Source organism: Cygnus atratus, chromosome 6 (assembly GCF_013377495.2).
Source record: "Cygnus atratus isolate AKBS03 ecotype Queensland, Australia chromosome 6, CAtr_DNAZoo_HiC_assembly, whole genome shotgun sequence".
Taxonomy (NCBI): Eukaryota; Metazoa; Chordata; class Aves; order Anseriformes; family Anatidae; genus Cygnus; species Cygnus atratus.
In genome coordinates, this window is record NC_066367.1 from 30,189,094 (window position 1) to 30,309,333 (window position 120,240).

The 120,240-nt window shown below is 62.6% G+C and overlaps 11 protein-coding genes across 20 annotated transcripts in view; 7 read left to right on the forward strand and 4 right to left on the reverse strand.

Annotated features, from left to right (window-relative positions):
• The window catches only part of USP37 (ubiquitin specific peptidase 37), a 37,294-nt gene extending 31,313 nt beyond the window's left edge, over positions 1–5,981 (reverse strand). The window contains exons 1-4 of one of the 4 annotated variants that reach the window (XM_050711761.1): positions 5,797–5,981; positions 4,973–5,145; positions 1,569–1,740; positions 916–1,016 (exon numbers count right to left, since the gene is read on the reverse strand). In XM_050711761.1, coding sequence (XP_050567718.1) covers positions 916–1,016; positions 1,569–1,740; positions 4,973–5,128 — 429 coding nt within the window. In that variant the 5' untranslated portion in view covers positions 5,129–5,145; positions 5,797–5,981. Of the gene's footprint in view, positions 1–915; positions 1,017–1,568; positions 1,741–4,972; positions 5,223–5,796 lie in introns of all 4 variants that reach the window. The other 3 variants (XM_050711762.1, XM_035556049.2, XM_035556050.2) reach the window with 3 other exon arrangements.
• On the forward strand, positions 5,961–15,916 carry CNOT9 (CCR4-NOT transcription complex subunit 9). 2 transcript variants are annotated; one of them, XM_050711768.1, is made up of 8 exons: positions 5,961–6,182; positions 9,053–9,232; positions 10,360–10,475; positions 11,508–11,617; positions 12,050–12,159; positions 12,812–12,910; positions 14,732–14,822; positions 15,492–15,916. In XM_050711768.1, exons 1-8 carry the CDS (start codon positions 6,159–6,161, stop codon positions 15,665–15,667), a joined length of 906 nt encoding a protein of 301 aa, XP_050567725.1. In that variant the 5' UTR covers positions 5,961–6,158; the 3' UTR covers positions 15,668–15,916. The 2 variants fall into 2 exon arrangements, with proteins under 2 accessions (XP_050567725.1, XP_035411941.1); XM_035556048.2 differs by having other exon boundaries at positions 6,031–6,182; positions 14,732–14,823; positions 15,499–15,916.
• Positions 15,917–19,546: 3,630 nt separating this feature from the next.
• Positions 19,547–25,339, forward strand: PLCD4 (phospholipase C delta 4). Its single transcript, XM_050711669.1, has 15 exons — positions 19,547–19,626; positions 20,074–20,249; positions 20,546–20,774; positions 20,971–21,100; positions 21,364–21,595; positions 21,947–22,148; positions 22,574–22,718; positions 23,106–23,258; positions 23,500–23,640; positions 23,840–23,996; positions 24,275–24,391; positions 24,474–24,652; positions 24,751–24,886; positions 24,971–25,120; positions 25,233–25,339. Exons 1-15 carry the CDS (start codon positions 19,547–19,549, stop codon positions 25,337–25,339), a joined length of 2,334 nt encoding a protein of 777 aa, XP_050567626.1.
• Positions 25,340–26,283: 944 nt separating this feature from the next.
• Positions 26,284–34,759, reverse strand: ZNF142 (zinc finger protein 142). 2 transcript variants are annotated; one of them, XM_035556153.2, is made up of 8 exons: positions 34,615–34,759; positions 33,789–34,397; positions 33,451–33,705; positions 32,327–33,139; positions 31,915–32,092; positions 28,086–31,320; positions 27,221–27,326; positions 26,284–26,863 (listed from the first exon to the last, which is right to left on the reverse strand). In XM_035556153.2, exons 1-8 carry the CDS (start codon positions 34,712–34,714, stop codon positions 26,373–26,375), a joined length of 5,787 nt encoding a protein of 1,928 aa, XP_035412046.1. In that variant the 5' UTR covers positions 34,715–34,759; the 3' UTR covers positions 26,284–26,372. The 2 variants fall into 2 exon arrangements, with proteins under 2 accessions (XP_035412046.1, XP_035412047.1); XM_035556154.2 differs by having other exon boundaries at positions 33,451–33,708; positions 34,615–34,736.
• Positions 34,760–36,544: 1,785 nt separating this feature from the next.
• Positions 36,545–40,059, forward strand: LOC118252592 (mitochondrial chaperone BCS1). 4 transcript variants are annotated; one of them, XM_050711766.1, is made up of 9 exons: positions 36,545–36,613; positions 36,928–37,025; positions 37,116–37,304; positions 37,485–37,624; positions 37,710–37,904; positions 38,119–38,182; positions 38,542–38,711; positions 39,072–39,189; positions 39,402–40,059. In XM_050711766.1, exons 2-9 carry the CDS (start codon positions 36,985–36,987, stop codon positions 39,652–39,654), a joined length of 1,170 nt encoding a protein of 389 aa, XP_050567723.1. In that variant the 5' UTR covers positions 36,545–36,613; positions 36,928–36,984; the 3' UTR covers positions 39,655–40,059. The 4 variants fall into 4 exon arrangements, with proteins under 4 accessions (XP_050567723.1, XP_050567721.1, XP_050567724.1 ...); XM_050711764.1 differs by having other exon boundaries at positions 36,928–37,304; XM_050711767.1 differs by lacking the exon at positions 36,928–37,025 and having other exon boundaries at positions 36,566–36,613.
• Positions 40,060–41,735: 1,676 nt separating this feature from the next.
• Positions 41,736–46,709, reverse strand: RNF25 (ring finger protein 25). Its single transcript, XM_035556063.2, has 10 exons — positions 46,576–46,709; positions 46,412–46,486; positions 46,211–46,313; positions 46,050–46,117; positions 45,464–45,533; positions 45,267–45,338; positions 44,599–44,739; positions 44,303–44,392; positions 43,398–43,532; positions 41,736–43,266 (listed from the first exon to the last, which is right to left on the reverse strand). Exons 1-10 carry the CDS (start codon positions 46,611–46,613, stop codon positions 42,556–42,558), a joined length of 1,503 nt encoding a protein of 500 aa, XP_035411956.1. The 5' UTR covers positions 46,614–46,709; the 3' UTR covers positions 41,736–42,555.
• Positions 46,710–46,721: 12 nt separating this feature from the next.
• On the forward strand, positions 46,722–57,132 carry STK36 (serine/threonine kinase 36). Its single transcript, XM_035556061.1, has 26 exons — positions 46,722–46,805; positions 47,198–47,338; positions 47,785–47,862; positions 48,235–48,365; positions 48,614–48,863; positions 49,199–49,292; positions 49,558–49,727; positions 49,951–50,150; positions 50,222–50,348; positions 50,458–50,601; positions 50,856–51,035; positions 51,266–51,363; positions 51,673–51,778; positions 52,204–52,345; positions 52,633–52,760; positions 53,345–53,449; positions 53,522–53,620; positions 53,841–53,935; positions 54,274–54,337; positions 54,522–54,632; positions 54,775–54,849; positions 54,992–55,163; positions 55,406–55,553; positions 55,720–55,879; positions 56,129–56,875; positions 56,986–57,132. Exons 1-26 carry the CDS (start codon positions 46,722–46,724, stop codon positions 57,130–57,132), a joined length of 3,996 nt encoding a protein of 1,331 aa, XP_035411954.1.
• A 1,047-nt stretch (positions 57,133–58,179) lies between these two features.
• On the forward strand, positions 58,180–81,953 carry TTLL4 (tubulin tyrosine ligase like 4). The gene is given in 20 exon segments (XM_050711629.1): positions 58,180–59,051; positions 63,546–63,659; positions 63,661–64,896; positions 65,494–65,603; positions 66,060–66,123; positions 67,660–67,784; positions 68,003–68,113; positions 69,105–69,181; positions 69,664–69,858; positions 69,942–70,024; positions 71,028–71,156; positions 71,804–71,926; positions 73,489–73,587; positions 74,135–74,269; positions 74,937–75,074; positions 76,973–77,075; positions 77,358–77,568; positions 79,627–79,697; positions 80,341–80,423; positions 81,055–81,953. Coding segments are annotated over 19 exon segments (3,327 nt in total). The 5' UTR covers positions 58,180–59,051; positions 63,546–63,567; the 3' UTR covers positions 81,197–81,953.
• A 1,334-nt stretch (positions 81,954–83,287) lies between these two features.
• On the forward strand, positions 83,288–86,625 carry PRKAG3 (protein kinase AMP-activated non-catalytic subunit gamma 3). Of its 2 annotated transcripts, none has more exons than XM_035556103.1 (12): positions 83,288–83,320; positions 84,149–84,188; positions 84,298–84,545; positions 84,623–84,704; positions 84,785–84,843; positions 85,089–85,134; positions 85,244–85,298; positions 85,444–85,570; positions 85,740–85,905; positions 86,041–86,078; positions 86,269–86,415; positions 86,509–86,625. In XM_035556103.1, exons 1-12 carry the CDS (start codon positions 83,288–83,290, stop codon positions 86,623–86,625), a joined length of 1,158 nt encoding a protein of 385 aa, XP_035411996.1. The 2 variants fall into 2 exon arrangements, with proteins under 2 accessions (XP_035411996.1, XP_035411997.1); XM_035556104.1 differs by having other exon boundaries at positions 84,310–84,545.
• A 1,541-nt stretch (positions 86,626–88,166) lies between these two features.
• Positions 88,167–92,805, reverse strand: LOC118252615 (sterol 26-hydroxylase, mitochondrial). The gene is made up of 9 exons (XM_035556097.1): positions 92,560–92,805; positions 90,584–90,774; positions 90,178–90,377; positions 89,907–90,104; positions 89,578–89,738; positions 89,213–89,379; positions 88,898–88,979; positions 88,627–88,827; positions 88,167–88,541 (listed from the first exon to the last, which is right to left on the reverse strand). Exons 1-9 carry the CDS (start codon positions 92,803–92,805, stop codon positions 88,416–88,418), a joined length of 1,572 nt encoding a protein of 523 aa, XP_035411990.1. The 3' UTR covers positions 88,167–88,415.
• An 8,474-nt stretch (positions 92,806–101,279) lies between these two features.
• WNT6 (Wnt family member 6) lies at positions 101,280–112,783 on the forward strand. The gene is made up of 4 exons (XM_035556113.1): positions 101,280–101,356; positions 109,049–109,269; positions 111,792–112,093; positions 112,322–112,783. The coding sequence occupies exons 1-4, from the start codon at positions 101,280–101,282 to the stop codon at positions 112,781–112,783; spliced, it is 1,062 nt and encodes a 353-aa protein (XP_035412006.1).
• The last annotated feature ends 7,457 nt before the right edge of the window (positions 112,784–120,240 follow it).

Below are 120,240 nucleotides of genomic sequence, written 5' to 3' on the forward strand. Positions count from 1 at the left end.
CACCCTCAGATCAATTCTGGGTGGTATTAAAGAAAAAAAAAAAAAAGCCATATTAAAAACCACACAATCAGAACAGTGCCCTGACAGCCTAGGGCCAATGCAATGAAAAGAGCTAATAGCTGGTTGACTAAGGAATGTTGGTCAATTTTAGACTTGAAAACTAAACATGTCTAATCTTACCACTGTATACACAGCTTTCGAGTTTTTACTGCGAGATTGCCTCTAAGCAACATGTAAAATTTGTTTTGGGACAATGTCAAAAATACTTGCCCTCAGGGCTGTAATAAAAATATATTCATAGAGATAACAATGTAAATTAAAGCTGGGAGATACACCATGAAATCTGTCTTACGGAGGCAGAAAAGGAAGAACAAAAGCCTTCTGAAGGAAAACCACTTCCAGGTAAAAGCCTGCAAAATCCACACATACAAAAATGAGCACAATGGCACAAATTCAGTAACTCTACTCTGACACGAAAATTCGACCATCAGCTTTTCAATGTACACATGTGGCTGAAGTCTACTAAAGTCATTAAGACCTCTGCTGATCACAACATGTTCAGCTGCTGTGTATTTAAGGTGTTCAGTGCAAACAAGGATATTCAGAAAATCAAGTCTCAGTCATGTGCTTTTCCTCTCTTGCTGCTTTTTGCCTGACTGAAAGTTCAGCCCAAAGAACAAACTCGGTCTTTTGCAGGCAGATGCTGAACTTCTGAACGCGTACAGAGGACGAGTCTCCTCACGTGTAGGACGCACCGTTGCCAACCATCCCGTGCATGCCTAGTACAAGCCCTCTGGATTACAAAGACTTTGGATGCAAGACAAGTATTTATAGCGCTTTTACAACATGCAATAAGAGAGAAGGAAATGAAGGAAATAAAATTAGAGAAGAGGAAAAACACGAAGTTTAACAAACCTGATTCTCTATATAAGAGAATTGCCTGTTAGCTTCCTTCTGTGTGGTCCTGCTGCCCAGCACACCTCCAAAGCTGCCAGATCCCTGAGAGGCTTTCCCAGCTGACAGGAAAAGTACACAACGTTTGGTTTGATGGTCATTTAACTGATCGGCATTCCTACATAAGATGTTATTTTACAGTTGATTTTGGAAGAGACACAATAGATTTCTTGCCAACAGACAGTGCAATATTCTGAGTGCACAGACATAAGCAAGTGTTTATGGATATCCCTTACATCGGTCATTTACTTAGTGTACAGTAAAATTCCTATCCTTAAAAACAAACAAACAAACAACAATCTAAGATGAAAAATAAAAAGGAAAGAGACTATGCAGGTGTGATAAACAGACAAGGTTTTCCAAATATCAACAGGCTTACAACAGAAACAACTCCCGCACGTTTTATCTCTTATTGTTCAGCACTACAAAGGCACATTATAAGAAAAGTACATAACAAAAACTGGGGTTTAAGGACAGCAAGAAGAGTTTACATAAATATAACACGCACAGAAAGCTACACAAGGAGGACAAAGCGGCTAAAGGTGAAAAAAGAAAACGCAGTGCTGACCCGCCTCTAAGCTGTTATTAACATGACTTACAACAGTCGCACTTACCAGTGTGAACCCTGTCTTGAAGGACCGCATCCAAATACATCCGCATTTCATTCGCGTCTTTAAACGGTACCTTATCAATCGTCAGGAAGCTGGTATCCTTTAGTGTTAGCATCAGGCAGCACAGTTTTCTACCATTTGGTCGTAAGGTCACAGTTTTAATGTTATGGCTTAGCTGAAAACAAAGACGTGACTATAAACATAAATCCACTTTAAAAAGGCCAAAATACTTACAAATTCAAACAAAACACTTCAAATGGAGAGGGTAAGAGGCACTTACACAGAAATACTTCCCCCAGCTCCGCTCTGAGCAAACATTAAGCCTCGTGGCGTTAATGCAATCAGTGATGCTGGAAGCTGACACAACTGAAAGGACGGTGTCACTACCGCTCGACAGTCCCTGCATTCCCAGGTAAGCTTTCTGAAACTTGCTTTGCTGCCGAGTGACATTTCTGAACTAAGGGAATAAAGAACTTCATACCGTCCCCGTTTAGCTGTCTGAAACTTCTACATCAAGTTTGAAACGTAAATTTTAAGATGGGGAAAGTTTAAAAGATTTGAGATTTAAATGTTACGTACAAACTTCCATTCACTTGGTAATTCTCTCCCAGGGAAGACAGGCTTGACACAGCTTAAAAATTTTTGCTAGGCAGTAGGTCATTAAGAAACATGCTTAGCCTAAATACAACATTATAACGATTAAATGGTGTCTGAAGTTTCAGGGTTATGGTCAAGCACAAGAATAATTTTAATAAGAGCTTGTGCTCCTTAATAATGCCTCTGCTACTTTATTATGCAATTACATAATTGCGGCTTCCTGCTAAGTCACCTACACGAAGCAACCGTTCAGTAAAGGCTCTGCTAGCCACACGGGTTGAGGACTCTTAAAGCAGAGGAAGCAAAAGAGTATCTCACATCTGCAGGGTTTGTGGAAGTTTGACACTTTGTTTGTAAGTATATTCCCATTTCCAATTTCCTCGACACTTTTTCACTTACTTACTCACTTTGCTGCCTCTTCTTTAGCTTTGCCTAAGGATCAGGCACTAGTTACACAAGGACCTCCACGCCAGGGTACTGCCATACTGCAAGGCTGGAAACCACAGCCAAGGTCATTAGGCACCGCGCAGAGTAAAAGCCTGCCCATCAGATTGGAGTCTTCTCCTAATTTGGCCTGACCTGCGTATTACCACACTACTGATCTAAACGATGCTGTTGATTTAATAGACACCAACACTAATTATAACGTAACACCAAAATTTCACTACACAGTGCTCTATAAGCTGTTTCATCTCCTTCAAATTATACACTTTTTTTTTTAAATGATTCCTGCACATCATATTCATCAGTAAGATTTCTTTTTTTTTTTTTTTCCTACAGATCTTTAGCTTCTTTGAAAGACGATCTAGACATAACAGCAGTCTATGAGAGGCTGGAAAACCACCTCGATCAGAAGCTAAGTGTATATTTTGCTGGGAAACTACATTTCTGTAATAGTTTGTGCTCAATCCTTCTTTTTTTCTTCTTTAATAAAAATGAAAAATGTCCTCAAAAAAAAAAATCGAGGAATTGAAAAGTGGGCTCCGAGTTCTCCATCTTCTCTTAAAACACTGAGATAGGTGCAAAAGGCACGCAGACACTTCAGCACCTTCAGTGCAAACCAACATATTTCAATTCACAATGCTAACGTGAGAGGGCTCCAAACTTACTCTCAGTGCACCTGTCCTGATCCAGTCAGGGCTACAGCGTCTTGAGAGGTGGGGGCAAAAGAAACGTCCCTTGCAGGACGCAGGTGGTGTATAGCACGACTTCGTCAAAACTTTGAAACATCAGTAAAGAAATATTACCTTACATAAGAAATCTGACGACGCACTGGGCACTGTAGAAAGAAATATAACCCAGGATCTACCCAAATATTACAGAAGAGTTGCTGTCCCAGAGCAACTGGCCAGGAAAACGCTACTTCTAAAGCGAAATGATCAGGTATTTGTCACACAGGGCGCTGTGACAGCCAGGGGCCAGCCGCACAAGTGACACACGCACGCAACGCAAGGGGCTGCCGGCTCTCCCTGCCTGCTGCTGGCTCCCGCTAAGGCTCTCGTGCCGGTGTCTGTGCTGCCTGGAGGTGAACGGGACCGGGGAGCAGATCCAGCTGGAAAACACCCGCCGTCCAAGCAGAAGCGATGGGCCTGCAGGCGCTCGCTTCCTCCTCTTCGCCGCCCTCTCCACTAGGCCTCGCGGTCGGTCCCCTCCAGGAGCCAGTTCAAGCAGCAACCCTCCTCCGAGCCCACGGAGATCATCCCACGAGTGCCAGAGCCCACGGATGCGAGGGGCAGGGAGCAAAACCTGCCCCTCGAGGCCACGGTGAGCCGTCCTGCACCTCCAGACCTCGAGTTGCAGCGGCAAGGAGCGCCCAGGGAAGGTAAGAGGGGAAAATCCAGGCCCGCTCCTCTCAGCGCGCACACGCTCCAACGCCGACAACTCTTCAGGTTTTCAAGCCCACGCTAACAGCGGCGGGAGGTGTCCGAAGCTAACGACTTACTTACGCCCCGACTCCAAGCCAACGCGGGCTTTCAGGTTGATTCCTGAGGCTTTTCAGCGCGCTAAGGCAGCAAAAGCTCATCTTTCAAACCCGAAGTGCGCTTTTTGTCTGCTAAGTCAGCGGGCAGGAATAAACGGCTCAGGGAAAGGCCTGGTGGATACCACAGCGGGAAAACAACCGCGGTGTGAAAAAGCAGCAGCCAACGTTTAGATCGGCTGTTACAACGCTGCTAAGCGATATAGTAATTATGATTATTTTAATTGCAGTTGGAAATTTCTCACGGAAAAATCTTCCTTCGCGTTCTTTGCATTTGGGGCGTTTTGTGTGAAAAAGTCCTAGGAAGGCCAGCCTGAAAGTTACCGTAGAACGGACAAAAAAAAGCGATTTGGGCTGAATATTGGGAGAGCATTCTCAAGAGCGCTCTGCAACAGCCTTCCTGCGAGGAAAGCACGCTGCCGGGCGCGTGTAAAACCCGGGCAGAGCCGTAGCACCCACACTGCAAGGCACGGACTTGTGTGAAAGGCTACAGGGAGGCTACAGGGATGGTAACGCCGCTTCCCTTCAGTGGGGAAACTCACGTGTAGAGGTGGATGTTGGGGGTCTGACGGAGCTTCAGCTCCAGGCTCTGCAGCCGTGCTAAAGACCTGCCGGTAACGGAGGGGGCACGTTATTCCAAAAACGTCGGAATTTTGCAGACGGGGCACGGCTTTGGTAATTTTTCCTCTGCTTTTTGGCTCTTCCCATTCAACGGCGTTCCCACCGCTGAGCCCAGGAGACCCTTTAGCAACACACCCGCGTAATTTACGGGGATGGGGTTACACCAAGGGGTCGGCGAGGAGCGAGAGCAGGAGCGCGGCCCCCACGGTACCTGGAACGTCTTTGGGATGCCCCCGACGTTGTAGTGCACCACCAGGCTGACTTTGTTGTCCTTCTCCACGATCTCGAAGCTGCCCTCCTTCCACTTGGTGATGCCCGTCTGCATGCTGCGCATCCGCACCGGCCCGTGCACCTTCAGCGGGGCCATGCCCGCGGCCCCGCCGCCTGCAGGGAGAGGGGGGCTCGTACCGGGGGAGGGGGGGGTCCCGGTCCCAGGGGGGTCCCCGGACTAGGCTGCAAGGCTGGGGGAGGGGGGAAATAATGTAAATAATAAGTGGTAGGAAGTAATAAAAATAATAAAAAGTAATAAAAATAATAAAAAATAATCGAAATAATAAAAGATTCGAATAAAAAATAATTGGAAGCAATGGGAAGTAATGGAAAACAATGGAAAGTAATAATGGAAAATAAGAGAAAATAATAAAAAATAAGAGAAAATGGAAAATAAGAGAAAATAATGGAAAATAAGAGAAAATAATGGAAAATAAGAGAAAATAATGGAAAATAAGAAAAATAATGGAAAACCGAAATAAAAACTAATAGAAAACAATCGAGAATAATAAAAATAATTAAAAAATAATAAGAAATTATCAAAAAAGAATTAAAAAGCGGTAAAAAAGCACGAGTAAATAAAGAAGCCCAACCGGCGGCGGTGTCGGGAGGGGGCAGCCGGCGGCGGGGCGGGCACACGGAGCCCCGGAGGGCAGCGGGTCCCGGGTCCCGGCTCCCGCCCTGCCCGGCCCCGCCCGGTGCCCGGTGCCCGCAGCGGGAGGGGAGGGGGGAGGGGGGAGCGGGGGCGGGGCCGAGCCCCGGTACCTGCGGGTCCGCGGGGGGAGGGGGGGGCGGCGGATGGCGGGAACCGGCTGGCCGCGCGAGACGGCGCGCGACGCACGGCACGCAGGCGCGCGCGCCCCGCTGACGTCAGCAGCAGGAGCGGCAGGGGCGGCGGCGCCCTTCCCGGCGCGCCACGCGCCCCGCCCAGCGGGCCGGAGGGAGTGCGCGTGCGCGCAGGCGCCGAGGAGGCCCCGCCCCTCCTTCCCCGTAGCCCCGCCCCCTTCCCAGCACCCTTCGCGGCGGGCGGGCGCGGCGCTGCCTCCGTAATGGCGGCGGGGGCCTGCGCCTGAGGCACCGCCCGGCCCGGCCCGGCCCGGCCCGGAACGGAACGGCCCCGCTCCACCATGCACAGCCTGGCCACCGCCGCGGTGAGCGGGGTGGGCGCCGCTGGGGCTGCTCGCGGCTCCTCCGCTGCGCTTCCCGCTAGCCCTGCGTGTGTCGCGCGAGCGGGGCTTTGAGGCGGTTTATAGCGAAATAGACCCTTGATTCCGAGGTAGAAATCGGCGCTGCCCGCGTGTTTGCGCGGGTTGCGCGTGAGGCACGCCGCCTGCGGTGAAGCGTCGCCCGCCGCAGCCTGCCGTGCGGGGGCTGTGTGGTGAGGGGAGCCGCCTGGGGGCTGGGGGAAGGGGCCCGGCCTCCGCGGGGGCACGGTCGGAAGCAGGAGCTGCTGCGGGGCCTGTCGCGACAAAGCTGTCGTGGTAAGGCTGCGGCGAGGGCGTCGCGCCGCGTGTCGTGGCACCCGGGGCAGAGCTGGCGTTGGGCTTCGTGCCCGCAGGCAGCGCAACGCGATGCGGGCTGGGCGAGAGGCTAAAAATGTAAACGTGTCTTTAAAGCACACAAAAATCTCTTTATGTAAGTATATGTGTGTATTTGAACTTTACGTGTAAGTATATATGTATATTTAAACGAGGTATAAATGGATCTCTAAAGCAGTCGTAACCATCAGCGTGCTATTGAGAGTCCAAACCAAAGCAGTTAATCCATTGCTGTTTAAGTCTGGGGCTCCTGTTGGGTTTTGAGCTGGTGATCCTCCAAACGGGCTTAGAAAGGACCCAGCCGGTGAGTGTTCTGCTTCCCTTGGTCAGCTCTTCCAGCAGCTGCCTCGGGGTTCCCCAGCATTTTAGGCTGGGGAGTTGGGAAACACCGACAAAACAAGGAAAAATACGGTTTTCAATTTAACCTACAGTGAGAGGAGCAAGTGCAGAGCCTGTGAGCAGCAGCTGGTTCTCGCTAAGACAGATATCGGGCATAAAAAAAACTTAATTGCGTGGAAAATCTGCTTAGTGTTCTCTGGGGATCACGGCCGCGTGATTGTGCTTTTAAAGGGTTGCTGTATTTAAGCTTGCAGGAACTGAAACTTCACAGCGAGCCTAGAAAAATAGATGGGAGCTTCAGATAACACGATTGTAACATCATTGCCCTGCTGCTTGTCCCTCCACCATCCCGAATAGAAACAAACGGGCTCTGTTCGTTCGTCGTGTCTGTCCTAGCTGTGGGACAGGAGTTGCTGCTGGAATTGCCCTGCCAGCTGTCAGAGCGCAGTAAACTTGTGAGGGTTGCTATTGTGAGGCCATGGGTAAATAAAATGGAGTAGATGAGAGGAGAAAAAGGGGACAGGAGGAAAGCTGAACAGGTATGAGGTATTTCAGCCCTGGAATGAAGGGACTGGTAACAGTGCATAAGCTTGTGTACAGACTGAGTTACAGAGAGAGAGAGAAATTAGAGCTTCAGCCCAACATAAATCCCACAGAGGAGGAAGAATCTGTAGGATATGACTGTGGCTATAGTATGTGGATGTGCTGAGGGGGGAAACCTTCACAGAAACAGAAAGCTCTGGAGGTGTCTCCCTCCAGCAGCCCAGAGCCCGGCTCTGACAGACACTTTCACTTTTGGTTCCGCTTGCTTTCATTTCCCAAATCCTTTGGCTTTCTTGTAGCGGCGTTGCTGTCAGCGTGGTACAAGCAGTGCTCGCGCCTGTTGCCGTTAGCACGTGGAGAGTTTTTGTCTGGGTTTAAAACCATAAATGAATGCAGCCTGTCTCTGTGGCCAGCCGGGGCTGCCGAGCAGGGGGTGCTGAGCTGGTTGCGTGCGGGCTGGCAGAGCGGTGCAGGGAGCGCTGCAGCAGAAGGCTTGAGCAGCTTCTCAGCTGCTATTTGGAAGTGTTCACAGGGAGTTCTAAAGCTTAGGTTCGCCTCAGAGTTTTTGGTCTGAATCACCGAACTGTCTCTAGGAAGCCCACCAAGCGTTCGTTGAGCCCCTTGAGTGCTTGTTGGGCCAGCAGAGGCACGAGGCAGACTCACTGAGAGGCTCGCTCCTTGTCCTTCCCACAGAAACTGCTACAGTTCCACAGTCCTTGTTTCCCTTCCTTTCCTTCCCAGCCCTCCCCAAGTCTTTTGGCCTGAGACCTTGTTGGCCTTGATGCTGTTCTTTCCCTGATGTCCCAGGAAAGGCAAAAGAAATCGTGCATTTCTCCCGAGTAGGGGAAGGTGTGCCTCGACCACGAATACAGGTCTACCCTGTTCTGGGTTTATTTTGAGTAGGAATCTTTGCGCAAAACCAGCCTTGAAAAATTCCCTTTTAGCTCCATGCATCTAACCGAGAGACCTGGGCTGAATTTGAGAAGTCTGCAGCAGCCGGTGTTGCTACCTGGGGCTCTTGCCTGCCCTGCAGCACCATGCTGATGCTGGAGCAGTGAGAATTTTCCTCGTATTTGCGTGAATATTTTTCAAATGTACATTGCGTCAATCCCACGGGCAGGCTCCAATGTCCTGGATGTTTTTGGAGAGAAAAAAGTAGCACCTGCATTACTTTATGTGAAGCTGTGGAAGCTTGCATCTGAGGCGTGACATGACGTTCGCGCACAATAAATGCAGCTGGAGCACGTGATGGGTGGCTGAAGTATGCGTGACCTCCCCGGAGCTCTGCTGGCACGGCCGGGCAGCAGTGGCTCTCGGTGCTGAATGAAGTTACGGGGTAATAGCTGACGGGCAGATTAAGCGAGGCTGTCTTAAGGAGTCCGGCCAGAAAGTAAAACATTGCCTTTAGGATAGGTGAAGTAATGAGAATAATCTAAGGAAGGCATCCGTATCCACAGCGGCTTCCTGCAGCTTTAGTCCCTGCCTGCCCCGATCGGGAGATCCTCGAGCCCTATTTTGCTTTATCTGTGAGGTTGTGGGACGGTTTTGGGCGAGATTTGGCTGAAATAACCCTGACTGAAGTGTTTTTGTCTCCTTCCCAGCCCGTGCCAACAGCGCTGGCTCAGGTAGACCGCGAGAAGATCTACCAGTGGATCAATGAGCTGTCCAGCCCCGAGACGAGGGAGAATGCGCTGCTGGAGCTGAGCAAGAAGCGCGAGTCCGTGCCCGACCTGGCCCCCATGCTGTGGCACTCGTTCGGCACGATTGCAGCGCTCCTTCAGGTGGGTAGGGCTGGTGGCGTGCCCGATCTGCGCGGGGCGGATCTGGGGACGTAGCGATGGAGACCCTCATTGCCATTTCTGGGTGTGTGGCGGCTGCTGGATCGGGGGGTGAAGGGAGTCACGTGAGGGGGTGTGGGAAGCCCATTTCAGGTGTTGTCCATTGGTCATCACTCGCAAGGTGGTAGGTGGGCAGACTGCAGGCTTTCTGATGAGAGAGCTTACGTAGTTGGAAGGGGAACAGGTGAGTCTGCATGAGCTTGCTGTAGATCATGTTCTGCTTGTTTTCATATGGTCTCATAGCAGAAGCCCAACATTTTTACTCCTAAAGATCTCTGGTAGTGATTTTTTTTTTCTTTGGTTGGTTGGTTTGGGATTTTTCTTTGCATGAGCTTGAGCATTGCCTGGTCAAAAGGTTGCCCTTAAAGAGAGCCCACAGGAAAGGCAGCGCGGGAGTGCTGCTCCCTACTCCAGAGAGCCTTGGGAAGGAAAGTACCCGCATTTCTTGATAAACTGAGTGGCTCAGCTGAGCTCTGGGCAAGCTACAGCTGATGACTGGCCACCTGTGTGGTGAATCTAGTCATCCCCTTCAAAGAAGGAAGGAAAATCATGCAGGACAGGCAGTGCCAAACTGTTTTCAGAGTGGCTGTGAAACAGCTGAAGAAAATTATAAGGGAGCTGTAGTTGGAAGCAGGCAGATTTCTGAACTGGATTTCTCCCCCTTAGCTGCTTCCCCTGCGTTCGGTTAGAAGAGCACCAGCAGCTACGGCATGAGTAGAGCAGGTGTGCTCTGCCTCTGGGCACAGGAACAACATTCCTGTTTGCTCTGGGAGTTCAAAACAAAGCAGTCCCCACATCCGCAAAGAGCCAGGAAATTAAATGAACCCCTTTTTTTTTTTTTTTTTTAACTGAAATTAAGGTTTGACTACGTCCCTGTGACTCCTTGTCAGATTGGCTCTGACGTGGCTCTGCCCTTTTCTTTGTCGCACGGGGACTGCCACGTAACTTCAGGGTGATGCTTGGTGAGAGCAGGCTAACATCTCTTGACAGCATCGCTCCTTGCTGGGCAAATGCTTTTGTGCATCTTGACGGTTTTCTCCCTTAACTTTTCTTCACCTGTTAATTCTTAGGAAATCGTAAATATCTATCCATCCATCAACCCTCCGACTTTGACAGCCCATCAGTCCAACAGAGTCTGCAATGCTTTAGCTCTGCTACAGTGTGTCGCATCTCACCCTGAAACGAGGTGAGTGTCTCCGAGTATGTGAGTTTGCTGGGATGTTGATGCTGACAGCTCGGCTGGTCTGTTTCACTCCGGAAGCACATAAGCTCCTTTCTGTTCTTTTACCGAGAGACAGACCTGGAAGACAAGCAGCTGCTGGCTGCTTTCGCTTGTTTGCACGGATTACCAGGATGACAGCTTTACGGTGGTCCTGAATGCATTGCATTCCGTGAATCGTCCTGAGATCCTGCAAATTCCCAAAATATTGGGTTGTGACAGCCCCTGGGAGCTCAGCCAGAGACAAGGCTGCCTTTGCGCTGAGCGTTGTATGCAGGATCCATGTTTTAATGAGCTTATGGTTGTTTAGACCAGCTGTCCAGAGAGTGGAATGAGCAGGGCTGCCTTTCCCAGAGACTGTGTGTGGCAAGGGAGCAGTATCGGAGCCACGCCTGCGGTCCCCAGCCAGTGCCTGACTTCAGGGTTTCTCAGTCTCTGTCCAGCACATGTCAGCAAGGGAAAAGATGATGTTGGTTCAGCCAAAATCGGTAGCTAGTACTCAGAAGAAAACTATCCTGAGAGCCATGATCTCATGCTTCTGTTCCTGCTGAGAAGAACGCAGTAGGTAGCTGAATTTGTTTTCCAGCTGCTGCAAAGTAGCGTTAAACAACAACTCTTCATGAGATAATAGCCAAAGAAAGCGGGTAGTTTTACACCGCATGCTTTTACAATTAAAGCTTGAAAACTGAAGACAGATGAAGAATGTCGGGTGATTGTGCAAGAGAGCTCCCCTCCAGGCTAGCAGAGCGATCTCCAGGTTTCTCCCTGCAGCCTGTGTTCTTCGAAGTTGTCAGAAGGCAGTATGTGGGCTCTTGGGGAAAAGTGGCCCAGCACAGGGTTTACTTCACACCTTCCCATCAGGGAATGAACTGTTGCCCACTTTTGAGGAGCAGCAGCAATGATGTCTGTCAGGAACAACCTGAGGTTGTGCGTGGTAATACTGGATTTGTGCTTACTTTGTTTTCCTTGTCTCTCGCGGGTGTTCTCCCGTTCCTACAGGTCAGCTTTTTTGGCAGCTCACATCCCTCTCTTCCTGTACCCCTTCTTGCACACAGTTAGCAAGACGCGTCCATTTGAGTACCTGCGGCTCACGAGCCTCGGAGTGATCGGTAAGCAGCAAGATTGATGCTTCAGTTTATTTGCCCTGTCATCCCCAAGTGCTGTTTTTCTTCTTTTCTGCCCAAAACATTTCTCAGTGTATAAAGTAAGAGGGTCTTGAAGTGCATTTCTTTTTCCCAGAGGCTGATGACAAGGGGCTGTCAGCCACTTGGGTTTATATTACCACTGGGGGGAGAGCAAAGAACGTATCCCCTTTCTGAAAAAACAAACGGCCCCCAAACCCAGCTTCATTACATTTGTTACCAAAACGAGCTCTTCTCCAGCCGTGTGCTGCAGCATATTTAGGGTGGCAGTTGCTCTGTCAGCCCTTCAGCCCCAGTGATTCCTGCGCAGGACACAGTACAGGCCATCTTTGAAAGGCAAGTTTTGGTTTTGTTTTTAATGTATCACTTACTGATTTTGGTTTTTGTTTTTCCTTCAAGGGGCCTTGGTGAAAACCGATGAGCAAGAAGTGATAAATTTCTTACTGACGACAGAAATTATCCCCCTGTGCTTACGCATTATGGAGTCTGGCAGTGAACTCTCTAAGACGGTACCTACATTTTTTCTTAATTACGACTTTTTGTTGATTATATCCAAATGACCAGGCAGGCAGTAACCTGCAGAGTTGGTTTGTTTCCTGTTGTAAATGCTGGGGCAGCTCCGGGTGGAGTTTTACCTCCACCCATCCTCAAAAACAAAAACACCACCAAACTGAGCTGAGAGATGCTGAGTCTGGTAGTTTCTGTAGCCCAGCAGAGTAACTTCCAGGGCTGAGCTGGATTAATTTTCTTTGGCCTGAGAGAAGAGATGCTGTAACTACACAGTGCAGAGGTTGTGCAGCCCTTGGTGGTGGTGGAGATGGGGGTGTTCACTGCACCAGGCCTACTGTGTGGCCATAATCTTGAGGCTGTCCCGTGCAGCCTGGCAGTAATTGCTACCTCATTCAGCCTGCATCCAGTCATTTTGTGTGCACTGCTTTGTATCCACCTCTTTTCTTTAGCCAGAGATGCCAACCATTGTGTAGTGTCCTGCATTTTCTTTTGGCTTTAAACTTTAAATCAAGTACAGCATTTGCTGAAAGGCCTTTCAGCTCTGCTGAAAGAAAAAGAACTGCCATGAAAAGAGCACAGCACAAAGGCTCTTCTTTTTGGGGGTAGATAAGTTGTTTATATTCTCTCTTTTCTGATTTCTCCCTGCTCGAGGTTGCTACGTTTATTCTTCAGAAAATCCTCCTGGATGACACAGGACTGGCATACATCTGTCAGACTTACGAGCGGTTTTCCCATGTTGCCATGATACTGGTAAGATTATTTGTTTCTTCTGCTCGTAAAAGTTAAATGTTTTCTCTAGCAGCCAGCTTCTTCAGCAGCTATTTTACTGCTCTCTGGCTGTCCCCTGTGTAGGAGAGGTTTGGGTACCCGTATTTTGTTCATCCCAGGAGTAATAGCCCAGCTTGGACGCTTCTTTTAGCTTGCTAAGGGGAATACGTCTGCCCTGGAATAGCCATTACTCTGCTTTTATGTATTTGTGTTTGCTTTTTAAAGAGCCAGTCTCAGGAGAAGAAAACGCAGCACTAAGTTAAGCATTTTGCAGCCCTGGTTCTGTGCCTAAATGTTGATGCTTTCATTGGGAATATTTATGCGTCTGTTTTCCCAAATGTAAAGAAAACGTTTTCCGAACTCTCACGTGAACAGCAAAATATGAATGCTTGTGAGCTAATGTCCAAAATAACCAATGTGATAGGATTTTCGTGGTGAAGAAAGGGATCAGCTTTGGATGAAGTACATCTGGCTCGGGCCAAGTAAAGGAAGCAGTTAGAAACAGAAACCCTGGGGAAGGGGAGGGAAGGAGACCAAGGAAGAATCTGTGGCTGGGAAGGGTATGGACATGGAAAAACGCGGGTGGGTTAAGCTGTGACACTGTGGAAGAAGTTCTAGTTGTGGTATATTCCCACCACTGGGTGAAGCACTGACGCGATTAATATTCCACAGCACTAAGAGAGAGATGAAAATGCTCGTAGACGTTTCTGTATTTCAAAAATTAGGATAATGTACTCCTGTCTCATGAGAGTGATGGTTTGCTTCCTAGTCCGCTGATGAGTGCGTGAGGTGTTCTGCAAGTATTAGAGGCTTTTAAAAGAGCAAGTTAGCAATTTCTGTCCAGGAGCTGTCTGAGGAGCTCTCTGACCTGTTGTTCCTTATTTTGAAGAAATCTTGGTATCCAGGGGATAGCTAAGAACAGGAAGCTTGCAAAAGGGCAGATGAGGTGGCCCCACTAATTGCTGACTGACCAAATATCCAAATACAGGTGAATTTAGCTAATGGGGAAAATGGTCGGTGCTAGCCAATATAGTTTCACGGAGGAAAAAAAATCTTGCTGAGCAGATCATACTCGATGCCCAAACGTGGCTCGGGGCAGGTGCCTGAAGGCATCCATACAGTTTCCTCAGCTGGGTGCTTTCAGGCTGCAGCCATGTGCAAGGTCCTACATGTTGTGAGGAGCGAAGGCCAGGATAGGGATTGCTGCCCTGATCCTGTTTCCCAGTAACAGCTTACTGAGAGCTGAAATAGAAAGAGCAAATACAGCTCGGCTGCACGGTAAGACAGGAATGTGGATCTTACTGCACGGTGTGGGTGAGCCCAGTCCTTCCCAGGGTATTGGCAATATTTTAAAAGGGTGTCGAAATGCAGACAGTGCAGTGAGAGTGGGGAGTGTTGCAGAGGCTGGGAGCACACCGTGGAATCGCATCGTGATTCAGTTGGAGCTTATCAAAATGTGTGGGACGTGCTGCTGTGCCTCCTTTAGGGGGAAACCCCAGGTTTTCTTTAGTCTAGCAGAGTTGGACCAGTAAGCAGTCCTGGGGAGGTAAAACCAAGTAGAGATGAAGCAATCTTTTCCCCAGGCTGCTGGGACAACCCTTTCCAAGCCATCTCTCTCTCTCTCTGCTTGACCGTATGTTAGCAAGCAAGGTGCTGGGCTCCGTGCAGGGCTATCGAGTTGAAAGGTGACGGGCTGTGTTGGGTGGGAAGCCAGAGTGGTGTAGTGGTCTTTGCCAGGCTTTGCTGGTTGTGAAGCTGTCCTTACAGACGCTTTAACTGGTGACACTGGCCTCTGTCAAACAGGGTAAGATGGTCCTGCAGCTTTCCAAGGAGCCATCGGCACGGCTGCTGAAACACGTCGTCCGCTGTTACCTTCGCCTTTCTGATAACCCCAGGTAAACATTTAAGGAGTTTGGGCAGGGGCTTCTCTCACCCGCTTGGAAATGCAGCTCCTCTTGCCGGTGCCCACCTGGAGTCAAGGTTATTCGTCTGTCTTTACGTCAGCCTTAGCTCAGTGTGAAAAATGCTTTTTTTTTTTATTGCTAGCCCCAGAAGCTTTTATGGTAGATGGTAGAAACTGACTCTTTGGAGTTTGGTCAGACTCAAGCCGTGCAGGTTACAGCTGCCTGAGCTCAAACGTTGCTTGCACTGGGTGTGAGGGAAGGACTGAGTCGGAAGCTATGCTGTGCTCTCACTCTTCTGCGTCGTGTGGGCTGTTAGCAGTAAAAGTCAATCGATGAAATTCAGCGTGAAATCAGTTTGTACTTCCTCAGCTGACCAGCTGCCCGAAGCTGCTGCGTATGTGTTTGTTGTGTCTGCCTCTTCTGGCACGGCGCTGCCCTTGACCGGAGGGTGTCGGGACACAGGGCTTCGCTCAGTGGGATCTCACGTGAGGGATGGGAGCCGCGCTGGTCAGCAGGGCGCCACGTGCTGCTGCTCAGTGGTTTCCTTGGCTGGCCCTGCCAGGGAGACCCCCCAGGCAAACGAGCGTTGTGTCCCCGGTGGGGTTTGCTCCCCTCTTGCCCCTGTGAGTTTATTTGTTGGGCCCCGTTTCTTGTCTCTTGATGTAGGGCACGTGAAGCTCTCAGGCAGTGCCTTCCTGACCAACTGAAGGACACCACCTTCGCCCAGGTCCTGAAGGATGACACCACCACCAAGCGCTGGCTGGCTCAGCTCGTCAAGAACCTGCAAGAGGGTCAAGTCACTGACCCGCGGGGCATCCCCCTTCCTCCGCAATGACTGCTGGGGGAGGTGAGGGTCCGGGGAAGAAACAGCTCAGGTTTACAAAGAACCAGGAACAGATGACCTCTTCTGCAACAAACCGGGCACGCCGGCCGGCTTTCAGTCTGCCAGCTTGTCGGACCATTCCATCTGGCCAAAGGGCTGCTCTGTAGCAATGCAGCATGCCTCTGGAGATCGCAACACCAGCAGATGCTGATACTACAGCTTAAAAAAAAAAATCAATAAAAAAAACCTATCTGTAAAGATCCCCATCTCTCCAGGAGGCCTGGCTGGCATCTGTCCCTGCATCGACAGGCAGGGGTAGTGCAGGTGCCCGCTCTTGCGGCTCGCTCAGTCTCCACGCAAGCGCTGTGTGACACAGGGTGTGGTGTGCCGTGTCCCTCCAGTTCCTTGTCGCTTCTTGTTTACGCGTCTCTTTGGATGAGTGAGCTGGGTAAAAGCCGATCCTGTTGTTCTATCCCCTGTTAAGAGTGCTGCTCAGCTGCAGGTAGCCCGGGGACAGCTTCCCTGCGAGCGCATCCTCACGTCTGGCTGGCACAGCGAGCTTCTCTTCCTTTCCTTTGGCACGAAGGCCGTGGCTGGAGCTCGGCCACGGCGGTGCTCGCCCCGAGAGGAGGGTAGATCGCTTGCGATGAACCCGTGCGTCATCAGCTTGGGTCCCGGGGCTGTGGGGGGGGAGAAGGCAGCGGGCCTGTGGTTCTTGTGCTGTAAATAGTGCGCTTCCTCAGCACCCGCAGCTCTTGGCGCAGCGCTAACCAGGGGCCAGGGGGCTGATTGTGTGCTGGCCGCGGCTCCGGCAGAGCTCCTGCCCGGCGGGGCTGCTGCCTCTCGTCAGAGCTCAGCGTTGGGGAACCTGCCTCGGCGCGGTCAGCGGGGCAGCTGTGAGCTCCATCCTGCGGGCTCCAGGTACACCGGCTCCCTGCAGGCAGCTCTGTCCTGACCCCTTCCCCGTGCCTCCCAGCTCATCTCTGCCGGCCCGGTGCAGCCGTTTTCAGTTTTCAAACCTCCTGCCTTGGCGTCTGCTTCGGCCCCACCGCAAGTAAACGGCGCCGGCAGCCCCTTACCTGCCGTCCCTGCACAGAGGGCTCGGTGTGGCCGCGGCGGGGCAGGCTCCCGGGCTGTGCCGCAGCAGCCGGCTCTGCTGGCACTCAGCTGCACGCAGGCCTGGGCAGCTTCTCGTCCCCCCTTCCAGCAGCCCATTTTGCTGATCATCTGCAGCGTTGTGCCAACCGTGTCTTAAATCCCATCTGCTTTCCCCTCCCTCCTCCCATCGCAGCCTTGCGTAAGGAGGGCAGAGCACAGCCTCCTCCCTGCCCCGGGGTCCCGTTTTATAACCGTTGCCTCCTCCTTTCCTCTCCCCGGACCCTGGCCTTGACGGGGTGTGAAAATGCTTCTGTTTTTTGTAAGTTCGGATTAATAAATCATAAAACCCCAGCCAGCACGGCTTGTTCCCGGTCTGGTCTCTCGGCGAGGGCAGCGGCGGAGGGCTCGGTGCGGGTGGGAGGAAGGAGAGCTGTGGGTGCCAGCTCCTCCGTGCCCAGCTGTGGGTGCTGGCTGGGTCACAGCGCCATCCGGAGGGGCGAGGGCTCTCCATCGCTACAAGGGGGTGCCAAAACTGGGGTGTGGGGCAGGGGCCGCTGCTCGGTCCCGCTTTGCGGGGTGTTTGCAGCTGCTTGCTGGCGCCCCGGCCTGCAGCAGGAGCCTGCCGGAGCCTCTGCTGCCCTTCTTGGCTGTCAGGCGCTGGCAGGGGAGGGATGCCCGGGGCTGGCCCAGGACCTGGGGAGCTCTGGGCTCCGTGGGCGGCCAGCCCCGGGGGGGGGTCAGGTCAGCGCTGCGGTTTCGGGCCGCACGGCCAAGCGGCGGCGTTGCCCGGCCGTGCCACCCAGCTCCCCTCTCCCCGTGCAGCCGGGAGTTGCCGGGGAATCTCCGCTTCCCCGCTCCGCTGCTGCAAAACCCCGGCCCCAAAACCAGCGCGGCGGGGCTGGCCGTGCCCTGCCCGGGGCTGTGCCTCCGCTCTGGGACCGATCCGGGGGGGGGGGGGGGTCCCGCACTTTATTCCCCTCCCCCCCCCCCAAATCTCCCAGGGCTCCGCCACCCCCCGGCAGCGGCGGAACCGGTGACCTTAATCCGCGCCGACCTTGCGGGGCCCGGGGACGTGCGGGACCGGGGGGGCAGAACCGGAGGTGGTGGGGGGGGGCCGGGGGGCCGGGCTCACCGCCCCGCCGCTGCCAAGGGGCGGGCAGCCCGGGCTGCCCCGGCCCCGTGCGGCCGCAGTCGGCGGAGCACCGGAGGCGCGGCGCGGCACCGGAGAGCTGGTACGGGGCCGGGGGGCCGGGGGGGGCCAGGGGCGGCCGAGCCGAGCCGAGCCGAGCCTCCCCAGCGGGGGCTGCAGGGTGGGGGGAGAAGTGCCGGCGTGCCCCTCTGCTTTGGTTCAAGGGGCCCCCCCAACACCGGCAGCGTGTGCGTGCAAACCGGGCCAGCAGCAGGGTGGGGGCGCCCGGGGGGGGTCACCCCTCCCTGCATGGGCACCGCACACCCGGAGGCATTTAAATCTCCCGGGTGACACCGGGGGGGTCACGCCTGCTGTGCCCCCCAGCCCCGCTTGGGGACTGTCACCTCTGGGTGAGGAGCTGCGGGTGGGCCGCAGCACGGCCGCCTGCGGCCCCACAGTTCAGGCTGGAAAGGGGAGAAGGGGCTGCGGCCCCCCCTGGCAGGAGGCAGCGGCCCTTCGGGAAGCCCTCGGGTTGGGTTTCCAGCAGGAGGGCTCTGGCTCCAGCCCCTGGCTCCCGTCCCGCTCTCCTCGACAGAGGAGCAAGGGTCAGAGCTCTCCAGGGCCAGGGGTCTGCATGGGCTCGGGGCTCGAGTGCTGGGGACACCTGCCCCTGTGCCTGAGGGGCTCCCCGCGGTGGAAGGGGTCTTCTCCGCTGCTCTGTGTGCACGGGGAAGCCACCACTCCCCTGCTTGGGGCAGGGCGGGTGCCTCTGGGCTGTGTCTGCATGGAGAAGGGGCACGGAGAAGTGCACGCTGCCGCTTTGCACGCACGTGTGACAGGGTGCGGAGGACAGCCCTGCTGGTGGCAGCAAGCCGGCAGGGACTGGCCGGTCCCAGTCCCAGGCCAACGTGTCTCCCTGCTCCTCCAGCCTTGACGCCTCTCCTTCCACCCCGGCTTTCCCCAAACCCTCCCAGCCCCGTCCCCTCTGCTGCCGCTGCTCGGGGGGGGCGCAGGGCAGCCTGGGTGCCTGCGAGGGTCTGGCAGCCAGGCTTGGCAGCTGCCTGCATGCTGACGGCACCGGCTATTCCCAGCCCCGCAGCGCCGGTGCCGTGCTGAGTCAGGGGCCTGGGGCACGGCCGGCACCCCTGCACCCCTGCACGAAGCCCCTCACCCCGAGGGGGACCCCGAACCGCGATGGTGCTCCTCCCCGCATCCAAACCACAGCCTGCCAGCTGCGGTATGCAGTCCTCGAGGGCTGCTCGAGCATCCGGGCGACTGGCACATCCAAGCGATTTATCATCAGTCTAATTAAAGTCTTGACAGCCTAATCAAGGACTTATTGTAAGTCCCGTTGCATTTATAGTCCCACTTGTCCCCGCTCGCTCCCAGCAGTGCTGCCGTTCTGCCGCTGCGCTCCCAGCCCCGGGGTGCTGGGAGAAGGGTCCGGGAGCCCCTGCCTGCAGGTGCGTGGTGCTGGCACTGAGGTTTGTCACCGTTACCCCAAAATTTGCTGCCGTGGGGCTGCTGCCAGGTGGTGGGGGCTCTCCCCGGCAGTTTTGCTGGCTCCCAGGGTTAGTCCCTCTGCTCCCCTCCTGGCTCCGGGGGCCGCTCTTGCAAGTTTTTTCATTTTCCCCCAACACCTTTCAAGCGCTGGCTTCCCGGTAATGCAATCAATATTTCATGAGCACACCGAGACGAACTTGACACTTAACGAAAGCGGTGACCTGGGAGGAGGCAGGCGCAGGTGCACTCGCCTACACCGCACACGGGCGTTGGGGGCAGACCCCCGGCAGCGCCCGGCCCCGCTCCCCTGCCACCCCTTCTCTTCCTCCCCAGCAGCGCCGGCACGGAGGAGGCAGGGCCATGGCATCGCTGCCGTGCAACGCCCGTGAGTGCTCTCCAGCAGAGGGGATGCGTGGGGCAGGGCGCTGGGTGATCCTGATTTACACCGGGGCAAATCTGTGGGTTTGGGCTCGTCTGGTGGCATGTGGGAGCTTCCCCACCGTGGCCATCGGGGTGGGGGCTGGCAGCAGCAAAACGGGGGGTGAAGGCTCCCGAGGGTCGATGGGGAATCCCTGTTTGTCCCTCTTGTGGCACAGGGAGTTTGTTTGGGGTCCTTCCTCCTCCATTCCAAACTGAGGGATTGTGCGGGGTCCCAGAGGCTGGAGGGAGCACTGCCCCCGTGACGCAGCCCCCTCTGCCCCCCAGGCATCCAGCTCACGGACACGCTGGAGCAGATGCAGCAAGGGGCGTTGATGCGCAAAGTCAAGTCCAAGAGCTGGAAGAAGCAGCGCTACTTCAAGCTGCAGGACGACTGCATGACCATCTGGTACCAGTCCAAGAGGACGGGCAAAACCGAGTCTGCTTGTGAGTACCAGCCGGGGTGTGTCCGGGGGGGCCATCAGTAGGGTTCAGAGTGAACACGGTTGTGAAGGTGTGAAGGGTCTTGGAGCTGAGTTTGCGAAGGGTGCTGAGAATCAGAGGCTGTGTGCATGCCTAGGGGCTCCTCACCCACACCGCTGTGGATGAGCAGCTCAACGTGAGTGAGGAGAGGGGTGGGTCAGCAGAAGGAGGGATGGTTGCAAGGGCAGACGTCTGCGGGCAGTGTCCCCTGCCCTGCGGTCCTTGTCCCCACAGACAGAGCTCCTCTCCCTCTGCCCCAGTCTCCATCAGCGACGTGGAGACGGTGCGGGAAGGGCACCAGTCGGAGGTGCTGCAGAGCCTGGCCGAGGAGTTCCCCCCCGAGCGCTGCTTCACCATCGTCTTCTACGGCCGCCGGGGCAACCTGGACCTCATCGCTGGCTCGGCGGAGGAGGCGCAGTGCTGGGTGCAGGGCCTGCGCCAGCTCATCGAGGTGGCCACCAGCATGGACCAGAGGGAGAGGATGGACCAATATCCTTCCCGCAGGCACTGCACTGCACTCCCTCCATCCCCAGCCTTGCCCCAGCACGTGCTTAGTTTTTAGGGGTCTCACCGGCAGCATCAGGCTGGGGAGAGCCCGCAGCAAAAGGAGAAGGTTTGGTGCTCCCCAGCTCCGTCTCCCTTAGCCACGGTCCTTTCCCTTAACATCTGCCCCGGTTTCTCGCACGTGGATTCGTGACTGGTTCCAGAAGGCTGACAAGAACAAGGACGGGCGCATGAACTTCAAGGAGGTGCAGCGTCTCCTCAAGATGATGAACGTGGACATGAACGAGGACCATGCCCTGCGGCTCTTCCAGGTACACACCACACCTGCGGGGCTGGGCGGGCTGGAGCAGGCTGCACAACCTCTCTGCAGAAGGTCTTCCTTCCTTCCTTCCTTCCTTCCTTGATCCATCCCAAATCCCTCTCTCCCTCCGTTGGGTTGCGTGGGTCGATGTCACCACTGCTGGTGGTGTGGAGTCCCCGTGCCCTCTGCTGGCACTGGGTGAACCTCCCTGGGCCCTGGGGGAGCTGGGCACCCCATGCCCCTGGGCAGGGTGCTGAGCGAGCCCCCCTGCAGGCTGCCGACAAGTCGGAGTCGGGGACGCTGGAAGGGGAAGAGTTTGTGCTCTTCTACAAAGCCCTCACGGAGCGCGAGGAGGTGCTGAGCCTCTTCCAGGCCTTCTCTGAGGACGGGAAGAAGCTGACGCTGCTGGAGCTGGTGGATTTCCTGCGGCAGGAGCAGCTGGAGGACGAGGGCACGGAGGAGCTCGCCATGGAGCTCATCGACAAGTACGAGCCATCGGAGATGGGTGAGAGCCCGGAGCTGCGCCCTGCGCTGGGGAAGGGGAGGACTGAGACACCCCCTGCCCCTCCTGCTGTGGGTGGGTGCAGGCAAAGGGCTCACCGCCTCCCTCCTGTGATCTGGGTGCAGTTCCCCCTTTTTGGGTCCACTTTCCCTTCCGGGGGAGGTTGGCCAGCCGTGGGGTGCAAGGTCCTGCTTTGGGGCCCACTGCCTGCCTCCCCAAGGCTGCTGCCTCCGGCACCCCCATCGCTCCTCGTGCCCCAGCCTGCTGCAGGATGCCAGGGGCCACCAGCAGCCCCACTTGCCCCAACCCTGTTCCCCTGGGTCTCCAATCTCCTCTTCTCCCATCTGCCTGCAGCCAGGGCTCGCCACGCGCTGAGTGCCGACGGGTTCCTCATGTACCTCTGCTCCCTGGAGGGCTCCATCTTCAACCCCCGGCACCAGGTGCTGTGGCAGGACATGACCCAGCCGCTCTGCCACTACTTCATCTCCTCCTCTCACAACACCTACCTGATAGAGGACCAGATCCGGGGCCAGAGCAGCATCGAGGGCTACATCAGGTAATGGGCTGCTCCCACCCCCCCATCCCCGGGACCCCCAGCGCCGTGCCCCAGGCAGCTCCATGGGGGCGAATCCAGCAAGAGGAGAAGCTCCTTTGGCTGAGAGCTGACCCTGGGCCTGGGGCAGACGGGGATATTGCCCTGGGGGCTGGTTGCCAGCCTCCCTTCGTGATACAGCACCCCTGTGGCCATGCCCAGGAAGAGGTTCCCTTTTGGAGATGCTCAGCCCAACTCTTCCTGCTCTCCATCCACCCATCCATCCATCCATCCATCCATCCATCCATCCATCCATCCATCCCTCGATGGGTGTCCCCACCCTGACAGCTGTCCCCTGGTCCTGCGGGGGGGACACCACCACCAGAGGGAGGGCAGGGGGTTGGTGCCCTGCCCAGGCACGGGGTACCGGGGTGACCGCCCACCCGCAGGGCTCTGAAACGGGGCTGCCGCTGCCTGGAGGTGGACTGCTGGGACGGGCCGAACGGGGAGCCCATGGTGTACCACGGCCACACCTTCACCTCCAAGATCCCCTTCAGGGAGGTGGTGAGCACCCTGGGGAAGTACGCCTTCCAGGTAGGGCGCTGGGAGTCCCGCCTGGCCTCGGCGGGGCTGGGGGGCGTGCTGAGGGGCGGCGACAGGGCTCCGGGGGGGGGCAGCAGTGCTGGGGCACGGTGGGGACGGTGGCTGTGGCCATTCCGGGGGGCATCGGGGCATGATATGGGGAGGTGAAGGGCTCAGGGGGATCCGAGGGCTCCTTCCCGGTACCGACAGCACCTGGGCAAAGCCCTTTTGAGAGCTTGTGGCTCTCCCCAGCCTCACCGAGGCTGGTCCCTGGCCACGCAGCCGAGCCGTGCTGCCCTTAGAGCCCCCCCGGAGGTGGCTGCTTTCTCCCTGTCCCCCCACACCGCTGCTGCTCACCCCGGCGCTGTGGGACAGGAGCGTTGGCACCTTGCTCCCCAGGCCTCCGACTACCCGGTGATCCTGTCCCTGGAGAACCACTGCAGCATGGAGCAGCAAGAGGTGCTGGCCCAGCAGCTCAGGGACATCCTGGGGGAGCAGCTCCTCACCGCCACCGTCGACGGGCGCGTCCCCACCCAGCTCCCGTCCCCGGAGGTAGGGGCAGAAGAAACCTGCCTGGGAACTGCTGTCCTGCCTGGGAGCAGGACGGGGAGGTGGCTCTGCTGTCCCCCCCCCCCCCCCCCCCAGTCCTCCTCCTCCCTGCCCCATCCCCTCCTGGATGCTGAAGGGAGCTGGTGGCGCCGGTCCCTGACACCGCGGGGTCCCAGGGGACGGCGCTGAGTCCCACGGAGCCCAGCACCCCAGGGTCCCCACCCCTCCGCCCCTGCCCCTGCAGGAGCTGAAGCACAAGATCCTGCTGAAGGGGAAGAAGATCGGGCGGCTGGAGGACGTGCTGGACGGGCCGGGGGACGAGGCACCCGACGTGTCCGACGATGACAACGGGGCAGAGGCAGAGGAAGAGAAGAGGAGGATGAAGGTGGGTGGCCTGGGCTGGGGACTGGCTGGTGGTGCTGAGCCCCCGGACACCGCTGTGGGACGCCACCAGGAAGGGGGGGGCAGACATTTCCGGGCCATGTCAGCCCCCTTTTGGCACCCCATGGCGGCACCGTGATGGGGGCCCCCTGCCTGCTCCGTTCCTGCGGGGCTGGGGGACCTGACGGGGCTCTGCTTGGCAGAAGGACAAGGAGAGCCTGGCCCAGGCGTTGTCCGACTGCGTCGTCTACTGCAAGAGCGTGTCCTTCCGGGGCTTCCAGGAGGCACGCAGCCACTCCCGGCCCTCCGAGATCTCCTCCCTCGCCGAGGCCAAGGCCAGGAAGCTCATCCGGGATGCGGGTGAGGTGGGGGTCCAGGGTGGGGGGGTGGCTTCTGGGTGTAGGGTGAGAGCCTTCAGGCACCGGGCTTCCTCCCCGTCTGGGAGAAAGACGGCCTGGCAGGGCTGTGACAGAGGTGCTCGGCTCTGGTGGGTGAGCGGGGTTTGTGGGGTTAGGCAGCAAGGTGGGACGGCTGGGTGCCTTGGGGGGAGAGGGAGAACGGGTGGCTCAGCACGCGCTCTGGGTGGCTGTGCAGGCCAAGCGATGGCCTCACGGGCGGCCCTCCCCCTCCATCCCTAGGGAACGACTTTGTCCGGCACAACGCCTGGCAGCTGACTCGCATCTACCCCAGCGGGATGCGGACCGACTCCTCCAACTACAGCCCGCAGGAGATGTGGAACGCGGGGTGCCAGATCGGTACGGCCTGGGGGTGTCGGGGCTGCGGGCTGGGGAGCTGCCCCGTGCCACCCTGACCCATTTCCCTGCCACCTTCCCCCAGTGGCCCTGAACTTCCAGACGGCTGGCACGGAGATGGACCTGTGTGACGGGCTCTTCAGCCAGAACGGCCGCTGTGGCTACGTGCTCAAACCGCCCTTCATGAGGGACGAGGGGACCCTCTTCAACCCCGGTGAGCCCAGCACCCGGGAGGGCCCCGGCCCCGTCACCCTGACGATCCAGGTATGGGCTGAGGAGGGACCCCGGGGAGCTGTGCGGGGCCCCGTTGCTCCCAGTTGGGTTTCCACACCACCCTGGGGGGTCCCTGCCCTTCCGTGCAGGTGATCAGCGGGCAGCAGCTGCCCAAAGTGGCCAACAGCAAGGACGGAGCCATCATCGACCCGCTGGTGCGCGTGGAGATCCACGGGGTGCCCGCGGACCAGGCGCACCAGGAGACCAAGTACATCGAGAACAACGGTGAGCCCCCCCCGCTGCACGGGGACCCGGCGCTGCCCTGTCCCTGCCCTCCGTCACCCCCCAGCACCCCCTCTCCCTCCCCAGGGTTTAACCCCCGCTGGGACGAGACCCTCCAGTTCCAGCTCCACGTGCCCGAGCTGGCCCTCGTCCGCTTCGTGGTGGAGGATTACGACAAGACGTCCAGGAACGACTTCGTGGGGCAGTTCACCCTAGCCTTTGCCAACATCAAACCCGGTGAGCGATTGCTGCCCGGTGGTATAGGGTGCTGGGGGGGGGGGGGGGGGGCTTCTTGGCTGGGCGCTAGGGAGCGGGGTGGTCAGCCACGGCCTCGCTGTCCCCCCCGCAGGCTACCGCCACATCCACCTCCTCTCCAAGGACGGCACCAGCATCCCGCCCTCCTCGCTCTTCGTCCACATCCGCATCACCGAGCCGCCCGGCCCCGAGCAGGACTGACCCGCGGGGCCAGTGGGACCCGGATGGAAGCCATAGGGCCGGCCCGGTTCTGGCCCCACGCGGCTGGGGCCACGGGGCTGAGCACACCACCCCCTAGTCGATCCGTTTGTGTCGTCCCTGTGTCGTCGTCGTCGCTGCTGTGCCCGTGTTTGCGGTGGCCTCTGGGGGCTGGGGAAAGGCACTGATGTCTCCGTCAGTTTGGGATGTCTCCCGCCCTCCCTTCCCAGGCACTTGTGCGGGGTCAGTGCTGGTGCGTGGCTCCCCCTGCGTACAGCTGGCCCCGGCGGGGCTCAGCCACGGGGAGGAGGAGAGCTGGTGCACGGCGCCCAGGCTCTGCCGGGGGGCTGGTCCCCCCACCCAGGGGAAGCCAAGCAAACCCCGGGGCTGGGCAGAGCTGGGAGAGGAGCCGGTGCTCGCTGCCCCCCACCCTGCAGCGCGCTCAGAGCCCCTGGCCCCCACAGCCCCAGGGGTGCTCCTGGCCAGCACCACGTTATTAACCCTGGCCATGTCCTTTCGATGTAAGCAACCTAATAAATTGTTCAGTGGCAGGCAGACACAGGTCTGGGTGCAGTGGTGTTGGGGACGGGGATTGGGGCCAGTGCAGCAGGGCAACCCTGAGAGGAGCAGCAAAAGGCTGAGCAAACCCAACTCAGGCTCAGGGTTTCGCGGATAGCATGCCCCTGTTGTGCAAGCACCAGGGCTGCTCTGTCCCCGTCACTGTCCTGATGAGATGTGGCTGCTGCCTCAGGGTGCAGGATGGGTTTTGGCCCTGCATAACCAGAGCACGTTCAGCACAAACCCCAGGGCCTGCTCCTAGCCTGACTGGGGGGTCCTAGGCAGCCACGCGCACAAGGAGAGGCTTCCAGCTGGAGCTGTCCCATAGCTCGCAGCCCCCTACTCCCCAGCGCAGCCAGGAGGACCCAAAGCAGCCCAGAGCAAGAGGATTAAAAGGAGCGGAGAGATCCCTTTTATACAGTCACGTATCTTACACCCCATATACATATATGCCTATACACACACGTCCATCTCCGCCTCACGGCAAGGCGCCGTCCTTCCCCTCGGGGCACCCTCCTTCCAGCTCCGGCACGGGGCGCCCCACGGCCGGGCTCTCCCTCTGCACGGCGTGGAGGTGGACGGTGGGCGTGCTGGGGTCCTTGCCCACCCCCTCGGCGGCCCCACGCTCGGGGTGGTGCCGCTGGATGTGTTTGATGACCTGGAACTTCTGCTTGGCCTTGTAGGGGCAGTAGCGGCAGAAGAAGGGGTGCTCGTTGGTGTGGGTGAGGTAGTGGTGGCGCAGGCCGGCCGCCCAGCGGAAGGCCCGCCCGCAGGCGTTGCAGACGTAGGGCTTCTCCTCGCTGTGCTTCTTCAGGTGGGTCTTGAGGAGGAAGCGGGTCTTGAAGGCCTTGCCGCACTGCTCGCAGATGAAGGAGCGCGCCTCGCGGTGCCGCGTCTCCTTGTGCACCCGCAGCGCGTCCGCCCGGTTGGTGCAGTACTCGCACTCGTCACAGCGGTACGGCTTCAGCCCTGCGGCGACGGGGACAGAGATGGGGGCCAGCGTCTCCACCCCGCAGCACCTCTGCGGGTCTCTCCGTCCCCAGGGACCCTCCCCACACACCCCCTCCTTGGTTCTGGGAAGGTACAGCCCACCTGCACCCCTGCAGGCACCCCGAGACCCCCCCCATTTCTGTACCACCCCACCTTTCCTCCCACCATTCTTCCCAGCACTGTAACGCAGCTCCAGGGCATTGTCCCCAACCCAGCAGCACTCGGGGACGTGCTGAGCCACTTCTGCAGGGTGTCTGGCCGTCGGAGCTGGGGGCTGTGTGGCCCCACGGCCCCCCCTTGCCAGCAGGGCTTGCGGTGCCCCGTGGCCACACTCACCCGTGTGCTTCGTCATGTGGTACTTGAGCTGATTCACCCACTTGCACTTGTAGCCGCAGTCCGGGCAGAGGTATTTCCGCTCCTCCTTGTGGATCCGCATGTGGTACTGGGCAGAGGGACACGGGGCACCGTCAGGATGAGGCCGTGCCGCCTGCCCTGGGGGCATGCAGGGCTCTGGGATGCCAGCAAGGAGCTCACGGGGAAGACTGACATCTCAGGAACTGCGAGTGGCCAGGAAGGCTATCTGGTGGCCCGGGGTTCCACAGAAGGGTCAGAATGAGACCCTGATACTGCTGAGGTTGCTCTGTCCCAGCCTACGGAGGCCACAGGCTTTTCTTCCTACGTTTGGCATTTAGGACTAAGTCCAGGTTAAAAAAGAGCCCGACAGAGCAGAGTGCCTCACAGCAGCCTTGCCCAGGAGGCCCTCGAGGGCTCCAGCACAGCCTGGCCATTAAAAAAGTCGATACTTCTTTTAGCAAAGACAGGCCATTTTCCTTCCATTACCCCATGCCCGGCTCTCTTGTTCTAGGAAAGGCCCTTTACTGTGTGGGAGGACGCTAATCACCTGCAAAGCAGAGCAGAAAGGGCATGCAGACACCGTCCCCTAGTGCCACGTTGCCCTGAACAGGTACCTCCTCCAGAAAGGAAGGCTGCCCCGCCATGGGGGCACGGCCACGTGCGCTCAGAGATGTCAGCGGGGAAGAGAAACGAACTCAGCCAGGTGCTGAGTTTCTCCTCGAGTCTTGCTTTGCTAAGCCCCCCGCCCCTTTATTTGCAGCAGCAGGAAGCAGGGTGTAGGTCAGAACCATATTCTTCCCCAAACCTCCACGTCTGTGCCCCCCCCCACCCCGAGCAGGGCGCTCACCTTGAGGCGCGAGGGGTCGGCACAGGCGTACTTGCAGAGGTGGCACTTGTAGGGCTTTTCTCCGGTGTGGATGCGGATGTGCCAGGTGATCTTCTGCCTGTTCTTGGTGCTGTACTCGCAGTCCGAGCACTTGTAGACGCGGGTGCCCCCGTGGCCCTTCACGTGCTGGTCGAAGACGAGCTGGTGACGGCAGGCGAAGTCGCAGAAGGGGCACCGCAGGGGTTTGTCCTGGGGGGCGGCGGGCTCGTGGCTCTCCACGTAGTGCCGCACCAGCTGCTGCCGCTCCTTGGCGGCAAAGCTGCACAGCTCGCAGCGGTGCCCGAAGTGCTGCCTCTTGTGCTCCTCCAGCGCGTCCCGGCTGGGGAAGGTCTCCTTGCAGGTGCCGCACTCCAGGTGCGGGTGCTGCTTCTGCACGTGGCACTTGAGCGTGGCCTCGCTGTGGCAGACGAAGCCGCAACGCGGGCAGCCGAAGGCCACCTTCTCCTCGTGCCGCCGCAGGACGTGCTGCTTGAGGGCCGTCTCGGAGCTGAAGCGGGCCTCGCAGCGGGAGCAGCCGAAGTTGAGCTCGCCGCGGTGGCAGCTGTTGACGTGGCGGGTGATGTCGTTCTGCAGGTAGCTGCTGTAGTCGCAGAGCGGGCAGAAGTGGGTGGGCGTCTTCTCGTGCACCCGCAGGCGGTGGATGCGCAGCTTGGAGTTGGTGCCGAAGGTCTGGCTGCAGCTGCCGCAGGCGATGCGCCCCACGCCGGTGTGCAGGGACTGGTGGGCCTCCAGGCGGTACCGCCGCGTGGTGCTGAACTCGCAGTAGCGGCACTGGTGGGGCTTCACCCCCTCGTGCTTGATGCGCACGTGCTGCCGCAGGCAGCGGGCCTGCTTGCAGGTGAACTCGCACTGGCGGCACTGCAGCTGCGGCCGCTTGCTGTAGTGCTTGCGGTGCAGCTTGCGGTGCAGCCTCAAGGCTCTGGCCGCCTGGGAGGTGAAGGGGCAGGAGGCGCAGCGGAACTCGCCCAGCGCCACGCAGCCCCGCTTCTTGTGCGTCCTCATGGCCCGCTCCTGGTGGCAGGTGAAGGGGCAGGTGGGGCAGGAGAGACGCCTCCGCTTGGGCAGCGTGGCTTTCGGGGCGGCTGCGCCCGGTGGGGGCTCGCCGGGCTGCCCCGTCTCAACGCTGGCCGAGTCTCCCCCGGGGATCTGGGTGCTTTGGGGTCCGTCCTCCTCGGGAGGCGCGAGGTGCTTCTCAGCACGGTGGCTCTTCAGGGCCCGCTGGGAGCGAAAGGCCTCGGGGCACTGCGAGCACCAGAACTGCTCCAGGCTCCGGCACCCGTCCTCCACGTGGGAGGTGATGGTGGAGACGCGGGAGCACACGAAGGAGCAGGCGTTGCAGTGCAGCTTCCCCCCCTCCAGCCGGTATTTCTCGGAGGGCTTCCCAGGCTGGGAGGGACAAGCGGCTCCACTTGGCTCAGCCCCATCCCCTCGCTGCGAAAGCTCTTCCGTCACCTCCCTGCTGTCACCCAGGAGGGACTTCTCCGGAGAAGGACAGCCCAGTGCCCGTTCCCCAGCCGAGGGACTGTCTGATGCCTGCACTTTATCAGCCAGCACTCCAGCTTCCCAGGGAGGGTCAGGATGTCCTGACTCCTCCGTGCCTCCCCTGTCGCTCTCTGCTGTTTCTGTACCGTTGTCACCTAGCTGGCCAGCAGGCTGGTGCAAGCCAGGTGGCTCCTGAACAGCCGGCTTGAGGATCTTGTTCTTCTTCAGGAGAACCGGGCACTTTTTGAGGAGGTGGGTGTTGAGCCCCCTTTGCTGCTTAAAGGTGGCGCCGCACTCACAGCACACGAGCGGGGCCCGGCGGCTCTGGCAGCTGGCTTTGGAGTGCAGGGACAGGGACTTCTCCTTACGGGTTATGTAGGAGCATTTCTCACACTTAAAGATCTGGCTCTCCGACTGCACCACCAGCATCTGCACCCTGCCCTCCAGCACCAGCGTCTCCGCCTGCTCCTTGTCCTGCTTCCGTAGCGCCTTCAGCACCGACTCCGAGCCGCTCCTGGTGTCGTTGCTGGAGGCGGCCCCATCGCCTGGGACGGGTGGGTGGCTCTGCTCAGAGGTCTTCAGCACGCTGAACCAGGCCTCTGGCAACTCAGCCGGACCGGTCTCTCCCACCTCCGTGCCTGTGACCAGCTTGCAGGGGGCTGAACAAGACCCCTCGAGGTGGCCCACGGCCTCCCTGACGCTGTCTTTTTCCTGGCTGGCACCTGGTGCGACGCTGCCCTCCAGCCTCGCCTCCTCATCCTCATGGACATCTGCCTCCTCTTCCTTATAGTCCGGGACGTCTTCAAGTGCATTGTCGTTGTCCTCCAAGCCGAGGTGATCCCGGGAACCCAGCATCTCGTAGGCTGCAGGAGGCTCCTTGCAGCTCAGCATTTCCATGCTCTCCGGCTGCGCCGCGCACGCACCTCCAGTCAGGTGCTCCAGGATGGGGTCAGACGAGACGTTCAGCGTCTCTAAGTGCAACGTGCAGCTCTCTGCCTCTTCCCCAGCAGCAGCAAGCTCAGCCGAGCCCGGGGCAGCATCACTCTGCAGGCAGGCATCTCTCAGGGCGTCGCCAGTGACTGGGCAGCTCTGCTCCCCCTCGCCCGTAGCTCTCTGCACCTTGCTGCTGTCCTCTGGCAGCGCTGTGTCCTGCCCAAGAAGGGGCACCGCGAACGCTTGCTGGTAGCCCTCTTCCCCCTGGGACTCCAGCTGGGATGGCTTTGCCTTTGCCCACTGCTCTTTGCCAGAGAGGGGGGAGCTGGCGTCCACACGCAGGGCCGCACCGAGCTCACAGCCAAGCAGCGCCTCGGAGGAGGAGATCTCCAGCTCCTTGCTGGCATAGTTTTCCAGCCAGTCCTTATCACCAGGCACGTAGCCGTGAATCTTGCGTTTGTGGAAGAAGAGGCTGGTGTTGCTGAAGGTGCAGTAAGAGCAGAGGGCGCAGCGGAACTCCTTCTGCTTGGTGTGCTTGCAGTTCTCGTGGTTCAGCAGCGCCTGCTTGTACTTGGTCTGGTAGGCGCAGTACCGGCACTGGAAGGTGGGCACCTGGTAGTTCTGCGAGTGCTTCGCCTGCACGTGCTTCTGGAGCTCGTACTTGCGCTTGCAGGCGAAGCCGCACACCTCGCAGATCAGGCTCTTGCCCTGGTGCCGCAGCTTGTGGCTGCTCAGCTGGTCAGCACGGTGGCACCGGTACGAGCACTGGTTGCACTGGTACCTGTGGGGAGAGCAGAATCGGTCAGGCGACGTGGGGAACTGCGGCAGGCTGAGCCCTGTCGGACACACGCAGCTCGGCTTCCCCGTCCCAGAATCCCGGGGGAGGGGCACCGTCTGGTTTGCTGGATCTGACCCTTGCAATCCGGGCAGCTCTAACCACAAGCAGTTCCTCCCCGTTGCACCCCGTGGCACTGCTGGTGCTCCACATCCCCAGCCTGGGGACAGGAGTCCCTGGGCATCCCAGCAAGCAGCTGGGTCAAAGGACAGTGAGTGGTAATACAGGAGTAAAAACACGTTTCGGCAGAGCCCTGCACAAACCCAAGCTGCCCTTGGCCCACGAGCATCAGCAGAGCGCGTGAACCCGAGCTCAGAACTGCAGCAACGTGGCGGTGGTGCCGAGACACCAGAGAGAGCTTTGCCTCCACAGCACCGTGCCGGCAGCAGCTGCGAGCTCAGACCGCGTTTATCACGTGCCAAACAGAGCAGGCGGTAGCCGCTCCCAGGCACGAGGGAGGCTGGCACCCAACGCGGCTCCTGGAGCAGGATTTGGGGAGCCCTAACAACGCTGCCAGGCCAGGCGGCCCGGGGGTAGTACCGGAGATCACCGGTGTGCTTGCGCATGTGGACGCTCAGGTAGTGCTTCCACTTGGTGATGTATCCGCACTCGGTGCACATGAAGTTCTTGTCGTCGGAGTGGGTCAGCATGTGCTTGGACAGGTAGCTCACGTCGCGGCACGTGAAGTCGCACAGCTCGCACTTGTGAGGTTTCTCTCCTGCAGGGGACACAGAAGCGTTCTCGGTGCGACGGCAGGACAAGGCAGCGCTGCGGGGGAAATCGGCTCAGGAGGTTAGGGTAACGGCAGGGACGGGGACGGGTCACGGCTTCAGCCCGACAACCGAGCACCGCTGGGTGGCAGAGCCACCGCTGGGACCCGGAAATCCTGACCCAGCCCTCCCTGGCCTCCGTGTCCTGGCTCAGCTTCGGGCGCCCCGCCGCAGATACCCACCCGTGTGCAGCAGCATGTGCCGGATGAGCACGCGCTTGTGCGCGGTGGCGAAGGCACACTCGCTGCACTTGTGGATCTTCTCGTTGGCGTGCATCTTGCCCACGTGGTCGTGGAACTCCACGGGGTTGAAGGTGGCGTAGGGACAGAAGCTGCACTGGAGCTGCTCGCTGCCCGGGTGCCCCTGCTTCTTGTGCTTGCGGAAAACGTGCTTGTTGGAGCAGATGAAGTCGCACTGCTGGCAGTGGAAGGCGTAGTGGGTTTTCCGGTGAGCCTCCATGGCCTCGGCCGTGCCGAAGAGCAGCGAGCAGGCGTGGTACTTGCACTCCACCGCCTTGATGCCGTGAGCGTCCTTGAGGTGGCGGACAAACTCCTTGCGGTCTTCCGCGCAGTAGTCGCAGCCCCCCTGGAAGCAGCTCAGCCTCTTGGGCTCGGCTTTGTGGGTCTTCAGGTGCTCCTTGAGGGCCTGGCTGAGGCGAAACTTCTCCTCGCAGACCGGGCAGGAGTAGACATCGGAGTAGAAGTTGGAGATGTCCTCGTGCATGCTGGCCATGTGGCGGTTGAGGGCGTTCTTCTCCACCGAGCTGTAGTGGCAGAGCGGGCAGCGGTGGGCCTTCTCGCCCGTCTCGCGCATCATGTGGATCTTCAGCTTGCTCTTGCTGGTGAAGAACTTGTGGCAGTTGGGGCACTGCAGGCTGGGGTCAGGGAAGTGCAGGTGGAGGTGCTCCACCAGGTGCGTCCGCTTCTTGAAGCACCGCTTGCATTCGGGGCACATGTGGGTTTTGTAGAGGTACTCGGAGCCCTCCGCGACGTCCCCTGCGAGCGAGGAGAGGATGGAGAAGACGAGCACAGGCAGACGTTCCCTCCCTGACCCCGCCGCGCCGGGCTGAATCACATAGCAGCCAGGTACCTGCAGGGGCTGTCCCCGTCCTGAGCCACCGGCACGGTTCGGGTGGGCTCAAGTGGCCCAGCGCAGCCTAAATCAGACCTGCCCGCGTGCCTCTGCTCCCCAGAGCCAGGCAGCCCCTGCTTCTGCCTGCGCCTGGCTGTTCCTAAAAAGTCTAGAAGAAACAATCTTGCTTGTTCATAAACAAAAGGCAGCTCCCAGCACGGCCCCACGGTCATACCTTTGAAATACTGTGCCCGGGGCGCCTTGGCTTTCTCAGGAGCCTCTTTCCCACCCTCTTTTTCCTCGCCTTCACAGGGGCTCTCTCCGTTCTCCTGCGGAGACTCATCCCCACCGCTGTCTGAGTCTTCCTCTCCAGCCGATGCCTTCAGCTCCTCCAGGGAGCCCTCCTCAGCACCCGAGGGCTTTGCTGGCCCGATTTCTTCCGCCGCGGCTTCCCAGCCAGGGTGGCAATTCCCTGCGTCCTCCTGCCCTCCTGCTTCAGGGGAGAAAGACAGAGATTGCCACGCTGCAGCGGGAGGCAGCCACCAGCCGGGGTGCCCCCGAAGCGAGCCGTACCTGCAGGCAGCCCGCGGCGGGGTTTGAGGGGGGCGCTGCCTGCCGCAGGCACCTCCGCGCCGTGCCCCTTCCTGTGCTGCCAGAAGAGCTTGGCGTTGGCCGTGACGAAGTCGCAGCGGGCGCAGTGGAAGGGGAAGTGGCTGCGGCGGTGCTGCTCCATGGCCGGGCGGCTGGGGAAGAGCAGGGGGCAGGCTCGGTAGGCGCAGGACACGGGGGAAGCCCCGTGCAGGCGGCGCAGGTGGCCGCGCAGCTGCTTGCGGTCCTCCGTGGCGAAGCAGCAGCCCTTCTGCGGGCAGGGCAGGGCTCCCCGCGGGCCGCGGTGGGTCTTGAAGTGCTCCTTCAGCTCGCCGGGCTGCCCGAACGCCTCCTGGCAGACGGGGCACGGCAGGCGGTCAGCAGCGGAGCCCTCCGGCGTGCTCGCTCCCGGTGGCTCTGAGCCCCGCGGCTCGCGCTGGCCCTCGCGGGCGGGTGCCGGCGGCGCCCCGGGGAGCTGCAGGTGCTCCGGCGGCGGCAGCAGCAGGCAGCGGTGCCGGGACAGCAGGGAGGCCTCCGGGAAGCTCTGGCCACACCTCTGGCAGAAATACAGCTCCACCACCTTGACCAGCACCCCTGCGCAGGGCGAGGGGGGCAGCGTGAGGAAGGGCTCCCGCCAGGCCCCGAGCTCGGACTGGCCGTTCAGTTCCAGCCCCGGGCGAGGGGAGAGAACCCTAACGCCGCGAATTACAGCTCGGGGAGCCGCAGCCCACCCCCTGCCCCGGCTATCCCGGGGGCACACGGCCCCATCTCCACCCCCCCCGGTCCCCACCGCCCGCCCCGCGCCCAGTACCGGCGGCGCCGGTGGCGTTGCTCAGCGTCACGTTGCCAGCCACGGCCTCGATGAAGATTTCCACGTCGCCTCCTTCGGCGTGAGCCCCTTCCCCGGGCATCGACGCCTCCGCCAGCAGCAGCTCCTGGCTCGCCACCGGCGGGGGAGCCCCGTCCGGGCTGCTGCCGGCTGCAGGGGGGCTTCCCGCGGCCCCCGCTGCCCGTCCCGGGGCGGGCAGGAGCAGCTGGGGGCACAGGGCCTCCATCTCCTCGCCCGCAGCCTCGGGGGCGGCCGCTTCCGCGCTCATCGCCCCTTACCCGCCGCTGGTGCCGGGCAGGGGGGGCTCTGGGGCTGGAAGAGAAGGAACAGAACAATAAGGGGGGGGGGGGGGGGGAGGGGGCAGCTCTGTGAGGGGCCCGCACCCGGCCCCAAAAGCCTGGGAGCACCGCGGGGGCTCAGCCCTGGCACCGAGCCCACGCCTCAATCCCGTGCCCCAGTGCCCCCCAGTACATCCCAGTGCCCCCAGTTCCCTCCCAACACCCCAGTGCCCCCCAGTACATCCCAGTGCCCCCCAGTATGTCCCAGTGTCCCCCATTCCCCCCCAATACTCCTGTGCCTCCCAGTACAACCCAGTATCCCCCAGTTCCTCCAGTACATCCCAGTGTCCCCCAGTTCCCCCAGTACATCCCAGTGTCCCCCAGTATATCCCAGTGCTCCCCAGTACTCCCCCCAATACCCCGGTGCCCCCCAGTACATCCCAGTGCCCCCCAGTATGTCCCAGTGTCCCCCATTCCCCCCCAATACTCCTGTGCCTCCCAGTACAACCCAGTATCCCCCAGTTCCTCCAGTACATTCCAGTATCCCCCAGTTCCCCCAGTACATCCCAGTGTCCCCCAGTTCCCTCCCAACACCCCAGTGCCCCCCAGTACATCCCAGTGCCCCCCAGTATGTCCCAGTGTCCCCCATTGCCCCCCAATACTCCTCTGCCTCCCAGTACAACCCAGTATCCCCCAGTTCCTCCAGTACATCCCAGTGTCCCCCAGTATATCCCAGTGCTCCCCAGTACTCCCCCCAATACCCCGGTGCCCCCCAGTACATCCCAGAGTCCCCCAGTTCCCCCCAATGCCCCAGTGCCCCCAGTACATCCCAGTGCCCCCCAGTTCCCCCCAGTACATCCCAGTGCCCCCCAGTTCCCCCCAGTATATCCCAGTGCCCCCCAACACCCCAGTACCCTCCAGTACCCCCCCAACGCCCCAGTGTCCCCCAGTACCTCCCAGTGCCCCCCAGTATGTCCCAGTGTCCCCCATTGCCCCCCAATACTCCTCTGCCTCCCAGTACAACCCAGTATCCCCCAGTTCCTCCAGTACATCCCAGTGTCCCCCAGTTCCCCCAGTACATCCCAGTGTCCCCCAGTATATCCCAGTGCTCCCCAGTACTCCCCCCAATACCCCGGTGCCCCCCAGTACATCCCAGAGTCCCCCAGTTCCCCCCCAATGCCCCAGTGCCCCCAGTACATCCCAGTGCCCCCCAGTTCCCCCCAGTACATCCCAGTGCCCCCCAGTTCCCCCCAGTATATCCCAGTGCCCCCCAACACCCCAGTACCCTCCAGTACCCCCCCAACGCCCCAGTGTCCCCCAGTACCTCCCAGTGCCCCCCAGTTCTCCCCCAATGTCCCAGTGCCCCCCAGTACCTCCCAGCGCCCCCCAGTGTCCCCCAGTACCTCCCAGTGCCCCCCAGTTCTCCCCCGATGTCCCAGTGCCCCCCAGTTCCCCCCCAACGCCCCCAGTTCCCCCCCCCCCAGCGCCACCTGCGAGCCCGGCAGGCCGCATCTCTATGGTACCACCCCGCAGCCCAGAGCGCCGCCCTTTGTTGCGCGGCCGGCGGGGCCGCTCTACCCCGCACGCCGCCGCTCAGCCCGGCTCCGCTCTATGGTGCGCGCCGGGAGCCGGCCGGAAGCGGCGGCGGCGGCGCCGGAAGTTGTGTGTGTGAGGGAGGGGGAACCATAGAGAGCGGCGCGCGGGTGAGGGGCGGCGGCGGGGCTCCGTGGGGTGATCTTTAGGGGATGCGTTTAAGTAATGGCGTTGTTCGGGGACCTGTAGGGGCTTAGGGAGCGAAGCAGGGCGAAAGTAGGGGCTGGCGTGGCCGCAGGAGGCAGCGGGTGCTCCCTGAGGGCCGCCCCTGCGGCCTCCCCCTGAGCGGGGCCTGCTCCCTGCCCCCCCCCCGGGCCCGGGGCGCCTCACGGGGACGGGCCGCGGGCTGCCCTGCCCGGCCCCTGCTGCCCTGCGCCGCCGCCCCGCCGCTCGGCGCTCCCCTTCCCTGCCTCTGCCCGCACAGGTTCGGCAGCAGGCCGCCGAGGCGATGCTGCGGGAGGCAGCCCCGTAGCCCCGCACCATGCCGTTCTCCGACTTCGTCGCGGCGCTCAAGGACAACCCGTACTTCGGGGCCGGGTTCGGCCTGGTCGGGGTGGGCACGGCCCTGGCCCTAGCGCGGAAGGGGGCTCAGTTCGGCCTGGTGGCTTTCAGGCGCCACTGTATGATCACCCTGGAGGTGCCCAGCAAGGATAAGAGCTACCAGTGGCTGCTGAACTGGATCTCGCACCACGCCAAGCACACGCAGCACCTGAGCGTCGAGACGTCGTACCTGCAGCACGAGAGCGGGCGCGTCAGCACCAAGTTCGACTTCGTCCCCAGCCCCGGGAACCATTTCATCTGGTAAGGGAGAGCTTCGTCTGGTAAGGAGAGAGGGAAAGGCACTCTGGGGACTTGCCATCGTTTTGGCAAGGAGAATCCAATCCGGGGGGCCCACGGAGGCAGCAGGTCAAGCGCTGGGAGCGAGCCAAGGCTTGTGGCGGGAGGTGGGCTCTGTCCCCCAGCCCCGTCCTCTTGGCCCAGGTATCGGAGGAAGTGGATTCGCATCGAGCGCAGCCGGGAGAAGCAGATGATCGACCTGCACACGGGAACCCCCTGGGAGTCTGTCACCTTCACGGCGCTGGGCACCGACCGGGAGATCTTCTTCAACATCCTGCAGGAAGGTCTGTAGGAGGCTTCCCGGAGACGCCCGGGGCTTCGCGAGAGAGCCTGCTCCCTGCCAGCTGTGCCCTCTGCCTCTCTCTGCAGCCCGGGAGCTGGCTCTGCAGCAGCAGGAGGGGAGGACGATCATGTACACGGCCGTGGGGGCGGAGTGGCGGCAGTTCGGCTTCCCCCGCCGCCGGCGGCCTCTCAGCTCCGTGGTGCTGGAGGAAGGCGTGTCGGAGAGGCTGGTGCAGGACGTGAAGGAGTTCATCGACAACCCCAAGTGGTACAGCGAGAGAGGCAAGGCTCCCTCTGTGCCCTGCCCGGCGCGCCCTCTCACCCTCTGCAGGCGCGGCTGTGGGCTGTGAAGCCCCTTGCGACAGCTGCGGAGAGATGGTGTGCTTCTTGCCTTCCCCTGGCGCATCCCTTGCGCGTGCTCAGCCCAGCGCCGTGGTTCTGAGGGAGAGGGCTCGGAGCAACCCAGCAGCTTCCCAAAGGGACCCTGTCTTCCTAGGGATCCCGTACCGAAGAGGCTACCTGCTGTATGGCCCTCCCGGCTGCGGGAAGAGCAGCTTCATGTGAGTATTGCCAGCTGGGGAACAGCCGCCTTTGCCCGCTGCCTCTCCTGAGGTGCAGCAGCCCCTGGTGAGAGGGTTGGACGGGCCGGGGGTTGAAACGCAGCAGGGCAGGAGCAGGCTGCGCGTCCTGCGCTGCGCCAGGCGTGAGCATTCGCGCCGCTGGCACTGTTACGGGTCGGGGGGACAGCACTGCGCGCCCTCGCTCTGCACACGCGGGGCTCACGCCCGCTGCCGTATCCCATCCCCGCTGGGGAGGGTGCCGGCGGGCAGCGAGAGCCCGTTCTGCAGCCTGCCCTGCCTCCCCCCGCGCCGGGCTCTCCCTCGCCGGGATTCACCGCGGTGGTTTGCGTCCCTCCCAGCACAGCCCTGGCCGGGGAGCTGCAGTACAGCATCTGCCTGCTGAGCCTCAGCGACCGCAGCCTCTCCGACGACCGCCTCAACCACCTCCTGAGCGTGGCGCCGCAGCAGAGCATCATCCTCCTGGAGGACGTGGACGCTGCCTTCGTCAGCCGGGACCTCGCTGCTGAGAGTGAGCGGTGTCCCCGCTCCCGGGGCGGGCGGCGGGGGGAGATTTGCCCCGGGGGTGTCAGCAGGGACCGGGAGCGGGAGCTTCCAGGCTGGAGCTCACCCGCTTTTGGCTAGGCCGGGTGAAAGGAGCGCTGGGTCTGTTAGTCTGGGCAAAGACGCTCGTCCCGCCCGGCGTGAGGAGGGAGGCGGCCTTCCCCCCGTTCTCCTCTTCGGGTCCCAGGGGTGCTGCTGGGCAGGGACCGGCCGGGGGGAGGCAGAGGGTCTGCCTCGGGGGAGGGGGGGAGCAGGGAGCTCGCCTTCAGCCTCGCGTGGTGCCGGCTGAGCGGCAGGTGGAGGCGATCGCGGACATCTCTGTCCCCAGACCCTGCCGCGTACCAAGGCATGGGGCGCCTCACCTTCAGCGGCCTCCTCAACGCCCTGGATGGCGTGGCCTCCGCGGAGGCCAGGATCGTCTTCATGACCACCAACTACGTGGACAGGTCAGAGCCGCCCCCTGGGAGGGGGACGTGGGGAAACCTTCCTTCTGGCAGCCCGTTCGGTGACCTTTACGGAGGGCTGCGTGCAACCCAGCGTGAAAACCCGGTTCCTTGGGGGTTCCTTTCGCACCTCGGCCCCCGGGGGCTTCCCGCCGGGCCCCTCGGGCGGATCCCCTGGGCTCAGGCCGCTGAGGCAGCCCCGTGTCTCTCGGCAGGCTGGACCCAGCCCTGGTGCGGCCGGGCCGCGTGGACCTCAGGCAGTACGTGGGGCACTGCTCCCGCCGGCAGCTCGCCCGCATGTTCCAGCGCTTCTACCCCGAGCAGCCCCCGGCCGCAGCCGAGCGCTTCGCGGAGCGGGCGCTGGGGGTCTGCGAGCAGCTCAGCGCCGCCCAGGTGCAGGGCCACTTCATGCTCTACAAGGCGGACCCCGGGGGAGCCGTCGAAAACGTGGGCTCCATGCTGCCGTGAGCGGGGTGAGCCCTGCCCTGCCACGCCACGCGGCCTGGGACAAGGAGCGGACCGTCCCGGGGGCGCCGGGGGGCTGCCCAGGTCTCTGCTCGCCGAAACCTCGGTGTTTTGTTAACGCGGAGCCGCCAGCCCCGCGGCGGGGCCAGGGGAGCGGCTCTCTCGCTGCTCCCCGGGTTCGGGTGCTGCCGCACAGACCCCGCTCGCCTCCCTCGCGCCGGGACTGTGAGACGCTGCCGGGGCTTCCGGCTGCGAAACCGTAACGCATCCACCCCCAGGAAGGGGGCGAGAGCCCTGAAGGGAACTTCGACGTGCCGCTGGAGAGAGCCGCTGGTCTTGGAAGGGAGAGCAGCGGTTCAGCGATCTGTGAACGTTCTCGGTGAAGCGTACAACATGGCTCTTCGGCTCTCCCGTCCCTTTGCTTTTGCGCGCGTGCCGCCGAGCGGCAGCTTTGTCCCTTTGCCTGTTACTTGCCCCACAACCCAGCTGCTGGCCCCGAGTCCTGCTGGCCCAGGCCAGCGAGCACCTGGCGACCACCTCGCAGTTCTGGAGGCTGGGGACGTGGCGAGGGAGAAGCAGAGGGGCTGTGTTAGGTGGGTCCCCGACCCCGAGAGCACAGGCAGCGACACGTCACTCTGCTTGCTTTTAATAGTGGTACTGCTACAGCCCCGGGCGGCGCCTTTCTGCCCAGCCCGGGCGTTTTTTGCCAGCTGAGCCTCACACCAGCCCTGTGAGGTAGGTCAGTGACAGCACGGCACCAAGCGAGGAGCCTCGGCGCAGGCTCCGTTCCTCCCCCGTCCCAAATGCCCACCCTGACAAACCCAGAGATGGCTGCTGCTCCCAAGCTATCTCAGACCCACGGCACCCCAAAACCCCTTGGCCAGGGCCAAGGAGTTCCTCCCGCCCTGCCCAGCACAGCCTCGGCAGCTCCTAGCTGCTGCCACCAAGGCTTTTTCTGAGTTTGTGCTTAACTCTAATTAATTTCCACACACCGGTGCAAGACGTCCTCTGCTCCGGGCTAACAGCAGCGAGTCAGAAACGTGAGAGCCCTTCCTCAGTCCCTGCTCCCATGAACAAAACTCCCCTCTAACGAGCCCCGTTGGGTTGTTTGAGGTTACCCGCGCCCTCGCTCCGATTTCCGTGGCTGAGTTCCCGTGCTCCGCACGCGGCACAAGGGCTTTCTGAGCGAGGAGAGAGAAAATCCGACTCGCGGGAGGAAGCCGAGGAGCTTCAGTTGCAGCTGCTGCGAGGGGCAGGGACCTTACGTTTCTTTCAGGGCAGAACCGAACAACTCTCAGAGCACAGCAACTTGACAGGGCAGAGAGCAGCAAAACAGGCAGCAGCGTCAGATCAAGCGTACACCTTTTCACCCAGCTGCGGGCAGGCCGCTCACCCAGAAACTGGCTGGAACGAGGAGTGAACAAGCGCTAAAGAAAAATTAGGGCACGCTCCAGGGAGGGAGCGTTCAGTGCCCGTCCCCATCAGGGCTGGTTTTCAGATCCCCGAGCCCAGGGCAAGCAGCGTAGGCTCAGGCCAAGAAGGAAAAATGCTTGTTAGAGCACGAGGGTGCTGGAGAACGTGAGCAAGGAAGGGTCTTCCAAACAAGGAGGGCTGAGCAGCGGGTTAAACCAGCACCACGAGGACAGGAGAGGGGAGAGCAGAGCAGCGGGTGCCATTCAGGTTGAGGCTTTTCTGCACCCTTCACGTGACAAGGGACCAAACGGGTGCAAAGCGCCCTCCCCGCAGCAGACAGCTCTTGCTTTCCTCGGGATCTCACCCAAAGCTCTGACAAGTCCGCGAGAATGCTGACTTTTGCTCCATTTAAAGAACACTCAGCAAGAGAAGGAAGACAGCGACAACCCAGGTGTGACCAAAAGAGGGGTGGGGACGCAAGGCACAAACAAGCGTCAGGCAGGCAGCTTACCCCGAGCCAGGCAAAGCAGGGAGCCAGAGCCAGGTCCCTCCCTGCTCCCAGGAGACTGCCCCTGGGTGCCGGGGGGGAGGAGGGAAGGGAGCAACACCAAGGATCAACGCTGCTCCACACGGCGCAGAACAGCAGTGGGAAGGCAGAGAAAACAAAGGGCTCCAGAGAAGGCCAAAGGAATTCATTTAATAGCAGCGTCCCACTTCGGAGGCTCGGGATCTTGCCATGTCTCTGCAGCGGGACGCGGTTTAGATCTTGAAGTGGCAGCAGAAGGACAGGGCAGGAGCTCCAGCTGAATTCAAGCTTCCTGGGGGGAAGAGGAGCCAGCCCAAAGCCTCAATCCCTGGACAGTCCTGACCTGCTGATGTATTTGCACGAGCTTAATTTAGTTCTGGCTGGAGCTGGGAGAAGTCCTGCTGTACAAAGGACTTGCCTGGCCAGGCCCAGGGGCAGAGCCGGGGTCTGCACCGCAGAAGCAGCAAAGCTTTCTCCAAAGAACAGGGACAGCAGCTGAGAAGGCGCTCGGAGAATCGCGGGGAGGCACAGCAGGCCGAGCTGCAGGTGGCTGTCCCGGCACGGCCCCATCACCGGGTGCCACCGCGGCTCTGTGGGGACGCTCGGATCCAGGCAAGGTCCTACACAGCCTTGGCTCTGCCGTGGCACCACGCTGGGCTCAGTGTTTGCCCCGTAGGTGGGCGCGCTTCCTGGCTCATGCAAAGGGGTGGTGGGTGCTCCAGGCTTCCTCTGAGCCCACGGCTGCTGTGACCTGTCCGAAGTCAGCTTCTCCGCCGGCGGGGACAGCCAGCCGCTCACAGCAGGACGCTTCGCTCCACACAAACCCTGTCCCACGCCGTGCCACACGTCAACTGCCTCCTCTGTCCCAAGGTGTACGGTGACTCTGCTGCTGCTCCAGCACAGCCTTCGCTGCTCTCCCCAAAGCCAGCCCTTCCCTCCCCCGGCCCAGCCCCTCAGCACTGCTGCTAGGAGCCGCTCTCCTTCTCCAGGAGATGGGCTTCTCGACGTCCGCTGGGCCTGAGCGCCCCTCGCCCTCTTGGTGCTCTGGGGTAGGATCCACGCTCCTGCGCCCTGGACCTCTCCCACCTCCCGCAGTCCCAGGGCCGGTGGTGGCCCTGCCAGCCAGCAGCTGCTCGGTGGTCGCTGCAGCTGAACGCCAGGTTCTCCTTCTCCCTGCCCTGGGCCTCCGCGCCCTGCTCCGGGGTCCATCTCTCCACATCACGCTGCTCCTCCTTCAAGTCCGCTGTCTCCGTCTCTGGTGAGGGGTCTTCAGGGCACAGCTCCTTTCTTTCGGCCAAGGCAGCAGCCCTGCTTCTGCTGTGATGCTTCGGAAACTCCTGGCTGTGCCTCCCGCCTGGTCTCCTCTCCGGTCTCCGACTGAAGCCCCTGGGTGCTCTGGAGCCGTGGAGCGGATGACAAGCTTCCTCGGCCGCCTCCTGCGAGCTGCTGCACGTCTGCCTGCCCGGGCCTTTGGGGCCTGGCCTCTCCCCTCTGTGCCTTTCCCTCCTGCTCTGCGGCTCCCTGGGCACCGCAGGCCTCTCGGGCTGCGCAGGCGCTGCCCTGGCCGGCTCTGGGGCCGAGGCTTGGCAGGGTGCCTGGGGCGCGTCCACGGCGCTCGCACTCACCAGCGGCTCGGAGGCAGCGGCTGCCTGGCCTGGATCAGCAGTAGCCGGAGGCTGAAAGAAAGAAGCCGAGAGTTCAGAAAGGGAGAGGACGGTCCCGAAGCAGGTGACGGCGCTTGGCCCTGCAGCCCGGAGGCCTCCTTGCCAGCGCAGAGCTCAGCAGATCCCCGCCCTCAGTGCCCTACCGCCTGGAGGCTGATGAAGTAGCGGTTCCTCTCCGCTTCGGGGTCTATGATGCCCCCTTTCTCTTGCTGTCTCTTGAAAATTAAGCGCAGTTCTTCTTGGTGCTGCAGCGTCTTGGCATCCGGCCTGTATGGCTCCTGAGCGGCAGAGAACAGCGGGGTTAAGGGTTCTCTCAACACCTAGCACGGGCAGTCAGCTGGCAGCACTACAAACAATTCCCCAAACCCTCCTTTGATCACGCAGCACCCTGGCGACCTGTCTGCTTGCAGCATTTGATTCGCCAGGCTTACAGAGCCCTGCACAATCCCTGGATGGAAGGGGAACGTGCTGCTGCAAACCTGCTGTTCCCTGCAGCGACTGCCTTGGGACCTCCTGCTTCAGCGTGAGATGCAGAGCAGCTAAAATCAGGGAGCACAGAACTCACCGTGTGAGCTAGGATCACTTGCGTAACCCCGATTATATCCCAGTGGGTACAGGGACATATTTAAGGAAAGCTACAGTTATTCTCTTAGAGCAGAAAAAACACAGAGAGATTCCATGCAGGCACTCCCTGTCCCTTGACAGAATCGCCTCTCCCCCACCACATCTGCTTGCTCAGGGCAGCCAGGATGACAACACTACACATTCTTGCCTCTTCCTCACAAGATAGCCACGGGTCCTTTGCTTCCCTCTGACCCATCACCCTCAAAGCTGGATCCGCCGGGGCAAGCCCCCCTTCCCATGGCAGAGGGGCTGCGAAGATCCCCTCTGAGCAGCGCACGAGATGGAAATTGTGCTTGTGTGTGTTTTCCTAGTCATCAGCAGAGCAGATGAATCAGCTCCAGCCAATATTGTTCATTCATCCGTTAAAACGGCCCAGCTGAAGCTACCCAGGGAGAGGGCACAGCTGGGCAGATCCATCTCTTACCAGCGGGTGCTGCGGGGGCGGCGCTGCCTTCAGGGCGCAGAGGTCGTAGACCAGGGTTTCCCGGCAGACAGGGCACTGCACGCCGACGTCCTGCAGGGAGGCAAGAGGTGACACCAACCCCAGGCAGCAACCCAGCCCACACACTTCCAGAGGATCCCCAGCCTGGAAGTGAAACAGGGCAGCCTGCTTCAGCTGACCACGAACACTCTTCTGCCCGGGCAGGGAGACCCGGGGTGCTCCAGCAACATGAAAACGGCCGGATCTCACTGACGGCTACAGAAAGAGTCTCCCAGTACCTGTTTGGGAGAAGGTGCCAGGTGCTGCTCTCTCTCTTCCTGCTGCATAAGGATCTCCTCCTCCATGTGCTGGGCATATCGGGCCAGGCAGTGGGAGTGGAAGTAGTGGTAGCACTGGGTCTTTGTGAAGGCTTCCCTCTCCTGCAGAGGGGAAAGGGCAGCTTTAAAGGGTTTCTGAGCACAGCGTTGTGTAACCTTCCCAGCTGAGGCAGGTTTTCACTCCAGTGTCAGCACTGGCAGCAGGCAGCTAGTGTTACTGATGGTACAGGCACATAACTTTTTTCCACTGGGCCTCATCTCTGCCTTCTCAGCTCTTACTGGGACACCAGCCCCTGCTCTGAGAGTAAGAAATACCCCTAGTATCAAGCTGCAAGGTTTTTGTGACCTATTTCCCCGCACGTATTGTTGCGGCAATCTTCTCATCTGACGTGCGCTCCTTCCTAGGCAGGCATCACCTCTCCTTGCATTCTGGGACAAGCTCCCCTGAACCCACAGACCTCTGCACCCACACGAATGTATCCCAGTCTCTCCTCACCACCTGTGTGCAGAACTCCAGGTGGGGTTTGACCACCACAGACAAACTGAGATGCCCCAACAACTATCTCCGGCTCCCCCTCCTCCTGTCTCTCTTCTCAGCCAGCTGGCAGGGCCGAGACCCATGTTCCTACCTGGAATCCATAGAGGCAAATCACGCACTGGCCGTGAGGAATGTTGTTGTCAGTGAGAATCTCCTTCCCCTTCTGTCAAAGCAGAAAAGCAAGCACGTTGCTCGCTTGCCCCCGCACAGGCTCCAGGCTTTCCCACCTCACGGGGTGTCAGAGAAGGGTGTCCGTGTCTGGCCACCCCCCTTCACCCCAACTCTCACCTCAATCAGCTCATACAGCACCTCCGTCCCCAGCCTGGCTTCAGCAACGCTTCTGAGGGTCTGCAAAATCCTACAGCAAAGCAGCAGAAATACTTAACGCGGTCTTGGGCACCCCTTTGCACTCCTTCACATACCTACTGCCCCACGATAAACAAAAAGGGCGCTGGCCTTCAGCCTTTGCCTGCGGTGTGGGATGAGCAGACGTGTAAGCACGCATTCCTGGGCTTTCCCAGCTCCCCACGAGCCAGTGCTCAGGAAGCTGTTGTCTTGAGAGGACTCACACCAGCGGCTTGCACACTGTCCCAGATCTGTCCCAAACCGCCTGGGCTTGAGCTCACCCAGCGCCCTTCAGCTTTTGGTGAAGGCCCAGGAGACTTGGGTTACGTTGCAGGTGGGCCAGAGCGGAAGAACCCAGTCCTCAGCGTCAAACCGAGTGGCTCGTGCGGGATTTAACACGTTTAAGGTGTTTTTGGGACCACCCCCCCCCCACGTGCTCACGAGACAAGGGGCCGCAGAGGGATTTGGGAGCAGGCTTTTCCATCTCTAAACCCCCACCAGCCCTCTGCTCTCCCCTCCCACCGCTCACTTCTGGATTTGCTCATCCGACAGCCCCCGCGGGTTCCTGATGGCGATGTCCGGAGCCGCGTTGGGATACTAGAAAAGAAAACAACAAACAAACAAACAAACAAACAAAACCGAGAGAAGTGGGGCAAGGTCGGGGGGTGCCCGTCCCTGCCAGGAGCCTACCTGGGGGGGCACGGTGAGCAGCAGGGTGCAGCGGACGAACTGCGAGTCCTGGTCCTGCGCCGTGGCGGGGTGCAGGGTGATGCTCACCTCCCAGGGCTCCGACCTGCGGGCAGCACGGCGTGAGGGCCGGCCGGGGACCGGGAACCGGCCCGGGAGGCGGCCCGGGGCTCGGGGCTCGGGGGGGGGGAGCCCGGTACGAACCTGCCGCGGCCCCGCCGCACCCGCAGCTCCTCCAGGTAGATGGACTCCAGCACCTCCACCTCGGCCGGCAGCGCCCTGTGAGGGGGGACCGGCCGCTCAGGGGGGGGCTCCGAGGGGATGGGGATTGGGGGGGGGGTGTGGGAGAACCGGGGGGCCGCCGTTACCACTCCGCCGCCTCCGCCTCCTCGCCGGCCGCCGCCATCTTCTGGGCGGCCCGGAACGGGAAGCGCCGGGCGCTGGTTGCTGGGCGACGGCGCCGGGCCTGATCCTGCTGCCGGTGCCGGTGCCGGTGCCGGTGCAGGCCGCCGCCATGGAGGGGTACCGCGTCCTGGAGGCGGTCGGGGAAGGCTCCTTCGGGAGGGTGTACAAGGGGCGGCGGCGGCACAGCGCCCAGGTGAGCGGCCGCGGGCCCCCAGCCCCAAACCGGCTGCGGGGGGTGTAACGGTGCCGGGCAAAGGGTAAGGACGGCTCCCTCCGAGCACCGCCTGCACCCCCGTTAACGCGGCCCGGGGTGCCGTCACCCCGAGCTGTTACCCCCTGTTCGGGCTGCCCCTGGCGGTGCCGCACGTCCTGGTCCCGTCTCTGCTCCCTGGTTGCGTTCCTTTGTCTCCAGCGTCGAAGCACCCTGAGCACCGTCAGCGACGGGCAAGGGGTCGCGAAGGGGGAGCCCCAGCTTCAGGGGGTGCGGCGCACGCGCTTCACGTGCTCGGCTGTGAAATGCCGGGTCCAGCTCGGGTTAAACGTGGTGGGGCGCTGCGCTGAGCCCAGCTCTGCCCGCTTCGAAAGGTGGTGGCCCTGAAGTTCATCCCCAAGCTGGGGCGCTCCGAGAAGGAGCTGAAGAACCTGCAGCGGGAAATCGAGATCATGAGAGGCCTTCGCCACCCCAACATCATCCAGATGCTCGACAGCTTCGAGACCGACAAAGAGGTGACGGAGCCTGCTCCGGGCAAATGGTTTTGCTTGACTGGGGGCCGGGGTAGGGGCTGTCGCCTGCTGCCACTTATGTCTCAGGAGGTGCTGATGGCAGCCTCCCAGGGCCCTAATAGCATTTCTAGCCAGCCTGGCTTGTTCCGTCCCCAGCTGTTACCCCACTCTTGTTGAACGCTGCAGTCCTGCCACCAGCCTGTTTTGCTCCCTCAGCTGGTCACACTGGGGTCCTCTGCCCTCAGGGCACTCCCACCCTCCCCAGGGACACGCAGGGACGTTAGGTGAGGATCGTCTGAGCAGAGACTGGGACTCCGGTCCTGGCACACCCGCTGGGTGGGAGCCGGCACCCTGCTGGCTGGGTCCAAGACAAGGAGAGCCACAAGGGCTCGGTGGGGATGTGCCTGGGTGGGTGCCCCCCGATGCCTCCACGCTGCTCTTCTCTCCAGGTGGTGGTGGTGACTGACTACGCAGAGGGGGAGCTCTTCCAGATCCTGGAGGACGACGGGAGTTTGCCCGAGGACCAGGTGACTGGCGAGGCGGTGGCCACGCTGGCTTTGCCACAGGGCGGAGGGAATGGGATTTGTCTGTCAGCAGGCAGAGGGCAGGAGGTGCCTCCGAGGCTTTGTCTGGCAGAGCTTCTGAAGGGATGAAAAGAGGGCCAGGTCGCAGTGGGTGGCAGCAGGTTTCCCTGTTCCCTCTGCAAGGGCCACGACACAAGGCTGCTGCCTCAGCTGTTGGCACGCTCCTGTGTCAGCAAAGCTGGCCCAAAGCTGGGGCTGGTCCCAAACAGGGCAAGGGCAGAAGTGGGGTTCTGGGGAGCCGGGCAGAAGGGAGCCCGTGGCTGTGCTGGCTGGTGGCACCACGGGTTACACGATGAGGTTCCCGTGTCTCTGTAGGTCCAGACCATAGCTGCCCAGCTGGTCTCTGCTCTCTACTACCTGCACTCCCACCGCATCCTGCACCGCGACATGAAACCCCAGAACATCCTGCTGGGCAAAGACGGCGTCATCAAGCTCTGTGACTTTGGGTGGGTGCTGGCGGCAAGCTGAGGGGGGCACGTGGGCTTGTGGCAGCCAAAGGGTGTCCTGGGTGCTGTAGAAGAGAAGGGTGTGTGTGGAAGGGGATTTGGACTCTGTGTGTACCCAGGGGTTAGCAGGGATGGGGAATTTTGGACTCCAGAGGGGAGAGGAGTGTTGGTGTGCTCATAGGAGTCTCCTTGGGAGTGGCAGAGCGTGCTCCAGCCTGAAATAGCCACCTGTATTTTGCTCTGAGCAGGTTTGCCCGTGCCATGAGTATCCACACCATGGTGCTGACCTCCATCAAGGGCACCCCGCTGTACATGTCCCCTGAGCTGGTGGAGGAGAAGCCGTATGACCACACGGCGGACCTCTGGTCTGTGGGCTGCATCCTGTACGAGCTGTTCGTGGGCACCCCTCCCTTCTACACCAGCAGCATCTTCCAGCTCGTCAGCCTCATTGTCAAGGACCCTGTCAAATGGCCCAAGGCCATAAGCCCAGTCTTCAAGGTAAGGGGACAAAAGGGACAAAGCCCTGTCCGTGGGGTGAGACCCTCCGACGTGATAGAGCTTGGCCTCCTGGGATGGGGGCTCTTATCACTGCTGCCCCTTGCTAAGTTGAGAAACTGAGGCAGGCAGCAGAGCAGTGGTTTAGTGGGCTGGGAAGGGAAAGTGCCTTCCCACTGCCCACCTACCCTCGACACCAGACCCACTCTTTCTCAGAACTGTTCAGAGAACCCAGGAGCGCTGGGCTCCCTCTCTGAGGCTGGCGGGGGCACTGCGTCTGTTAGTGGATGTGCGCTGGGTGCTGAGCACGTCTGACCCTGGCGCTGTGCTGTCTGTAGAGCTTCCTGCAGGGGCTGCTGATGAAGGACCCCCGCCAGCGCCTGTCGTGGCCGGAGCTGCTCTCCCACCCCTTCATTGCTGGCCGGGTTACTGGTGAGTACCAAGTTTTTTTCCAACTTGGGACACGTCCTTTTCCTCTGACTACTGCCTGTAGACTGGGACCACCGCCTTACCCTAATTTCTTGTACTTCTCTGGTCTTTCCCCCCTTCCTCTCAATTTCTTCCAGTCACCAACCCCTAGCTCCTGCCCCAGGGGTTGCTCTGAGTCCCCCGGGATTCCCCTGGGATCGTGGAGCTGGTCACCCTCCCAGTGTCCCAGGGGAGATCTGCTGATGAAGATCTGCCTTCACCTTCGCAGTGATTGACGACACAGAAGAGCATGGGATCTCAAACCCCTTCACCACCAAGCTGTCTCCAGAGCTGCAGGCCCTGAAGGAGCAGCAAGCTCATTCCCTGGCCCCCAGGAGCGGCCAGTCCAGGATCCTGAGGAAGGCCCGGCAGAAGATGGCTGAGGAGGCACAGAAAAAGGTAAAGCGTGGGGTTCCCTGGACTGTGCCCCACTGTTATGGCAAAGGAAAGGCACTGAAATGGGACCTGGTGGGAAAGACAGAAGGTACGAGGTCAGGATGGGGGTATTTATTGGCCGTGTACAAGGCAGGATGTGGGATCCTTGTGTGGGGGGGCGGTGTCGGGGGCTCATCTGGCTGTCTGAATAACCCTGCCCTGACCAAACATTTCTGCCATCACCCAGGGGCAGCTAAAGGCAAATACTGCATGTACGAAGGATTCTGGCAAAGGACACACTGGGCACAAACCCAGAGCAGCTCCTGGGAAGGCAGCCCTAGGGGAGGGGGACCCACCAGCTGCCTCCAAAGAGAAGAACTCCGGTGTCCTGCAAGGAAAGAGCAGCGTGGCACAGTGGCAGCTGGAGGAGCCTCCTCCCAACCCATGGTAAGGCAGGGCTGGGGCTGCGAGAGGAGGAAGAGGGGAAAGCTCACTTACTGGGTCGTTTCCTTTGCCAGGGAGCACAGCATCACTCAAGATTACGAGCGGGAGTTTCGCAGAGCAGGAGTCCCTCTGCACTCTGGTGCTGGCAGGGCAGAGCCCCACGGCAGGCGCAGCATTGAGGCCGTGGACCTGGAGAGCGAGGTGAGGCGGTGTCCTGCAGTAAGGACAGCCGGGCCCGCTGCCTACGGTCTGGTACAGAGACTCTGGAGCAGGCGGGGTCTGGCTCCAGCCTTCTCTCCTCCCTGGTCAGGAGCTGGAGAGCGATGAGGAGTGGCAGCACCTGATCGAGGCCACAGAGCCCTCGGCCATGCAGCTGAGCACGCCACTGAGTCTCCTGAGGGACCCAGCCTTCCGGCACCGCGTCCGGGCCCGCCTTGCAGACTCTGCTCAGCAGGTGAGGGATGGCTGGCCGTCCTCCTCCAGCTAAGTCCTCCAGCTAAGGCTGGGGACGTGGAGGCCTTCTTCTTTTCTGGGGTTGGGTCAGGAGCACTAGGAGAGCCCCCACTGTCCAATAAATAGTCCCACTGCTTCCTCAGGAACCAGGGCTGCCTCAAACACCTAGCCTGTCGTCTGCTCCCCTGCCTTAGAGGGTGATGGAAAGGCTGTGACTGCTGCTGATCACGAGCCTTTTTGGCTTTCTGTGCTCAGGTGCTAGAAGGGGTGCTAGAGGGAGCCTCCCACCTCCGCCCTGTGCTCCGTGTTGTGGGCAACCTCCTGGCTACCCGCTGCGACTCTGAGCTGCTGGAGCAGTTCTGCCTGGAGCTGAACGTGCCGCTGTCCCTGTTGCATCTGACCAAGCAGATCCTGGAAAGTGGACGCACAAAGCAGGTGGGTCTACGGCCCCAGACAGACTGAAGCTCCCTCAGTCCTGCAGCGTGCCTGTGCTAGGGGGTGCTGGGGAGGTCCTTGTGGCCTACAGGGGCTGGCTTACAGGGACAGTGCTTCTTCCTGGCCCCCTTGAGAAGGGAGAGGTCCTGGCTAGGAAGGACGCCTCTGCGGTGGTGTTGGAATGGCCAGCAGACATTTGCCACTTGCTGTTTCTTTCTGGTCTCCTGCAGCAGCCCTGGTGTAGCACGGTGCTGACAGACCTCGTCACGGTGACCACAGTTTATTTCAGCAGTGAGTGCAGCCTGGAGGAGAGTGGGCAGAAGGACAGGTAAGGACAATGTGGTGTTCTCCGAGGTCTCTCACGGTCACTGTGGGGACCCAGCAGTAGGCAGGGCAGAGGAACTGTCCTGTGAGGAAGCATCACCGTGCTCTCAGAGAAGTGCTTTCCTTGAGTGGGGCAAGTACAGGGGAAGGCAAAGCTGATGAGTCCAGTTGTGCTGCCTGCTGGCACCAGCTCACAGTGCTACTGTGCACTGCCTGCTCCATTAGGCAGGGCTGTAGGGGCATGGCCAGATCTTGTCCTTACAGTCAGTGACCATCTTTCTCTGCTCTCCTTTGCCCTTGCTGCCTCTCCAAGCCTGCAGGCCTTCCAGGAGAGTGCCAAGCACTTCCTAGCCCTGCTGCCGGATCTGCTGGCTGAGCCAGCCGACAGCGAGATGAGACTCTGCCAGCAAAGCCTCCTGGTAAGGGTGCCTCTGTCTTCCTTCTCTCCGCCTTCTCCTCCCCCCACAGAAGCTCTGGGGCTGGGTGTGCATCTTAGGGGGAGAGCAGAGTGATGCATCCTAGTCGGGGCAAGCTGTCTGACCCCACTGTTTCTGTTAGTTTTGTTGTTTTTGTTTGTTTGTTTGTTTGTTTTGTGGGGATCTCAGAAAGGAGTTCTCTGAGGGGGGCGCCTTCCCTGGCTGCGCCTCCATGTGCACCCCTCCCGCAGCCAGCCTGTGGCTGCCACGCAGCAGCAGTGGGACTGAAGTGGCTGGAGGGGACATTGGTCCCTGAATTTGGGTCCTTCTCCCACCTCAGCTGTCCCCGCTTAGCTTCCTCCACGGTTGCTTGTCTCCCTCCTCTCCCTCTCCATCTGCTGTGGTGGCAATCCCTGTGTCTCCCCCAGTGCTTCACCCTGCTCTGTGAGAGCCTGGATGCGACGTGCCCCTCTGTCTCTGCTCCTTTCTACGCCAGCCTGCGAGAGGAGCATCAGCCCCTGCTGGACAGACTTCTCCAGGGATCCATCTCAGAGCAGCACGCTTTGCAAGGTAGCACTGGCGGCAGCTCACCGTCTCCTCCTGGGGCCTCCTAGGGTTTCCCTTCTCCCTCCAGCCCTTTAGTTCCCTCAGAGCACCGACTGCCACTCCAGTACCATTTCCAGGAGAAAGCGGCTGCCCAAATTGCTCAAACCCCTGCTACCCAGGGCTCTCCTGTTCCCTCCCTCAGTCCCAGATCTCACCTTTCTCATCGCCCAAGCCTGACTTTTCCTCTCTTGGCCTCCAGCCCCATCCAACTGCCCCTCGGCATCCCTCACCCAGGCTCTGTCCCTGTGCAGGTGCCGCGATGGAGGCCAAGTCAGCCCATGCGCAGAGCCAACGCGTGGCAGAGCTTTATACAGCCGCGTTGGCTGCGGCCTGCAGCATCCCCCTGGCGAGGAACAGCTGTCGGGAAGCCAAGAAGCAGGTCGGGCCAGCTCTCTTTGCAGGGCACGGACGTATGGTCTCCCTGGAGGCAGCAGCCCTTTGCAGGAGAATCTCTTTTTCAGCAGTGAAGTGCAGGGCCGGGGTCCTCCAGGTTTGCTGTCCAAGATTTGCAGTCCAAGAGCCGAGCTTCGGGAGTTTAAGGACTCCTGAGTCTGTTAAAAGACTCACGCTTAGGGCCTGACTGGGGAAATGGGCTGAATAAATAGGCAATGCAGAGGAGACATGAAGAACTCTTCAACGTCTGTGGTATGAACTGTAGGAAGTCTGAAGGTGAATGAACTTGACAAAGAGGGAAAACAAGAATATAGATTTCCATCTGATCATTACACTGAACTCTGAGTCACCAGGGGGGAAAGCAGAGGAGGAATCTTACCTTGCTCATTTCAGCTCAGGGGCTGTGCGTCAAAGCCATGCTGGTTCGTGGCAGATGAGCATCCCTGCGTGAAAGCAGGCACCGCCATGAAAGCAGATGCCTTCTCTTGTTAATCTGTTGCTGGTATGAAACTTGTTAGGTCTGTGCAATGCTTCGTGTGCCCGGGGTGCCTAACAGGCTGGTTTCTGCAGGTTGCTCAAAGGGTAGCTGAAAAGCTTATGGATGGAGAGAACCGACAGCTTGGGAGACTGCTGGGAAGGCTTCAGCACCCAGGCTGCTCCTTGAACGCCCTCAAGGTAAGAGCTCTGTCCGTTTCTCTGTCTGTCCGTGGAGGTGCTTGGTGTGCATCTCTCCCTTCTGCCTCGCAGATCCTCTACGCCGCCTGCCATGCCAGCCCGAGCCTGTGCCAGCACCTGGGGAGGAGCCAGCAAGTGTGGGGCTCCCTCGTGCAGCTCTCAAAGGGCAAGGTAGGACTGACTGCAGCCTCCGTGGTGGGGGAGGCGTGCAGGCAACCAGGACCTCTTCCTCTGGGCGCTGCTTGGACCAGGCTGGAGGGCGCGTGGAGAAAAGAGCCTGGGGGAGCTCGCTTTGGAGAGAGTGGGTGCCATCTTCCTCCCGGGGCCCAGAAACATCCCCTCCTCCCCTCCTAGCCCTGCTGTTCCCCTGTGACTCCCGCTCCCTTGGCAGGTCCCCATGGCAGAGGTCGCCCAGGGGGTGGCCTGTGAGGCTTCCCTGTACCTGCTGGCCCTGCTCACCCTGCAGCCCCAGGCCTCCCCTCCCAGGTAAGCACCCGCTTTCACCCGTGGGTGGGGTCAAGATGTTTCCTGCCCCAAACAAGCCTATCCTGCCCGGAGCTGGGCTTCTGTTCCTGCTGACCCCTCACGTCCTGACACCCAGCAGGCAGCTGGGCGGTGCGCGCGGGTGCTGGGGACGCGGTAGGGACCCAGCACGGCCAAGGAAGCTCTGTGGTGCACGGCTCACTCTCCTCCCGCAAGGTGGCTGCTTCCCAGCCCTGGGGGTGTTTGGATGCTGCTGCTCCGGGGGGTGCGGAGCCCTGAGAACATAGTGCTGTGGGGAGGGCTCGGCCGCCAGTCTCTTTGCTCTGGTCCCTGTGTTTCAGGCTTGAGGAGGTGGCTTCCCTGGCCGTGGATCTCCTCACCCAGTCTCCTGTCGTCTCCCGCGTGGTAAGTCTGTGCTGCCAGAGGCACCGTGGGGAGGCCTGCAGAGCCCCACATCCCGTTCGGGTCCTCCTGTCGGTCACCCAGCGCGGGATGGGGCAGGTGCACTCTGGCTGCCCTCGCCCTGGGCTGAGGGATTAAGAGTGGATAGGAGGGTCCCAAAGGTGCTGATCCCTGCCTGCTCCTACAGGGTGCTGCAGCATTCCTCCTGACACAGCTCAGTCAGCACGGGGTGGACACGGTGCTTAGCGGCGAAGAGGTCCTAGCAGCGGTGACAAACGCCCTGACGGCGCCGGCTGAGGTATGGGATGGGGACAGAGGTGCAGAGGGGCCATGCTCTTACCCCAATACAGGCGAAGACGGGGTCAGAAGGGTGCGGGTCTGGTGCTGCTGCCCTCAGACCCAGCACCCAGCTCCAGCCTGTCCCACGCTCTCCCTTACAGCTGCAGCTCCCCCCGCCAATGGGTGCCGGTCTCTACGATGGGCTCATTTTCCTCCTGCTGAAGCTGCTCGCCCAGGTACCAGCCTGCCCTTCTCCCTTTGCCTGGTCCCCTGCTGGCGCCGTGTCCGTCCTCGGGACCGTGGGGCTGGCAGGGGCACGGACCAGAATCCTGGGGAGCAGCAGGGCAGCCCCTCGACGCCCACCTCCCCCGTCTGTAGGAGGATACGGCCGTGGAGCAGGGCTTCGCTGCCTCAGAGCTGTGGAGCGTGGTGTGGCACGGTGTGGCTGCGGTGCTTCGCGTGGGCAGCGACGGGGCAGCGCTGGAGGGAGATGCCCCGGGGGCAGAGCAGCCCATGGCAGAGCCAGACTGGAACCTCCTGTCCCCTCAAGGTAGGAGCTGTGGGGTGAGCAGGGCATCTGCCGGGGACGCTGCTCCACGGTCTGCCCTCAAGCTTGCCCGTGTGTCTCTGTCCCCACCAGCACCTGATCCCTGGGCCCAGAGGGGTTCAGGGGCTTTTCTTGAGGATCGCTGTCCTCTGCCACGGAGTGAGGGTTGTCTGCAGCACGAGCAGACGGAAGGGAGGAGGTTTTTCAACCTTCGTTTTGACTCTGTTGCACTGTTTCCCCTGCAGGCACGCTGCTCTTCCTCAGCCTGGCCCTCGTCGTCTTCACTCGCGAGTCCCACCGGTGCCTGCCTCAGCTTACCCAGTCCCACGGTGTCCTCGTGGTGACGCTGAGGAGGCTGCTGTCCCCTGGCTTCCTGGCATGCCTGGCACAGACGTGAGTTGGGAGAGCTGAAGAGGGCTGAGAAATTCCTGACCTGGCACTCGCAGGGCACAGTTCCCCGGCAGAGCCTCTCCTTAGAGCCTGGGAATGCTCTGTGCCTCTGATTTTTTTTTTTTCCTCGTTGCCTCTGTATTGAGCCCAGTCTCTCTCAAAAATTCAGGCAAGCAGGAGAGGATGGGGACACGGAACTCGTCCCAGCCGTGGTGATCCAGGCCTGCCAGCTCCTCTGTTTCCCTTTCGCCCTGGATGTGGACGGAGACACCTTAGCCTTGGTCATGGCAGCAGTGAGAGACTCCCAGCTCCCCGCCCAGCTGCTGCAGGTACCCTCCTGGCCCCGCGGTTCTCTCCATGCCCTGCAGACATCTCCCTGCGCTGCAGCCCCACCGTCTCACTCCTCCTGGCACTGCCGGTCCCTGCCCACACAGGGCAGCCCTCGGGTGCCTCACAGCCCCCAGAGCAGCCTGGCTGGCCGCCGAGCTCCGCGCTGACCCGCGGGCAGACCTCAGCTGCTCTCTGGCCCACGTGCGAGGCCGAGGCGCTCAGTGCTGCTGTGTCTCCTTTCTCCTCAGGTCTGCTGTCACCATCTGCCCCTCTCAGACGCTGAGCTCCCCGTCAGCCTCTTGTGCCACCTCGTTGTGTCCGACGAGCAGGTCATAGCTCAAATAGTACGGCAGGCTGCTGCCTCGGAGCGCATCCTTGCCTTCTTGACTGCCGTCCTGTTCTCAGACAGCCTCCCGCTCCTAACTGACCTCCTGTCTCTCTTGACTCACGTGGCCCGCGTCTCCCCGGAGCACCTGCCCTTTCTCCAGAGGATCCTGGGGGGCTCGGACACGTCCCACCAGCCGCTGCCCCGCTTGCTTGCCCACCGGGAGCACCCCGTACGGGCCAAAACCTGCAACCTGCTGGGCAACCTGCTCCGACACAGCCACGGCTTTCCTCAGGCGCTGCAGAGCCAGCCTGGCTTGCTGGAGAGCCTGCTGGCGTGCCTGGCAGACCGCGACGAGAACGTGCGCAGGGCGGCCAGCTTCGCGGTGGGCAACGCCGCGTACCACCCGTCCTCCCCGGCCCGCACCCTGCGCGGGGCCGTGCCCGGGCTGACGCGGCTGCTGCGCGACCCGCACGCCAAGACGCGCCGCAACGCCGCCACGGCCCTGGGCAACCTGTGCCGGCGCTCGGCGGAGCTGGGGGACCTGCTGGTGGAGAGCGAGACCCCCCGCGTCCTGCTGGAGGTGGCCTGCCGGGACCCCCAGGCCGGCGTGCGGGAGGGAGCCCTGGTGGCGCTGCGGGCTGCCAGCCGGCACCCGGGGGTACAGCAGGTACCTGCTCGCCCTGCCGCCTCCCCTTCCGCGGGACCGCTGGTGGCACCAGGGGGACGGGGGGACGCCGCCGGGCCGGCCGGTGACTCGTGTGCCTCTGTGCCCCGCAGGCGCTGCTGTCTCTGGGGGCCGGCGAGAAGCTGGCCGCGGTGGCCAGCAGCGACCCGCAGCCCGCGGCTGGTGGCAGCCCCCGTCCTTCTTCTGCCCGGCACTGCCAGAAGCTCGTCCGCCTCCTCGCGCCCTTGCACAGCACCTGAGGACGCGGTGGCACCCCGGAGGGCACCGGGAGGAGGGCTGCGGCCTGCGGCACCCCGACGGCAGCGGCAGGACGGCGGCAGGAACGCTTCTACCTCCGGCCCTGACCCTCGGTGAAACCTCGCCTGCCCCGAGGGGGCCCTGCCCAGCTCCCTGGCTGCCCCCAGACCCCTCGCCGGGGCTCAGCGCTCGGGGCTGGCTGGGGACGCGCTGTGCCACGGTGCCACGGCTCCCACGGTGCCCCGCCGCGGGACGGTTGTCCTCGGTGGGACGGTGCCAGCGTGGCGCTGCGTGGCGGCCTCGCACCCGGGGCTCTCCGCACCCCGTGTGACTGGGGGGGACTCCTCCCACGTGGGGCTTTTTTTTTCATTTTAGGGAAAAAAGCGCCTGTAACACCCCCCCCCCCCCCCCCACCCCCCCGGCCCTACAACCACCGCTCCCACCGCAGGGCCCTGCCCCTGCTGCCCCCCTCCGGCCCTCCCCGCCGCCAGGGGGCGCTGCGGGGGCGGGGGGGGGCGGGGGGCGGAGCGCCCGCGCGGGGCATGCCGGGAGTTGTAGTCCGCCGGCCCGCCTCCCGCCGGGGCCTACCGGGAGGCGCAGTCACGTGGCGGCGCGGTACCGCCCCGGGTCGCCATGGTAACGGCGGGCGGTTGGGCGGCGGCGCGGCCCGGCCCGGGGGGGTGAGTACCCGGGGGGGGGGGGGGGGGGGGGGGGGGGGGGGGGGGGGCCCGCTGCAGCCCCCCCCGCAGCAACCGGGCTCCGGTTCCACCGATTCCACCGGGAGCGGCCCCATCCCGGCCTCCTCCCCCGGTCCGGGGCGGGGGGCGCCCGCCGCGCCTCCCCCTGCGGCCCCCGGGCCTTACCGGCGGGGCCCGGCCGCCCTGCGGCCTGCTGGGCCCGGGGAGCAGCGGGGCCGGGAGCCGGGGGCCCCCCCCGGGGAAAGCGGCCCCAGGGAGGGCTGGGGCAGAGCCGGGCCGCTCCCCTCCTCCTGCGGGAGCCGTGCCCGTGCGGCGCGGGGCCGGCGGGGCTGGCTCCCGGGGGGCTGGCCCGGGTGCTTGGGGGGGGGCAGAGGTAGCGGTGAGCTGCCCCGTTAGGGCTGTGTCGGAGGGCTTTCCGCTTGGTTTCTTTTCTTTTCTCGCAGCCGCGCGCCGCAGGTGGCGGGGCCGCGCTCTGCTCGCTTTGCTCCCCTGCCGTAGCCCCGCGAGTTTCGCCTCAGGTGAGTCTGCCTGGCACGCGTAAGGCGCCCCGGGGTGCTGCCCGTGGGGAGCGCCCGCCTGGAGGCGTCGCGTCCCCGGCACCGCCGTGCCCCGCCGGGGCTTTGGCTGCCCCGCCAGCCTGGCCGGGTGCCGTGCCTGGCGTTGCCCGGGCTCCTCCGGTGTGGCAGGTCTGGGGTTATTTGGCGGCTTCTTCCCGGCTTGAACCTCGGCTGCTCCCCACGCCTCCGACCCGGGCTGCTCCGCTCCTGAGAGCGCTCGGAGAAGATGGGGCCAGTTTGCCGCACTGCGTGCGCGTGTTGGAAGGCGGCTTTTTGACCAGGAATGTCCTTCGTTGTGTACCGAAGGATTGACCTGGAAGCTTTCTCTTCCAGTTCCAGATACGTTTCGGAGAAAAAGTATCGAGAAAAGAGGTTGGATAAAGAATTGGAGTGTTTTAAACTAATTCCGCAGTTCTTGTTTCCTTGTTCTGCATTGATGTTTTATACCTACACCACTCACCGCGAGTTTTCCACCTTCATTTTGTTTCTGTGCCCGAGACTGAGAGCGTGGACAGGCCGTCTAAAACCAGACCGATCCGTGCTGACCGCCTGCCAGCTCCTGCTCTGTTGGCCGAAATCCCCAGGTCTGGCTGCGTAATTCCCCAAATGCGAAGCTGGATGAAGAATGCTCTCCCTGTGCCTTGCTCTGCGGGGATCTGCAGCAAGGTGCTTTGGTCTTCTCCTTTGAAACAGCCGGAGCCGTAAAACGCCCCATGCTTTAACTGCTCGTTTTTAACCCTGAGTCATTTCCCTACTCAGGCTGGTGGCGTGGTGTAGTTGAGAGGGTGACAAAGTGCGATTCAGGGCAGTCAGCCCGAGGCAGGCGCCGGGTCAGGTCAGCCCTTTTATTTGGGCCGTCCCTCCCTGACGAAGCCGCAGCCGCGGCTTTTCTGCCTCGTCACGCTGGGGTCCCTGACCGCAGCTGGCACCGCGCGCCGACGTCCTGAGGGCGGTGAGAAACGCGCGGGGTCCCCCGGGACTCCAGCACCTGAGAGCCTTCGTCGCTCAGCCCCGGGGAGCAGCCGCTCGCTCGCGTCCCGCGGTGAGGCCGTGGCCGGGTCCCAGCTGCCCACGTGTAATTAAAGGACGGCTTTGGGAAGCGATGCGCCTCTCGCAGCTTTTCTGTCCGGCGTGGAGTTCAAAGCCACGGCCCCGGCATAAACGCCAGGCGCGGAGGAATCCCTGGGTGCAGGGGGGATTTGCTGATGCACCCTCGTGGTTTCTCACTGGTCTTTTTTTTTTTTGACCCGAGCGCCCAAACACAAACTTGACGCTTCACAGCCTGCGCAGACTAGGGGAGAGGCTGCTCGTCATCGTCCCGTGCCTCTGGTTTTGCGCCCAGAACGTGTTTCTTCGGGACAGTCGTTGGCCCCCGTCCCGCAGGCGTCCCCGTGGTGACCGAGCTGTCGTCGTGCCGCCTCGTCCCCGCCGGAGGGTCCTCTGCTCCTCCTTCGTGGGTCCTCTGCTCCTCCGCCGGAGCTGGCGGGTGGCCTCGTGCTGCTTTGTCTCGGGCGTCGCTGTGTGACCCGTGCTGGGACCGAGGCTGCCCGTCTGCTGGAGCTGAGGGTGGTTTCCGTGCTGTAGGAGTTTGCGTCTCGTTACCGGGCGTGCGAGCGGCTTAGGCCCGCTCAGGAGATTGGTTTTGGATTAGTGCGTTTGGCTTTGTTGAAAGCTTTTTAATTTTTTGAAGGTGGAGTAGGTCCTTATTTTGAAACTGTTGGTTTTAAAGCCCGTTTGTATCGCGTTGATGCGATCTCCCTTGTTCAAGCATTAATCAGAAGCCCCAGAGCTTCAAGGGAGGGACGTGGTGTGAACACAGATCTTCTTTAGAAACAGGTCTCACCTTTCCTAATTGCAGAGAACAGGCTGAAACTCTGCCCTGCAATGGCGTAGAAAATAATAGCAAGTCACAGTCGTCCGACTTTTTTTTTTTTCTTTTTTCCTTTCCCCTCTCGTGACTTGTGGATGCGCGAGGCTGACGGCGCATTATCAGGTCAGCTTGCAGCTCATACATTTGCAAGCTCTTGTTATTTTAAGCGTGTCACCACAGCCGGGTTTTAAAATAACCTCCCCAGTTAGACTCACGTGACGGGGGCTCGGTTCGTGCACCCGGGCTCTCACGGTCCCGTCGTTTCGGGTTGTGCAGCGGCGGGGCCGGGCTGGGAGAAGCTCCCTCCTGCCCCCGCCGCTTGGCGGAGCGCCCCGGGGTTGGGGCGCGTGGCGACCCCTGCGAGGTGACGTTCGTCAGGGCTGTGGCAACGCTGCAGCTGACGTCGCGGAGCCTGCGGGCAGGCTGCGCAATAATAAAAGGTGCTCGCTAAATACTTGCGAGCAGGTGCGGCCGGACGCTGGCTAGCGGTGACGGCCCCGGCCTCTGTGTTTATTGTGAGTCAACCAGCCCGAGCCAGAATCCGTTAATTACTAGTAACGACGTTTGGGGTTTGACTTCCAGCCCTGCCAGTTCGCCCTGGGAGCTGGAGCCGGGCTTTTCCCAGCTCGTGTTTCTACGATAAAATCTCTGAGCATCGTCTGAGTGCTGTCGCCCTAGGGTTGGGTTGGCAGAAGCAGTGCCTGCACCGAGCTGCGACCTTCCTCCCGGCCAGGCCCCTGGCGGAGGCACGGGTGAGCTAAACAAGAGGAGAAACCTCGCTGACCTGCGGCCCACGGGGATCTACCTGGCACGTCAGGGTGCCTGCGTCTCCGCTGCTTCTCCTGGGTGCTCAGCAGGCGCTTCGAGGCGTCCTTTCGGCGAGCCCCGGCTTGGCACGCAGTCCCTGGGGACGCAGGCGGGCGGTGAGAGGCGTCGTTCGGAGGCAGGGGCGCGGGAGGTGAAGGGCACCTGGCGCCGTGCTGCCTCCTGTCCCCGGCTGGCAGGGCGCGGAGCCGTGGCGCAGGCAGCTCGGGGCTTGGCAGCTCCTCCTCGCGCTGCCTCCCCCGGGGCTTTGCCGCCGAGCGGGTAACGGAGCTCGGAGCTCACCTGGCTTAACTGCGTGCCTCGGAGCAAGGAAGCAAATTCGGAAGGCGTCCCAGAAAGGAGGGATGCTTGGGAGGGGCTCGGTGCCCCGTCGGAGGGGTTTTATCCCGGGATCCACTGGTGTGCTGCCCCGTACGGTTGGTGCGTCTCCTTTTTCTGCAGCTGCTGCTTGTGCTGCACCCATGCGGCTCAGCTCTTTGTGCAGCTCTGCGGCAAAACCCCTCTGGAGAGGGGGGACGCTGGGCACGTGTCCCCTCTGCTGCTGTGGGGCAGGACCTCTGGCTTACTGCAGGGCAGGGCTGTGCCTGGCGTAACGCGTCCTGCCGCCGGCTGCGCGAGCCAAGCCCCCTTGTAACAGCTCTATCAGGACAAAGCGCTCTTGTTTTTGTAGCGGGATAAGGCAGGCGTAGCTGTAAAGCCCGCTGGAGATGAGGCACAGGTGGTTTTGCAAGGTCGCGCGCGGCCGAGCTGCCAGCGCGTGTGGCGACCCCGCGGTGAGAGTCCCCCGTAGGCAGGGACCCCGGGGCGCCTCCCTTAACCTCCGCGCATTTTAATTTTAGCTTTTCACGCCTGTTTTTGCTGGTGTGCCGGGGTCTCTTTGCGGATCAAGCGCGCTTGCGGTCCGGGCGCGGCGGAGCGGGTTCGTGTGGACGCCGAGCGCTTGTTTACCCGGGGAAACTCGAGCCGGGCAGGTCGCGGCATCTGAGCCGCAGCCTCTGCGCTTTGTGCTAATCGCCGCGAATGTCACAACACGGCCGGGGTTCTCGCCCGGGTGTCTGCCGGGTGACGTGATACGACTCAATTTTGCAGGGCGCGTGGCCGCCCTGACCCCGGGGCCGGCCGCGGAGAGGTGAGGCTACCCCACGCCTGGCACCGGGGCTGCCCCGCGGGGGCACCGGGGTGGCCGCGTGTTGGCGAGCAGCTCGCCGGCAGCCCCGCGTGCGGAGCTGAGCCCTCCCGCACCTCCTGGCAGGGCAGCAGCTCCCCGCGAGGAGGACCTTTGGCTCCCCTGGGGGCCTGCACGGGGCGTTTCCACCTTGCGCAGCATCTGGCTGGGGCGTTGCTGGCCCCGCAGGAGCTTGTGCCCTGATTTCACAGCTCGAGCGGGTCTGCGAGGGCTGCAGCTTGCTCTGACCGAGCCCCGCGGCGGGCCCGAGCTGCTTTCACGGTGCTCCAGGGCAAGGCTGGGGTCTGGCAGCTACACGTCAGCTGCCGCAGCCCACGCTTGATTTTTGAGGTGACAAAGGAGGCGTGCGTATCACGAGGAAATTAAGGGGGGTGGTTAATGCTCTGCTTACCCTTTTTATACGTTTTTTTTCTTTAAACCTGCAGGCTTGTGCGAGCTGAAAGGCTGGCTGCAGAGAAAGGCAGTAACTCGGCCTGCTCAGGATACAATTTCTTATCTCGGCGTGCCCTCCAGGCATGTGCTAAAGCAAGCCGCATACCTGGCGCCCAGCTTTTCCCTTCCCCTTCTCCTCAGGCAAAAGGATCGTACCGGTGTGGTGGAACGCTTTCAGCAGGATTTAGGACACCGACGTGTGCCAGCTGCTGCTCGAAGAGACCTCAGTAGGGCTGAGATTAAGAGGAATGCACGTGTGCGGTGCCGCCAGTCTGTGCTACGCACCGAAGGGCTGATGTTAGAACAGCCCCGTGCCTTTTGCTGCCTCCTTGTTCCTGAGCTTCTCAGGATGCCCTTGGCTCTTGCTGAGCTGTTCAGTAGCGTTGCAGAAGCGAGAAGTTTGTTCCTTCGAAAAGCAAGGGCTGAGAGTCTCACCCAATTGTGTAACCTTGGGAGCTGAAGCTTTAAGGGAACGAGAAGGGAAAAGGAAAAAAAAAAAAAAAAAAAAAAAAGAAACATTTAGGGGCTTTCTGCGGAGGCCGGAGAGGTGGCACAGGATTTGGAGATGCAGGGCCAGGCGGATGGGCCCTGGCTGTCGTGCCAGCCCTGAGGCGGGCGGTGAGCTGTCTCGCCTTGCAGCCAGGCTTGCCGTGGCAGCCAGGGAAGCCTTTGTGTTTGCAAAGTCAAAGCTTTTGTGTGCACAGGACTTTTCCCAGGGCCTTTCGTAAGTCGTTCTCCGTCCTTTGGTTTCGTGTGAGATGCCGGCTCGCTCTTTGACGCGGCCCCTGCTCCTCCTGGGGCCGGCTGCTGGGCTCACCGTGCCTCTTGTGCTGTCTTCTCTTTTCAGGCCAGCCAAAATGCTGCCGTAGATGACCGTCTCGCTCTCACCCCGCGTGCTATGGCTGTACATGGCCTCTGCAGGACCGCAACGCTGTAACCTGGGCCCCAAACAGAAGAGCTCCGGCCCCCCCAGCGGGCACCCCCCCGGCAGAGCGAGCGCAGCCGCGCCGGGCCTGGCTCAGCGCTCCTCAGCAGGCGAAACCCCTCTGGGCTTTGGAGGGGCAGCATGTGAGCGCTTCGCAGGAGCGCAGCCCGCCGCCCGCAGGGATCCCTTTGCAGCAGTCCAGCTCCCTGTACCCGCCGTCGCCATGCCCCACGCGCCCCGCTGAACGCGCCCACCCGAGCCTGGCCCTGGCCCGGCCCTGCCCGGAGCTGTGTGGGAGCGCCCTGCTCTGTCGGCGCTCCTGCCTGAGAGCCGACTCCTGCAGGTTTCCTTTCCAAAGCCCCCAGGACACCGGCTCTGCCACGGGAAGGGCGATGTCTTCCGTGCTGATGGAGCCCCGCCTGCTGCCTGCGCTGCCCGAGGAGCACAAGGGGTCTGGGGTCAAGGGCTCTGCCCTCAGCTCGGCTAGGCAGGCTGCCAGCTCCTACACACCGGTGCTCAACAACAACCCCTTCCTACGGCCAGGCAGTGCTCAAGTGCCTTCGCTGCGGTCACCGGAGATCAAGAAGCTGAAGAACGCTCCCAGCTTCCCTGCTGTCTCGTGGCCCTGCTCCAGGGACGAGGGGGACTGCTCCCCCAGCACCCCTGTGGTGCAAAGCAGCGACCAGGAGCAAAGCTGTGCCCCCTCCCTGACCCTCGTGCCCAGCAGCGTGACCCTCAGGAAGGAGCGGTGCTCCTGGCCGCTGGGGGACGCCGAGAGGAGAGCGCGCAGCTTCAGCGAGAAGGAGCCAGAGCTCAGCCCTGGAAAGGCTGCGCAGCAGCTGGCCGGACAGACCGCCACCCCCAGCAGCTTTGGACGCGAAGTTAGAAGCCCTGGCAGGACGAATGCGGGTGGGGTGTCCAACGGGAACAGGTGGGGGCATCGCATCGTAGCGCAGCTCGCCCCGAAGGAAACCATCGCTCCCCTGAGCTTGGAGACGGGCAGCCGCCGCCTTGCCGGTACCTCGAGCCTTACAGGCACCGAGGGTGCCGTTGTGTGCGCTAAACGGGTCAGCCTTCATCTCCTGGCCTCCCGCGCTGCCTCTCCCGAGCGCGGCACCGGCTGCCGGCTCCTGAGCACGCCGCTGTGTGGCAGGGAGCGGGCGGTGGAGCCTCAGCACCCTGCTGCCGTCTCCCACGTGGCAGCTCAGATGTCCGCCATCAGGCTGGAGAAGGAGGAGAAACGGCCCCAGGCTGCGCTCCCAGGGAAGCCTGAGTGAGTAGAGGAGAGGAGGAAGGCTGTGGTGAGAGGAGCTGGGCTGGCCTTGGCGTCACTGCGTGCTGGGTACGCTGTGGGCACTGCTGGGGTGGCTGCAAGGGCACCCCTGGGCTGCATCCGTGCACAAAACCCATCTGGGGGAGCCTTCCTTCCACCCCAGCTTTCACAGGCTCTTGGGGTGGCATGGAGCAGCAGGCTTGGGTGACAGAGGGACACAGATCCCCTCCTGATCCTTTGAAGGGATGCAGAGGCCTACAGCTAACGGCAGAGCTGCCAGTGGAGGTGTGTGGTCCCGCAGAGGCACCGAGACCTTCCTCCCTTTGGCCAGGAGAGCTCTGGGGGAGGCACGACCCCAGCTGCTGGCTGCTGCGGTGCTGCCAGCGATCACCTTGCTGGGAGAGGGGGTCCTTGTGCCTCTCTCTTGGTGTTCCCTGGGGCCTCTCCATCTTACTAGCTTGGGATTGTCCATCAGCACTGGGGAGAGGAGAGCTGTCACTCCTCTGGCCAAATATCTATTGCTGCGTTGTGGGTCCCGGGCTTTTCGGAGCCAGAAAGCACGTGCTGCTCCCTCTAATGTGACGTGCTTTGTCCCAGCGTCGCTGCTGGAGAGTCGCTGCTGGAGCCGAGCCATCCCCAGGACGATGTGGAGGAAGAACTTCCCGATGGCCTGGATGAGAGCTGTGGCACAGACGAGGAAGAGGACAGTGAGTGCCCCTTCCCAAGGGAGCTGTGCCCCGTGCCTCAGCAGGGTGGGGAGTGCAGGGGCTGTCTGGGAGCGAGGTGTGAGCACAGCAGGAAGGCTGCGCCCTGACTCACGTTCATGCTGTCACTTTAGGGTGACCTGGAGATTGTGCTGAACCCAAACGTGACTTAGCAGCAAGGAGAAGCTGTGTGGGTTCCTCTGGGAAATGGGCAGGGGCTCAGCACTGTCCTGCTGCAACACTTGCCCAGCTCTTCTCGGTGTGCAGGGCTGTCAGTTCCACCCCCTGCCCGGTGCTTTATACCACCAGTTAAGTTAGCAGATAAAACTTGGGATCCCAGGATTCGGGGCAGCAGAGAAGGGTCTGTCCCCAGGACCATTTGTTTTCTCTCCCCCCTTCCTAACTTTGTATGCACTCATTCCCCACGGAGACAAAACCCGGATCTCTTTCCTCCTGCAGGTGACTCGGATGCTTCCTCTGTCGCTGGCGTGTCATCTAACGGCTCTGTGGCTCTCGTATCCAGGTTAGTGGCTGTAAATAGTGCGCTGCAACTTGGCATCTTTGTCCAGACTTGTCCATCTTTGTCCTCTCCGGTGACAGATGAGAGCTCTAATGTGTGAGGGAATGGAGTGAAGATAGCAACAGACCACAAAGTTCAAGCCAGGTGAACTCTGAGCTCTCTATTACCCAGTTGACAGCAAAACATCCTGGGGAGGCAACACGAGGAGCAGCTGGCCCCAGGGAAGGAGGCTTCATCGCTCAGGCAGATGCCTTCAGCACTGAGCAGTCCCTCACCTCCTTGCAGAGGCCACCTGCTACCAAGCCCCTGCCAATTATGCTCCGTACATCCCAGACCTCGCCTCTGCAAAACACTTCAGAACTTCTGTGTGAATGTTGTTCGTTATAAACTCTACTTACAGCATCATCACGTGTGTAGCAATGGGTGTGTTACCAGTTCTACCTTTCCTCCCAGATATTAGGGATTGACATAGTCATAGAACGGTTTGGGTTGGAAGGGGCCTTAAAGCCCATCTAATGCCACCCCCCTTGCCATGGGCAGGGACACCTCCCACCAGACCGGGGTGCCCAAAGCCCCATCCAGCCTGGCCTTGAATACTTCCAGAGATGGGGCATCCACAGCTTCTCTGGGCAGCCTGTTCAGTGCCTCAACACCCTCAGAGTAAAGATTTTCTTCCTTATATCTAATCTAAGCACACCAAAACCAAGAGGGTTACAACATCTTAAACGTGTGTGCATTACAGTCTCTACCCCATGTTCCTGTGGACCAGGTTATAGGTTTTATTGTGTAACAAACTCCACCCCGTGCCCCTGCAAAACCCACAAGCAGATAACAACAGTTGGCACACACATTTGGTGCAAACTCCACCCCTTGTCTCTGCAGGTTGGTTACTGGCCTTTACGCCCAGTGCTTGCACCACATTGCAATGATGCGAATTCCTGATTGCTGCAGTCTTGGGCCACATCAGAACAGTTTCATGTCAAGGAATTTCAATCCATTTGATTTATTGCTGATTAATAAACTTTTACTGGTTCTGACATTGAAAATAATGGTTGCATAGAAATAGCCACTTAGGAAGAACAGCCCAGCTCCCTCCTTTTTCTGATCTCCAGACCCGGTGCTGCATGTTTCCCTTGTGGAGGCGAGGGGCAGCACAGGAGGCTGGTCAGTGTGATGGGGCTCCATTTCTTCTGCTGTTCCTAGCTCCTTACTTGATTGTTCCAGTGTAGGCTCCTCCACAGGCCACGGTCCCTTTAGGGTCATAACCTCCTCCTGAGTTTCCTCTTGGTTCCTGCCTGGGTGTCTGGTTTTGCTTTAGTGTTTTTCCTGTCTCTGACGTTGTCCCTTTGTTCTTGTATTTACTGCCCTCTTTGGAATATATTTTTGCAAAGGTAACAGAAACTCATTGGTTCCTGGCAACTGTGGACAGTAGCTTAAGGATGTTGAGATGTAAACTGGCCTCTATGGGACTGCACGTGCAGATGCTCCCTGTGCTGTTTTTCACCTTTAGCCATCTGCCTGCTGCTTCATCTCTCCTAGGAAATGCATCGAGTGTCTGTCCCAGCCCACAGAGGATCAGGAGAAGGTGCTCAAACCAGCTCTTGTCCACAGTTTATTCCCTAATGTGCCTCCAACCATCTACTTCAGTACGCGGGATGAGAGAGGTGAGCTGGGGCGTGTTGCCGTGCCATGTTCCAGCATCCTGGATCTCCCCCAGCCCTCGGGTCTTCTGTTCCGTGCTGGTTCTGGAAAGTGGGTTACACACCCTCCCTGCAGACCTGGTGGCTCTGCAACAAAACATAAGAATTGCCCTGGATACAGCTGTAGGAAATCAAGGTACCGTGTTTGGTTTCCTCCTGTCCTCAACTTTTTGCCTTCCTAGTGGAAAAGCTGCCTTGGGAGCAGAGGAAGCTGCTGCGGTGGAAAATGTGCACAGTCACGCCGAACATCGTGAAGCAAACCATTGGCAGGTCTCACTTCAGAGTCAGCAAAAGTAAGTTGTGGGAGGCTGGCAGCAGCTGATGCATCGTGTCCTCTCTCGCCTCCAGCCTGTGGGTGTGAGAAGGCAGACTGCCTGCGAGGAGCAGGACAGGATACAGGCTCGGCACTGTGGGATGCTGGGTTCCTGCTTCTGCCTGTCTGAGCCGCAATATCTGAGCTCTGTGGGTCCCGGCAGAACCAGGTCTCCCTTTTGGCTTGTCCCCGGCGTGGAGCACGGGGACATACTCCTGTGTTGTCAGGAGCTGGGGCAGCGTGTGGGGCAGCAGAGCTGGGATCTGGCTTGTTTGAGCTGTGCCTCTAGATGGTGCTGCCACTCTAAGAAGGCTGGCGCTCTTCTGGTGCCAAGCCCAGCACCGCTGCCCCCCGTCCCCATGTGCTGAGGAAGACGATGGCCTTCTGTCTGGCTTTAACTGGCGAGTTCTTTGGGCTGGGATCTTGGCCCTGAAGAGACGGGTAGGAGAGTGCTGAGGAAGCACTGAGCATTCACAGCTTTCATCCATACCCTGCAGCGTGATCTCCTAAAAGTATTTACAGGACTCCTGCGTGTGTCAGGAGACCTCTGCTCAGTTAATTTGAGGGATATAATGAGGCATGCTGGGCAGACCAAGACCTAACAAGTCTTGCAATCCTACGCATCCCTATGCAGAGCAGAGCTGATTAGTTAACTGCTTTATTTGCCTGCTGGAAAAAAAGGAAGGTAAGGATAAGATACTGGGGGTTGAAAGCTATTTCTTTGACCCCATGTCTGCACAGACCCTTACAGCAGTCCTGTTTGTGGGGATATGACCCTCCTGGTTGACTGGACCCCACTCACAGCCCTTGGTTGGGCAGCTTTGCCGTAACCACTGTGACTGCTTTGAGCTATTGCTGTGCATTATCCCTGGCATGCTTCTACCAGCCCAAGGAAATGGGGTGCTGTTGGGTTGAGAGGGTGTTGTGGGCGGCGGGGTGCTTGGTCATGGACTTTTCTGTTCTTCCTGCAGAGAGCAATGACTGGCTGGGCTGCTGGGGCCACCACATGAAATCCCCCAGCTTCAGAGCCATCCGGGAGCACCAGAAGGTAGGGGATGTTGTGGGCTGACCTCATTCACGTAGGTGGAGAGTGTGCTGGGAGCAGTCTGGGAGTCCCCCCTTCGGGGCCAGGCGTTTGCTGTGCAAACTGTCCTTGCACTGTCCCTTTCCCTGTGTGGCAGCTGGTATTTCTGTGCTGGGAGATGAGCCCAAGAGACAGGCTCAGATGGGAGCTGAGCGAACGACTCTGCTGGCTACCTACAGACCAAGGCTGTAGCTAAGCTCTGTTCACGTGTGGTTTTGTCTAAACCCAGTTATTGTTGTTCAGAGTAATCTTTCCACTGGCAGAACCGAGCCAGAACTGTTTGTCACTGCGAAGCTTCAAGAGCAGGTGGGTCCTGCCATGGTGCAGGGCTGGTGGGGGAGCAAGGAAGATGTGACCCTGCACTGGGTTCAGAGAGGATGTATCCCCTGGCCAGGGAGCAGCATGGGGTGTCAGGGAGATCTCACGGGATCTGGGTTCCTTTCCAGCTAAACCACTTCCCTGGTTCATTTCAAATTGGGAGAAAAGACCGTCTGTGGCGCAACCTGTTGAAGATGCAGACTCGCTGTGGAAAGAAAGAGTTTAACTTCTTCCCCCAGTCCTTCATCCTGCCCCAGGACATCAAATTACTCAGGAAAGCATGGGAGGAAGGAGCTAGCCAACAGAAATGGATTGTGAAACCAGTAAGGGCAAAGCTGCACTCGATTCCCTGTCCCTGTGTAGCTGCAGGGAGAACGTCTGATCCCTTCTTGTTAATGTTTTGCAGCCAGCATCAGCAAGAGGCATTGGCATTCAGGTTATCCACAAATGGAGCCAGCTCCCCAAAAGGAGACCACTGCTGGTGCAGAGGTGAGTGAAGAAAAACAAGGCTGACAGGTTGACTTCCTAGCGTCTCATCCCTCAGGCCAGATCTGGGCAGATCTGGCCACTACCCAGCAGAGCAGAAGCATCTGATTTGCATCTGGAAACTTCTCTACTGCCTGGGCGTAATGCTGCTGCTGGAAGCCTGGCTTACAGGAGTGCTGCTATCCCTGCAGGAAGTTCTGCGGTCTTGGGTACAATCTAGATCTTAGTCTGGCTCCACGGGCGTTCTGGAGCTTCTGTCTGGCAGGTGAGCCAGCTTCAGCTCTGCTGGGACCCCACTCCCACTGCTTTGAACTCTGGGGTTTGGTGTCTTTAGAGGCAAACGAGCCTTATCCAGTGCTCACAAGCACCCTGGGAAGAGTTGGGAACTTTCAAAGATTTGTTCTTACCCAAGTTAGAATGGGGCAGTAAGAGCCTACGCGTATGTTAGATGTTGGTCAAAGGGTTGTCTTGAAATAAGAGAGGATTTTCAGAATCTCTTTCTCCTTGTGCAGAAAAATGGAGTAGCTCATCTTGGTTTGTGTCTGCTTTCTGGGGAGGCTCTCGTGAGGGCAGGAATACCGTCTGGTGTTTGACAGACGGGGAACTGCTGTGTTGGCTTGTCTGCTTCCCATGCGAGGCGATAAGCTCTGTTATGGAAAATCATGAACTCTTGAGGTGGGGTGAATAATGAAATGATTTGGGTGAAAATTTCCAGCTGTTTCTGCTCACTGAACCAAACCATCTGTGGCCCGCTGTACATCTTAAACGTTCCCAAATACTGTGATCTGTACTGTAGGTATGAAAAGCTGCTATGCCTTAGACCTGGGAAAAATCTTCAAAATGGGACTGAGCAGAGGACTGTGATGCACTTAGATTGGAAGTGCTGTTTAAAAGGGCTTCAGCTGGTCTTCAGATTGATGTCTGTTTTTGCCAAGCCTCCTGGGGTGGGGGCAAGAGATGTTCTTGTACGTTGTAACTCTCTCCTGGCGCTTGCTTCCCTTTGCAGGTACCTGCACAAACCCTACCTCATTGGCGGGAGGAAGTTTGACCTGAGGATCTACGTTTATGTCACTTGCTACGATCCCCTCAGGGTCTACCTGTTCAAGGACGGATTGGTTCGCTTCGCTAGCTGCAAGTAGGTCGTGTGGCAGAGAGGTGACAGGGGTCTTCCTCAGCGCTGAGACCACGCGTGGCTGTGGCACCCCCGTTAGCTTGGGCAGGAGGCAGGTGTTCCACGTACAGTGGATGCTCAAAGCTGTAGCTTGCTTGTGTGCTGAAGAAGAGTCTGGAAACACACGGGGTCATTGCAGGTGGTAGTACTGAAAGGAAATTTGAGAGGATGCTTCATTCATCCACCTTTCCCAAAGCAAGATCAGCTCAAGATAAACATGCTGCCTGTGCTTCGAGTTGATGTGCCGTAAATTAAGATGTCCCATCCAGTTTTGACTATATCGCACTGGGCTGCTGCAGTTCCATCACTGCTTTTGCTCAGCAATGCTCTGGTCTTTTCTTGAGGACCTGTTGCAAGGGTGGGATTGCATCCCTCGGCCCCAAGGCAGCCTGCTCTGTGCCTCGACCTTTGTCCGGTCAGCTCTGGGTCTGTGGGGATAAAGGTTGTGGAGGAGGCCTTGCTCCAGGCGCCCCGGGAGAGGACAGCAGCAGAGCTAGTGGGTGGCCAAGAGGAAAGGTGTCCGAGCTGAGAACAGAGCTGCTGCTTGCACCATGGCCCTGAGGGCAACCAGTTCAAGCTCAGACTGCTTGTACTGCTATCATCTCCTCTAGGTACTCCTCCGCGATGAAGAGCCTCAGCAACAAGTTCGTGCACTTGACCAATTACAGCGTGAACAAGAAGAACACGGAGTATAAGTCCAATTCGGATGAGACTGCTTGTCAGGGACACAAATGGTAGGTGTTTGGGGGAGAGCTTTCAGGGCACAGTGGCAGCTCTTCCTTTTCCCTGTAAAGTCAGCCTTTTTTCGGTGTCTGTACCCAAAACTCGAAGGTGCTTCCTGTATCTTCTTCTCCTGCTTGGAGAAATGGGTTTCTCCTGGCCTGTGACTTATCCTGTCCACTGCTGCTTCAGCTGTGGTTGTTGCCTGTACTGTTCCCTGCTTCAAGCTCTGCTCTCATCTGTGCTCATTCATCTTCTTGCCCTAGTGTGGGGTCGATGGGATGTGGTTAAGGCTGAGTCGGCTTTTTTTTTTTCCTGTTAGAAACTTGATAGGCAATTCTGACGCTTAAATTAGCTAGGTGGGCTGGATGGGAGCTTCTGCCCATCGCACACTGAACTTCTCTGTGGAGCCAGGGAATGAAACAGGTTTGGTACAAAATGGGTGACGTGTGCGCTAATTGGTGTGAACAGGGCGTGGTGCTAAGGAGCAGTGGTGCATTTCTACTCCCTTCAGAGGAGGGCCGCAGCCTTGCAGGAGTTTCTGTTCCCTGCTCTCCCATGGGCGGACTGATCCAAGTGCTCAGGCAGTTGTCTCTGATTCCACAGTGGTGTTTAAACTCTTTTAAAAATAGTGCAGGTTAGAGTTCTCGATTTGTGGGCCTGGGCTGGCGCAACTTAGTTCACTTCAAAGGGAAGCTGCAAGAGGTGCCTTGCTGTGAGAGGATTGCTTTCTTAGACCCGGACCCGCTGCCCAGTGGTCTGTTCCTCCACAGGTACACCGGGAAGGGTCTGCTGTCCCCCAGCAGCTGGCATCCCGTGGGGGTGGGATCGTGTGGTTTTTTGGTACCGCCACGCAAATCAAAGCTGGCTGCTCCCACGTTAAAGATGAGAGTGGCTGTAATCAACTCCATCTTGTATGCAGGAAGCGTGACCTTTGGATTCCTGGCCATTAGCCACACGGTCTCATTTAAGCAACATCTGAGCATCCTTGGCTTAATGTCAGGGCAACTTGCAGCGCTTGGTGTGGTGTGGGAAACTCATAAAAAGCAGAGATACTCTCCCCCACCATCCTTTTCCCCACAACATAAAAATAAAAATAAATGAAATCTCTCCACCCCCAGAGCCTTAGCGAAATGACTCTAGCTAAAAGATTTACGGGGGTCTTGCTGGATTCCTGCTGAGCTGCTTTGCAGTGCTCCTGGAGAAGGCCTGCAGGAAGGGGAGGTTTGCTAAGGACACGGAGGGGGAGGGAAAAGAAGATCTGGGGCTGACGTACCTTGCTCATGTGCTAATTTGGGACTTATTACTCCAATGCTGGGACAAGTCTGTGACAGATTTATGGTTCTGGTAGCTTGGCCCTGCAAGATGAGGTGCCAGGCTGGGGAGGGCTGCAACCAGGAGTTGAGTGGTTTGAGGATGGCAGAGGGATGGCTGCGCTCAGGAAAGGTGGAGATTTGCCCCCTGGCTTGCTGCTAAGGAAGAGCTTTGTCAAAGCTCCCCGTTGCTGTTTTCACTTTCCTAGCAGGGTTGGGCAGCAAGGGGCTACAAAACCATCTCTTTGCTTTCTGTCTCCCAGGGCACTCAAAGCTCTCTGGAGTTACCTGACCCAGAAAGGAGTTAACAGCGAGGCCATCTGGGAGAAGATTAAGGACATCGTTATCAAAACCATCATTGCGTGAGTCCTGGCACCCCTTGCTCTGTTCCTCTCAGCTCCCTCTCAGCCTGGTCCTTCTGCTCTTAATCTAAATGCTGCCACCGCTGTCGGCTTCAGTATTTCTCTCCGGATCCTTCCTTTCGTCTCGTTACCTATGTTCTTGCTGCAGTAGCTGCTAGGGGCGAGCAGACCTTCTGTCTCCTGGCTCTGCCTGCAGTGCAGGGGGAGTGACCAGGAGGGTGCAGCGTACCTGGCACTCTGCCCTGCTTGCCACCCGCTGCGCTACTTGCGCAGGATGCCTGAGAATAAAAGTCCCTTGCCTTCAGAAGTGGGTCCTGTCTGACAAAGGCTGGGGTGGGGGCAGCTATGGAGGGTGGGGAGGTTGCTCAGGATCTGATGCCCGATCCATACGCAGTGCAGCAGCAGCTCGCAGACCTGCATCAGTCTTTCAGCCCACCCGTTCCCGCAGCATGTGGCTGCGTGCACTCTCAGAACCGGCAGTGTGCTGTGAACAGTCAGATCTCTGCTGTCTGCCTGTTGGAAATGAGCGTTTTAACTTGGCTTGCAGATCTGAGCCCTACGTGAACAGCCTGGTGAAGATGTACGTGCGGCGGCCGTATTGTTGCCATGAGCTCTTTGGGTTTGATATCATGCTGGATGAAAACCTCAAGCCCTGGATCTTAGAGGTCAACATTTCCCCAAGGTAAAGCAGCTTATCCTCCAGAGTCTGTCCTTGAGCCAGTGCAGGGTGGATGACAGCCTTTCTTTTATCACAACATGAATTTGGCTTGTGATGCCCCCTGCACCCTGTGCTGAAAGACGGTGGGCTTTGAAGCCTCTCTCTCCCGATTGCAGGAATCCTTGCAATCCTCCTGCAAAGTCCTCCCTATTTACAAAAGCAGAATCCATCCTCAGCTCAGGAACCTTTGCTGGGCATGCTCCCGCTAGAGCCAGGGAAGAATACATGAAAAAGGAAGGCCAAAGAAGGATGCGTCATGTAGGGAATGGGTGACGGCAGAGATTTCTTCTTTGCGTGGGCAGAAGTGATCGGTGGCTACGCTGCCTCACGCGCCACTCCTGTCTTGCTTGTTCCCTGTCTGCACCTGGGCGTGCTGCTCAGGCAGGGCTGGGAGCTGGGAGCACAACCTCTCCTGCCTCTGAAAGTGGATGGGCATGAGCTGGACACAGCTGGGATCCCAGGCAGGGCTCTGGGGTGGATTTGCCAGTTTCCAGCAGCCCTCTGGGAAGAGGGAGTGAAGTGAACCATTGCTGGTGGGGAGCCCCCATGAGGGAGGGCATGATGTCGGGGGACACGGGGCTCAGCACCTCTCTTCTAGCTCTTGGACTGCTGTGATGCTTCCTTCCCGCAGCCTCCACTCCAACTCCCCTCTGGATGTGAGCATCAAGGGCCAGATGATCCGGGACCTGCTCAACCTCGCTGGCTTTGTTCTGCCCAGCACGGACAGCATAGCCTCAAGGCCGCAGACTAGAAGTGACTCCGCGTGCAGGTCAGCCCCCTTCTCTGTCAGGGCAGAAGGGCAAAGCAGGCTTTTCTCCCGGGGCAGTTCATCCGGGGGCTGTTTTCAGCCCAACAGATGCTGGTTTCTGTGCTGTTAAGAGCCTGTGCTTGCTGGTTCTTCAGCTGTGGGTCTGAGGGACTTGCATCATCACATGGGTATCTGGTTCCTGCAGTCTCTTCGAGGCAGAAGGATTTATGCCTGATCTGCAAGTCCATAGTTGGAAGTGAGGCCAGGCCGGGGTAATTCGTGCTTGCTCTGCAGTTAGTCAAGTCTTCCTTCCCCCTGCCAGAACTAACGCGATGCTGAGCCACACTGCCTCTCCATCTGCTTGGAGGGCTGGCTGGCTGTGTTGGGGCTGGATCCACTTACCCCATCCCCCAGAGCTGACATGCTGCCGCCTTGAGCAAGAGGAGCACCTGTTATTTTGCAAAGGCTGGAGCAGTTTGTTCCTTAGGCAGAATTACAGGTGTCAGAGGATGTAGAACATGCTTGTGGGTGTGCAGTTTTGTCTTGCAATAAAAGTGACTTTTTTTTTTGCTTTTTTCTTTTTTTTTTTGTGTGTGTAAGGCTTATTCCTGAGCATGTGCCCACCCAAGCCCCTTTTCCTTTTGTGTTTTACCACAGTTTGGGCTTTTAGAGGTTGGTTTCAGACCTGACGAGGGGTGGGGAGGACCGGTCCCGTTCCCTGCAGTAGCAGAGAGGCTGCTGGCCCTGCGTCACTGAAGGGGCAGCCTGCTGGGGTGAGCACCCGCACGTGGTGATGTGCAGACACGGAGGAAGATGGGGCTCTTGCCTCTCCTGCCTGCTGTGTGCCGTGAGCAAAGGGAGAAGCTTGGAGCGCAGGCCCATTCCAGCCCAGGGAGCTCTCGCCAGCCTGTGTGCGGCGCTTTGATCACACGCTCATTTGCGGCTTGCGACAGAGGTGCTGAAGGGCAGGTGTCCTTGGAGGGACCTGCAGGGGATTAACCAGATCCTTAACATGGTTCAGATGATGCATTACCAGAGTTCCTGCATCCAGAGTCAAGCTTGCTTAACTGTATCTCCTGCCCTGGGAAGGATACGAAGGGGTTGTTTTTTTTTTTGCAGACGGGCATAATTCCAGTAGATTTGTATGTTCCCAAGAACTGTGCAGTGCAGCCTCAGGGCTCTGCTCTTCCTGTTTGGATCTGTGCGCTTCTAATTATTTTTGTGGCAGCAGAACAAATTAGCCGTGTTGATATAAGTGTTAAAAGGTGTTGGACAAGTATCTCCTAGACTCTGGCATCCCCAAATGGTTCATTAGGGTGCTTAGAATAGTTTAGATGGTTGCTGGTCAGATCATACAAAAGGCCAGGATTTCCCATGGCATGTGGAGCTGTAGCTGAAATCAAGGCTTGGGAATTCTCGGGCATTGCATGAGGAAGTCTTTGATCCAGCGGTGCTCTCCTGCCTCGTACAGTACCAGTGCTGAGTACCAGTACGGCCAGGCCTGTTGTAGTAGTTAGGGAACTGCATCCCAGGTGGGATGTAAGTCTGTGATCCCTCCAGGCTTCGTGTGCTCTGAATCAGGTCATGCTGTGTCTTTGGTCCTCTTGCATCCTGTGTGGGTATGAGGTGGTCGTTAATGTTTCAGATGAGGGAACGCTACAGTGCCTCAGTGAGGAGCTGGCAGGATCCTCCTTGTTGCCCAGCCCACATCCTGCCTGGGTCCTGTGCTGATGCACAAGGCTGCGGATGCATCACTGTTCTCAGAACTAGTGAAATCCTTGGAGAAAACATTCTCTCCTCCACAGCGTCTTCCCAAGGGTGTCATGATCACACTGAAGTTGCTGGGAGCAGCCCTGCCACAGCAGTACTTTGCTTTGCTTAAATGTTCTACCACCTTTTTTTTTTTTTTGTGTCCTCAGTCTGGGCAGTGCGTTGAAGGAGAAGCCCAGGCCAGCCTCTGAGCATTTCACAGCAGAGAAGATGAAGAAGGCCTATTACTTGACACAGAAGGTGCCTGACCAGGTATATGACAACCTCCTCTGCTACTGGCACTGCCAGAGTGCTGCCAAGCCACTTTTCCAAACAATCCCACATGTCTATCCCATGCTCTTTTTCCGATTGTGCCCCTCTGGGTGCAATCACGACGAGAGAGCTGATCAGAAATAAGTCAGGTTTGCTTAAACTACTGCTGCACAGGCACATATTTACCTCTGCCTGGAGGGGTTTGGGGAGTAGGGAGGTGGGAAAGGGGACTGACAAAACGTAGTTCACTTCTCCCTGACCCTGGGCTGCTCTTGTCCGCAGGATTTTTATTCTTCTGTCTTGGACATCTTGACCCCAGACGATGTTCGCATTCTCGTGGAAACAGAGGACGAGTATTCCCGGCGCGGGCAGTTTGAGCGGGTGTTCCCCACCCACATCTCCATGCGGTATCTGCGCTTCTTCGAGCAGCCTCGTTACTTCAACATCCTGGTGACCCAGTGGGAGGTCAAATACTACTTGAATAAACACAAAGGTAACTGCCGTCCGAGAGCCTGGCACGGTTACCTGAGTCAGGCAGGCTCCTGCCTGCGGTCATGGGAGACTTCTGAACTATGCGTTTTGAGAGGGAGCTGCCTGCCTCCACACTAACCTAGGAGATATGTTCCCCTCCCAGGCTGCTTCACATGCCAGGAAAAGCTTACTCTGAGTTGATCACAGATGTTGGTTGTGCTGGTAAACTCAGCACCAGCACTTCCAGGGGCCTTAGGGTTTCCTAGTATCCAACCGAAGCAGGCTGGATTCTGCCGTCAGCCTGTAACTCTGGCCTCTTGGTGCATAACTCTGCCTTCTTTTGAGGGAGAAACAGCTGGAGTTGCTGGGGTTTGTTCCTTACCGGTGATCTGCAAAGTGAAGGGAAAATTGGGCCTGTTCCCTGGTCTTCTGCTGCTTTCTAATCAATGAAGAGGTGTCTGCCTGCATGCAGGAGAAAGGGGCGTTTTTCCTAAACCCTAGAAATCTAGCTGTCATTTTCACCTTTCCAGTACAGCTCTGTATTTTAACAAAAGCTGGCCTTTAGTGAGGCTTGCTGGGCCAGACCAATTCTTTCTCACCCAGGACAGTGGGAGAGGCTGTTTAGGAGAGAAAACTGGCAGAGGTCCAGTGTGAGGGGATGGAGAACGCAAAAGGAGTGAGCCTGTGGCTCAGGGCTCTCCATCTAGCTCCTGACTTCGCTGGAGATGTTTCTGAAGGAGCCAGCCTTCCGCTGAAACAGCTGTGTGTGTGCTCCTGGAGTGGCTGTAACATAGACGAAAGCAAAAAGAAAAAAAAAAAAAAGCTTTTGTCACTCTTCACTGCTGTTTAACCAAATATCAAAGGGGTCAGCGACTGTCCTTCACGGAGGGATAACAACCTCGCAGCCCTCTCCAGCTGTGCTGTCAGCATGTGTCATTCTTTGCCTCGCTAATGCCTTTTCTGGATGCTCTTCCGTCAGTTGGAGGAAAGATCCTGTCGTCATCCTCACTGAAGTGCTGCCCTGAACTTTGCTGCTCAGGCTGGGTCCCAGTTCAGTGCTCCAGCATCCCCCTGGCAGCCCGGCAAGCAGATTTGCTCTATCCCATTGCTGGCCTTCACCCAAGTAAAACCCAATCTCCCTGTGCCCCCTTCCCAGTGACATATGTTCCATGCTGTCCTCATCTCTCCCTGGCCAGCAAGGTGCAGAGCCCTGCCCGGTGCACAGAGCTGGGGCAGGGCTGTCCAGCCTCACTGCTGCCCTCAGCCCCCAACATGTTTTTTTTGTTTGTTTTTGTTTTGTTTTGTTTTTTTTACCCCCTAAGATCCTGGGGCTTGCTGAAAGGTCACCGAGGAGCACAGTTTGGGCAGCAAGGATTCCTCCTATAGCCAGGGCTGGTATCGTATAGCAAGCCACAGTAACCCCAGCTGGGGCAGCATCAAGTTCCTGGCCATTGGTCTGCAGGTTCTTAACTCTCACGGCATCTGCCGGGGATGGAGCCCAGGTCTTGGCCCACGTTGAGCTGTGCGTGTGCTTGCCTGGCCTGGGTGTCTCCGGGCAGGTAGGAGATGATGCACCGAGCCGCTGCGGTTGGTCGGCGCTGTGCGAGGAGGAGGCTACCTGAGCTGCCGTCCCCTGGGAAAGGGGCCGGTGACCGCGGAGCTGCTCTGCATTTGCACTGGAGGAACTTTCACCAGCGCAGCCCAAATCAGGTGCTGCTGTTGGCAGGCACCGGGCTCGGGGGACAGCCAGTCTGGTCCAAATCAGCAAGTCCTGCGTTGCCCCAGTTTCCCTGCGCGGCTGAGCCTGCTGCTCGGTGCGTCTGGCTCCCCGGGAGTAAGGCAGGCACTGCGGCAGCCCACGTGCTGGCGCTCGGCAGTGTTTGCTCGTACAAAGGGTGAACGCCCTCGGTTTACCCCGTGGCTGCTGGGGCTGAGGCACGTGTTCATGCAGTTACTGCGTGCCGTTGTACTGTGTGGTCAGTTCGCGCTCTGCAGCATATTTGTGCGCCCCAAGCTGGGGGAGACTTAGCTGTCTGTTTGCCGCTCATTCTTGCTTCTTGTCTGTTCTGTCGCTGCCCAGGTCTGGAGCTGCTCAAGAACTGGTGTGTCAAAGGGTACCACACTGGGGCGGGGACGGATCTGGCCCAGACGGTGAGTATGGCTACGGGTAAGCTAGGGAGAGGTTGTTCTTTGCTCCAAAGCCTGTGAAGAGGGGCACAGAGAGCCCACAAATCTGCGGTTGTCTGGTTCAGAAGCACTTTCTGCGCGTTCCGCTCCTGCCCTACCTGTTTGCACTGTTCTTCCCTCTCTGCCGAGGCCTCCAGCAGTCTGGAAAAACCCACACTCCTCCATCCCTCACTAACATGAAGTCCGTGCAGTAAATCAGATCTGCAAGTACTTTGAATCTGAGACTCCTTGGATGCATCGGGCACAGCCTTACAAATTTAGCATCCCGCCTGCCCTTTATTCCCCTTGGTGAGGGAACAATCTCCGTCTGTCACTCCTGTGCCTTAGAGCAGGCTGATCTAGCGAAGAAACCCACTCTTCTGACCTCAAGATGCTCTGCTCCCACTTACAGCAGAGGGATTCATTAAGCAGAGAGCAAAGACTGCTCTGTTTGCTATTCTGGGAACAGTCTGGTGGCAGTGACGACGCACAGCAGTGTAAGGCAGTTTAAGCTGAAGCACAGCAGGGCAGCCTACCGCAGATCCCAGCCTATTCTCTGGGCACAGCGGGCTGAGGGGATTTTTCGTGGCTCGAATGGCCATTTGGTTGTCTTTCTCTCCTCCTGCAGTGGTCCTTACCAAAGTCCTTCCTCCTCCAGAAAAGCAGCATTCAGTCAAATGGCTTCAGCAAACTGGAACCGGGTGGACGGGGGTGAGTTTGCATGGGCCGTGCTGTTCACAGTGTGGCTTTGGGACGGGCGCCCTGCGAGAGGACTGGCAACAGGGAGGCCAGCTTTGTTTGAGGGGAGAGGAAGAAGGTTTGCAGGGTCTGAAGCCAGCATCTGATTTCTGGAGAGCCAACGGGTAGGGCTGGCATGGTGTCGACAAGACCGAGCTTGTCTCTTTGGCACCGTATGCCCAGTGCAGATGGTGCGAGGCCCCAGAACAGCTGGGCTGTGTGATGTTTGGGGAGTGGCTCTCACGGTCAGGACATGCCGGCAAGGTGATCCCCGCAGGGCCCTGCTCCACCTCGGTGGTGAGCAGGGGCTGTGCCCCAGCATGGGGCTGAGGGTACAGCGAGGTCTGCGGGGCTGCCCCAGGCTGCTGGCTTCCCTGAGGAAGCCAAACGGGTGCCGCTGGCTGTGGCAGCCTTCTGCAGAGAGGTACAGGACCGGAGTTCAGCTGGGTGAGCCAAGCAGAGTGCAGGCATGCCTCTGGTGTTGAGGGAAAAGGGATCTGGAGCCCAAGCCAGGGTGCAGCTGGGTTTACATGCAGCCGGGAAGACCAACCTCTCCCCCTGACATCCCGTCCCTGTCTCGGATGGGGTCTCCTTTCTCCTGCAGCAAACTCCTGCCTCCAGCCGACGAGGACCTCACGAGATGCCTGGAGCCCAGCCCCGCTCCGAGCTTACCTCTCACCAAGCACGCTGCTGGAGCCGACCAGAAGCCGGCCAGCTGCCTCTCAGACGCTGCCCTGGTGCTGTGAGCGGGCAGCTGCCGTCCCTCCCTGGGGACACCTCAACCTACCTCAACAGAAGAGACAGGAGCTGGCTCCGGAGAGCGAGGACTGCGGAGCCCCCCTGCGCTGCACACCTGCCTGCGGGCTGTTTTTAGGGAGGGATGTTTTACTGGGGAGAGCTGTGTGACTTCCTTTTTTAAAACACAGGGCAGGAGCTGGTGAAGTTGGGTTTGTGGCTGGATGTTCAAGCCGGACGGGGGGCGGTTTCTTTGCTGCACGGGAGCTGTGAGCCAGTTTGGAGTCAGCCTGGCCTTCCTTTCCCCGACCAGCATGGGCTGAGCCTGTGCTTGCCTGTGTCGCCCTGCGCTGACCCCGAGCCCCGGGGAGCCCCAGGGACCTGAGTCTGCTCCCCCCCACTGCAGGCCAGAGCGGGGAGAGCCTGGTACCCCTGGAGAGAAGTCCTCGGCCACCACACTGCTCCTCTGGGAGGGGCAGGGCTTGGCCCTCCTAGCCCCTATGTTTTATCCTTTCTGAATGCCCGTGCCACCCTCCTGCCCTTTGCCAGCCGCGGGTGGTGGGCAGAAGCTGGGCCTTTTGCCCCCGCCTGGCTCCCGGCGGTACGAGGGCAGCGGTGGTGCTGGGGGAAGCATCCCCTCCGTGCTGTCCCTCCTCCGGGGGCACCTGCAGTGCGTGCGTGGGGGCTGCAGGCAGGTGCTGTTCTCCTGGGCGCCGCTCTATTTTCCCTTCGTTTTTTAAGGATTTCCATTAAAGTTTAGCACTCGGCTGCTCTCGTGGCCTCTCTCTGTCTCCAGCTGCTGTGGCCCCACACCTGGCAGACCCCTCGGTGCAGGGGGACGCGGGGTGCCTGCTTGGCCCCTGCCCTGGGGCTTGCAGAAAACCCTTCCCTTCCTTCCCCTCTCCCCGCAGCCCCCCGTGCCCGTAGCTGGGCCCTGTTTTCTGGTCTCCTTGGTGACAATCTCATCACTCCTCGGCTTCTCTCCAGCACCTGAAAATAGCCGCCGAAAGTGGAGATGCCTGCTGCCAGCACCGCCGCAGCGGCCAGCCTGGAGCCAAGCTGCCCGGCTCGGGGGCCGGGCGCTTACAGCTGCGTGCCGGTGCCCTGCGGGAGTGCGGCGGCTTGGGGGGCCCTTGGGGCACCCCGGCACTGCTGGCTCGTGCCCAGCACCCAGCCCCCTGCCTCATCCCTCCTCTTCCTCCCTGCTTTTGGGCGCCGTCTTCGCTGTAGCGCTCCGGGAGCAAGGGCTTTGCTCCTCGCGCCCCTTACGGGGTGCACGGGGGTGCTCGCAGCTGGCCCCTGCATCCCGCGGGTATTTTGGGAAGCTGTCGGCCGTGATTTAAAACCCTCCGCCTGGCCCTGCCTGGCAGCATCTCCCGCACCCTGGGCCCTGATCTGGGGGGGGCCCACGGCCCCGCTCCCCACCGTGGCTGGGCTCCAGCCGTCCCACGGGGGGCACGGAGCCGCTGCGTCCCCACGGCCAGCCCCGGGCCCGCTCGCCCACGGCAGCCCTGGGCTGGCCCGGCAGCAGGCCAGGCGTTACTTGAACCTTCCTGAAATAGAAATGGAGCTGGGAGCGAGTGTGGGGCGGGAGGGGGTGGCCCAGCGGGGCGAGGAAAGAGGTTCTGGGGCAGGCACGGTTTGGGGACACGAGGCCGGGGGCCGTGCTGCTGCGCCGTGGGGACAAAGCGCCCAGCCAAGCTGTCCCCGTGTCCCCAGGTGTGCTGGCTGCCACCAGGGCCATCCCTCCCCCAGCATCCCCAGGGATATGGGGTGCCTAAACCCCCTGCTCCTCCTGCCTCATCCTGAGGGTGCTGAGCCCTCCGGGGGGCGAGGAGGTGGCTGGGCGGGGGGCAGCTTTATCACCCTGTCCCCGCGTCCATCAGCCCTTCCCTCGCCTCCCCGGGGCCAGCGCTGTCCCCGGGGCCGCAGCCCCCAGCAGGTGCCGTGGGCTGGGGGTGACAGGGTGGCGCTGCGGGTGCTGCCCGGTGGCGGCGGCCCCCCCGGCGGCGGGGGCATGGCTGGCATTGCTCAGTGACACCCTATCTGCCAGGGCCCGGCCAGCCGCGGGCCCAGAATAGCAGCGCTGCCCTGCAGTCAGCATGGAGCAACTCCCCGGCCCCGCTGCTCCCCAGGTACCCCCGGGACGGGCGGGGGGCACGGCGGGCAAGACGCCGCGTGGGGACCGGCCACCGTGGGTGGGGGGCACGGGGGGGCTGCTGGCACCGTCCCACGGCCGGGCAGGCGTGGGGACAAGGGCACGGAGCACGGCACGAGCCGCCTGCCTGTCCCGGTGCCGCCAGCCCCGGGGAGCGGTTGGGGTGGGGGGGCGTTTGTGTAGGGTCACCTCCCTGCCGGGGTTAGCTCTGGCCTCCCTAGGGAGCAGCCCACGCAGCTTTGTTATGGTAGGGTGGCATGTAAACATTGGCTCTGCCGCTGGCTCTGCCCGTGGTGCGTGCTGCTTTGTTATCGTAGGGTCTCCCGGGGGACTGGTGGGGACGGGGGGCCAGCCTGCCGGTCCTGCTCGCCCCCCTCCCACCTGGGGTTCCCACGTTGTTATTGTAGGGTCTCCCGGCGCGGAGACCCTTCGATACCTACGGACCCACGCCGCAGGTGGGGCTGGCCGGGCTCCCAGCATCGGAGGAAGCCGGAGCAGGATTTACACCTTGGGGGCCGGGGGAGGGAGAGGAAGGGCGCGGGGCTCGCCTGGGCTGCCGCGGCAAAGGGAGCACCCGCGTGGCCCCGCATCCCCTGCCCACCCTGAGGACCCCCGCTGCCCCCCCAGAGGGGGGGGACGAGCCCCTGCCCCTCGGGGCTGTGGTGGCAGGGGGCTCCCCACCTGCACCCTGGGCTGGGGGAGCCGCGGCAGCGAGGTGGGTGCAGGAAGCCCCCCTCGGGTGTCGGGGGCGAGGCTGGGCTGGGTGCTGCTGACCCCCCCCCCCCATCTCTCTGTGACCCCTCAGATGGCGCTGCTGGATGCCGCTGCCCGTCCCGAGGACGAAGGTGGGTAGCAGGGGGGGTCTGATGGCCCCAGGGGATCGCTGCCTCCTCCCGCGGCATCCCCCGGTGTGGGGGCACCGGGACCTGGCAGCAGGGCTCACGGCCGGGGCAGGTTTGCCCGCAGGGTTCCCGGAGGCGCCGTGCCCCAGGGAGGAGGAGGAAGAGGAGGAGGAGGAGGACAGGCGGAGGAGCCCCAGGCCCGTCACCTTCACGCTGGGCACCGAGGTGCTGGGGCTGGGCCCCGAGGGGGATTTCCAGACCCCCGACGCCGAGGTCTACATGCACTTCTTGAGGAGCCACTGCTGCTACGACGCCGTCCCCACCAGCTGCAAGCTCGTCGTCTTCGACACCAGCCTGGAGGTGAGGCCACGGGGGACAGCCTGGGGGGGGGGAGGCTCAGGGACCCCCTGACCCCCCCCTCCCCGCTCTGCTGCCAGATCAAGAAGGCTTTTGTGGCGCTGGTGGCCAACGGGGTGCGCGCCGCCCCGCTGTGGGACAGCAAGACGCAGAGCTTCGTGGGTGAGTGCCGGGAGCCCCGGGGCGGCGCTGGCCCCGCCGCGGGGTGCGGACAGCACGGCCAGCCCCCCGTGTCTCCGCAGGGATGCTCACCATCACCGACTTCATCAACATCCTCCACCGCTACTACCGCTCGCCCCTGGTGAGTGCCGGGGTGGGCACGGGGCAGGGCAGGGGGTGGCCCCTGCTTCTCCCGGTCCCCTGCTCCGTGGGCAGACCACGAGCTGCTCTGGAGCATCCGAGGGATTGGCGTCGCTTTGGGGCACCAAAAGGGCCCCCATGATGTGACCCCCATGGGGAGGGATGCTGGGGAAAGGGGCAGCCCCCCAGACCCCTCTCAGTCCCCAGCTGGGCCCCCCCCCGACCAGGGCTTCTCCCTGCCCTCAGGTTCAGATCTACGAGGTGGAGGAGCACAAGATTGAGACGTGGAGAGGTAAAAGTGAGGGGGGGGCGACGGGGGTGTCCGGGCTGGGGGCAGCGTGCCCGGCATGGAGGTGGCTCCGGGGGTGTGGGGCCCCACTCCCACCGCTCTCCCTTCGCAGAGGTGTACCTGCAGGGCTCCTTCAAGCCGCTGGTCTACATCTCACCGAGCAATAGGTGAGCTCCTGCCTGCGGGGGAGAGCTGGCGGGACGCCCACCCAGCCGCCCTTGCTGCAGAGGTGCCCCCCCACGGGGTGTGCCCGGCGTTGCTGGGGGGCTTCCAGGCACAGCCATGCCCCCCCCCCCGCGCCGTCCCCTACAGCCTCTTCGACGCCGTCTACTCCCTGATCAAGCACAAGATCCACCGCCTGCCCGTCATCGAGCCCACCTCGGGCAACGTCCTGCACATCCTGACGCACAAACGCATCCTCAAGTTCCTCCACATCTTCGTGAGTGCAGGGGGGCAGCGGGCACGGGGGGTGCACGGGGGGGGGGGGGGGGGGGGGGGGGGTGTCAGGTGCAGGGTGCGCGCTGCTCGCCGGGGTCGTGTATTGTGCGCACACGTGGGGTGCCGTGTGTGTGTGTACACGTGTGTGCGCGCGCACTGCCCCGAAGCAGGGCTCCACCATCCCCAAGCCGCGCTTCCTGAAGAAAACGGTGCAGGAGCTGTGCGTCGGCACCTTCCGCGACGTGGCCGTGGTGCCCGAGACCGCCCCCATCTACGCGGCGCTGGAGATCTTCGTGGACCGCCGCGTCTCCGCACTGCCCGTCATCAACGACGCCGGTACGCGGGGCCGAGGGGCCCAGCAGAGCCCCCTGTTCCCCCTCTGCGGTGCCTCCTGCCCCGTCCCCAGCCTCAAAACCCCTCCTGCCATCCCGGCGCCCCCCTCCTGAGCCCCCGTGCTCTGTCTCCTCGCAGGGCAGGTGGTCGGGCTCTACTCCAGGTTCGATGTCATTGTGAGTACCGGGCGTCCTTGCACGGCCGTGCGCCAGCGTGGTGGCACGAGCCTGCACGTGGGGAAGGTGGGGACGTGCCCGATCCGGGCTGTCGGGGCACTCACACCCCGGCACGTGCCCCGGCACCCGTCCCACGTGCGGTGACACGCGTGCTGGCACCCTGTGCATCTGGGCACCACCTCTCCCGCAGCACCTGGCGGCCCAGAAGACCTACAACAACCTGGACATCAGCGTGCGCGAGGCGCTGCGGCAGCGCACCGTGTGCCTGGAGGGGGTCCTCACCTGCTACCCCCACGAGACCATGGAGGACATCATCGACCGCATCGCCAAGGAGCAGGTAGGTGAGCGGCCGGGCAGCGTCCCTCCCGCCCGCCAGCACCAGCCCTGCCTTCTGCCCCCCCACCCCGTGACGCTCTGCCCGTGCCCGCAGGTCCATCGCCTGGTTCTGGTGGACGAGAACCAGTACCCGCGGGGCATCGTCTCCCTCTCCGACATCCTCCAGGCCCTCGTGCTCACTCCCGCAGGTATCGATGCGCTTAACTCTTAGCCCACGACGCTCCGGCTTTCTCCATTCGCACCCTCCATTTCTCTCCACTTCAGGTAGGCGCTGCCCAACCCCCCCCAGCCGCTGCGTGCCTGCCCCCCCTCCCCACCGCTGGGTCTCCGTCGCCGCGCACACCCCAGTGTGGCACTTTTTGGGTGGGGAATGGGCTCGGGACCACCCCCACACCCGGTCCCCAGCAGTGCCCAGTTGCCCCATGCAGACAGGGACTGGGCTGTGCTAAACACACCAGGCTTGGGACCTCCCCAGCACGGTGCCTTCACCATCCCCTTGCAAGTCTCCGCCGTCCTCTGCGCTGTCCCCATGTCCCCTGTGCCGTCCCCACGCCCTGTGGCCACCAGGGCAGGACGGAGTGCTGTGCCACAGGGTGCCCAGCCCTGCGCCGGTGCCCGCCGGGCGTTACGGCCTCGTGCGCTCTCTCGCCCCACAGGCATCGACTGAAGACACCGGGGAAGCGCCGCCGCCGTCTCGTCCGACTCGGGGCCTCTTGCTTGGCCCGGCCCAGGCACTGGTGGGGCCGTGGAAGGAGGCTCAGGCCCCGGGGGCTCTCCATATGGGGGGGGCTGCCCACCCACCCCGCTCCTGGGACTCGTCTTGAGCCTGGGGCCAGCTCCCTCCAGGTCCAGGGAGGACCAAGGGCGAGCACGTGGGGATGGCTGACGGGCACCGTGCCGTGAAGGGCTGCACAGCTGGGTGCAGGGACCCTCCTGGCCCCCCCCCCCGTCCCATCCCATCCCAAACTGCTGCCGGATCCGAGTGCTTCAGCCCCCGGTGAGCTGGGTCCCGCCGGCTGCGGCGGCACCGGTGCGCAGGAGGGGCACGGTGGCGCGGCTCAGCTGCACACACAGCCTTGTTTATTGTAGGGTCTCCTAGGGCTGGAGCGCCCCAGCAGCGGTGCTTGCAAGGGGACCTTGCACACTTTTTTTGGGGGGGGGGGGGTAGGGGGGTATTTATTTATGTGCCGGTCTGTTCAGCTTTGTTGGAATAAAGCTGCCCGCCCCAGGCACCGCGTCCTCGCCTTTCTGGGCGTACAGCCTGGCACGGCTCCTCCGGGCTGGGGAGGGGGTGCCGGGTTCTGGGGTGCCCATCTGGGGGCGGCCACGGGCGGCACCTCTGCCCACGTGGGGACAGCCAGCAGGACACCCTGGGGCACGCAGCTTGATGGCTCCACCACCCCTGGGGACAGGGGGCGCTGAGCCCATCCTCCCCCCTGCCGCCTCCCCCAGCTGCTCACCCTGCCCCCTTCCCGTGCCCCCCCTATCAGCATCGCTGGGGAGGAACGACTGATAGCGAAAGGTCCCGTGTGATGCACGCCCCCTGCGCTGGCTGGCGCTGCTGGGGGGCACGGTGCCAGCCCCGGGTGGTGCCAGCCCCCTCCCCACGCTGCCAGCTGCAGTTTCACTCCCCGGGGTTGGCTCCGTCCCTCGGGACCACGCGCAAACCCCAAAACCCCACTGGCGGCTCCATCCTGCCCCGCCAGGTGTGTGTGTGTGTGGGGGGGGGAAACTGAGGCACGGAGAAGGGGCTGGGGCCAAGGTCAGTTATTGAGACAGGACCCGGGCGCCCTGGCCCCAGGCACAGATCCACGCGCAGCGACACGATCACGGGACGAAGGAGACACCCCACGGCCGCAAGCCCCCTCCCTGCGCCCCCCCCCCCCCCCCCGGCAGGCAGAGCTCCTGGGTCCCCGCCGCAGCCCAGGGGGGCACGGGACGGGGCGGGGGGGGGACCCCTGGCAGCGTGTGAAAGGCACAGCAATGCCCCAAGCCTCCTGCTCAGGGGGCCCCCGGGCGAGCGATGAACTCCAGGTTGATGGGCTTGTCGGCCACCAGGACGATGCGGGACACGGACGTCACCTCCACGCCGCGGGGGTCCGGCCGCACCTCGAACGCTTGGATGATCTGGGGGGGGGGAGAAAAGGGGGTGGCGGTGCCTCAAGACCCCCCCCCTGAGACACCCAGCATGGCTTGGGGGGGCCCTACTCACCCTGGCGAGGGCCAGGTGCATCTCCAGCTCGGCGATGCGGCGGCCGACGCAGGCGCGGACCCCGTAGCCGAAGGGAATGGAGCTGAAGGGGTGGTGGGGGGAGCCGTAGCCCCGGAGCCAGCGCTGGGGCAGGAACCGCTCGGGCTCGGGGAAGTAGGTCTCGTCGTGGGACATGGCGTAGTGCGCCAGGACGAAGAGGGTCTGTGGGGTGAGAAGGGGGTTAACGCCCCTCCGGGCACAGCGGGGCCCCCCCTGGAGTGGCCCCACTCACGTTCTTGGGGAAGAGGTAGTCTCCGATGATGATGTCCTTCTCGTAAAAGACCCTGGCGTTGGTGGGGACCACGGGGTAGACCCTGGGCCGGGATGTGGGGAGAGTTGGTGCGGGAGCTGCTCCCACCCGGGCCCCAAGGCAGGGCCAGGAGGAACATCTCCCGCTGCTCGGCGGCTCCGTCTCCCCCAGGGAGGACGTGGGTGGGTGGATGGATGGATGCGGCCCCAAGGGTCTGCAACCCAGCCCTGCACCCTGCCTGGCCGGTGCCCCCATCACCAGCATCCCCCCAAACCATGGGGCCAGGCTGGGCTGTACCTCAGCGTCTCCTTGATGATGGCCCGGAGCATCGGCATCTTGGGGATATCCTCGGCACGAGGAAACCGGTCCGGGGGCACGACGGCTTTCAGCTCCTGGTACAGGGTCTCCTGGATGCCTAGGTCCCGGGAGAGGTGGTACAGGGCCCACGACAGTGTGTTGGAGGTCTGGGGGAGCAGAGGGGAGGGAGGGAGATGGGGCTGGCACCAGAACATCCTCGTGTTGTTCTGAACAGCCCCAGCTCCATTGCGCAGGGAAAGCATGAGGGAAACTGAGGCACGGAGCCGGGCAGGTGGCAGAGTGGAGAACAGGGTCTGCACCGACACGTCCCTGAGCCCTTGGGGCAGTGCGGAGCTGGCCCTCACCGTGTCCACGCCGGCCAGCAGCAGCTCGGCCACGCTGCCATAGACCTCGTCCAGGCTGAGCCTGCCGCTGGCCAGCAGGTAGCTCAGGTAGCCCGACACCTCCTTGCCCCGCTCCACCTGCCCCTCCAGCTCCTTCATCTTCCGATCAATCAGGGTCTTGCCTGCGGGGACAGACATGGCCATGGAGAGATGGCCCGGAGTCCATGGAGAGATGGGCAGACCCCGGGCGGCCAAAAAGGAACGCGCCCTGGCCACGCTCGGTGGCTCTCCGGGGGGCTGCCCCCCTCGCGAGGGTCCCTGTGGGGTCTGATCCCATCCCCACGGCTCACCGAAGGCAAAGATGGTGTCCCAGCTGTCCAGGTAGCGGTCCCAGAAGGGCAGCACCTTGCGGCTCCAGCGGGGCAGGACGGTGGCGAAGATGGAGTTCTTGAACATGAGGTTGATGGAGTCGATGAAGTGCTGGGTCTCGGCGGGGACCTGCTGCTTCAGGCACCCGATGCGGGTCTCGAAGAGGATATAGGAGATCCCTGCGGGAACAGGCCGCATCCAGACCCCCGCGGGGACACAGCGGGGCGGGGGCGAGGGCCGGGCCCCCCCTACCTTCCAGGGCGAAGCGGTAGAGCAGGTTGGCCACGTCCCCCACCAGCACCCCCGAGGGGCTGCGGCTCCGCTCCTCGCGCAGCCGCACCATCAGGTCCGACACCACCTCGCCGATGGCGTCCGCGTACAGCAGCGCCTCCGAGGGCTTCAGCAGCCGCTTGTTGAGGACCTGGCGCAGGCGGTACCAGCGCTCCCCTTCCCTGCGCGGCGGGGATCGGGCTCAGCGGGCTAAGCCGGCGCCGTGCCAAACTCACCCCAAGCCCTGCAAGGCTTTCCACCCACCGCAGCCGTGCCTGCCCGCTTGGGGAAAAGGGAGCACTGGGAGCTCCTGCCCCGACCCCACATCACCCCGCGGCAGGGGCAGGAGGTTTGCTGTCCCACAGAGCACGGCCGGGGCAGGACTCACTCGGTGAAGGGTCCGTAGGGCAGGCGCCGGGTGTCCCGGTGCTCCTTCCACAGGGCCATGTCGCTCCGCATCGGGTACTTGCCCTCCTGCCGCAGCAGCTGCTCCAGCACCACGGGGCTCCCGATGTTGATGTTCTGGTAGTGCCCGAAGGTCGACTTCCAGATGGGGCCGTAAATGCGCCGGGACATCAGCTGCGAGGCACCAGAGCAAGGCAGGGTGAATGGGACGTCAGGGTGGGAGGCAGCGCTCAGCACCGGGGCTGGATCAGTGCCCAAGCATAGGAGGCACCGACCCCCTGCAGATGGGCACATCCCTCATCCATCCCCGGGATGCACGGAGAGCCCGGCGGGTCTTTTACGGTGGCATAGGCCAGGAGGGGACAGCAGGGACAGGGACAACTGCCATGCACGGGGCTTGGCGAAGATGCAGGGCCCTTGCAGCGGCCGTCAGCAGATCCAAGCCCTGCTGCTTCCAGCATCACCCCATCCGTGCTCCGCTCAGCCCATGCGGGTCCTTGAACCCGCCGCCGATAAGGGTGGTTAATGATCAGCGCCGGGCAGCACCGGGCTGCTCCCAGGGCAGGTGTCCAAGCGCTGGACACGGGGCTGGGGCCACGCGTGGCCTTGGGCTCCCGTACCATCCAGGGGACATCCACCAGCACCAGCCCTCCTCCGGGCTCAGAGCTCCCCTCTCCTCACCTGCACCCACCGGGGCCGTGCCCGCGTCCCCTCGGAGCACCCGGTGCACCCCAGGGGCGGCCGGGCACCCCCTTGCAAGCCACAGGGCCACTTCCAAAGGGCTCGTGGCACCTTGCCGGGCACCGCCACAGCCCCTGCGGAGCGGGACCAAGCCCAGGGGGCTGCAGGGACCCAGCAGGGAAGCCCTGGTCCCGGTTCCCCGTGGCTGCGGGGATGCACGTGGTACAATCTCCCTTGGTGACTGACTGCATCGCAGCCTGAGCCCGGATTCATCTGGATTCGTCACCGCGGGGAGACGTTCCTCGCGCGTGGTGCCAGGGGGAGGGGGAGGGACGGCCGCCCCGGTGCCGCAGGCGGTGCGCCCTGAGAGCACGGGGCTGTGGGTGGCCGCATCCTGGGCCGAAGCCTGCTGCTGGCGTGTGCTCACGGCCAGGACCCGGCACGGCTCGGGCCTTGGAGAGCAGGGCTGGGAGAAGCTGCTGGGATCGGGGGAAGGCACCTCCGGAGCTGTCTGCAAAGCCGGGCCACGCTCGGAGCCCCAGGGGAGCAGCAGGGACCCGTGCCTGCTCCCCGAGCCCCTGCTCCCCTGTGACAGCCCCTTCCCCTGCGACAGCCCCTTCCCCAGGCAGCGATGCCCGCTGCTCGGCGGTGCCGGGGAGGCCTGATCCTGCACTCTCCTCCCAGCTGTGGTGGGTCAGAGCTCCAGGGCGCTGGAGGCTGCCGCCTGGCTCGCGGCTGGCCAAGCCCATCACTTGCTTCATCCGACGTATGAGGAAGTGCCGGCAGAAGAAAACAAACGGCTGCCTGCTCCTCCCCTGCATCCCCGGGCACCGCTCGCCCCCACATCTGCCCCCCAAACTGATACCCCCCAAGCTCGCTGCAGCTGGGGCTGGCCGGGGATTCCGGGACCCCACGAGCAGCCCCTGGCCCTCGGGGGGAAGCCAAGGCACGCGTGGCCCTGCCCGGCTCGGGCACTCCGAGGCAGCCGGCGGGACCCCCCGGGTGCCACCTGCTTCTCTGCCAGCCCCTCTGCGTGCTGCTCCCCCCAGCACCCCCCCACGGGTGCCGGGGCGCTCCCCACCCTCAGCTCCCCACAGTCACTCGCGGGCTCACCCCCCACGCCGGCACCCAGCTCGCCCCAACGCCATCCCCACCACCCAACCCCAAAGCCCCCCCAGCCCACGGCGCCATCCCCCCCACCTCCCTTGCGCCCTCGGGGACCCGCAGCCCCCCGGCGGCCCGCAGCCCCCGGCCGGCCAGCCGCGCCTCCCCGGGCACCTGGAGCCGGTGGGTGTGCAGCAGGTAGCCGCGCAGGAAGAGCCAGACGAAAGTCCTGAGCAAGCCCGGCCCCGGCAGCTCCGCGGGGCCCTTCAGCCGAGCCGGCCCCGCCGCCGCCGCCGCCGAGCTCCCGGCCCTGCGCGGCGGCCCCGGGCTGCGCGGAGGCGGCGGCGGCGGCGGCGGCGGGCGAGGGCGCAGGAGCAGCGGCAGCAGCGGCCGCCGAGCCCCGCCGCTCGGGCCCGCCATGCTCCGTCGGCAGCGCACGGGACGGGGCGGTGCGGGGAGGCACCGGGGGCGGCGGGGGGCGGCACCGGGGGAGGCGCGGGGGGCGGCGCGGGGGCGGCACCGGCACCGGGGAGCGGGCACCGGGAGCGGCTTGTGCGCGCCGGGAGCTGGGCAGCGGCACCGCGCACCGGGGGCTGCACCGGGAGGTGCGGGCGTTACGGGGCTGGTACCGCGCGGCCGGTACCGGGCAGGGGGCGCGGGCACCGGGTGCCGCGTAGCGCCGGCATCACGCACCGGGGACCGGCACCGGCAGCGCCGTGCAGCGGGTGCCGGGCGCCGCGTGCTGCGTAACGGCACCGCGCCCCCGGCGTGGCACCGCAGGCACAGCGCCCCGGGCACCGTGTGGCGCGTGCCGGGGGGTGCTGGCACCGGTACCGGCACCGGGTGCTGCTCGCCGAGCATCGGCAGCGGGCCCGGTACCGGGCGCTGGGTGCGCTGGGTGCCACAGCCCGCGTCCTGCACGCCCCACAGTGGCACCGAGCTCACCGCTGGGCCTGATGTTCGGGCCGGCTGTCCCCCCGTCCTGCCCTGTCCTCGTCCTGTCTGCCCTGACACCTCGCCCATCGTTCCCTGTCCTCGCCCGGTCCCCGTCACCGTATCTCTCCCTGTTCCTGTTCCTGCCCCGTTTTTCTCCCCATCTTTGTCCCTGCCCTTGTTGCTCCCCCCCAGCCCTGCCTCTCCCACAGAGAAGGTGGCAGAGGCCCTGTGTGCCCCCCCCTCCGGTCCCCTGAAGTGTCCCTTGGTGCAGCCATTCGGGAGGACCTGCTCCAGGCCACAGGGACGATGCCAAAGGTGCTGGTAAGCTGAGGCTGCCCTGGGCTGGCACTCATCCCTCCCCTGGGGCAGGGGTTAGGAGCTCAGGGAGGGCACAGCCACCCCACAAGGGAACTGGATGGGGACACCCAGAGTGGCTGTGGCACCTTTCTGGGGGCGACTTTGCTTTGTCACCGCGGCAGTGGGAGCGCAGCACCAGCTCCTGCCAGCCCACGAGCTGTCGCTGCTGCGGCGGTGCCCGGGACACGTTCCCTCTGGCCAGCCTGGCGCTGCCACCAGGTTTGGGGACGGCGGGCAGGGCACTGCTCTGCCCGCAGCGGGGACCCGTGCCGTGCTGGGCCGTCCCACTGCTGATCATTGACCGCCCTTATCAGGTGCTGGGGTCAAAGTCCTGGACAGGGACATTTTGTCCCCAGGGCAGGCAGACAGACACCTGAGAGCCCCAGGGGTGGCTGTGTCCCTGTCCCTCCCGGGGACGGGGGCTGTCCCAGGCTGGGCTCCAGGTGCCCGACGTGCCCTGCAGCAGCGGGGCCGGGGCTGGGTGGCCCCGGGGGGCTGGAGGGGCGCTGGGCAGGGGCCCCGTGCGCCGGCAGACACCGGGCAGAGCCGGGGCGCACAAGTGTGAGCGCCTGCCGCCATCTCATGGCTGCGCGCAGCCAGCTCCGCAGCCTGTGCTGCCCAGCCTGGGCACACACCCCCAGCCCCACGGGGGGGTTTCCAGCCCGGGCTGCGCCCCCCCAGGGCCCCGCCCGTCTCAGCCTGCCCCCCCCCCCCCCCCGCCTTGCTGGGGAGTGCTTTTTGGCCCCCTTCTTTCCCTCGGGAAACGCCGGCCGGGGAACCCAACCGCTGGGGCTGGCTGCTGGGGGGGGGGGGGGTGTGCTGCAGAGCCAGGACACGTCCCGGGGGGGGGGGCTTGCCGGTGGGGCTGGGGGCTTCCCCGGGCTGGAAGCAGGCTGCTGAATCCGGAGCTCTGACACTATCCCTGCGGGGTATTCCTGCAGCATGCCCAGCTCCCGGGGTCCCTGCAGAGCTGTTGTCCCGCAAACTGGGGGGCTCGGGTGCCGGGCACCCCGCAGGAGGTCTTGGGGCTCGGGTGCTCGCCGTCCCCGCAGCGGGGAGCGGCTGAGGGTGGGCTCACGGGGAACAGCCCCCGCGGGACCCCAAAGGGCAGGGGGCGAACCTCGTGGGGTCTGACGGAGCCCCCGTCCCCCCTCCGGCCCAGCCGAGGGGGACCCCGGTGCCCGGCTCCTTCTCGCCGCAGCCGCTAGGCTGTGCTCCCGCCTCTCCCACCGCGGGGAGCCGCCGGGGACCGGCAGCGCCGCCGAGCCCCGTGCCCTGCCCGCCGCAGGATGCGGCCCCGCAGCCCGGCGGGGTCCCCGCCTAAACCCCGAGCAGCCCTGGGTGGCGGCACCCAAGGGTGCTCCTCCAGCTCCCCCGGTTCCAGCCCGCTATCCCCCCGGGTCTCCCAGCCCCTGGGGCCGGTGGCAGGGGGGGCGCACGGGTGAGTCACCCGGGGGGAGCAGGCGGAGGTGACAGCGGGAGGCCCGAGGCCACGGGGATGGCTGCCAGGGCTGCGGGGGCTGTGGGGGAGGCGGTGCGGGAAGGAGGGGGTCGGGTGAGTCAGGCTGCCCCGTCGGCGGCCTGGCGGGGACTTCCAAAAGGAAGTGGCTGGGCCATGACACATCCCCAGCCGGAGGGTGCCGCAGGGGTCCTGGGCTTTTCCAGCTCCAGGGACAGCTCATCGGCTGCTGCACGGGGACCTCGTCTCGCTGGGGTGGGCGGGGGGCTGCAGCGGGGGCCGCGGTGGTGCAGGAGGTGGTGGGGATGTCACTGTGGGGTGTCCCTGCAGCCGGGGATCGATCCTGGTAGGCAGGGCAGAGGCAGGAGAGCGAGCACTGTGTTCATCCGTGGGGACGGAGAGATGGGGGTGGCCATGGGCCATCCTTCCCCACGCTGGATGGGACCTGTGGGTGCGGGGACAGGCACCGCGGGACCCCTGCCCTGCTCTGTCCCCCTGCAGGGGTCTCTTGACCCACCCACCAGCTGCTGCTCGCAACGCGGTGGGTCCTGGCCGCCGGGACAGAGGGACAGCTTCCTTACGTGACTTGCGCAGAGTCACCCAGGAGCTGGAAACTTTTCCCAGGACTGCATCCGCTTCACCCCCTTTTTATGTCCCAGAGCTGGGAGCGGGCTGTCCCACGGGAGGGCATCCCCTGACTCACCCCCAGGAAAGCCCAGGCTGTGAGAAGGCTGCGCCTGGGGTCCCCGGGACCATAACCGCTCTGCCATCACGCCAGCTGTGCGTCACCGCGCTGTCACCAACTGAGTCACGGGCTGTGCCGGGGTCAGCGGGGCTGCACAGCTGGCTGGGGGGACACAGGGAGATCTGGGAGGACGGGGACATTTCCCAGGTCTGCAGTCAGCTGCTGTCCCCCCACACCGAGTGCCCAAGCAGGGCCCTCTCACCCTTCTACCTAAGGTCCCCGTTCCCTTAGAGAGGCAGGACAGCCCCATTCTGACCACGGGGACAGCACAAGGTTTTTGAAACGAGCCTCGAATCAAGCACCACGATAGCCCCAGCGTGCAGGGCTCAGCACCCAGCAGCGAGCCCTGGTGCCCTGGGGGCCCCGGGGTGCCGGGACCTTGCCCCGAGGCCGTGGGGCCGGAGGCTGGGGCAGCCCTGGGGCTGCCGGCCGGGCGCGCAGGCAGGCTGTTATCGGGGGAGACAGGAGGCAGCCCGGGCTGCTCTCAAGTGGGCCAGGCTGATTAGTGCCTTCAAGTGCCTACAGAGTTATTCTAAGTCAAGTAGGCGCGAAGGGAGCCGACCTCGCCAGCCTGGGACCTGCGTCGGGCGAGGGACGGCTGAGACCCGTCCGACCCCATCGCCTTGCTCCCCGCGGCCCCAAGCAGCCCTGCGAGGCAGGGGGGTGCTCCCCTCCTCCGGCCGCCCCTCTCCGTCCCTTGGGCCCGCTGCAAAAGGCTGTTTGCTCCAGCCCAAAGCAAACCTGATTTTATCTCCCGGCTGCAGTTCCCTTGGCCGTGGGCCACGGCCGATGCCTCCTACGCAGCACTTGCGGAGCCCATTGGGGGACCCGTGCACAGAGCGGGCTGTGTACGCCGCCACATGACATCATGTTTACGGCCCGCGGGGGCCCAAGGACACCCCCTCCTCGCTCCCAGCCCGCCCGAGCCGTGCGTGTCCCTCCTGGCCCACAGCTGCACGGCTTCCCGTGCTCCCCGCGCCGGGCAGAATGACACAGGGGGAGCTGGGGGGAGTGGGGCTGACCCTGGCATCATTCCTGCCCTGGGGGGTGCTTTCGGCTCTGCTGGTCCGCCCCCAGTCTCGGTTTCCCCTCCGGAGTGCGGACAGTGGATGCCGTGCTAGCGCTGAGTGTGGGCTGCTGCAGCGGCACGAGGTCAGGCCCTCAAGTTGTTGCTCCGAGGGAAAGGCAGATCTTCTCCCCTTGGGACGCGGATGTTCCCGTCTCTCCCAGGACAGAGCTGGGGCTTTGCTGCTCTTGCATGAAACTGAGGTTGTTGGGAAAGAGCAACAACATCCAGAGCCACGGGGGCTTGCTAAGGAGTGCTAGGGCCATCCATCCTTCCATCTGTCCGTCTGTCCCTCCATCCATCCATCCATCCATCCATCCATCCATCCATCCATCCATCTCCACAGGCATGCATCCATCTTCCCATCCATCTTCACGTCTATCTACCCCCCCATTCAGCTAGCCTCCCACCCACCCATCCGTCCGTCCGCCCGTCCATCCATCCATCTGTCCATCCATCCATCACTGGGCTGTCAGTGCTGCTGCCCCGTCTGGGGCCCGGCTGCTCTCACCTGTCTGGTGCGGGGCTCCCCAAGGCCAGCGATGGAGGGCTGGGAACCGCTTGCACCCCAACTCCGGGGACCTTTAGGGGTCCCCCAAGGCCACACCAGGAGGCTGCGAGGTTCTCCACCCCCACGGGTGCCCAGAGTGGGGCACCACAGGGGTGAGACACCTCGGCTGGGCAGCACCGCTCAGCCGCAGGCACCGAGCTGCCCTTCCTGGGGGCGCAGCGTGCTCGGGTGCGGGACACGCCGGCCGTGCGGAGCACCGTGGGCAGGGGGTGCAGGTGGGATGCCCGGGGCCGTGCCCACCATCTCCCGGTGCTGGTCACGGGGCCGGCCGTGGGGCAGGGGCTGAGGCTGCGTGAGTGCTGGATGGGGGGGGAAACCTGTCTAATTTAAGAACGGGCCCCGCTGTCGCTGTCAGCGGCGGGCGGCGCTCTGATCTGGGGACAGGTCCTCGTCAGCTCCGCTCGCCGCCCGCCGGCCCGACATGAAAGGGCTCTGCGCCCCGATAAGGCCCCAGGCGGGCGGCCCCGTGGTGGCAGCGCCACGGCCGATCCCGGGGGCAGCCCGCGGGGACCCCTCGCAGCGAGCCCATCGCCAAATCCTCCATCACCGCTGCGCCCGTGCGTTTGCACCGGTCGGGGAGCTCAGCACCCTGCTCGGCCCACCGAATGGTGCCCCCGTCCCTCCCGGCTCCCACTGGTGGCAGCGCCCCGCGGGCTGGGGGCTGTCCCCACGCAGCCTCCCCCCGTTTTTCGCCAGCCCCTCCGCGGCGCGGAGGGGGGCCGGTGTTGACTTAATAAGCTCATTCCGCTCCCGCGGCGAGGCCGCAACCCGGTGCTGGTGACATCACACGGCGCTGCCATGGGGACGCCGCGATGTCACCAGCACCGCGATGACCTCACGGCGGGAGCAGGGGCTGGGGCCAAGCCGGGTTTGATCACCGGGGTCCTCGGCGGCCAGGGAGGGGAGGGACGCTGGGAAAGTATGCGGCCGCTGAGCGCCGCCGTGTTTGGCTTGGAAGTGGCCGCGCTTTCCCCGCAGCGGGGAGGGACGGTGCCCTTCCTCCCCCCATTTTTCCCTCCCGCAGCCCCCACCTTGCGGCTGGGGAGGGTTGGGGGATCGGGGGACCCCCTTCCCTGCTCTTTGGGGTAGGTGGAAGGGGCAGAGCGGGGTCGATGCGGGGAGGCTGCGTCCCCGGGCTGGACCCTGAAACGCCCCATAGCCTCGCACAGCCATTCGTGCGCTTCCCTACAGCCGGTGGCAGGTCTGTCACTGCCGCTTGGGACCCCACAGCTGGCCGGGGCGGGGGACAGCCGGGCCCCCACATTTACGCTGCGGGAGCACAGGGGCGCCCGCATCCTCTCGGCACCCCCCCGTCATTAATTTCCATCAGTGGCCAAGCAGGGCCAGGGGTGGCCGAGGAACACGGCGCTTTCCCCTGATAGCAAAAATAAATACATTAAAATTCTTGCAGGAGGCAGAAGAATGCGGGACGGCAGGAAAAAATTGTTTTATAATTTGTAATAACACAAAAGCTGGAGGGGGGGGGGGGGGCGAGCTGCGAGAGGCGAGGGAAGGCAGAGACAAAGGGTCGGCCACGGCGGAGAAGGCTGCTGCGCGGTGGCGGCGGGGACAGCCCTGGCTCAGCTCCTCCACCGGGACCTGGTCCCCGAAGGATGTGGCCCTGCGGGGTCTCGTTGCAGAGGAGGAATGAGCAGGGCTAGTCCTGGGGCTGGGGAGCCCCAGCTCGCTGGGCTGCTCTCAGCAGCTCCGTGCCTCAGTTTCCCCTCGCTAATGGGGGATTTCCGTGCTGCTGGGGGACAAAGCGCAGCCCCCCCCCCCCCCCCCATCACACACAGGTGCCGGCCTTTGCCCACCCCTCTCGGGGGGCTTCAGCGCTGCACCCACCCACTCGGGCCACCTCTCACGGACAAGCCGGGGGTGTTACAGCCCCCCCGGCCCCCCCAGCCCCACGAGGGGCCGCTTCCCTGGCCGCGGCGGCAGGGACGTGACAAGGCGAGTCGCTGTGCGCCAGGCGCACCTGCTGTCGGGACGGGCCCCCCCCCCCCCCCGCCCCGCTCCCCTCTTCGGGATGAAATCAAAGGGATTTTTCTGCCCTTAGGAAATCAGATAAAGGCTTCTCACCTGCCCCGCGCTCCCTTTGCGGCACAGACGAAGGCGGCGGAGGCGGCCGGGCGCTCGGGGCGGGGGACAACAGGCACTTTCAACAAGCCGGCGGATGAGCTGCGTGCTGCAGGCACAGTGTCACCCTGTCCCCAGCCCCGGCTGGGGTGTCCCCTGCCCAGGAGCTGCCTGGTGGTGACTGCCCCCTGTATTCAAGGCGATGGGGGAGCCACGGGGCAGGGGGGATGGAGGCTGCTGGGTGAAAGCAAAAGACCCCAGGGACGATGCAGCAGCCCAGATGCAGCTCGGGAAAGGTCCCAGTGTCCCCACGCCAGGGTGAGGACAGCTCGAGGCTGGTCACAGCGCCGTGGATGCCGAGCCGGAGGCCGGTGCCTGGGTGGGAGGGCAGGGTAGGAGCAGGTGGGAGACCTTCAGAGGTGGTGGGAGTCTCTTCCCTCCCGCACCCACGGGGAGAGGAGAACCGTGCCAAGCTGCAGCTAAAACCTGAGACATTCACCACCGAACGCTACTGGTGGGAGCGAACGTGCCCAGGTGAAGGGGAGGAGGCGCTGGGGATGAGGACCAGGGGAGCACTGATGGGCAAAGAGCTAGGGACGGGGGCAACGGTGCCCTCCTGGGAAGGGGGACAGAGCCCACATCTCTGCTGGAGGGAGGGGTGGGCTCACCAGCAGGGAGGATGCTCTGGCTGGCCCATCGCTGCTGCCAGACACCCTGCTTCCCCTGGGGAACCATTCCCAGGGCAGCTCAGGAGGGGTGAAAATTGGGGTGGCAGCCTATGGGCACCCTTTCCTCCTGTCCTGAGCTGCCTGGCCCTGCCACCTCCCCGGCCCCTCAGCTCCCTGCTGCCCCGGGCAGGTCCTGCTGCCTGGTGTGACCCGTGCTGGGGGCTGTCCCCCTCCCGGTCCAGCTGCAGCTGAGATGAGATCACCCTAACCAAGCCGGCCCTCCCTGCACACCTCTCCTGCTCCTTCCCCGCTCTGCTCGCTCCTGGGGCTTGCTCCTCACCCACCTGCCATCCCCCTGCCCAGGCGCTGCCTTTGAGGAGGGGGGTGCTGAGGGACGCTTGGGGGTGTCCCTTCTCCAGCGTGCCCCGGTGGGACAGCCTGGTGCGGTGCCAGGGAGTGGGGCAGAGCCCCCTAAGGACACCGAGCGGAGGGCGGTGCGGGGATGCCAGGCTCGGCCAAGGGACCCCCGGGGCCGTGCAGGTGGGCAGGTGGCGGGGGGGCACCGCGAGGCAGGGCCGTGCCGAGCACGGCGGGGGGAAGGGGCGAGCCGCGGGCACTGCCCGGTGCCCGGAGGATGCCCGGAGCCGTGCCCGTGCCCACGCCGTGCCCGTGGCTGCGCGCAGGGCGCCGCGCTTGGCATCCCGGAGTCCCCCCGCCCGGCCCGCCCTGTCCGTCCCCCCGGGCTCCGGTTTCCCTGTCGGAGGCAGATGCTTTCGCAGCCCTGTCCCTCCTCCTCCTTCTGCGGAGCAGCCTCCGCGCCGCGCTCCAGCCGCCCGGAGGTGCCTGCCCAGCCCAGCCCGGCCCGGCCCGGCACGGCCCGGCCCCGCCGGCCCCGGGCTGGCGGAGGGAGGCAGCGGGCACCCAGCCGCGGGGCCCCGGCCAGCCCCGCCGCCCTCCTCGGGGGGGCTCGGAGGGGGCTCGGCTCTCCTAGCTGCCCCCCAGCCCCTGGCAGGATGTTGCCCCCCTCCCGGACCCAGCTGGGGCTCTTCTTCATCCTCCTCTGCCCCGCCAACATCATCGGGCTCTGGTGGTGAGTAAGGGCATCCCGGGGGCGGGCGCGACGTGGGCGCCGGGGTCCCGAGCCCTTCAGGGGTGGTCCCGGCTCGGGGACCGAGCCCCTGCACCCCTGACACCCCGACGGTGGGGACCGGGGCTCGCCGGGGGGGCAGAGCCAGCCTGGGGGTGCACACCGGGTGGGTTCGGGCTCCCCCGGGGCACCCAAGCGTGCTGGAGACTGGTGGGGGGCAGAGGGCTGAGGGGGGGCCCCTGGGGCACCCCGATACCGCAGAAAGAGCCGCAGCCCCCCCGCCGCCCTACAAGCCCGCCGCCCGGCGGGGTTGTGTGCTTGTGGGGCGGGGAGGGGGAGCGGGGGCCTCCAGACCCCTCCAATAAGTCAACTTTAATTAAAAGCCCGAGGGTCCCCACGGCGTCCCCTCCCGAGCGGTGCCCTGGCCGCGGCGGGGACAAAACCCCTGTTTGTAATGGTGCCTTCATCAAAGGCAGGGACAGTGCTCTGCAGGATCCCGGAGGGGGTGGGGGATTCATTACAGGCGCAGAGCTGGGACCCAGCCTTGGAAAGCCCAGGTATCTGTCGAAACATGAACTATTTAAATCTATTAAGAATTTCACCCAGCCTGTCTTTATCCGGTTTTAAGTGCTTAGATTCCAGCTCCCCGGCGTGCCGTCCGGGCTATCATTCATTATCTGAGGCTATTCGTCTCCACATTGTCACACTCTTTTGACCCCTAAAATAAAGCTCTCCGTAAGCCTTTCCCCTCCCGTTCCCCCGCCCGCCCGGCAGTGATTTATTCCGCGGCTCCATCCCCTTCTCCAGCCCCGGCTGCGGGGACGTGGGGCGAAAGGGGGGCCTGGGTGGCTACAAATGGTGCCCTCGCCGTCGGCGTGGCACCGGCCGGGTTCGTGGGGAAGGGGTTAACGTGGCTCTGAGCGGGGTCGCCCTGCCGGGCAGGGTGCGTGCCGGGGGTCCCTCGCTCCCCGCCGCTCGCCTCCGGTCATCTGCGCCATCCCGGGGCACGGTCCCTCCCGCTGGCTGAGAGCTGCGTTCTTTTTCCTTGGCTAATTCTCAGCCCGCTGCTTTGCGCACGCAAAGGCTGTCCCTTCGGCCGCCCCTGCCGTCCTTGCCCCGGTCCCACCGACACCCACCCGGCGCCCCCCTCGTCCCCAAGCTCGCGTCCCGCACCCCAGCTGTGGGGCGGCGGTGGCACCAGCCCACGGACGGAGCGGCTGGGGGGAAGAAGGAGCTCGCTTTGCCCTCAGTTTCGGGGCGGGTGGATGGGGCCAGCACGGGCAGGGCGCTCCGAGCCACGTCTCACCCCAAGCACGGGTCCCGCTGGTGCTGCGACTGTGCCCTGCGTGTGCTGGCAGCGCCGGCTTGGGGAGATTAGAAGGATTTGGCAGAGGAGGGCAAGGGGTCAAACTTGTTTTTTCTTCCCTTAAAAAAGAAAGAGAAAAGGAACCTTTAATTTAAGAATAATAGGCAGCTGCAAGCAGTGTGGCCGAATGCGCCGGGCAGCGCAGGGGGGTCACCGGTGCGCACGGGCTTTGCCCAGGGTGAGCGAGCCCGGGGGAGGCGAAGCCCACCAAAGGGATGTGCCTGGCTTCCCAGGACGGGGCAGGTGGCTGATTCACGAGACGCTTCCCCCGGGCAGAGCTCGGGTCTCCTGCCCTGCTGAGATCATCCAGCACGTCCAGGGAGCTCTTCTCATGTGGGGGAGAGCCCCGGAGCTGCCGGCCCTGGCAGCAGGCTCCGGGCAGGCACCTTCCCACGCACCTGCTGCCGTGACCCGGCCACCTCCCAGGCGGGGGCTGCGTCCTGGTGCAGCTGTGCCTGGGCTCCTGGAGCACCCAGGGCATGGTAGCAGTGGTAGAGCCCTCCCTTGCTGTCCCTGTCACCGATGCACGGGGGTCTCGGTGGCGTGCCTTTGTGTTTCTCCGTCTTTGCACGCTCGCCTGGCTGCAAGGTGCTGCAGGGGCACCCGTGGGTGCTTATCCAAGGGGCACGTTCCCCCGGGCAGGGAAGGAAGGGCTTCGCCCACCCCTCTGCCTGGCCCACCTGCGGGCGCAGTGGAGGGGGGTGCAGGGGCCGCCCGTTCGAGGTGCTTTTTCCCATTCTGGTGACAAATAACGTGTGAGAGCGGCATGGCGGGGCGGCTCGCGGGTCCATCTGCTCCGACAGACAGGTGCTGGTTTGGTGCGATGTCAGAGGAGGAACATTATGTGTTCCTGATGGTTTCATAGCCTGAGAAAGAGCGCCTTCGCTGCAGCGGGGTGTCCCCAGACGGGTCACTGGGGATCCAGTCACCCTCATCCTCCACCCCCTGAGCCCCTGTGTTGGAGTCGAGGCAGAGGGACAGAGGGATGGACGCGTGCCTTCCCGTGGCAGAAGGGAGTGCCGATGGGGAAGATGGGCTGCTCACGTGCTGCAGGTCCCTTGGCTTGCACCAGGCTGCAGGGAGTCAGCTCCCCTTGCTCACACCACCCCTGTAAAATCTGTTTCTTCCTCCTCCCTCCATTTTTTCATGTTTGTCAGCCAGCTCCTTGATTCCTCCCTGAACAGGACAGCTGGGGATGATTTTGGGCTCCCAGAACAGCAGGGACATAGGCAAACCTGGTGTCTGGGGAGCCCCAAGCATGTTCGGGGCAGGATTTGGGCTGAGATGGTTTGTGGCCGTGTCCCTTGGTCAGCTCAGGCATTGCACCATATCTGGCTGTCCCTTGCCACTCACACTGACGTGTGTCCCCATGCGCACCCTCTGTCCCACGTGCCACCCTGCTCCCATGCTTGCTGGTGTAGTCCCAAAGCTCCCACTGCCCCGCAGCCCCCCAGCCCAGCCAGGTTGTGCTTACCGGAGCGGAGGCACCTTGGGGACGGGGTGAGCAGAGTAAGGAGATGGAAGAACCAACCTCAACGTCAGAGCAAGGGGGAAAATCATGCCCAGCACCTGCAACGACATAGATCAACCCTCCCTGCCCCTGCGCCCATCCCCACCCAGCCGGCAGGTCTCAGCGTGGCTCCTCCAGACGGGGAGGACCCACCCTCTAGCACCCATGGGCTCCCTTTGCTGCACCCTGGCTCCCAGTTCCACTCCCCCCAGAGCCACCCCAGCTCGGGTCTCACCCTCCACCGGCCTCCCCTTTTCCCCCGCCGCCCCGACCAGCACCCACAGCACCACGAAGCACGGCCGAGCCTGTAAGGGCAGGCTGCTGGCTGGCATGCCCTTGGCTGAGCCGTGAGTCACCCGCCGTCCCGCTGACCCACACCCGCCACCCCACAGCCCCCAGGGTGCCCACGGGCTGTCCCGGGCATGCCCCGGCCCCGGCTGCCCCGGCACGGGCAGCACCATGCAGGCAGCAGAGCGCTGCCGGGGGCGGGGGGGGAGCCCTGCCCCGTGGCACGCTCTGGGGCAGCCACGCTGGGTCTTCCAAAAGGAAAATGTTTCAGCCTAGCATGAAAACGCTCAGCCTAGCGTGGCCCCGCAGCCAGCAGGTCCCTGCCGTGCAAGAGCTTCCTTCCCTGGGGCAGCTTTCCACAGATTTGCATCCCGTCCCTGCCCCTGATGCCCCGAGGAGAGCAGGGAAGGGGTGCCGCAGCTCTGCCCGACCCATGGGATTTCCAGCTCCCGTGATGCCCCCGGCACTGCTCAGCAGCCAAGCCCTGGCTGTGCCCCCCAGGCTGGTGACTTGCTGCTTACTCACCCCGCCATGCTCCTCCTGCTGGGCTTTCAGCACCCCCCCAACCCTCCCGGGTCAGTAACCCAGCTCCAGGCACCCATGCACATCCCCAGGGGAGGAGCCGGGCGCTCGCAGGGCATCTGTGTGGGGAAGAAGGGAAGGTGGGCCGGGGAAAACCCATGTCCCCCCCTCACCCTGTTTGCACAGCTTGGAAGGAGACGGGCATGGGGTGAAGGTTTGGCTCCTGGCTGAGATTTCCTTGCAGGACTGCCCCTGCGTGTGAGCTGGGGGTTGGTGGTTGTGGCTTGTGAGGTGATGGAGCAATGGGGTGGTGGGGATGGGGTCTGCAGGGTTACCCGTCCCCCCAGGGATTTGCCGGCAGCTCAGCCCTACAGGGCTCACATCCTACAGATCTTGCCTCTCCAAACAGGTGGAGAAACACCTCTGGGCTCAGGGGGGGGGCTGGGCACCCTGGGGTGCTGTGTCCTCCCAGCTGAAGGCATCCAGAGGCAGGGATGGAGACCTGGCTGCGAGGTGAGCCGTGCCTTCGCTACCCCACAGCAGGGCCCCCCACTTTTCCAAGCAAGCTGCAGGAGATCACGTCATCCTGCACGCTGAAACCCAGGGCATGGCCAGCAACCTCTGCTAGGACACGTCCCAGCCTTGGAGCACATCTCTGCGACCCTGCTCCGAACAGCTCGCAGCCCGCACCGGCACGTGGGCAGGGTGGCACCAGGCTGCTGGGCTGGGAATGTGAGCTTTAGGGGAGGGATGGGGATCAGGGGAGCCGAGCACATCGCTGGGGTGCGTCTGAATTTCTCTGAAGCAAGGAGCTGAGGCACGGGTGTGAGGGCAGCCTCCAGCCGGGGGATTTAACACGACCCAGGAGCGGGAGGCTCTAACACCCGCACCCTCCTCCAGGGCTGCCTCTCCCTCCTGCACAGCCCGTCTCATTCGGGTCTGCTTTCCTGGCCCATCCTGGCAAAGTGCACGTGAAGGCTGACCACCCTCTTCCCCAGCAGCTCCGCCAGCCCCCTCCATCGCCTCCCTGCAAGCTGGGACCCTTGTGCTCCGTCCCCTGGCCAGGAGAAGCCCTGCGCCATGCCACCTGGGGAGCCCCGGGGGTGCTGGGGCTTTGTGCCAGGCTCCTTTTGGTTGGGAACTGGAGTGGAGGCTCAGTGACCCCGGGCTGAGCCAGAAAAGCTGGGCGTTACGTCTTACGAGCCCCCGGCTCTGCTGTGCTTGCACCGAAAGCTGCAGCTCTGCCTCCCGGCGCATCGCTGGACGTGGGCTTCAGGAGCTGACGGTGTGGCAGCAGCTGGGTGGCGGGGGTGAGGATTTGTAGGGCAGGTCCAGGTCCTCTTCAGTGCCTCAGTTTCCCCTTTTCACAGTGGGGGCAGACCCCATTTCAGGAGGCTGCGACCCCCCGGGCACCGTTTCGGCTGCGGGCGCAGCGATGCTGCGGAGAGGCTGCAGGGCTGGGGTGCCCTGGGCGGGCTGGGGGGGCCACTCTGGCGACCCAGCTCCATCACCAGGGCAGGGGGAGGAGTGCCCGGCAGCAGAGGTGGGGCACCTTAATTGTAGATGCGGGAGGCCTTGGAGCAGGACAAGCTCAGGCAGATCTGGGCCCCGCGCCGGAGCCCTTGCCAAAGCAGTAGCAGTTTGGCAGCATTTTTCTTGCCCTTGTCTCCCCCCCCCCCCCCAACCTCCCCCCCCCCGATCCTACAAAGCAAAAACAGCTCTCGGGCTCCCGGCAGCCTCCCCTCGCGAGAAAGCAGAGCCCAGCGGAAATTAATATCGCGCGGGGCTTAGGCAGCCCACCCCACAGCCGGGCCGGGGTGGGGACCCCCGCAGTGCCGCCAGCCCCCAGCCCTCCGGGGCCGAGCTCTCCCCGTCCTGCCGGCCCGTCTGATCCGGGGTGAGCCGCAGTTCAGCATTTGATCTGAGGGCCTGAGGGCTCGCGCATCGTTTTTATAAGAAGTACAAAGAGTCCTCTCTTAATGAAAGTCCCGGCCCGGCTCCCCTGCTTCCCCACCCTGCCCCATCAGCCAGCCAAGCGGCCCTGGCCCTGTCGCAGCCCGGCACGGAGGCGGCGATGCCCGTGAGGACAGTGTGGTATGGGATACGGGGCAGGCTGGTAGAGTCCCAGATGCCTCAGTTTCCCAATCCTCTGGGGTGTTGGGGACACTTGGGGCTGTTTCTGGCATCAGGGAGGGCTTCGGGTCCCCCGGTGCTTCCCCGGCTGCTCACCCCTTTGCAGCGTGACGTGTCAGCACGGGGATACTGGGCTGCGGGGGACAAATGAAGCTGCGTGCTCCCCAGCAGTGCTTTCCTCAGTCCCCTGCGGGAGGCCACCTTTCCAGGCTCTGCATCTCTTTAATCCTTCAAACCCCCAGCCAAAGCATCAGGGCTCCTTTTCCAGGCTGAGAGGATACATCCTCCCAAACCCTGCCTCCCTCGCAGACGTGTCCAGCAGGGATGTTCCCGGCCCGGCCCCATCCCTGCTCATCCCAGGGGGAGCTCAGGGCGAGCAGCGAGGGACTGGTTAGCCTGGTCCAGGCTTGGCAGCCTGACGTGGAGCAGGGGGAGCCTGGGAAGGGCTTCGACCTGAGAAGCAGGGGCTAGGAGGGGGGCTCACGGCTCCTGCAGCCTGGCGTCCGCAGCCCGGTGTCCTGAGCACAGCCCCCCAGCTGAGCGGGAGGGAGAGAAAAAAGGAAACCCAGAGCGTACTTACACACAGAGATTTATCTTGTGATTTTCGAGCCCCTGGGGCTTGGCCAGACTATAAAGGCCTGTCTGGGTTTGGAAGCGGCGCTGCAGCTGGTGCTCGGCAGCGAGCGGGGCCACGAGCAGCACAGGCAGCCCTGGTCTGCACCCAAAAACGCGGCCGGGGAACCTCTGCTCCAGGAGGGGACAGCGGCTGCGGCAGGGCTGGCACAGGGGTCCCTCGGTGCCGGGGATGGGACCTTGCTGGCCCTGCTGGCCCAGCCCAGCATCCCTGGCGCAGCGCTGGGAGGCTGGATGAGAGGCTGCTGGCACGCAGCTCGCAGCATCCCTGGGGCAAAGCGGCTCCAGTTTGCACAAGACCCCCCCCCAAAATCCTTGCTTGTAGCCTTAGAGCAGCTGCGCTCTTCCCCTTGCAGCCCTGGCGCATCCCAAACTGCGGGGGGCACGCCGAGTGTGGCAAAGCACGAGGCCAGAGCACAAGGCCGTGCTTGGGGCACGCTGAATTCGGGCAGCCCGGGGCCATGCGCCGGCTGAAGGCACCTTGGCGCTGCAGGATGGGTGGCGTGGGCAGGAAGCTGGCGGCACGCGGCGTGCCTGCCCTCTGCCCGCGGCACCGCTGCGCCAGCGCCCGCCCCGGCACCGGGCAAAACGCGTGGGGGAAGTACAGGAGTTTCTGTAGCCAGCGGCGTGCCGTCGTGCTCAGGCTTTGCCTCGCAGCCCGGAGAGGCAGCACCTCTCTCCAGCTGTGCTGGCGAGGAGCTGGCTCTGGCAGGGCCCCAGCCGGGACTTGCCCTCCCGCACCGGGATCGTCAGGGCTGATGCCGTGCGCATCCCTCCCTCGCCTGCCCGCGGCCCCGTTCCCCGGGGTGGGTGCCTGGGAAGGGGAGGTGAGCGTGGGAGCTGGGGAGGGAGCCTGGCCTGCAGCTCGGGGGCTTTATCTCCAGCAAGGTCTCTGGGCTCATATCCCATGGGGCAAAGCAGAGAGAAAACCCTGAGTTGGGGAGGTGATGCCCGTGGGGTGCCAGGAGCAGCAGCCGCCCTCACTCATGCTGAGGAGCCAGGGCTGTGCCAGGTCAGTGCCAGACCCAAGGAGCAGGCGCTGAGCAGCACAGCGTCTCTGCCACCTCCACAGGGGACACCGCCATCACCCCCAGGGATGTCCCCGAGTGCCTCGGGGTGTACGGGATGCGGCTGGCACTGTCCCGTGGCCCCGCTCCGTCCCCGGGAGCGGGTCTGGCCGTGCCCCGCGCCCGGTCCCCCCGCTCGGGTGCTGGTTTTGCTCTGCTCGCTGTCCCTCCTGCAGGGCAGTGGGGAGCCCCCTGGTCATGGACCCCAACAGCATCTGCCGCAAGACGAAGCGGCTGGCGGGGAAGCAGGCGGAGCTGTGCCAGCTGGAGCCGGAGATCGTGCAGGAGGTGGCCAAGGGCACCAAGCTGGGCGTGCGGGAGTGCCAGTACCAGTTCCGCTTCCGCCGCTGGAACTGCACCAGCCACAGCAAGTACTTCGGCAAGATCCTGCAGCAGGGTAAGGCCGCCTCTTCCCCTGCCTCGCTGCTCCCCAAAAAGCACACCATGCACAGATGTGTGTGTGTGCGCACACGTGTGTGTGTGTGTGTGTGCGCGCGCACAGAGGGGCTTGCTCGGTGCTCCTCCTGAGGTTTTACTGCCGGGACATGTTTCCCCGTGTTGTAATGAAGCAATTAGCGATGCTCCCAGACAGCGCGGGGCTTCACACAGCCCAAGAATGCACCCTCGTCTGGCAGTGATTTACTGCTCCCCCAGGACCCCGCTGCGTGCAGGGGGGAAGGGGCCTGGCGGGGAGGTGGCCCTGGGGAGCTGCTCCTCACCCCACGGGTGCCCAGAGCCTGCAGACCCCTCGTCCTGCCCTTGGAGCAGGGTGGGCACCCTGACATCACCCTTGCATGCACTTCCCATGCCCGAGGGCTTGGGGGGCAGGAGGTGGAGGGGGTGCTAGAAGGTCCTCACTGTCAGGACACTTCCATGGGCACTGCGCTGTGGTGCTGCCCCTGCTCCCACACCAGTCCCTGTGAAGGTCCTGGAGCAAGCCCCGGTCTCCTTGGCCACTGCGTCTCCCTGGCACGCACCAGAAGAGAGCAGGTATGCCCTTCGGTCAGGGTGGCGGTGCCCCGAGGACAGCATTTTGCAATTTTCCTCCTCTTCTCCTCCTCCCTGGAGGGACTGGCAAGGGCAGGGCACCTTGGGCACCCCACAGCTGCGGGCGACGGCCGGGAGCAAAGCTGTGCCCCCAGGGAGACACGGCTCCCCGGGAAACCCTCGCCACAGCCCCTTCAATCCACGGCGGGGTGGCTGGAGGCTGAACTGCCTGCTGCAGGGGGCAGCCGGGGCCGGAGGCGATGCAGCTGCATCAGGCTCCTCTCTCCCAGCGAGGACGCTGCGGTGAGCCCTGGTTCCCCAGAGCCCCGCCGGTGTGGGCACAGCCGTGTCCCCGTCCCTCCCCGTGTGTGCGAGGTGCAGCGTGTCAGGGCGTGCTGGCGTGGGGCAGCTGCGTGTCTGCAGGAGCTGGCAGGGGAGCCGCATCCCCACCCAGGGTGGCACGGGAGCCCTGCCAGCCGCAGGCTTCCCCCCAAGGGCACTGACTGCCCGTGAGGCAGCAGGCAGAGTCCTGGTGGTCCAGGGGCAGGAGGGACAGGGTAGGGGACACCTGCCCCCCGGGTGGCATGGCTGGAAAGGGATGGGTGTGCCCAGTTCCCTTTCCTCCTGCAGACCCCCCCCGGGTTCAGAATGCACTTCAAGGGATGGGGAAACAGCCCTTCTGCAGAGCTGCTGCCCTGACCCCCCCCTCCTCAGCCTGTCCTCGCCACCGCACGGCCCCAGGCCAGCAGTGTCCCACCAGCTGGAGGCAGAGTGACAGTGGCTGGGGACCTGCAGGGCCAGGGGACAACCTGAGAGCTCCTGAGGATGAGGGTGAATGCGTTATATGTGCTCTCACGCCTCTGTATACACACAGATGTGGGCTCAGCACCCTGTGTTGCACGCGCGTGTGCCGCACATCTCCAACACACACGTGCTGCACGTGCGTGGGTCAGGATTTGTGTGGGGCACGGCAGAGCAGTGGGGCTGGGGCTGCTCCGGGCAGGATGAAGCCCCTAAAACCTGCCATAGGGCTGAGGGTAGGGGATGCTCAGCCTCTCTGGCATCAGGAGTGACCCCAGTGACCATCCTGGGGTCCAGCCGGGAGCGTCTCCCCCAGCCCCCTCTGTCCTTCCCTACATGGGCTGCAGACACCCCCCGTCTCCCCTGCCCACCCCCACGCAGGCCGTGCCACCCCCTGTGCCCCGGTCACTCCCTGGGTGTCACCACCCCGGGCCACCCCTGCCCTGGCACCCAGGGGCCCGCCTGGCACAGGGGGGTGCAGGAGCCCCCCGAGCGGGGCGCCGCACCCCCGCTGCCAGAATCCCCCGCTGGCTGCGGCTGCGAGCGGCAGGTCCGGGCAGGGGAAGGATGCTTGGAATTTGTGTCCCGGAGCAGAGAGAGACAGGAGCAAATACTAATAATAAATAATCCTGCAGGGTGGAGGCTGTGCCGGTGCAGGGAGGGGGGGGCAGGCATCGCCCCGTGGCAAAGTGGGTACGGCGGGGAGTGCAGGCAGGACAGCTTCCTCCCTGCCACCCGCCAGAGTGCGTGTGGCACCCGTGGTGTCCCTTGTGGCGCTGCTCTGCTCCCTGGGTGCCACTGGGGAGGGCATTTTGCTGTCTGGGGGGAGGTTGCAGGGTGCTGAGAGGATGCTGTTGGTACAAGCTGGCCACCCAAGCCTCCCTGCCTGCAGCCAGCACCAGCTCCCCGAGCTCCCCTCCTTTACAGGGGGCAGCAAGGGTAGGTATGAGTTTCGGTTTCCCACCGGCAGCCCCTAGGACCTACTCCGGGACGGGCGCATCACCAGGGAGCAGCACCAAGCAGAGGGGAAGGGGAGATCCGAGCCCCCACGGGTGCAGGCGAGGGGGTGCTTTGCTTGCAGAGCCTTAGCCAGAGCTGACCCCGCGTCCCGGTCCTGCTGTTCCCCTGCAGATATCCGGGAGACAGCCTTCGTGTACGCCATCACGGCGGCCGGCGTCAGCCACGCCATCACGCAGGCCTGCAGCATGGGCGAGCTGCTGCAGTGCGGCTGCGAGCTGACCCGCAGCCGGGCCCCCCCCTCGCCCACGGCGGGGCCGGGCACCGAGGGCACGGCCTGGGAGTGGGGGGGCTGCGGGGACGACGTGCAGTTTGGCTACGAGAAGTCCCAGCAGTTCATGGACGCCAAGAGCAAGAAAGGGAAAAACGACATCCGCGCCCTCATCGACCTGCACAACAACGAAGCCGGGCGCTTGGTAAGGGTCCCTGCGCTCCCTGCGGGCGGGATGCAGCACCACCCCAAGCCCCCTGGGTGAAACAGACCCCAACACACTTCAGAAGCCATTCGGAGGTGCTTTGGGAACCCCATATCCCCCCTCAGCACCCTCCCCGGGACCAGGGCAGGGCGGATAGGCTGGGGACGCCGGGCAGGGGTGCGGGTGCCGGGAGGCGACCGGGCTTTCAGCGCCGCCGTCTCTCCGCAGGCGGTGCGCAGCTACATGAGGACAGAGTGCAAATGCCACGGGCTGTCGGGCTCCTGCACCCTGCGGACCTGCTGGCGGAAGATGCCCCATTTCCGCGAGGTGGGGGACCGCCTGCTGGAGCGCTTCAACGGCGCCTTCAAGGTGATGGGGGGCAACGACGGGAAGACCCTCATCCCGGTGGGGGACAACATCAAGCCCCCCGACAAGCAGGACCTCATCTACTCGGCCGACTCGCCCGACTTCTGCTCGGCCAACCGCAAGACGGGCTCGCTGGGCACGCGGGGCCGCGTCTGCAACAGCACGGCCATGGACACGAGCGGCTGCGACCTGCTGTGCTGCGGCCGCGGGCACCGCGACGAGACCGTGGTGCTGGAGGAGAACTGCCTCTGCCGCTTCCACTGGTGCTGCGTGGTGCAGTGCCGCAAGTGCTCCGTCCGCCAGGAGCTCAGCCTCTGTGTCTGACGGCCTCCGCCGCCCCGCTGCCACCCCGCCGGTCCCCACCGGGTGAGGACACTTCGGGGGCCACCCGCCGGGATCGTGCCGCGGGCGCGCTGCAGCCCTGGGACACGGAGAGGTGACCCGGTGGGTCCCGGAGAGCAGGCTGGGCTGGCGGATGGGGAGCCCAGCTCTGCGGGCGGGATGTTCCCGCTGCCTGGGGATACTGCGGGGCTGCCCGGCGTCCCCACGGCCCCTCGGGGGGGTTGCGGGTGCAGAGCTTCCACTAATAAAGCTATTTAAAGCCGGTGTGCTCCAGCGCTTCCTGGGGAGGGCTGGGAAGCGCTGACTGCCATCCCGCGAAGGGGAGCTGTCCCGTCCTGGCCGTGTGTCCAGAGCAGCCTGGTCCCCTCCAGCCCGTGCTCAGCCACACAGCTCATTTTCCATCCTCTCCCTGCTTTTCTCCACGGTGGCGATCTCAGGAGACGAGCATGGATGAGGCCGAGCGCTCTCCTGGCCCAGGCTGGGCGATGCCACACCGTGCCCAGCACCACCGTACCCAAGGCATTTGTGAACCGCAGCCCCTGGTCCCCCCACTCACCTCTCCCCAGGAGGTACCGCCAGCCACCCCGATGCCACGGTGACGGGCTGGGACTTTCTTGAAGGCGTCCCCTATTCTTTTCTCTCCACCTCCAGCCACCTCCGCCGCAGTCCCCGCCGCGGGGGTCTGGCACGGCGAAGCCCCGCGTGGTGCTGGCACCGTGGGGTTGGTGGCATGCGAGGCATTCTCTTGGCATGCTGTGGGCCACGTGCAGCCTCATCTGGCCGGCACGGGGCCAGGCAGGGCTCGGTAACACGATCAGCCCGTACCCTCCTGGGCAAACACGGGGCGAAGAGCAGAAGCGAGAGCGCTGCCAGGCAGGGCAGGAGCGGAGCTCGTGGCGTGGGCGCGCTGCAAGGCGAAGGGGGCTGCGGTGCCCACCGGTGCTGAAAAAAACCACCATGGGTCCCTCCTCGCCCAGCCCTGGCAGCGAGGAGGAAGCAGGGTGCTGGTGAAGCATTAACGTGGCCTGGTGAGCGCTGGGGCGGGAGCCTCTAAATCTGTCAGCTGCAGCTTTAGAGCTGGAAATTCCCTCCTGGCCCGGGGAGAGGGGAGGCACATGGGGCGCCCGGGAACTCCCGGCCATGCGCGTAGGAGCACATCGGTGCGTGTGAGCGGGGCTGGGAGGGTGCGTGCCAAGGTGCCTGTGCGTGCAGGCAGCTCCGTGTGTGTGTGTGCACGCTCAGGTAACACGCTCGTGCATGTTCACCGCTCTACGTGGGCATTTGATCTCGCGTGCGCAACCCTCACTGCGTGTGCAAGCCCCTCGTGTGTGCAAACAGGTTTGCCCGTGTGTCTTCGCACACGTCTACTCACGTGGGACGAATTGTCAGTGTGCTTGGAGGTGACCGTGTCCCCCTGAGTGTCTGTGTGCAAGTGTGTTTGCCTTACTTACTCTGCTCTGCCCCTGCAGCATCCCAGGCTGCGGGCAGTTGTACCGGGGGATGCTGAATCTCCCCGTGAAATGTCGGAGCGCAGGGGCTGTGCCTGGGGCTGGGGGCAACGTTTCCTGCTCCATCCCAGCCACGGCCTTCAGTCAGCTCCTTCTCTGGGCCCTGCCCCAGTTTCCCCACCCTGGGCTGCTGCTGGCTGCATGTGGAGGGCTGGGTCACGGATAAAGCCTGGGCAAGGCAGGTAGCGCTGCGAGCAGGGGATCTGACCTGGGGCCTCTGTGCCGTTGCCAAAGTTACAGCTCCTGGAGGCTGGAAACCACAAAAGCCAAAAACGCGGAGGAAAAGAAGCTGGAAAATGGGGTGAGGGCAGGGGCAAGGGCTTCTGCCACTCGGAGAGAGACACACGGCCGCCGACTGTGGGGTGACTCCTCGGCACCCCCAGGACTTCTCCAAGCACCCTGCCCGGCTGGAGGGGGGACAGCGGCTGGGGGCGTGCTGACCCCTGCCACCGCTCCCACTGGCAGAGATGGACCCATGCCCTGGGACCCCCTCATTTCCCCCCCCCCCCCCCAAGATTCCTAGAAGTCCCCTATCTCTCCAGACCCTTCGGACCCCCTTGGGGACACCCCCCAGACCCCCAGAGCCCCCCCGGGAGCCCGCAGCATCCCCTCTGTCGCCGTGGCAACGCGGGATGCGGGACGGGGCCGCTCTGCGCGGCGCCCCGAGGCCGCCAGGGGGAGCCGGGACCGGCCCGGGGGTGTCCCGGGGGGGGCTTGGGGGAGGGCATGGGGGGGAGCCGGGGGGCGTACGAGGGTGTCCACGGAGGGTACGTACACGTGTGTGCGGCAGTGCGTGTGCACGGGGGCGATGTGTGCCACGGTGCACGAAGAGATGCTGGGGGGTTGTGCAGCCCGGATCCCAGGGCTGGGCAGTTTAAGTTGCAGAACTTACCGAGGGAAAAAGGGAAGTTTATAAAATGTGGGTTAAAACAAAAAAATAAACCCCCAAAAGTCTGTCATGTGAATGGCTTCGTTTTATTTTATTTTATTAATTTTTTTTTTTCAATGGGAAGAGCGCAACTTTCCCCTCAATTGCTCGAGTTGAAAACAGCCGGACAGATTAATTCAGTCAAACTTGGGGAAAAAGAAAATCCCTCTGGACTGAGACCAAAAATAGAATGTTTTTTTCTTTTTTTTTTTTTTGCCAAAAAAAGAAGCTTTTTAGGAAAGTTTGGAGCAACGCGGCTAGGCCCGCGAGGGGGAGGCTGAGAAACCCGGAGAGCGGCTGGGCCGAGGGAAAACTTGAAGGGCAGCACCCGAAACCTCCGGCAAGTTGTGGCCAGGGCTCCTGCCGTGCCAGCCCTGCCCTCCCGGGAGCCCCCCTGTTCTCCCGCGCCCTGCTCCAGGCTTCGCTTTTCCCCAGGGAGCTGCCCTGCTCTGTCCCCGCTCTCTCCGGACGCAGGGACAGATGTCACCCGTGGGGCCCCACCCGTGCCGAGCCGCCCACCGCATCCCAGTGCCCCGTGTCCTCACCCCGGATGGGGACCAGCACCTTCCGCCCATCCCCGGGGCCGCTCATCCTGCCCTGCAGGGCAGAGGCACCCGGAGCACTGATGTGCTTGGCCAGTCCCCGTCCGGTCGCCTCCCTGCCACCCCAGCTCCCGGGGTGGCCCCAGGCTGGGCGCTGGCCCACCAGTCCCCGTGGGGACTCTGGTGACACCCACAGGCTGGTACCCAGATCTCCCCATCCTTACACCTCGCGGAGGGAAGGCAGGAGACACCTGCCAGGTGGGAGTGAGGGAACCTGAAGGATGTGGGTCCGACGGTGCCCAGCACCTCCAGCTGCCTCCATCCCCGCTGCCGGCTGCCGGGAGGAGGAGTGGAGGAGCTCTGCCCCGGCACAAGGATGCTCCTGGGGATGGCCGCATCCTGCTCCTCCGCCCCGATGCGAGGGGCAGCGTGGCCGAGGCAGGGTTCCCGGGGGCTGGCACGCACCCGCCACCCCGTGCCCCGCCAGCTCCCCAGCCCGGGGCAGCCAGGAAGACAGGCCGGGCCGGCCGGGTGGCCGGGCGGTGCGCTCCTGAGTCACGGCGAGCAGACTCGGGCAGGTCGCCGGCCGCGTGCCAGCGGGAGGGCAGCGGTGCTGGGGGCTCCGCTGCCGCCGGTGAGTAACAACGCCGCAAAGGCAGGGGCGCCCCCACCCCGCCCCGAGCCCTGACTCACTCGCGGCCGTGGCTCCGGTCCCGTGGGTGCCGCCGGGCAGGGGCGACGAGGAGATGGTGAATGCTGAGCCGTGTGGGCTCCTTCCTCGCCATCCTCCTCCTCCCAGTGGGACGGCAGGGTCCGTTGCACGGTGCGAGGCAGCAGCCGTGCCCTCCTGTCAGGGCTGGGTGTCAGTCCCGCTGCTGCTCCATCCCTGCCCGTCCTCCAGCTGCCCCATGCTCCTGGTGCTTCTCCTGGTGCTTCTCCTGCACCCCTCTCTGTGCTCGCAGAGCTGCCCCGTCCTCCCACGCCACTAAGAGGCTGCCCTCGGACATCCCAGAGCCCCAGCGAGGTGACCCACCGCTCCAAAGAGTGCCTGGAAGAACCACCATGTGGTTCTCCTGGGTGCACGGCGTGGCGTTGCTTATCCCAAGGCAGGAGGGGCTGAAGGGTTTCCAGAGAAGCTGTGGCTGCCCCATCCCTGGAGGTGCTCAAGGCCAGGCTGGATGGGGCTTTGGGCAACCTGGCCTGACGGGAGGTGTCCCTGCCCACGGCAGGGGGCTGGAATGAGGTGATCTTAAAGGTCCCTCCTGATGGAGATGGCAACACAGGAGCCAGGGGCGCAGGGCCTCTGCGTGGGGTGCCAGGGAGGGTGAGGTGGGCAGCAGCTGGCAGGGTCTGCTCCTGCCTCGGAGGGGGAACGGAGCAGGGGGTGAGTGGGCAGGACGGAGGGAGGGACATGAGGTGCAGAGATGGATGGAGGGACACAAGGATGGAAGGACAGGCTGGAGGGATGGAGAGAGGCAGAGGGACAGCAGCTTCCCCAGCCCCCTGCACAGAGCACACGCTCAGGCACCGTCTGGGTGATGGGGAGGAAAGGCTGCAGCAAAGGTCTCACCCAGCTCTTCCTCAGCCTGGGGGCGTTGCTGGGACCAGGACCCCTCACCTACCCGTGCTGCCTGCACCGAGGCAGTGGGACACAGGGCCGGGCTCCTCCTGGAGTCAGCAGGAGCATGAGGGCGAGAAACCCGCTTTTGGAAGCGGTTATATTGTTAGGGGCTGGAGGAGGATGACAACGTCCCCCCCTCTCCGGTTTGCCTTGGCATTTGTTTGTGTGCGGGATCCCAACGAGCACACAAACATCTGCGCTGCCAGGAACCAGGTGCTGGGATCCCCAGAGCTGCGGGAGACGCTTTCCAGCGGGCAGGAGCCCTGCTGCCACTGGGGGAGCCCCAAGGGGAGTTCCCTGGCCCAGGGCATCGCGCTTGGTCCACATGGACCAGGGTGCTGCCTGTGCCGTGGCCTGGGGAGAAAAGGAGCGCAGGACTGGGGTCTGGGCTGGGAGGAGGCGGGGAGTGCAGGAGCAGTGACCCCATATCAGAGCCCAGTGTGTGTCACCACCACCCCAAGCCCCCTGGTGTGCTCTGTCCAGCACAGACACCGCACCTTACATTGGCCAGTCTGCAGCAAGGGGACAGGCATCCTGTGTCCCCTTTGCTGGCTGGGGGGTCCATACAGCACTACCAGCCTCCTGCGTCACCCCACCAGGGCTGACATCGCCCGCTGGGTGCTGTGGGACCCAGGAGGGCAGCAGCCGCGGGGGCAGTGGGCTGGGAGCAGAGGAGCAGCCAGCAGCCCCACAAAAGGGACCTCGGTGGGGATGCCACCCCCCGGCTCCCAGACTCCCTGCAGTGCGTGGGGGGGGCACAGCACAGCCTTGGGGGCCCAACCCCAGATGGCAACTCATTTCCCAAAGGAAACCCATTTTCCTCCCCGGTGCAAACAGGAACCGACACGCCGGCGGAGCTGGCAGCCCCCGGCAGCAGAGACACGCGGTGCCCACCCGGGGGGAGAGCTCGTTGCCAGCTGCCACCCGGCTGGTGATGGCGTGAGCACCAGCCTGGCGTGGGACGTGGTGGCTGGGGACGCTGGGGAGCTGCGGGGGCACTGCCCGCCTCCCCCCGGCCACCAGCACCAGCTGGCTCCCAGGAGCAGCCCGTGGGCAAGGAGCTGAACGCAGGGGGCCACCACCGCCAGGAAGGGGCTGCACGGGGGCTGGTGGGTTTGTGGAGAGCCCTCCTAACGTTGCTTTTCCAGGGCCACCCTCCTGTCCCCAAGCAGGCAGCCCAGTGCCCGGCTGGGATGGGAGAGGGCATGGTGACAAGGATGCTGGAGCCGGGTCCCGGCTGCTCTCCTAGGAAGGCTTGCGGGGAAACTGAGGCACGGGGCGCTCCAACCCATTTGCCCGCCTGCACAGCCCAGCTCCTGCCAGCCCCGTGCACGTCCCCTGCCACCCCATGCAAACCCCACGACATCTCCTCCTGTGCACCCCCCACACCGTGTGCACACTCACTCCGTGCCCCACATATTTAACCTCTGCCATGCACACTCACCCCACACCCTAAATACTCATCCCACGCCACGTGCACGCTCACCTGTCCCGTGCACACTCGGTCCACGCTGACCACTTACCCCGTGCCCCCGCGCACACTCACCATCAGGCACGCTGTCCGTGCTCCATACACACTCACTCAGCCCTTGCACGCTCACCCCTGCAATGCACATTCAGCCCACGCTGCACTGCCGCCCACCCTGTGCTCACAGCGTGCCCCACGCACACTCACTCACACCATGCACACGCACCCCAAACCCAGTGCACACTCACCCCACTGTCACCTTACACTCCGTGCACACACAGCCCCACTGCTCACACCTTCTCCACACTCCATGCACACACACCCCAACGTGCACACGCCCCCCCCCCATGCACAGCGTGCATCCCCCGTGTCGTGCACGCTCATTCTGTAACTAGTGGACACGCCACAACACCGTGCGCACTCTCACCCCACAGTCCATGCACTCACGCCCGCCACGCGCACTCACCAAACCATATACGCTCCCCCCGTGCCCTGCGCATCCCCCCCCCCCGTGTTGCACACCCCCGTGCCGCACCCGCTCCCCCCTACTCACGAGTGCCGCGCGCAAACCCCCACCCCACGCACACCCAGCCCACCGCGCACACCCGCCCGCCCCCTGCGCACTCACCTGCACTTTTTGCACGCTCACGCGTGCACGCTCACCCCGCAGCCGATCCCCTCGCCCCGAAACCACGCTCCGCACACGCTCCCCCGCCCCGCGCCCCCCCCCCCCCCCCCCCGCTCTCCGCGCGCTCCCCCCGCCGCAGGCTGCGCGCACTGCCCCGGCTCCCCAGCGCCCCGCGCCGCGCACACTCGCCCCACGCCACGCGCGCTCCGCGCCCCCCCTGCCCGCTCGCCCCCCTCCGCGCTCCGTCCCCACGCCCCCCGCTCCCCCCACACCCCCTCCCCGCGCCCCCCGCTCCCTCCCCCGCCGTTCCCACGCCGCGCGCCCTGCCCGCTTGCCGAGCGCTCCCCCGCCGCCCGTGCCCGCTCCCCACGCCCGCCGCTCGCCCCCCCCGGGGCCGCTCCCTCCCCGGCAGCCTGCGTGCGACACGCCGCCTCCCCGCCCCGCTGCCACCCTCTGCCCCGTCCTTCCCCCGCGGGCTCCTGTCTGGACGTGTCGGGACTCGGGCTCCGGGCGCTGAGTAATGCTCGGCGCAGCGCGATCCCAGCCAGAGCCGCCGCCGCCGCCGCTCCGCGCCCAGCGCTCCCGGGGCGCTCCGGCCGCGACCCTGCCCTCTCCGCCGACCACCCGGCGACACCGGCGGGGGGCGGCGGGGGGGCCGCGGCTCCCCATGTGCCTGCGGGCCCCGCGGGAGCCGCAGCGCCCCTCGGCCGGCCAGCCCCCCCGGGCGCCCTGCCCACGCCCGCC

Bases quoted from the DNA above. Each gene is read 5' to 3' on its own strand.
- CNOT9 (XM_050711768.1), top strand. From the start codon at position 6,159: ATGCACAGCCTGGCCACCGCCGCG. The intron at 9,233-10,359 runs GTGGGTAGGGCT...GTTAATTCTTAG, and splicing joins CGATTGCAGCGCTCCTTCAG to GAAATCGTAAATATCTATCC. The intron at 12,160-12,811 runs GTACCTACATTT...TCCCTGCTCGAG, and splicing joins GCAGTGAACTCTCTAAGACG to GTTGCTACGTTTATTCTTCA.
- PLCD4 (XM_050711669.1), top strand. From the start codon at position 19,547: ATGCAATCAATATTTCATGAGCACACCGAGACGAACTTGACACTTAAC. The intron at 21,101-21,363 runs GTACACACCACA...GCCCCCCTGCAG, and splicing joins ATGCCCTGCGGCTCTTCCAG to GCTGCCGACAAGTCGGAGTC. The intron at 23,641-23,839 runs GTGGGTGGCCTG...TCTGCTTGGCAG, and splicing joins AAGAGAAGAGGAGGATGAAG to AAGGACAAGGAGAGCCTGGC.
- ZNF142 (XM_035556154.2), bottom strand. From the start codon at position 34,714: ATGCCCGGGGAAGGGGCTCACGCCGAAGGAGGCGACGTGGAAATCTTC. The intron at 33,140-33,450 runs GTATGACCGTGG...CCTCGCTCGCAG, and splicing joins CCGGGCACAGTATTTCAAAG to GGGACGTCGCGGAGGGCTCC. The intron at 26,864-27,220 runs GTGAGTGTGGCC...CCGTCGCCGCAG, and splicing joins CCACATGACGAAGCACACGG to GGCTGAAGCCGTACCGCTGT.
- LOC118252592 (XM_050711764.1), top strand. From the start codon at position 36,985: ATGCCGTTCTCCGACTTCGTCGCGGCGCTCAAGGACAACCCGTACTTC. The intron at 37,905-38,118 runs GCAAGGCTCCCT...CTGTCTTCCTAG, and splicing joins CAAGTGGTACAGCGAGAGAG to GGATCCCGTACCGAAGAGGC. The intron at 39,190-39,401 runs GTCAGAGCCGCC...GTCTCTCGGCAG, and splicing joins ACCACCAACTACGTGGACAG to GCTGGACCCAGCCCTGGTGC.
- RNF25 (XM_035556063.2), bottom strand. From the start codon at position 46,613: ATGGCGGCGGCCGGCGAGGAGGCGGAGGCGGCGGAGTG. The intron at 46,118-46,210 runs GTAGGCTCCTGG...TTTCTTTTCTAG, and splicing joins TGCTCACCGTGCCCCCCCAG to TATCCCAACGCGGCTCCGGA. The intron at 43,267-43,397 runs GTAGGGCACTGA...TCTTTCTTTCAG, and splicing joins ACTTCATCAGCCTCCAGGCG to CCTCCGGCTACTGCTGATCC.
- STK36 (XM_035556061.1), top strand. From the start codon at position 46,722: ATGGAGGGGTACCGCGTCCTGGAGGCGGTCGGGGAAGGCTCCTTCGGG. The intron at 50,602-50,855 runs GTGAGGGATGGC...TTCTGTGCTCAG, and splicing joins TTGCAGACTCTGCTCAGCAG to GTGCTAGAAGGGGTGCTAGA. The intron at 51,779-52,203 runs GTAAGGGTGCCT...TGTCTCCCCCAG, and splicing joins TCTGCCAGCAAAGCCTCCTG to TGCTTCACCCTGCTCTGTGA.
- PRKAG3 (XM_035556103.1), top strand. From the start codon at position 83,288: ATGGAGCAACTCCCCGGCCCCGCTGCTCCCCAG. The intron at 83,321-84,148 runs GTACCCCCGGGA...GTGACCCCTCAG, and splicing joins CCGGCCCCGCTGCTCCCCAG to ATGGCGCTGCTGGATGCCGC. The intron at 86,079-86,268 runs GTGAGTACCGGG...CCTCTCCCGCAG, and splicing joins ACTCCAGGTTCGATGTCATT to CACCTGGCGGCCCAGAAGAC.
- LOC118252615 (XM_035556097.1), bottom strand. From the start codon at position 92,805: ATGGCGGGCCCGAGCGGCGGGGCTCGGCGGCCGCTGCTGCCGCTGCTC. The intron at 88,828-88,897 runs GTGAGTGGGGCC...CTCACCCCACAG, and splicing joins ACTACCTCTTCCCCAAGAAC to ACCCTCTTCGTCCTGGCGCA. The intron at 88,542-88,626 runs GTGAGTAGGGCC...CCCCCCCCCCAG, and splicing joins TGCACCTGGCCCTCGCCAGG to ATCATCCAAGCGTTCGAGGT.
- WNT6 (XM_035556113.1), top strand. From the start codon at position 101,280: ATGTTGCCCCCCTCCCGGACCCAGCTGGGGCTCTTCTTCATCCTCCTC. The intron at 109,270-111,791 runs GTAAGGCCGCCT...GTTCCCCTGCAG, and splicing joins CGGCAAGATCCTGCAGCAGG to ATATCCGGGAGACAGCCTTC. The intron at 112,094-112,321 runs GTAAGGGTCCCT...GTCTCTCCGCAG, and splicing joins ACAACGAAGCCGGGCGCTTG to GCGGTGCGCAGCTACATGAG.